The sequence below is a fragment of the Bufo bufo genome, chromosome 5, assembly GCF_905171765.1.
Source record: "Bufo bufo chromosome 5, aBufBuf1.1, whole genome shotgun sequence".
Taxonomy (NCBI): domain Eukaryota; kingdom Metazoa; phylum Chordata; class Amphibia; order Anura; family Bufonidae; genus Bufo; species Bufo bufo.
This window is the reverse complement of record NC_053393.1, coordinates 106135047-106279225: the sequence shown is the minus strand read 5'-3', so window position 1 is coordinate 106279225 and position 144179 is coordinate 106135047. Positions and strand designations below refer to the sequence as shown.

General features: G+C 45.6%; 1 protein-coding gene across 1 annotated transcript; it reads left to right on the top strand.

Annotated features, from left to right (window-relative positions):
* The first annotated feature begins 32967 nt into the window (after window positions 1-32967).
* Window positions 32968-98455, top strand: GDAP1 (ganglioside induced differentiation associated protein 1). Its single transcript, XM_040432292.1, has 6 exons — window positions 32968-33096; window positions 79776-79968; window positions 83318-83491; window positions 84126-84220; window positions 85836-85950; window positions 97624-98455. The coding sequence occupies exons 1-6, from the start codon at window positions 33010-33012 to the stop codon at window positions 98007-98009; spliced, it is 1050 nt and encodes a 349-aa protein (XP_040288226.1). The 5' UTR covers window positions 32968-33009; the 3' UTR covers window positions 98010-98455.
* Window positions 98456-144179: the final 45724 nt, after the last annotated feature.

Below are 144179 nucleotides of genomic sequence, written 5' to 3'. Positions count from 1 at the left end.
TCTGTGCTTGCAAACAAGGGTTTTTCCACCAAGTATTAAGTCTTTTTTTGTTAGAGGGTTCAAATACTTATTTCACTCAATGAAATGCAAATCAGTTGCTATCTTTTATTTAAAGTTATTTTTTCGATTTTCCTTTTGATGTGCTATCTGCCACTGTTACAATAAACCTACCATTGAAATGATACTGTTCTGAGACTTTTCATTTCTTTGTCATTGGACAAACTTACAAAATCAGTGAGGGGTCAAATAATTATTTCCCCCACTGTATATATATAATGTTGCATTGCCATAAAACTAAATTGTGGCATGAATGACGCTAGTATACCAGATGACTACTGTCACATATGATAGAATGACTTCATTGACTTCACATTGGCTGAGTGGTTAGTCTAGATGCCTTCAACATTGGCCTCTGAGTTTGAATCCAAAGTGGGCAGCATCTGTATGGAGCTTGAATGTTCTGCCTGTGCTGATAATGCTTTTCCTTGTTCTCCTGTTTCCTGACACAGATCCAAATCCTGAGACAGGGATAATAAAAGACGAGTACCAGGGACTGGGACTGATTCAGGACTGTAGAAACAATATGTTGCAATTTTATACATAATGGGAAAATAATGAATATCCAGTTTATAACATCACTACTGTCCAATCTAAGTTATGTCCTGGCTATGCTCTTCTTGTAAGGATATATATCCCAAGGGATTGTAATATAATAAAGTATAGGATTGATGGTGGAGTATTAAGCCAGCAGTAAAATGAGCATAATCCTCTCTAGAGCAGAGAGACAGTTAAGAAGTGAGGAATTTCAGGGAGAGGAGGGGGCAGCCTGTGATTGTGCTGAAGAGGGAATGCTCTGTGCTGGGCACATCCCAAGAATAGACACTAGTGAATATGGCCATGTTCCCCCAGCATATCACATTCACTCAGTGCTCTTCAAACACCAGCGCTCACCCGGAGACACCCAGAGCCTCCATTAAATATTTATACAATCAGTAATCCCATGTTATTCTGGAGAATATCTGGCTGCATGTATTACGTGTTTGTTACGCAGAGAGATGCCACACACAGAGACATACCATGTATGTGTATAGCTATAAATATGTGCTGAAAGGAGGACCCCTCTGCTATACCGGGCACCAGGAGGGTTATTTATAATCAGCGTACCTAGAGGCTCACTCCAAAATCCAGGAAACCTGGAGGCTCATTCTATTTTCCAAGGTACCAGCAGGCTCCTTCTAAAGTCCAGGGTGCTCATCTTCTGTCCAACATACCTGGAGGCTCATTCTACTAAGGGTACATTCACACGGCCGTATGTGTTTTGCGGTCCGCAAATTGCAGATCCGCAAAACACAGATACAGGCCATGAGTGTTCCGCATTTTGTGGAACGCACCTGGCCAGCCCTATGATAGAAATGCATATTCTGTCTACAATTGCGTCCAATACAACATGCTCTATCTTTTTTGCGGGGCCGCGGAATGGAAGTATGGATGTGGAAAGCACAAGGTGTCACACATCTTTTGCAGCCCCATTAAAATGAATGGGTCAGCGCCTGTTCCGAAAAATTGCAGAATGGATGCGGACCCATTCATATGGCCGTCTGAATGAGCCCTAACCATGGTATCTGCAGGCACTCTGTGGTACTTCCGTGGGGTTCCGTGCCTCCGTTCCGCACCAGACCTTCCGGATTCACTTGAATGGGTCCGCATCTGTGATGCGGGGTGCAGGCGGACGGTGCCCGTGTATTGCAGACCATCTGTTTGCGGGCCACAATATGGGCACGGCCGGGCAATGGCAACTGGGTAATCCATTTTATACTATCTTTGCTGTTGATCTGATAACTATGTATAATATATTCAGAAAATGGTCCAGCATTTTATTGGCCGCTATAAAACACATTTATAGCCATTCCTCGGAAATACAGAACCTTCTGGTGCATCTGTTGCCTCCACAGACTGGCAGTAACAGCTTAATGTGTCATGCCCCAGTTCTGACTCCTGTGCCTAGTCAGTGCATTAGCCGAATTCTCATGGATATCAGTTTGACCCATGAATTGCCCGTCTCCAATTTGGTAACAGGTGCACTGTAATACCAGCCATGAGCAAGACTGCAGAAAACAGCAAGGACCAGAAAACAAGTGCACATAAAACTGTAGAGATGTGGGCTTTTCAGTACTAGTCACACAATTTTATGGTGAGAAAAACCATCAAATTAAGACCATAAAGCAAGCAATTTATTGTGACGGTTAAAAGGGTTGTTTGGGTTAAACCTACTCTGCTAGGGTATGGTCAGCTAATAGAAGGGGTCCTGCGATCGGCCCACTGCTTTTTACTGAATTCCATAATAGTTCCCCAGTGGCTGATCACAAAGTCTCCCAAGCTCTCTTGGTGCCCAAGGCGGTGGTTTCAGAATATGCCCCGCCACCTTTAGCCTGCATGATGGCAGTCAAAAGAAAATTTCTTTATTTATCCTTAAAGGGCATCTGTATTTGTAGCCATGAACCTGGCTGACCTGTTACTTGTGCACTTGGCAGCTGAAGACATCTGTGTTGGTTCCATGTTCATATGTTGCCCGCATTGCTGACAAAAATGTCATTACTATATTCAAATGAGCCTCTAGGAGCAACGGGGGCGTTGCTGTTACTCCTAGAGGCTCAGCTCTCTTGCAACTTTCTTGCACTTTGATTGACTTTAGGAGAAGTCAAGGCCAAGCATTATGAGGTTTTCACCGCCTGGCCCTGTCAATCAAAGTGCCTTCTCAGGTGTCTTCACCAGAGTCCTCCAGAATGCTCCTCTTTGTTACTGATACCTAAAGTGTAGGTCCATCTTTGCTGAACTTGCAGGCAATGCGGTTCTCTAGTATAGTCTCGGTTTTACAGATCATTTTTCATCACTTTAAATGACAAGTTTCAGCATGATAGGGAATCCTTCAGCTTGTAGTAGATGTTGGGGTGTGTAGTTTCACATCTGGAAAGCCATAGGCTCAGAACCATTGGTTTAAAGGGTTTTTCCCATGAAAAATATTCTACATTTTTCCAACCAGCACCTGGATTTGAATACTTTTGCAATTGCATGTAATTAGCCATTTAGTATACTCAATACAATGTACATTATCTTTTCTTTATATTCTTTTCTGACCATCTAAGTAACATCACTGAGGTGGACGCACATGCTCAGTTTCATCCTTCAACTGCCGCCAGCTATGTCTACTGCTGGAAGCTACGACAGGAACAAGGAGAGAACTTCAGGAGAAAGGACACCATCCCTGAGCAGCCAGCCTGAAGGAAATCTAGCAGAGCCATTGAAGCAGTGAATGGGTTGATCTATGTGAGGTACAGGGCTGGTTCTAAAGATATTATAATGTACTATATAATGTCTGATTTTAATAATTTTACATTAATCATGGAGTAATCCCTTTAACTATTGGGGTGCACAGATTGTATATCAATATCTGTTCTTGTCATTTCTCATAGATTTCTTTTCTGTTTCTTCTTTATTGTTCTCTGGCTTTTCTACCTTATGCTGTTTAGTAGCTTAATCATTTACTAAAGGTAGATCTAGAGCTAGAATTGCTCATAGGCGTAAACCATATGCCCTGTGCTGCATGGTACCGGAACACTTCCCCTTTGGATTGACAGCACTAGACATATAGTTACTGTATATTCAGATAGAGTGTAGACCTTGCGGCAGGGTCTTCTGCTGTATAGGACGCAGTATAAAGAGGCATATAAAGATAGCGAGTGAGTCTGTCCCAGAATAGGGGTAAAGTCCAAAAGACTCTGAACAGCTGTTTCCCTTTGAAGCACAGCCATTGATGTGTATTTAAAGTCCTTCCTTTCCATAAAATCCTTCATTAGATCTCCTCTAAAACACGGCAGATGACGTAAAGTTCAATGTAATACATTGTAATGGCCAGAAAAGGGACAGTTCTGTAGAGTATTATTCTCTTTTTGTTATAGAGAGACAATCATGGCATACGGTAATCCACAGATACAATAAGTGGGAGTGGGATGGGGGATTTAGGTAATTAGAGGGATTCTGTGGGATTAATAGCGTTCATCTCGCTAAACATTCAACGCTCAACAAGCCATAAAAGTTCACTCCCTGAGCTCAGATCTTGTGGACTGGTACTTTACGGGAAGCTATGCACACAATGCCTGGCCTCATTTTGCTGGGTAATAATCTGATGTTTTATCATAATAATGCTGCAGATTACTATCTGGCACCCACTGCAGTCTCTCTTTAGTTCTTTTACTATCTAAACTTCCTAGTGATCATCCGACAAACACCAGCTTGTTGGCAGATCACACCTCTTATGTTACCATTACAATAATTGTTTGTGACCAGCATAGGCCTGCATATAAATGAGGTGTGCTGCCGACAATAGGCAACTTCTAAGAGGAGGGGGGGGAATGATCTTAACTAATGATCATAGTTTGCATAGGACCATGTACAAGGCCCTTGAAACGAGTACTTTTTGACTTGGCCCATGTAAAAGGAATTAGACCAGCAGATGAAGTTGACGATTGTCGGGAAGGAAGGGTTTCTTCCCGACAATTGCCTGCTCGTCATTGGTGGAGACCGCTGCTATTACATGCAGCAATCTCCTCCACAGTATGGGGAGAAGTGATCGCTAATGCCATTGCTTGTTCCCATAAGTAATTATTACGTCACGATCTGCTGGCAAACTGCGATTTTTCAGCCTTCTTTAAAAAATGCAATTGCCCGACGAATGTTCGTTTGCTCGTTCATCAGGTAATCGCTGCACTTTTACACAGGCACATCATCGCTAACGAGTGCTTGATGGTGATGATCCGCCCGACTATCTGTAGGTCTAAGTCTACTTTCACACTCGCGTTTTGGCTTTCCGTTTGTCAGATCCGTTCAGGGCTCTCACAAGCGGTCCAAAACGGATCAGTTTCCGTCTGATGACACTGAGCCAAACGGAATCCGTCCTGGCACACAATGTAAGTCAATGTTGACGGATCCGCACAAAACGCGAGTGTGAAAGTAGCCTAAGGCTAGGTCTACACGACGACATTTATCGCGCTACAGTATGTTGCACCAATGTCGCGCGTCAATTTTTATAATGGCAGTCTATGGTGTCGCACTGCAACATGCTGCGACTGCGCTGCAACAGTCGCAAAGAATCCAATTGAGATGGATTTTTCTGCGACTGTCGCGTCGCAGTCGCAGCGTGACGCATGTTGCAGTGTACTTGTGCCCTATCTGTCGCGTGACAAATGTCGTTGTGTAGACCTAGCCTAGTACAGGCCTTAGACTTGAAGCATACGTAGCAATCTGGCCAGTTTACAATGAAACTGTGTCTTTACATCAACAGCCACGCCTTTCAATCCAGTCTTTTGAGTTTCTGAAAGCCACTGTGACCACATGAAAAGGAACCTTCCTTCTATTCATTGTTAGTTAATCATTTACTGACAAGGTCGCTATTCTAATTTTACTGATACTTTATGGTTCTCATGCCTGTGGGAATGAAACAGTTTTATAAAAAAAATAATAGCGCCTCTACATGCCTCCCAAGTGTCCCTCTTTTGGAGGGACAGTCCCTCTTTTTGATCCAAGTCCATCTATCTCTCTTTGATCCTTAAATGTCCTTCTTTTTGACCTGGGGAATGAATCCATAAATGTGCATTAATACATTTACTAAACTATCTGTATGGTTTCTACCTGTATATTAGACCAGAACTTCATTATTTGGTGCAATTTGTCCCAAGGGCTCTGTATACTGTAAAAAACATAAAGAAACTTATACTCACCTAACCGATCCCCAGCAGTAATTATGCTTTGGGCAGAGTTAGAGACATGGACTAGTATGAAAAAAATTGCAGCACAAAAAGTTGGGAGGTCTGCCTCTATCATGCCCTGTCCTACTGCTGTCTATTCTCAGAACCTCTGACCAGCATTGTACCAGAGTCCAGAATTCACTCACACAGAGGATGTGCATGTCCGCTTTACATTCTTCTGTCACTCTATGCACAGGACATATGATCAATAAACTCTAATAGGATATTCATGAACCAGTCTATAAATAGCATCCCATAGTGGAGAATTATTGGCTCAAAAGTCGTCTTCATGTGAGATTGTATTCTGCTAGACCTCTGGGACCCTGTTATTGTGTGGGGACAAATTTTGTGTTTGACCCTGGGCTCACTAGAAATTCTTATGTAGAAATAGATATCTAATATGTGATCATTACTTATCAGGCTCATAGGTAAAATACTAATGTTCTTTATTTTCCCCTTTTTTCCTTGTAACTGATGGAAAAATAAAACTTTAGGAATGTGGAAACAAAAAAAATAGGGTTGTTCATCCTAGGAGCCAACCAACCCAATCTTCAGAACATGTACCCAATTAAGAAAAAAATACTCACCTCTCCACAGCAGCAGTTCCCATGCTGTGGCCTTGTTTCCGACCGCTTCAAGTCCCTACCTTGAAGTGACTTGGCTTTGTGACCACAGTGGTCTCAGCGGTCACATCTCGTAAAACATAGAAACATAGAATGTGTCGGCAGATAAGAACCATTTGGCCCATCAAGTCTGCCCAATATACTGAGTACTATGAATAGCCCCTGGCCCTATCTTATATAAAGGATGGCCTTATGCCTATCCCATGCATGCTTAAACTCCTCCACTGTATTTGCAGTTACCACTTCTGCAGGAAGGCTTTCCATGCATCCACTACTCTCTCAGTAAAGTAATACTTCCTGATATTACTTTTAAACTTTTGCCCCTCTAATTTAAAACTATGTCCTCTTGTAGCAGTTTTTCTTCTTTTAAATATTCTCTCCTCTTTTACCTTGTTGATTCCCTTTATGTATTTAAAAGTTTCTATCATATCCCCTCTGTCTCGTCTTTCTTCCAAGCTGAACATGTTAAGGTCCTTTAACCTTTCCTGGTAAGTTTTATCCAGCAATCCATGTACCAGTTTAGTAGCTCTTCTCTGAACTCTCTCCAAAGTATCAATATCCTTCTGGAGATATGGTCTCCAGTACTGCGCACAATACTCCAAATGAGGTCTCACTAGTGCTCTGTAGAGCGGCATGAGCACCTCCCTCTTTCTACTGGTAATGCCTCTCCCTATACACCCAAGCATTCTGCTAGCATTTCCTGCTGCTCTATGACATTGTCTGCCTACCTTTAAGTCTTCTGAAATAATGACCCCTAAATCCCTTTCCTCAGATACTGAGGTTAGGACTGTTTCACTGATTTTATATTCTGCTCTTGGGTTTTTACGCCCCAGGTGCATTATCTTGAACTTATCAACATTAAATTTTAGTTGCAAGATTTTTGACCATTCCGCTAGTTTTCCTAAATCCTTTTCCATTTGGTGTATCCCTCCAGGAACATCAACCCTGTTACAAATCGTTGTGTCATCAGCAAAAAGACACACCTTACCATCGAGGCCTTCTGCCATTTCGCTGATAAAGATATTAAACAATACTTGTCCCAGAGCAGATCCCTGAGGTACCCCACTGGTAACAAGACCATGGTCTGAATATACTCCATTGACTACAACCCTCTGTTGTCTGTCCCTCAGCCACTGCCTAATCCATTCAACAATATGGGAGTCCAAGGCCAAAGACTGCAATTTATTGATAAGCCTTCTATGTGGGACAGTAGCAAAAGCCTTACTAAAGTCTAGATAAGCGATGTCTACTGCACCTCCTCCATCTATTATTTTAGTCACCCAATCAAAAAAATCAATAAGATTAGTTTGACATGATCTCCCTGAAGTAAACCCATGCTGTTTTTCATCTTTCAATCCATGGGATTTTAGATGTTCCACAATCCTCTCCTTAAGTATGGTTTCCATTAATTTCCCCACTATTGATGTCAGGCTTACTGGCCTATAGTTGCCCGATTCCTCCCTACTACCTTTCTTGTGAATGGGCACAACATTTGCTAATTTCCAATCTTCTGGGACGACTCCTGTTGCCAGTGATTGGTTAAATAAATCTGTAAATGGTTTTGCTAGTTCACCGCTGAGCTCTTTTAATAGCTTTGGGTGTATCCCATCAGGCCCCTGTGATTTATTTGTATTAATTTTAGACAGCTGACTTAGAACCTCTTCCTCTGTAAAGACACATGCATCAAAAGATTCATTAGTCTTCTTTCCTAACTGAGGTCCTTTTCCTTCATTTTCCTTTGTAAAAACTGAACAGAAGTATTCATTGAGGCAGTCAGCTAGTTCTTTATCTTCTTCCATATACCTTCCTTCTTTTGTTTTTAATTTGGTAATTCCTTGTTTTAGTTTCCTTTTTTCATTTATGTATCTGAAGAATGCCTTATCGCCTTTTTTCCCTGACTGAGCTAATTTCTCTTCTGCCTGTGCTTTAGAAGCTCTTATAACTTGTTTGGCCTCTCTCTGCCTAATCTTATGAATTTGCCTGTCATCCTCGTTTGTTTTTGTTTTTTTATAATTCCTAAATGCAATCTTTTTGTTTTTAATGATCTTGGCCACTTCTGCTGAGTACCACAGTGGCCTCTTCCTTTTTTTTGCTTTTACTGACAAGCCTAATGCAATTTTCTGTTGCCTTCAATAGTGCCACTTTTAAGTAGTCCCATTTCTCCTGGACTCCAATGAAACTGTTCCAATCTGATAGGGACTCTTATACCACTAATCTAATTTTAGAAAAGTCCGTTTTTTTCTAAAATCTAAAACTTTTGTTTTTGTGTGGTGTGACTCAGTCACTGTACTTATAGTAAACCACACTGACTGGTGATCACTAGATCCCAAGCTTTCCCCTACAGTAATATCAGATACCAAATTCCAAGTTGCTAGTACATGTGACCGATGAGGCCAGTGACTGGCTGCAATGGTCATGGGATCAACCCACCTCCGATCTGGTGAGGACCTGAAGTGGCGGGAAGCAGGGCAGCAGGACTGTGTTCAGGTGAGTTTTTTTTTTTTTTTATGGGCACAGGATTGGGTTGGTCAGCTCCCCTTTAAAGGGGTTATCCCATGATAAATAAATAAAAAATATATAAAAAAGAAAGAAAAAAGAAAATCAGACATTATATAGTACATGACAATCTCTTTGTAACAAAACTAGAACCAATCCTGTACCACACATGGTTCCAGAAATGTCCCCATTTATTGCTCTACTAGATGTATTTTAAGCTGGCATCTTAGGAGTGTGTCATTTCTCAGGGAATGTGTCATTTCTGCTGTAGCTCTCTTCTTGTAACTATAACTACTGTAGGTAGAGACAGACAAGAACAGTGAGCCCGAAGGCTAAAACCCAGCCCACTTTCCTACCTACTTGCAGCACAAGCCCTAGATAGCTAGACCGCAACTGGTCGGTGGTCCCTATGCAGACATGTACAAACAACAAAGACAGACAAACACAATATCAGAGTCGTGTGTAAATGGATCAGAGCCAGGCAAGCTATGCAGTACAAAACGAGAGACAGAGAGTGGTAAGAAGACAAGCTGGGATCCGAACCAGATGGACAACGCAGTGCCAAACGAGAGACAGAGTGGTTAGAAGTCAAGCCGGGGTCGGAGGAACGAGCAGTCCAATAAGCACAAGATTAAGGAACCAGGAACACAGCTAGTGAGTCAGAGACTATCACTGGCACTGATGTATGGCCAGGAAAGGGTTTAAATAGAGCACTGAGTCCCAGGATCAGAACTTGATAGGTCATGGCTCGGCGCTCCATTAGTCAGAACACTAGCACATAGGAATAGAGCAGCTGAGCAATAACCTCACTGCTAATCTCCTCCAGTACACGCCCACTGTGGGGTGAAACAGAGCATTGCACCATGTTGTAAGGCTGCTGTTGCATCACTAGGGGGCATAGCTTAGCAGCGCGTCCATCCCTGTGCGGCTGTGCAGAGGCTGAGGATCACACTGCTGGACCCCGGACAGGTAAGTATATTACAGTAACTGTCACAGCTTACAGTAGATCCAGCTAGTGGCAGCTGTAGGATGAAACTGAGCATGTGTGACCATCTCAGCGAGGTGGACAGAGAAATAAGGAAAAGGACAAACAGCAGGTGGCACTATACAAATACATTTTATGGCTTATACTAAATTTTAAATTACATGCAATTAAAAAACGTATTCAGATTCTGATCTGAAAAATGTAGAATATTTTTTGTGGGACAGCCCTTTTAAGGCCCAAACTAGGCCATGTCCTTATGGTGTTAAAACGGTCTTGCTTACAGAATGTCATCTTTATGTTCTTTCCCCTGTTTATATCACATTGTACAGCACCACAGAAGATGTTCGTTCTGTATAAATACATTTATAGTCTTTATAGAGGTGAAAGTGTAATGTCTGCCAGACCCCTCTGAAGCCCAGCAACACGTTGTTCAATAAAATCAGACTTGCGCTACGATATATAGGAATCAAGTACAAGAACTCTAAAACCTGAAGTCATAATGGTGACAAGTAAATAGAAAGCTTATAATTTTCTATACTGTATGTTTGATGTTACCTGACATAGGCTGCCTAGTGTAAAGTGTAATACATGAAGCACAGGTTTAATAAAAGTAGTAAAAGTAGCCGGATACAAGAAAAAAATTATAAATGGAGGCTCAATGCTACAAAAATATAGTGCATGTGCTTGTGCCATTTTTAGGTCTTTAACAACATAAAAGTCACTATTGTCCTTGTCTTGAGGCCTCCTTGCCTGCTGTCCTGCTCCATCCTCTGCATCAGTGGCTCTATTCCCAGCACCCTACTCAACACTGGTCACTGGTGTCCTCCTCCCCACTATTGCTCTCCTAAGTGCCTCCCACATGCAAGTGCACTGACTTCAAGGGCCAGTGCACACCAATCCTTCTTTTCTCCAGTCAATTCCCAGTTGTCACAAGATTGGACGCTTCCTCCAATATTTCTGTGCCTGAGCAATAAGGTTCTTTAGATACCAGGTAGCTGTAGGTATTCACCTGTCCAGTTTGCCTGTCTTAGCACGCTTACTGCCTGCCGCTGTGACATCAGATAGTAACTTTTATCCTTGAAAGGTTATTCTGGTTAGTACAAGTGGGGGATAACTGTTCGATGGGGGTCCAACTGCTGTAACCCCCACGATCACAAAAACGTGGGTCCCATGTTCCAATCTAAATGGAGAGACGTTCAAGTATATTTACCACCACTCCATTAAAAGTCTATGGCAGTAGCATTGTTTGGTCGGCACTCAGTATCTCACAGTCGTGGTGTATGTGGAAGGGAAGTCCCACGTAAATAGCAATCAAGTAATCCTGGCACTCGCAAGAATGCTCTTTATAGTTCACACAGGACGTGTTTCGGCCCCTCCATTGCCTATGTCAACCACCACTCAAAGTCTATGAAACTGCCAGATATATTGGAGGGCTGTACTTGCCCATCTCCTTTAGTCTTTTAGAGATGGATGGAGTGACAGTGCACATGCGTCACTTGATGCTCCATTGGAATGGGGGCACCTGATGAGTGAGGGTCCTAGTGGTTCGTTCCCCACCAATCTAACAGTTATCTCTTATCCACTATATAACTTATTCTAACCAGGAAACCCCTTTAAGTCAGCTACTTCTAATGGAGACTTCTCCGGGGATACCTTCTCATGGGGTTCTAGGGTTGAAGAACTCACAATCCCTTAGACTCCACTCTTTAGCCCAAAGCCAAATCTGTAGCAACCCAGTGGATCCACATCCTCTTCAGTTAGTCTTGTGAGAACTGATGGCTCCACAGCTAGTAGTTACTGCTGATAATTATAATCTGTGCCAATGTGTTTAGGAGCGTTCAAACACGAGATACCAATTCCTTACATTTTCCACTGCCATCAAGACAGAGGTTATTTATTGGGGATGTGTGGAGGCCCACCAATTGCTAGAATGGTGCAACTGTGGCATCTGTTAGTAGGGATCTCGGCTGATAAGCTCCCATTCATAACACCTTCTAACAAACCTCATGCAAAACACATTAGTCAGCACCTCCTAACACAGCGAAAGAAACGGGCAGGTGCAAATCTGCTGTGACTGCATACACAGGGTACTGCAGTGTTCGCTTCTGTCACATCTCAGTGCTAAAGGTATAAATACCCTAAAGCTATGTGTTGATGCAGTCTTACTATATTAGAGGCTGTTTATATATTTTTTATTATCTTTTGAAAAGTTTATCAAGCACATTATCTATTTTTACCAGGGAACATAGGAAAGCTTCCTTGGCTTGGTACAGTATCTAAATGTACTGTGTGAACAGTGACATCTAGTGGTAGAAGATATATCACTGATCATTCAGTCATTTTTCTGCTGTAAATAATAAAATAAAATGCACACTGTGTACTTGGCCTAATATCTTGCTAGTGTAGTCTTTCTGCTGTGAAAAAATGAAGCACAAGGAACATTGTGTGAACTGGCCCTTAGCATATGTTTCTAGAACTGATTTTATAGATAACTGTTTCTTAACTATGTGTGGACCACTAAAAATGGAGATGAGTGAAGGTCTCAAAACTTCAATTCGGCTGCTTCGCCAAATTTCACAAAGAAATTTGCTTTGTGACAAATTACTTTGTCACGAAGCGCATTTCTTTGTGAGAAGTGGGCCCCCTATCATTCAACCCACCCCCCATCATTGAACCCCTCAGATGCTGCGTTCATCGTTGATTGCAGCATCTGAGATGACCATTGAGGGCTGTCAGGGGTTAATCTGTTAAAAAAAAAAGAAAAATACCTTATCCATTCGAGAACGAAGAGCCCGCTGCGGCCATTTTGCTTGAAGATCCAGTGCGAAATCGCATGAGATTTCACGCGGGATCTTCTATCAAGATGCCTCGTGTGGGCTCTTCATGATGAAATGGATATGGTATTTTTAATGGCCATGGGAAGCATCAGAGATAGTACCAACTACTGTACAACCACCATTCTTGCTACTATCACCCCTATCCTCTCCTGGGTTCACTGAAAACAGCCCGGTTTTGAACTGATTCAAATGAGAATACATGCAGCCGGATATTAGATTAGATTATTAGACCTCTATTTAGTCTATCTTTCAAGTTAATAGAGTGGTTGTATCTATCTATCTATCTATCTATCTATCTATCTATCTATCTATCTATCTATCTATCTATCCATCATCTATATCTATTCCATCTATGCTATCTATCTAATTATTATATCTATTTATCTCTATCTGATCGTGGTTAAGCACGTGATAGGTGGACTGAGTGATGGAGCAAGAGAATTGCGTTGCTGTCACAGTTGCTGTACGTACTCGCTTTATCTCTGGCATACTGGCTGCGGTGGATTCCGCGTGGGTTGGTTGCTATGACCTACGTGTAGTTGCGGCAGCCTGGGTGTGAACTGCTCCTTGTGTATGCATGCTCCCCTCCCTGTTGTCTTGGTTCTGGTGGGGTTAATGGTCTGGGTGTGTCTGCTAAGGTGAGAGGAACTCATTAGGCTGAATGCACACGGCTGTGGTATCGCGGCCTGGTATCCCGCTGACAGCGTCATTGGTTGCTATGACGCCGTGCGCTTCATGCAGACATCCCAACCTGCAAAAACGAATTTCAGGGAGGTTTTCTTTATTTTTCTTTCACAAACTTTTTATTACATTTTCCTAACATATGCAGTATCTGCACACTGTGCTCTATGGTGTGGAGGACGGGGCTCATTTCCCTGCCCCAAAATATCATATTTATGTATATGATTAAAGGGATTCTGTCACCACCTATAAGCCCTGTGAGCTAAACATATGCTCACGTCCAGGGTAGCATTCTGATTTCTAAGGTGGCCTTATAAAAGCTATTTGTGGCTTTATTCTGTGGAAAAACAGGTTTTACTAACCAGTCAATCATTGAATTAAGGTGCCCAAGCAGGGGAGGTCTGTGGATGCATGGTGCCTGGCCACACGCATCGCCGTTCGTGCCCAGCGCCGCCTTCTACTCAGTGCCGCCTCTCCCTCCCTCCCCCTCCTCCCGCTTTGAGATGCCGCGCGTGCGCACAGGCTCAGCCTGATGTGTCGTTGCGGACTGCTGGCATCGGCTTCTTCTTGCACTGTGCGCACGCGCCGAGAAGGGGACACTGCTACAGGTTGCCGGAAAGGTTTACTGCGAGTAAACTAGAGATGGGAAGTTCGGATCTTTCACATGAATCGGTTCATTCGCTGAGCTGACAAGAAGCAAGTGAACCGAATGCGCATGCGCGGATGCTTCCATTCACTTGCTGACTCGGCTCTTGGTCTGAGTCAGGAAGCTTATTCTTTAAAACCCTGTGTGTAATAATCTACCCCACTGTAGGGAAAAAACAAGCATCCAGGGGGGGTGAATTTAACACTGGGGTAAATAATATAATTAAAATGGAGGGTTAAATATGTAAATGTATTTAAAAAAAATACATCTCTCTCAATAGTTATATAGCTACTGAATGAGACAGAAGAAGGGATGCCTTTAACATATATATCTCCTTGAGAAGCCAATTTGACCCTAAAGGGTTAATTCAACCTGTAATCTAAACTCTGTCCTGTCACTTCTCTTATCTCTCTGCTCTGCTATCAGTGAACCTTTCCGGGATATATTGTCTCACATGCGGGTGTCAGGGAGCCGCTATCTAATAGCGGGAGACTCCCTGAACCTCCGGGAGACTTGAGATCCCTGTTCATGCCCCCGCTGTACTACAGTAATACACTGGTATAGATTATAGCAACCAATGACGCTGTCAGCAGGATGCCAGGCCGGGATACCACGGACCGCTCACGTCCGTGTTCCACAGCCGTGTGCATTCGGCCTTACCCTGCTATATCCTGTGAGCTGTGGGCCTGAGGTCAGTCTGTCTCCAGCTTTGCTGGGTGCAGGATCTATGCATCTGACCTGGGGATATTCCATCTGCCCGGTCTGTGTGGTCACCTAGTGAGACATCAAGGTCACCTTGCCTAGTTCCGTGTTTTGGGGTGCAGCTGTCTGTTCTCCCATGGACGAACTCCACATGGGGAACAGGCATCTGCTAGTCCGATTCTATGTCTTGTACAGCTCTGTCTGTTGGCCCATGGACTAACTCCACATAGGGGACAGGCATCTGTTAGGCCTCTTGCACACAACTGTATGGCTTTTTCTGTATTTTGCGGTCCGCAAAAAATACGGATGACGTCCGTGTGCATTCGTTTTTTTGCGGAACGGAACAGCTGGCCCCTAATAGAACAGTACTATCCTTGTCCGTTATGCGGACAGTAATAGGACATGTTCTATCTTTGAATGGAACGGAAGGCACACGGAGTACCTTCCATTTTTTTGCGGATTCATTGAAATGAATGGTTCCGTAAACGGTGCATACACAGAACACAAAAAACGGAACGGAAAAAAACATTCACGTGCAAGAGGCCTTAGGGCTCGTTCACACTAACTTTTTTGCGTTCCGTATATGGGCCGATTTTTGCTTTCTGTATACGGAACCATTCATTTCAATGGTTCCGGAATAAAAACTGAATGTACTTTCTAGTCTGTATGCAGCTCTGCCTGTGACCGCCATGTGTCAGTCTGTTTGGGGCCCAGGCATCTGAATGTCTGCCTGTTTGGGCAGCTCTGCCTGTGACCGCCATGCATCCGTTCCGCATGAGGTCCACGCCTCTGCTTGTGTTCGGGTTCCTGTTGTCTCATCTGAACTGTCCCCTGTGCGGTTGTTTGGGTTCCAGTCCTTGTTTATGTGGACCACTGGCCCTTGCACTCATCAGTCTCTGCAGGTAGCTGTTTACTGCCTAAATGAAGTACGTTAAAAACACTTTATTTCATTTTATTAAAAAGTAATCTCCACAAATATAGGCTGATAGGGTGAACGGGAACTGATTCAGACCAATAATATGCTGGTTCCTAAGTAGACCCTACCACAAGAGCTCCTTATTGTGTGTAGGAGTATGGAAAACAAAGGAACACTCCTGCTGCAGACCTAAGAGTGTATCTGCACGAGTCCCTATAGACAGTGCGTACCCTATATCTGTATAGGACCAATATGCAGGAGGAATGTTCCCTATTGGGGCTGAAGTAACGGGAAGAGAGTCAGCCTGCATGTATCACATATATCCTGCAGTGCTAATGCTCGACGCAGTGGGGAGTTAGTATTATGGTGACGAATGCTAGGGTTATAACTAAACGGGGACATGGGGCCCATGAAGTGTCTCCAGACTTGGATTAAAACTGATGTCTATAGATTGGAACAGGTCAAACCATACCTGCCATAGACAGTGACCCACATTAAGCAAAAATGTCAGTCACTACCTCTCCCCCTAGAAACGCAATGGAACCAATTAGCTCCTGTCTCTATGTCTGGCAGGTAGGGGGGACAACCAAGCAGGATAGACGGGAAGGCAGAGGATATGTGGTAGGCAATTAAGAGTGCCGTATTTGTGTGAGGGGAGGCGGGGCGTTCACTATTTAAACCTGGCCCTCCTCCCCCCACTTGTCGGTTCGAACGATTTCGAATCGGCTTGTGGGTTGGTGCCAGAGAAGGGCATGCGTCACTGGAGGATCGGGGGATCGGCTGCGTCGAGCTCGTCGCTACGGTGATTAGGTAGGCAGGGTGGCTTGCACACCCGTCTCGCTATGTATAACATGTGGGGCTGCCGAGCGTGCCGCCGGTCCCCAGCTGCGCTGGAGACTGCCCGCACTCCCGATCGCTTCCGGCACCCCGAGACAGGCACCCCGATCCGCTCCAGGCCCTGCGCTAAGCACCCCCGCTCCCACATGCAGCGTCCCCCAGGCAGGCACCCCTCACCTGTGGCTCAGCAGCGACGGGTCACAACGTCCGCTCGCATACCCTGAGCATCGGTCACGCCGGCCGTCGGCTCCACGACGCAGCGTTATATATCACTCACTCCCGTATCAGAACGTTCCGCCGTAGAGGAAAACGCCGTCCGCTCACACAGGGGTCTATTCATTAGCTGCAATCAGTAAGCGGAGGTCCAGCTGCAGGATCAGGGGACGGAAGCCGAAACCTATAGGCGATTAATACGCCGCGGCTTTCCCTGTACAAATAGTCGATAGCGGTGGGCACGGGATGCAATGTTCCACATGGCGGAGCGCAAATCCCTCGCAGCCGATCCTGATGCACGTTCTCCTGGTAATTACAATTAGCGAGGCTGTGAAGGTGGACATGCTTATTCATGTCTAGGAATCCGCTGCAGAATAAACTCGTCTTCTTTACTGCGCCAAACTCAGGCAAGACGAGATAAGCAGATACTCAGACATGTGCACTGTATAACAAGTTATGATTTCAATGGTTAATTCTAACCTAGAAGGGAATCACTGGCTTGCTGCGCTCCAGCAGGTCCTGGCTTGAGAGAGGGCGGGGGATGGTCGACACCTACAGGCCCATACTGGTACTGCAGTCTTGGTGCAGGGCTCCTCTGCTCAGGCACAGTGGCTAGGTACTAAGGCAGGAGTAAAAAAAAAATAAATATATATATATATATATTTAAAAAAATTTGGAATATGTTCAAGGATCAAATATAAAGAGGGCTTCAAGGAGGGGGGCTGGCCACGTCACTTTGCGCACGCAGCCGGGCCGCCCATAAGCCCATACGGTCAGTCAGGGGGTTGGTTCGGGCGCAGTCACAATAATCCGGTGGTTAGCTAGGGAGCGGTGGCATGAGTGAAGTGTCGCCCAGCTGGCGTGCGCTCACTCACACGTCTGTCCTTGGTTATTCAGGTTCACAGGTGGTGGGCTAACTTACGATACTGTGGGGTTCGTGGCTGTCATGGCCGCCAGGTGAGTCAGGGGTGGTGCATGCGGGGGCCAACCCCCTCTTTTCTCCTGCATAGGCTTGGGGGACAGGGGATGGTGGTCTATTATGTCCAGGCCTCTGGCGCATCTCTTACAGGGTGGCGCCTACAGTCGTGGCCTTTGGTGGGGGGGAAAAGAAAAAAAAAAAATTATAATAATGGTATAGATAGGAATGTTGCTTTGCCAAGTCTGTCACGACTACAGACTCCTTATAAAGCCCTGCCACGACTGCAGGCATCAGTCTGTCACGACTACAGACCCGTTCTAAAGCCCTGCCACGACTGCAGGCAACAGTCTGTCACGACTACAGACCCGTTATAAAGCCCTGCCACGACTGCAGGCATCAGTCTGTCACGACTACAGACTCGTTATAAAGTCCTGCCACGACTGCAGGCATCAGTCTGTCACGACTACAGACCCGTTATAAAGCCCTGCCACGACTGCAGGCATCAGTCTGTCACGACTACAGACTCGTTATAAAGTCCTGCCACGACTGCAGGCATCAGTCTGTCACGACTACAGACCCGCTCTAAAGCCCTGCCACGACTGCAGGCACAAATCCGTTACGACTGCAGACTCATTATTAAGACCGGCCACGACTGCAGGCATTAGTCTCATGTCAACAGACTCATGAGGTAATACTACCACGTCTACAGGCGATGGTCCGTTACCGCTACTCTCGATGTAGGGTCCCCTCACGACTATAGGGGCTAGTCGGTCACATCCACAGACTCGGTCGCACTCCCGTTAACTACAGGCACTGGGTGGGCATCTACGGGTAGTTGCGTCACGACTACGCACGTGGGTCAGCCACGGCCTGGGAGGTCAGCCTTCACGGTCACAGGTAGGTCCAGTTAGGCTTCAGTCTCCCAGCGGGTTCCAGTCACAATAACCAGCCCCTAGGTGAGGGGGGGCACTCCCGCACCGGCGCACAATGCCAGGGAGCTGTGCGGCTCCTCACGCGGCACACGGTTCAAACCAGCGGGGGCCGGGGCCCATGGTAAAGGAAGGGCTCCCTCTGATCCGGTGCACATTGCCAGGGAGTGGCGCTGCTCCCCACGCGGTACGAGTGTCCAGCCGGCGGTGGGTCGGCCCTCCCGCACTGGTGCATTCTGCCAGGGAGCAGCGTGAGCTCCCCACGCGGCTGGGGGGTAAGGCTCCTCATCTTCAATAAAGTCTGGCACGGGCCGCCGTGCCGTTAGGTAGGCAGGGATCAGGGGAAGGAGTACTAGGCTCGGTCAGGGGGAGCAGATCATAGGCGGTGGCTGGCTTCCTGCTGCCGGCCGTACATTAGGTTCCAAGGGGGTTATTTAGGCACAAGATGTTAGTTAGTCCGTGCAGGTGATCTGCGTTATACCATGCTCTTCATGCTCGTACTCAGAGCTGTGCCCATACGGGAGCTGCTTAAGTGGTTGATAGTGAAAAAAAAAAAAAAAAAAGTATGTGTATATATATATATATATATATATATATATAAAAAAAAAATATAATATATACATTTTTGAGTCTCTCACGCATGGCTTCTCCGTGTTAGTTTTACACATACAGATCTGCCATTAGAGTCTCTCACGCATGGCTTCTCCGTGTGAGTTTTACACATATGACTCCGCCATTAGTCTCTCACGCATGGCTTCTCCGTTTTAGGTTTACACATATGACTCCACCATTAGTCTCTCACGCATGGCTGCTCCGTTTTAGGTTTACACATATGACTCCGCCATTAGTCTCTCACGCATGGCTGCTCCGTTTTAGGTTTACACATATGACTCCGCCATTAGAGTCTCTCACGCATGGCTTCTCCGTTTTAGGTTACACATTTGACTCCGCCATCTGAGTCTCTCATGCATGACTTCTCTGTTTAGGTTCACACATATGTCTCCGCCATTAGAGTCTCACGCATGGCTGCTCCGTTTTAGGTTACACATATGACTCCGCCATTAGAGTCTCTCACGCATGGCTTCTCCGTTTTAGGTTTACACATAGGACTCCGCCATTAGAGTCTCTCACGCATGGCTGCTCCGTTTTAGGTTTACACATATGACTCCGCCATTAGAGTCTCTCACGCATGGCTTCTCCGTTTTAGGTTACACATTTGACTCCGCCATCTGAGTCTCTCATGCATGACTTCTCCGTTTAGGTTCACACATATGTCTCCGCCATTAGAGTCTCACGCATGGCTGCTCCGTTTTAGGTTACACATATGACTCCGCCATTAGAGTCTCTCACGCATGGCTTCTCCGTTTAGGTTCACACATATGTCTCCGCCATTAGAGTCTCTCACACATGGCTTCCCCGTTTTAGGTTACACATATGACTCCGCCATTAGAGTCTCTCACGCATGGCTTCTCCGTTTTAGGTTTACACATAGGACTCCGCCATTAGAGTCTCTCACGCATGGCTTCTCCGTTTTAGGTTACACATATGACTCCGCCATTAGAGTCTCTCACGCATGGTTTCTCCGTTTTAGGTTACACATATGACTCCGCCATCTGAGTCTCTCTCACGCATGGCTTCTCCGTTTTAGTTTTACACATATGACTCCGCCATTAGAGTCCCTCACGCAGAGCTTCTCCGTTTTAGTTTCACACATATGACTCCGCCATTAGAGTCTCTCACGCATGGCTTCTCCGTTTTAGGTTTACACATATGACTCCGCCATTAGAGTCTCTCACGCATGGCTTCTCCGTTTTAGGTTTACACATAGGACTCTGCCATTAGAGTCTCTCACGCATGGCTTCTCCGTTTTGGGTTACACATATGACTCCGCCATTAGAGTCTCTCACGCATGGTTTCTCCGTTTTAGATTACACATATGACTCCGCCATCTGAGTCTCTCACGCATGGCTTCTCCGTTTTAGGTTACACATATGACTCCGCCATCTGAGTCTCTAACGCATGGCTTCTCCGTTTTAGTTTTACACATATGACTCCGCCATTAGAGTCCCTCACGCAGAGCTTCTCCGTTTTAGTTTTACACATATGACTCCGCCATTAGAGTCTCTCACGCATGGAGATTAAAAAAAAATAAAAAAAATTTCCTCACCAGGCCCAGCTGCGCTGGGACTAGTCTCCCATCTCACCATAGCTAAGAGACTGATGGCCAATTCCTTGGCCAGTAATACTCTGAGGGCTTATAAGACAGCTTGGCACCTGTTTCAGAGATATGAGAACACCTACCCGGCCGCTGGCCGGGGACCTATCACTCACCTATTGGGCTTCGTCTGGGTTTTGCCACTCTCAATTAAACCTGTCCTATAGCATTGTTAACTATACATGGCAGGTATTCAGCACCATTGGTGCAGGCTACATCCGGACCTACCGTCACTCTTCTCCGCCCACCCGATCAAAGCGGCGTTGAAGGGTTTGCGCAAGATGTCTGTTGTGAAACGACATGGGCGTCAGCCATTTACCGGTAGCTTGTTCAGGCCGTGACAGGCAAACTGCAGGGGCAAACCGTTCGGGCCGCAGGTTAGCGCTCTGGTAGAAACAGCCTTGTACCTGGCTTTCCATGGATTCCTCAGGTCAGGCGAGCTCATGGGCACCAATACGCTGGCTGGGTGCCTGCGGAAAGGTCAGCTCATCCGGCGCGGGTCCATCTATGTCCTCACCTTGGCCTCGTCCAAGACGTCACGGCCGGGGCAACCAGTGGCGGTCAGATACTTTCCCACGGACAGCAGATGGTGTCCGGTGCAGGCCTTGGAGGCTTGGCTGCGTAGTATTTAGTCCAAGCGGCATGTTCTCCCGTACTCGAACTAGGCAATGCCCGGCTAACCACCGCGGCCTTTCTTACGTACTTTCAGGTTAGTTGACAGGTCCAGGGGTCGGTCCTCGCTGGATCACAGGACATTCCTTCCGCATGGGCGCGGCAGCGGCGGCGTCCATGCATAAGGTGCCAGTACATGTCATCAAACGGTTGGGTCGTCGCAGTTCCGTGTGTTCCATACGTAATATCCCGGATCCTTATACGAAATATCATTGGCTTTCGAGTTTTGGTCTGTAGTTTCTGTTATCAAGTTTTCTAACTCCTATGCATGGTTCTAATGGCCCCTTTAGGCTACCCTTCGATAAGCAGTTCCGGCATAACTCTGCTGCTTCTAGGTTGGGGGGGTGGAGTATAGGCGTAGGTAGGGGACCCTCTCAGCATGAGCCGATCCGAGCACAAGTGGTAGGCAATTAAGAGTGCCGTATTTGTGTGAGGGGAGGCGGGGCGTTCACTATTTAAACCTGGCCCTCCTCCCCCCACTTGTCGGTTCGAACGATTTCAACCCACCCAGGAGCCCTCCCTTCTTTCAGGTCTCATTATTGGGGTAGCCCCCTTTAGGCTACCCTTCGATAAGCAGTTCCGGCATAACTCTGCTGCTTCTAGGTTGGGGGGGTGGAGTATAGGCGTAGGTAGGGGACCCTCTCAGCATGAGCCGATCCGAGCACAAATAATATGAACTGAATAGTGAAGGGCAACGCTAGTCATTCAATAAAGCATGCGAATGAGATAGCATCATTAAGGCCCTTTGGTTTCACTGTATTCAGCGTGGAAATCCACTGCACTTCCTTTCTGAGGAGGAGTGTGTCCGCATCTCCCCCCCAGGTGGTGGTCGCACATGTTCTGGCTGTAAGTTCGTGCTGTAAGTGCCCAGGGGCGGCATTCGGGCTGTAAGTGCCCCGGCCGCTCTGCCTTCTTCTCACATAACCCCTCCCCAGCCTGTTGCTTGGCCCGCCCTGTAAGCCTCTTACATCATCCAGTGTACTGGCCGGTATCCCGCCCGCGCATGCGCACTGTGATGACCATTGTAGTCCATAGTGCATTCAATTCCCCTACCAATGAAACCTGGTTAGCGGCAAATATACCAAATGGCACATATAAATGTGGTAATTGCGTAGCCTGCAAAGTGATCTTGAAGGGTGCATATTTTACTAGCTCGACCACAGGACATAGATTTAACATCAAATCCTTTATTAATTGCAAGACAGTGGGGGTGGTGTACCTCGCGACCTGCATTTGTGGATCACAATATGTAGGGAAAACGAAGCGCGGATTTAGGAGACGCATAGGGGGGCATTTACTGAAGATCAGAAGTGATACCCCTATCGCGCAACATGTGGCAGCCAATCACCCCATGACAACAGACAACAGACTGTTTTAAATTTCAGGGGATAGAACATGTGCGACCACCACCTAGGGGGGGGAGATGCGGACACACTCCTCCTCAGAAAGGAAGCGCAGTGGATTTCCACGCTGAATACAGTGAAACCAAAGGGCCTTAATGATGCTATCTCATCCGCATGCTTTATTGAATGACTAGCGTTGCCCTTCACTATTCAGTTCATATTATATATCCTCTGCCTTCCCGTCTATCCTGCTTGGGTTGTCCCCCCTACCTGCCAGACATAGAGACAGGAGCTAATTGGTTCCATTACGTTTCTAGTGGGAGAGGTAGTGACTGACATTTTTGCTTAATGTGGGTCACTGTCTATGGCAGGTATGGTTTGACCTGTTCCAATCTATAGACATCAGTTTTAATCCAAATGTGACGGACCATGTGATGAGCGCAGTGACGTCATCAAAGGTCCTTTTCCTGTGCACAGCAAAGAAGACAGAAGAAAAGCCGCGATCAAGTGGATTAAGGTGAGTTATATATTTTTTTTAACCCCTCCAGCCCTATTGTACTATACATTCTGTATTAAGAATGCTATTATTTTCCCTTATAACCATGTTATAAGGGAAAATAATAATAATCGGGTCCCCATCCCGATCGTCTCCTAGCAACCGTGCGTGAAAATCGCACTGCATCCGCACTTGCTTGCGGATGCCTGCGATTTTCACGCAGCCCCATTCAATTCTATGGGGCCTGCGTTGCGTGAAAAACGCAGAATATAGAGCATGCTGCGATTTTCACGCAACGCACAAGTGATGCGTGAAAATCACCGCTCATGTGCACAGCCCCATAGATATGAATGGGTCCGGATTCAGTGCGGGTGCAATGCGTTCACGTCACGCATTGCACCCGCGCGGAAAACTCGCTCGTGTGAAAGGGGCCTAACTGTAAATAACTACCGTATTTTTTCACCATATAAGACTCTCCTCCCCATAAGACGCACCTAGGTTTTAGAGGAGGAAAATAAGACAAAAAATATTTTTCATCAGACCCCCAATGTTAATCAGACTTCAGAACAGACCCCCAAAGCTCAGATCAGACCTCTGAGTAAATGACCCCCATGCTCAGATCAGATAAAAAAAAAAATCAACTTATCTCACTGCTCTGGCTGCCGCTCCTCACATCCAATCGCTTTTTCCTGCGGCACGCTTTGCTGTGACCGCCAACGCCCTCACGCTGTGCACAGCGAGTGGCTGAGGACCAGAAAGCGGTGAGTACAGAGCCCGCATGGTTGGGGGTGCTGCATTCACCGCTCCCTGGTCCTCTTGTACTAATGAGCGCTTCCATAATGGAAGCCCTCATTTCTATTCGACCCATAAGACACTCTGACATTTCCCCTCCCACTTTGGGGGAAAAAGTGCGTCTTATAAAGCGAAAGGTACATTAATTAATTTCTGAGCCAATCTACACGTATTTGATATTATTTTTCACAGGACACCTTAGGGTACTTTCACACTTGCGGCAGAGGATTCCGGCAGGCCGTTCCGTCGCCGGAACTGCCTGCCGGATCTGGCAATCCAGACGCAAACGGATGCATTTATGAGACGGATCCGGATGCTGATCCGTCTCACAAATGCATTGCAATACCGGATCCGTCTTTCCAGTTCTCATCCATAAAAACGGATCCGGCATTTATTTTTTTCCCATCTTTAAAAACCAGATCCGTTTTGCCAGAACACTTGGGGCAGGATCCGGCATTAATGCATTTCAATAGATCCAGCATTCCGGCAAGTGTTCAGGGTTTTTGGCCGGAAAGAAAACTGCAGCATGCTGCGCATTTTTTTTTCCAGCCAAAAAACGTAAGAGGGACTGAACTGATGCATCCTGAACGGATTGCTCTCCATTCAGAATGCATTAGGATTAAAACTGATCAGTTTTTTTTCCGGTATTGAGCCCCTGTGATGGAACTCAATACCGGAAAACAAAAACGCTAATGTGAAAGTAGCCTTAGACTTTTCTTTTGTGCCATTAGATGGTAGATATAATGGGGGAGATTTATAAAACTGGTGTAAAGTAGAACTAGCTTAGTTGCCCATAGCAACCAATCAGATTCCTCCTTTCATTTTCCAAAAGAGCTGTGAAAAATGAAAGGTGAAATCTGATTGGTTGCTATGGGCAATTAAGCCAGTTCTACTTTACACCAATTTGATAAATATCCCTCAATGATTTTTAACTCCTTAAAGGGACACTGACAGGCCAAATCAGCATATATAGTTAGATATATGACATTACAGGTCTTATAGAGTCTTTTAAAAGCATATAAGTATCCCCCCTGTCCACCTTATAAAGAGCGAAATATAAAGTTTTATAACCTGCATCTGCGGTCAGCAATCTGCCCAAGGGGCGGCGTTTCATGTGAAAATGCGCCCAGCCAGCCTTCCCAACTGCCGTTCTTAAGCCCCGCCCAGCTCATCATTATTCACTTCGCTGGGCGGCGGCTAGAACTCTCCCCAGTCCCGATCCTGCGCAATTCAATCCTCCGGGCATCGTTCATGCCCAATCTTCTGCGCCTGCGCCCCGCCGTTAGATCGCGCCTGCGTACACACACCAGCCTGCGTCTTCGAGGCACCTGCAGCCTCAGCCATGCACTGTTCAGAGCAGCGCTTCAGAGCGCTGCTCACTCACATCATATAAGGGGTTAATTATAGTGCGTCCGACGGCACGGCGGGGCGCAGGCGCAGAAGATTGGGCATGAACGATGCCCGGAGGATTGAATTGCGCAGGCGCAGGATCGGGACTGGGGAGAGTTCTAGCCGCTGCCCAGCGAAGTGAATAATGATGAGCTGGGCGGGGCTTAAGAACGGCAGTTGGGAAGGCTGGCTGGGCGCATTTTCACATGAAACGCCGCCCCTTGGGCAGATTGCTGACTGGAGAAGCAGGTTATAAAACTTTATATTTCGCTCTTTATAAGGTGGACAGGGGGGATAGTTATATGCTTTTAAAAGACTCTATAAGACCTGTAATGTGATATATCTAACTATATATGCTGATTTGGCCTGTCAGTGTCCCTTTAAGGACACAGCCATATTTCACCTTAAGGACCAGGCCATTTTTTGAAAATCTGACCAGTGTCACTTTAAGTGGTGATAACTTTGTGGTGGTGATAATGTTATAAGGGAAAATAATTACATCTACACAACCTTGAACCCAAACCTGAACTTCAGTGAAGAAGTTCGGGTCTGGGTACCACAGTCAGTTTTTTATCACGGACGTGCAAAACTGAACAACGGAACGCAATCGCAGTCAAAATATGTTTATAGAGCCGGTCGATACGGACGCGGCGATACCTAATATGTATACATTTTTTTTTCCCTATTTCTTACCAATTTTTTTTTACTTTATTTGGGGAAAATGACTGTCACGGATGTAGTAGGGGAGAACACCAAAAGACAATCAAGAAGGAAGGGGAAAGACACTAGGCCTCACCGCTAGGGAAGGAAAAGGTTCACCACCTATAAAACCCTGCTCCTGGCCCTAACTCCTATCCGTATGGGCACCTCTCGATGGTAGAGATACCCATACACGGGAACCTAGAAAACCCTGGTGACCCTCAGATGCCCTAAAGATAATGACAGGGCAGAGACCACCTGTTCCTTCCCTGGTGAAGGAACTAGCGTCTCACTGAGGCCTAGTAAACAACCGGGGGGGGGGGGGGGATACAAAACACGACAAGCGGAACACTTAACTTCAGAGGATGAAGGATGAACAGGACTTCAACACGAACCACACTCCAGCTCTTCCAAAACCAAATGAAGCTATCCCAAGCAAGGAGTGATGGGAAAAGTCAGACTAAATAGGGCGAGGTAAAGGTCACATGATCCACACCTGAGCAGGAGGTGTGGACATAACAGCAACACACAGACAAAGTGAAACCAAAAGAGGCTGTCAGATCACTAATGGGTAGATAATCTTTCAGACCTTCTGGGACAATGACGTTTTTGTTTATTTTTACTTGAAATTTTTAATTTTTTTGGGGGGAAAACTTTATTTTTTCAACTTTTTTTTTTACTTTCTTTTTTGTCCCACTTTGGGACTTCAACTTTTGGGGGTCTAATCCCTTTTACAATGCATTCCAATACTTCTGTATTGGAATGCATTGGCTGTATGAGTAATACAGTGTGTATTACTCATACAGCTTCCGGCCTGTGAGATCCAGGGGGCTAAGTAAGGCATCGTGCTGCCTTCCATGCCATCGGGTCCCCCCTACAGCCGCATGGGAACCCGATGGCACCGCCGATCGCCGCATAAGGTAAAAGCCGCAAGCCGCAAACGATTTGAGCAGGCACCGGGTTCCGATCACCGCCCTCCGAGCGGCGGTGATCGGAAATACATAGGATGTACCGGTACGCCCTGTGTCCTTAAGTACCGGGACATCAGGGCGTACCGGTACGCCCTATGTCCGGAACAGGCTAAGAAAACTGAAAATTATGAAACAAATGTATATTTTACCTTTTCTTATAAAAAAAATTTCTAAGTGTTACAAAAGATTTCAAGACAAAACAATTCTAGAACCATTACCGTATTTTTGTACTGTGAAAATGGACGCTATTTGTGTAATTTACCTACTAGCTGGGCCCGCCACATAACTATAAATGGACTGGAGCACATTTTGGAGGCCTAGTTTTCTTTGTATAGTTTAGGCTACTTTCACACTAGCGTTCAGGTGTCCGCTCGTGCGCACCGTTTGAAGGGGCTCACGAGCGGCCCCGAACGCATCCGTCTGGCCCCAATGCATTCTCAGTGGAGGCGGATCCACTGAGAATGCATCCGCCTGCCAGCGTTCAGCCTCCGCTCCGCTCAGTGAGCGGACACCTGAACGCTGCTTGCAGCGTTCGGGTGTCCGCCTGGCCGTGCGGAGGCGAGCGGATCCGTCCAGACTTACAATGTAAGTCAATGGGGGCGGATCCGCTTGAAGATGACACCATATGGCTCAATCTTCAAGCGGATCCGTTCCCCATTGACTTACAATGTAAAGTCTGAACGGATCCGCTCAGACAACTTTTACACTTAGAAAATTTTCTAAGTTTTAATGCAGACGCATCCGTTCTGAACGGATGCGAACGTCTGCATTATTGGAGCGGATCCGTCTGATGAAACATCAGACGGATCCGCTCCGAACGCAAGTGTGAAAGTAGCCTTACACACAAAACCCCACTGCTATACAAAATACAGTTAAAAGCCTATATTTTCACATTTTTTATGAAAGCAAAAAGGAAAAGAAAAGAAAGGTACACACAAAGTCCACTCTTCTATTGCTAAAACTAATAAATATATATTTTCTATTTTAAGAACGAAAAATGGGGGAAAAAATGTACATAGTCTGCTATACTATAACTAGTAAGTTAGTAACTATAGCTATAATGTTTTCATTTTTTATTTTCTTTATTTAATTTTTTATTAAATTTTTATACATTTTTTTTAACTTTTAATTTTTTTTTTTTTTAATGAAAAAAGTGAATTAACCTTTTCCTGCCATACACAGGGCAGGAAGGGATTCATTCACAGACTGCAGTTTCATAATTAATTTTACAGCCAGCAGGGGGCGCTCTGACATCAAGAAGTGAGCACCACTGCGTTTTTTCTGTTTAAGGCCTCATGCACACGACCGTATTTTTTTGCGGTCCGCAAAACGGGGTTCCGTTTTCCCGTGATCCGTGACCGTTTTTTCGTCCGTGGGTCTTCCTTGATTTTTGGAGGATCCACGGACATGAAAAAAAAGTCGTTTGGGTGTCCGCCTGGCCGTGCGGAGCCAAACGGATCCGTCCTGAATTACAATGCAAGTCAATGGGGACGGATCCGTTTGACGTTGACACAATATGGTGCCATTTCAAACGGATCCGTCCCTATTGACTTTCAATGTAAAGTCTGGAGTCCCTTTTATACCATCAGATCGGAGTTTTCTCCAATCCGATGGTATATTTTAACTTGAAGCGTCCCCATCACCATGGGAACGCCTCTATGTTAGAATATACTGTCGGATATGAGTGAGATCGTGAAACCTCATTTCCGACAGTATATTCTAACACAGAGGCGTTCCCATGGTGATGGGGACGCTTCTAGTTAGAATATACTACAAACTGTGTACAAGACTGCCCCCTGCTGCCTAGCAGCATCCGATCTCTTACAGGGGGCCGTGATCAGCACAATTAACCCCTTAGGTGCCGCACCTGAAGGGGTTAATTGTACTATCATATCCCCCTGTAAGAGATCAGGGCTGCCAGGCAGCAGGGGGCAGACCCCCCCCTCCCCAGTTTGAATATCATTGGTGGCCAGTGCGGCCCCCCCCCCCCTCCTCCCTCTATTGTAATAATTCGTTGGTGGCACAGTGTGCGCCCCCCCTTCCTCCCTCTATTGTAATAATTCGTTGGTGGCACAGTGTGCGCCCCCCATTGGCCCCCCCTCCCTCTATAGCATTAACAACATTAATGTTGAGTTCCGGTTCCCCCCCCCCCCCCCCCCCCCCGATCATTGGTGGCAGCGGGTTACTAGCAATAGTACAATAGTAAAAGATTCATACTTTACCTGGGTGCTTGGGAGCTGCGAGGTTCGTGTCCGGCCGGGAGCTCCTCCTACTAGTAAGTGACAGTTCAATTAGCAATGCGCCGCACAGACCTGTCACTTACCAGTAGGTGGAGCTCCCGGCCGGACACGAACATCGCAGCAGCAGCCTGGAGCAGGTAAGTATGAATCTTCTACTATTGTACTATTGCTAAGTAACCATGGCAACCAGGACTGTAGTAGCGTCCCGGTTGCCATGGTTACCGATCGGAGCCCCAGCGATTAAACTGGGACTCCGATCGGAACTCCGCTGCCACCAATGATGGGGGGGGGGGGGGGGAGAGATGGGAGGCCGCACACTGGCCACCAATGTTGTTAATGCTATAGAGGGAGGGGGGGCCGATGGGGGGCGCACACTGTGCCACCAACGAATTATTACAATAGCGGGAGGGAGGGGGGGGGGCGCACACTGTGCCACCAACGAATTATTACAATAGAGGGAGGGGGGGGGGGGCCGCACTGGCCACCAATGATATTCAAACTGGGGAGGGGGGGGGAGGGTCTGCCCCCTGCTGCCTGGCAGCCCTGATCTCTTACAGGGGGCTGTGGTCAGCACAATTAACCCCTTCAGGTGCCGCACCTGAAGGGGTTAATTGTGCTGATCACGGCCCCCTGTAAGAGATCGGGTGCTGCCAGGCAGCAGGGGGCAGTCTTGTACACAGTTTGTAGTGTATTCTAACTAGAAGCGTCCCCATCACCATGGGAACGCTTCTGTGTTAGAATATACTGTCGGTTCTGAGTTTTCACGAAGTGAAAACTCAGCTTTGATCTTCGGATCTGTCTGTATAAAAACTAACCTACGGCCACGGATCACGGACACGGATGCCAATCTTGTGTGCATCCGTGTTCTTTCACGGACCCATTGACTTGAATGGGTCCGTGAACCGTTGGCCGTGAAAAAAATAGGACAGGTCATATTTTTTTCACGGCCAGGAAACACGGCTCACGGATGCGGCTGCCAAACGGTGCATTTTCCGTTTTTTCCACGGACCCATTGAAAGTCAATGGGTCCGCGAAAAAAAACGGAAAACGGCACAACGGCCACGGATGCACACAACGGTCGTGTGCATGAGGCCTAAATCACACTGTCATAGATCGATGTACACAGAGATGCCTCGCAGGGAGACCACTTTGCGTGGTCTCTGGGATACTTACTGTGACCACAGCTGTCTAATGACAGCGAGGTCAGAGACCGCATCTATCCTCTGTTTATCTATATCTATCCATCCATCTATGCTTCTCATATCTATCTGTGTCTCTCTAATCTATCTATCTATCTAATATCTATCTATCTTAGGGTACTTTCACACTTGCGGCAGAGTGATCCGGCAAGCAGTTCCGTCGCCGATACTGCCTGCTGGATCTGGCAATCTGCATGCAACCGGACAGCATTTGTAGACGGATCCGGATGCGGGTCCATCTCACAAATGCATTGGAAGAATAGATCCGTCTTTGTGTTTGTCATACGGACAAACGGATCAGTTTCTATTTTTTTCACATTTTTAAAGGTCTGCGCATGTGCAGACCGGAAGGACGGATCCGGCACTAATACATTCCTATGGAAAAAAAATGCATTCAGGCAAGTGTTCCGTTTTTTTAGGCTGGGGATAAAACCGTAGCATGCTGCGGTATTATCTCCGTCCTGATCAGTCAAAAAGACTGAACTGAAGACATCCTGATGCATCCTGAACGGATTTCTCTCCATTCAGAATGCATTAGGATAAAACTGATCAGTTCTTTTCCGGTATAGAGCCCCGAGGATGGAACTCAATGCCGGAAAAGAAAAATGCTAGTGGGAAAGTACCCTAACATCTATCTCATATATTATCTATCTATCCAAACAAATAATAAGCAGGGTGACAGCGATGAGATCTTGAATCCACAGCCCACGAATAGTCACAAATGAACTACGTCACAGCTCTCCAAAAAGATCTAATAAACAGGTCACTTCTCCTCTCAGATCACAGGACCTTTCCCAAGCAGAATGGATATGGACCAGAGGGACTCCTAATTAGTGTTTGTTAAGTATAAACAGATATTTAAAAATCATCACATATAAATTCAAGAAGAATACATCCGCATACATCTATGATTTAAGGGCTCTTTCACACTTGCGTTGTTCTTTTCTTCCGGCATAGAGTTCCGTCGTCGGGGCTCTATGCCGGAAGAATCCTGATCAGGATTATCCCCATGCATTCTGAATGGAGAGAAATCCGTTCAGGATGCATCAGGATGTCTTCAGTTCCGGACCGGAACGTTTTTTGGCCGTAGAAAATACCGCAGCATGCTGCGCTTTTGCTCCGGTCAAAAATCCTGAACACTTGCCACAAGGCCGGATCCGGAATTAATGCCCATTGAAAGGCATTAATCCGGATCCGGCCTTAAGCTAAACGTCGTTTCGGCGCATTACCGGATCCGACGTTTAGCTTTTTCTGAATGGTTACCATGGCTGCCAAGACGCTAAAGTCCTGTTTGCCATGGTAAAGTGTAGTGGGGAGCGGGGGAGCAGTATACTTACCGTCCGTGCGGCGCTCCAGAGTGACGTCAGGGCGCCCCACGCGCATGGATGACGTGTCGCATGGATCACGTCATCCATGCGCATGAGACTCTCTGACGTCACTCTGGAGCGCCCCGGGAGCCGCACGGACTGTAAGTATACTGCTCCCCCGCTCCCCACTACTACTACGGCAACCAGGACTTTAATAGCGTCCTGGCTGCCATAGTAACACTGAACGCATTTTGAAGACGGATCCGTCTTCAAATGCTTTCAGTTCACTTGCGGTGTTACGGATCCGGCGGGCACCTCTGGCAAATGGAGTACACGACGGATCCGGACAACACAAGTGTGAAAGAGCCCTAATATCCACAATATTGTGTAGGTGTTAAAGGGGTGGTCTCACCTCAAACCTCGCTAGGCTGTGCCACCAATGTCAGATAGGTGCGGGTCCCACCTCTAGAACGGAGTGCCCAAAGTGAACAATAGCGTACCACGCATGCACCGCCATCTATTTCTATGGGAAAACCGAAAATAGATGAGCGGCGCGATGGGCTGTTTTTGGAAGTCCCATAGAGATGAATGGAAAGCGCAGCTACCGCTCCACTCACGTCTATGGAACTGCTGGAAATAGCTGATCCCACAGAAGGGCGACCTCGTATGTGCGGGGCCGTTCTAGAGATCCTAGGCGGCGCCCCCACCCATCTGACATTAGCGGCTTATCCAAGTGATACGCCACCATTGTTTGAACCCCAATAACTAAAATCACAATGAAATTCACATAGATCTAAATCTATCTCATATCTACTGAATCTAATATCTATCTATTACACATCTCTCTATCCTGTATCTATCTACTATCTCTCTCTATCATCCCTCTATCCTGTATGACAGGGCACATGATGAGTGAGACAGCGGTGTACCCCCGGTCCTGTCACGTGACCAGTGAGACAGCGGTGTACCCCCGGTCCTGTCACGTGATGTACGGCCGGTGCCGCAGCCCGCGCTGGAGGTGACCGCTTCTCTCCCACAATGCTTTGCTGCCGCCGCCGCTGATACACACGGAGCGCAGACGCCCAGCATCTCCCGGCAGAGATGAGCGATCAGCCCGGGCACCTGCGGCCGGACACCGGGGAGAAGCTGATCCTCTACCACTGGACGCACTCGTTCACATCGCAGAAGGTGAGGGCGGCGGCCGGGATCAGGACTGGACAGCGCAGGGCGGGCGGGCGCTGACACTGGGGCCTGGTACCTGCTCTGAGCGGCTCTAGATACCGGCCCGTGTGTACAGGGCCTCATCACAGCGGTTCTCACTGCCGCTGCATACAGTCAGTGGGATCAGGAGCCAGTTATAGACCTGTGACTGTTGAATCTTACACATAGCTGGAGTGACAGAAAATATAGTCATGGAGAGATCTAGGAATCAGTGGCAGCGCTAGGAATGACTGGGCCCCACAGCCACAATTTTTTAATGGGGCCCATTCCCAGTGTCCCACAATAATTGTTTAGCGACCCCTTCCTTTCATGCCACCCCCATTCCTGTGTCTGGTAAAGATCGCTCTCTCAGACCAGGCCCGGCAGCTGTTCCATCCGTTTTATACACGGTCTATACTGTCACTGTATACAATTTCATTGTGTAATACTGTTGAGGGGGCCCTGACTAAATCCTTTAGTCCTCCTCCTCCTGGATGGGCCCCTTCTGGGTCAGGGCCCCAAAGCAGCCGTTTCCCCTGCTTCCCCTATAGCTACGCCCCTGCTAGGAATACAGAAATATGGTTCAGAGGAGTGAACGTGTTGCACCCGTACCGAATCCTGACCCATTCATTTCAATGGGGCTGTGCAGATGAGCGGTTCATTTTTCACACATCAGTTCTACGTTGCATGAAAAACGCAGCATGTTCTATATTCTGTGTTTTTCACGCAAAGCAGGCCCCATAGAAGTGAATGGGGCTGCGTGAAAATCGCACAGCATCCGCAAGCAAGTGCGGTGCGATTCTCACGCATGGTTGCTGGGAGATGATGTTAGTAAATTGATTAAAGTCAATTCACTGTATTATTTTCTCCTATAACATGGTTATAAAGGAAAATAATAGCATTCTTAATACAGAATGCTAAGTAAAATGTTGTTTGAGGGGTTAAAAAATAAAAACAATTAACTCACCTCATCCACTTGATCGCGCAGCCGGCATCGTCTTCTTCTTTCAGGACCTGCAAAAGGACCTTTGGTGACGTCAGCGCAGGTCCTGCTGGATGAAGATAGAACCCAAACCCGAACTTCAGTGAAGAATTTCGGGTCTGGGTACCACATTCTGTTTTTTATCACGCCCATGCAAAACGCATTGCACCCGTGCGATAAAAACTGACTGAAATTGTGTGCGCACTTGCACGGGTTTCCCTCAATGCACCCGGGACGCATCCGGAGCAAATCCAGGACGCCCGTCTGAAAGAGGCCTTAGTCAGGGCAGGCTACAGCAGAAGGGACAGATCGTGTAGGGACAGGAGTTATTATTTTTTTCAGGCAGGGTTTACTGTTGGAAGGTGTTAGAGACCCAAAAGTCCTTTGAAGGACTATTGTTTTATCTGAATGCAATATATATTATTAGCGCAACCTGCGCTAAATTGCGTGCAATTCTCTGGCCGCTGCTGACAGCGACACAACCTCTGCTACATCTGTTGTGTTACATTTGCGCATCCTAAATATCAGTGACATTTAGCGCAACATCTCCGGTATAACGTTTGTGCATCCTAGATATCTGTGACATTGAGTGTACTTTATTTGCGCATACACTTACAAAACCTGCGCTACTGTACGTGTGACATACTTGCAAGCATATATACCATTTAATATGCTCAATGCGAGCAGTAAGGGACGGGAAAAATGGCCGTGATGCTGATGGTTCACGCAGAGGCCATGGCCCTGGGCGCGGTGAAACTGTGCCTGCTGCCAGAGCACAAGAAACACACTCATCCACGATACCTAGCTTCATGTCCCAGTTTGCAGGGTGGCACAGGACACCACTGTCACGTCACACCAGTGCGACCAGGTGGTCGGTTAGATTGCAGCAGAAAATGCTTCCAGTCGGTTAAGCAGCACCCTGTCTTCCACCAAGTCCAGTCTCAGTAGCCAAGAGTCTGGTCAACAGAATCCTCACCCTGATCCTCCTTCCACCCACCATGGAGAGTCATGGCAAACAAGTGATCCCACACTCGGATATTCAGAGGAGCTCTTTTCAGCGCCATTCCTTGATTTGGGCCTCTCGTCAAGCCCGCTTGAAAAGGGACATGAGGAGATATTGTGCACTGATTACCAAACTCTTAAGCATCCACAGTCAGAAGATGACGGTGGGGAAGGGCAATTAGTGTTTCACAAGGTGGATGATGATAATGAGACACAGTTGCCAATAAGTCAACGGCAATTAGTGTCTCAAGAGGTTGATGATGAGGATGAGACACAGTTGTCAATAAGTGAGGTTCTTGTTAGGTCAACAAGTCAGGAGGATGACCAGAGTGAGGAAGTGGAAGAGGATGTGGTGGACGATGAACTCACTGACCCAACCTGGGAAGGTGGCAAGTCGAGCGAGGACAGTAGTACAGAGGGGGAGGGATCAGCAGCACCGCAACAGGGTGCAAAAGGGAGAAGGCGGGCCACACCAAACAGGCCCGCAACTGTTCCCCGGAGCACCCCCTTATGGCAATCTCCCTTGCCAAGGGGTAGGTGTTCCACAGTCTGGCGCTTTTTTGAGGAAAGTGCAGACGACAAAAGAATTGTCATTTGCAACCTGTGCCGTACCAAAATGAGCAGGGGCGTGAACACTAGCAACCTCACCACCACCAGCATGATCCGCCACATGGCATCAAAGCACCCTAATAGGTGGGCCGAATGCCTGGGTCCACAATCAGTGTCTGCGGGTCACACCACTGCCTCCTCTTCCCCTGTGTTACGTTCTGGCCAATCCCCTGTCTAAGACGCAGGCTCTGATGCCTCCCGCCCTGCACCTGGACCTTCGCAAGCACCATCAGCTAGCACATCCACTTCTGTGCCCCAGCGCAGCGTGCAGATGTCCATACCCCAGGCCTTTGAACGAAAGCGCAAATACCCAGCCACCCACCCACAGGCCATAGAACTAAATGCGCAACTTTCCAAATTGCTGGCCCTGGAAATGTTGCCATTTAGGCTTGTAGACACTGAGGCTTTCCGCAGCCTGATGGTGGCGGCTGTCCCTCGTTACTCAGTCCCCAGCCACCACTACTTTTCCTGGTGTGCCGTCCCTGCCTTACATCAGCATGTGTCCCGTAACCCGTGCCCTGACCAACGCAGTTATTAGGAAGGTCCACTTAACGACTGACACATGGAAAAGTGCTTTCGGCCAGGGACGCTACATTTCCCTGATGGCACACTAGGTGAATGTTGTGGAGGCCGGGAGCGAGTCGTACCCTGGGATGGCACAGGTGCTACCGACGCCAAGGATTGCTGGCCCTACTTCCATCAGGATTTCCGCCACCACCTACATTAGTGGCTGCAACCCCCCCCCCCCCCTTCTCCTCCTTCACTTTCACCTCTGAATTCTTATCTTGCAGCACCAGTCAGCCATCACTCAGTAGCTGGAAGCAGTGTAGCACTGCAGTGGGGAAGTGGCAACAGGCCGTGCTGAAACTAATTTGCTTAGGTGACAAACAGCACACCGCCGCAGAGCTGTAGCAGGGGATAAGGGACCAGACTGAGCTGTGGGTCTCGCCACTCAAACTAGAACCAGGCATGGTTGTGTCCGATAATGGCCGTAACTTGGTGGCGGCTTTGGAGCTCGGCAAGCTCACACACATACCATGCCTAGCCCACGTGTTCAACTTAGTGGTTCAGCGGTTTCTCAAAACTACAGTCGTGGCCAAAAGTTTTGAGAATGACACAAATATTAGTTTTCACAAAGTTTGCTGCTAAACTGCTTTTAGATCTTTGTTTCAGTTGTTTCTGTGATGTAGTAAAATATAATTACACGCACTTCATACGTTTCAAAGGCTTTTCTCGACAATTACATGACATTTATGCAAAGAGTCAGTATTTGCAGTGTTGGCCCTTCTTTTTCAGGACCTCTGCAATTCGACTGGGCATGCTCTCAATCATCTTCTGGGCCAATTCCTGACTGATAGCAACCCATTCTTTCATAATCACTTCTTGGAGTTTTAGTGGGTTTTTGTTTGTCCACCCGCCTCTTGAGGATTGACCACAAGTTCTCAATGGAATTAAGATCTGGGGAGTTTCCAGGCCATGGACCCAAAATGTCAACGTTTTGGTCCCCGAGCCACTTAGTTATCACTTTTGCCTTATGGCACGGTGCTCCATCGTGCTGGAAAATGCATTGTTCTTCACCAAACTGTTGTTGGATTGTTGGAAAAAGTTGCTGTTGGAGGGTGTTTTGGTACCATTCTTTATTCATGGCTGTGTTTTTGGGCAAAATTGTGAGTGAGCCCACTCCCTTGGATGAGAAGCAACCCCACACATGAATGGTCTCAGGATGCTTTACTGTTGGCATGACACAGGACTGATGGTAGCGCTCACCTTTTCTTCTCCGGACAAGCCTTTTTCCAGATGCCCCAAACAATCCGAAAGAGGCTTTATCGGAGAATATGACTTTGCCCCAGTCCTCAGCAGTCCATTCACCATACTTTCTGCAGAAGATCAATCTGTCCCTGATGTTTTTTTTGGAGAGAAGTGGCTTCTCTGCTGCCCTTCTTGACACCAGGCCATCTTCCAAAAGTCTTTGCCTCACTGTGCGTGCAGATGTGCTCACACCTGCCTGCTGCCATTCCTGAGCAAGCTCTGCACTGGTGGCACTCCGATCCCGCAGCTGAATCCTCTTTAGGAGACGATCCTGGCGCTTGCTGGACTTTCTTGGACGCCCTAAAGCCTTCTTAACAAGAATTGAACCTCTTTCCTTGAAGTTCTTGATGATCCTATAAATTGTTGATTGAGGTGCAATCTTAGTAGCCACAATATCCTTGCCTGTGAAGCCATTTTTATGCAACGCAATGATGGCTGCACGTGTTTCTTTGCAGGTCACCATGGTTAATAATGGAAGAACAATGATTTCAAGCATCACCCTCCTTTTTAACATGTCAAGTCTGCTATTTTAACCCAATCAGCCTGACATAATGATCTGCAGCCTTGTGCTCGTCAACATTCTCACCTGAGTTAACAAGACGATTACTGAAATGATCTCAGCAGGTCCTTTAATGACAGCAAAGAAATGCAGTGGAAAGTTTTTTTTGGGATTAAGTTAATTTTCATGGCAAAGAAGTACTATGCAATTCATCTGATCACTCTTCATAACATTCTGGAGTATATGAAAATTGCTATTATAAAAACTTAAGCAGCAACTTTTCCAATTTCCAATATTTATGTAATTCTCAAAACTTTTGGCCACGACTGTAGAGCTACTGGTGAAGGTGCTGGCGTGTGTGCCCATTTCCGAAAGTCATCTACAGCTGCCGGTCTGGCAACGCTGCAGCAGCGCTTGAAATTGCCAGCTCACCGACTGTGCAACGTGAGCACGCGCTGGAATTCCACATGTTGGCCAGGCTTTGTGAGCAGTAGAGGGCAGTAGTGGAATACCAGCTGAAACATGGTTGTCGCCTTTCCAGTCAGCTTCCGCTATTCACAAGCGACGAGTGGGCATGGATGTCTGACCTCTGTGAGGTTTTAAGCAACTTTGAGGAATCAGCACAGATGGTGAGCAGTGATGCCGCTATTATAAGCGTAATCATCCCACTTCTGTGTCTACTGAAAAGCTCGCTGCTCACAATGAAGGTGGAAAGAGGTGGAAATGGGGGAAGACAGTACACAGGGTGATAGCCAGACCACCCTCAGTTCGTCTTCTCAGCGCGAATTGGATGATGATGATGAGGAGGAGTAGGAGACGGTTTCCTCCGCTACAGAGGGTAGTACCCATAGCAGGTTTATTCCATCTGTTCAGCATTGATAGGCCGAAGAGGAGGAAGAGGATGAGGAGATTGAGAGTCATCCTCCTGATGAGGACAGCGAAGTCTTGTATGTTGGGACTCGGGCACACATGGCTGACTTTATGTTATGCTGCCTTTTCCGTGACCCTTGCGTTATACGCATTTTAGACAACACGGATTACTGGTTGTTCCCCCCTTCTCGACCCCCGCTACAAAGAGAACTTCTCATCTCTCATTCCTCTGGTGGAGAGGACAAGCAAAATGGTGCAATACCAGAAGGTCCTTGGTATTGCTCCAAAATTTCCAGCTGACAATGCTGGCTGCAGAGTACGTAGTTCCTTGGCCAACCGAGGAGGGGAGACGAGGGGAACACACAGCAGTTCCAACACAGGCAGGGCAACACTCTCCAAGGCCTAGGACAGTTTCATGACACCCCACCAGCACCCTCACCCTGATGTGCGGCCTAGTGTCACAAGGAGGGAAAAGTTTTGGAAGATGGTGAAGGAGTGCGTAGCAGACTGTTTCATTCCTCAATGATCCCTCTGTGCCTTACAACTACTGGGTATCCAAGCTGGACACGTGGCACGAACTTGCGCTCTACGCCTTGGAGGTGCTGGCCTGCCCTGCCACCAGCGTTTTGTCAGAGCGGGTATTTATTGCTGCTGGGGGCATAATAACTGATAAGTGTGTCCGCCTGTCAACTGAAAATGCTGACAGGTTGACTGTTATAAGAATGAACAAGGCCTGGATTGCTGCTGATTTCTCTACTCCACCAGAGGAAAGCGGCTGAACATAAAGGCACTTTAAATGTGGCTTTTAGGGTGTATTGAATACACTGTATTCCCATGCACCCCTTCCACCACAAAAAAGGGTATATGGTTCAATCTCCCTTTTCTTGTCCTCCTCCTCCATCATATCAACATGCTTATTAGGCTGCCCTTGCTCCTAATGTTTTTGAGGGTCACCAGCAGGCCATCAATCATGATTTTTCAGGGCTGTGTATGATGCCCTCCTTTATGTGTAATAAAGGGTGTATTGGAGTGCCGGTTCCTTGTAATTTTTGGCAGCCCCTTCACTTAGTGCAAAGGTTTTATGAGTGTAGGAGTCCCACAATTGTACCACAATGTGAATGAGGCCCTCCTTTATGTGATATACAGGTTGTATCGGAGTGCCTCTTCCTTGTAATTTTTGGCAGCACTTGCACTTTATAGACAAGTAAATATACGGGAAAGAATGTTTCCTAACAATTTTTCCTTTAAAATCTATTTTATCTTCGGTTCTGTGCGTATTATTGTCAGTCTGTAAAAGTGGTGTACTACTCGGACAACATCGTTGCCAGCAGCGACCTGGGAGTCCAAGATGCATCCAGACATCCTCCCCATGCTGTTCCTGAACTATTTCAGTGGTGTTTCCATCATTTTCTGACCTTTTCCTGTGAACCAGACACCCTCCCCTCTTCAGAGCAGGGGGTGCCTAGTTTAATGCTCGGGTTCTCCCATTGATTTCCCTTGTGCTCGGGTGCTCTGTAGCGCACCCGAGCATCCAGTTCTACTCGAGCACCCGAGCACTTTGGTGCTCAATCAACACTAATCGCCATACCTCCCAATTTTGTAAATGAACAAAGAGGCACGCTTCTAACTCCGCCTAAAACAGAACTATACATCTAATCCTACCCAGTCCCCTTAATGCCCCACATAGTAATTATTCCCCTTTCATGCCACCGCACAGTATTTATGCTCACATTGTGCCTCCTTCACAGAATTATGCCCTCATTGTGCCCCCAGTAATATGCCCTCATTGTGCCCCCAGTAATATGCCCACATTGTGCCCCCAGTAATATGCCCAGCTGTGCCCCCCAGTAAAATGCCCAGCTGTGCCCCTAGTAATATGCCCAGCTATGTGCCCCTAGTAATATGCCCAGCTATGTGCCCCCAGTAATATGCCCAGCTATGTGCTCACAGTAATATGCCCACATTGTGCCCACAGTAATATCCCCAGCTGTGCCCCCAGTAATATGCCCACATTGTACCTCCCAGTAATATGCCCACATTGTGCCCACCAGTAATATGCCCACATTGTGCCCCCAGTAATATGTCCACATTGTGCCCCCAGTAATATGCCCAGCTGTGCCCCCCAGTAAAATGCCAACATTGTGCCCCTAGTAATATGCCCAGCTATGTGCCCCTAGTAATATGCCCAGCTATGTGCCCCCAGTAATATGCCCACAGTAATATGCCCACATTGTGCCCACAGTAATATGCCCACATTGTGCCCACAGTAATATGCCCACATTGTACCTGCCAGTAATATGCCCACATTGTGCCCCCAGTAATATGTCCACATTGTGCCCCCTGTAATATGTCCACATTGTGCCCCCTGTAATATGTCCACATTTTGCCCGGTAATATGCCCACATTGTGCCCCCCCAGTAATACGCCCACATTGTGCCCCTCACAGAAAGTAAAAAAATAAACACCACATACTTAGGGTCCATTCACATGTCCGCAATTTCGTTCTGCATTTTGCGGAACGGAATTGCGGACCCACTCATTTCTATGGGGCCGCACAATGTGCGGCCCGGATCCGGGATTGCGGACCCGCACTTCTGGGTCCGCAATTCCGATCCCGAAAAAAATAGAACATGTCCTATTCTTGTTCGCAATAGCGGACAAGAATAGGCATATTCTATTAGTGACGGCAATGTGCGGTCCGCAAAATGTGGAACGCACATTGCCGCTGTCCGTGTTTTGCGGATCCGTAGATCCGCAAAACACACACGGATGTGTGAATGGACCCCTACCTTGTTCCTAGCAGCAGCAGGACATCGGCTGCTCTAGTCTGTGGAGGTGGCGGAGCCAAGGCTGACTGCCGCCCAGCCCCGCCCCCCGCACAGACCAGAGGTGTGGAGAGACGGCAGGGGGAGGACTGATGAAGCAGGGAGACGATGTCGGCTCTCTGCTTCATCATTACAGGCAGCTGTCTATGCTTCCTATGGGCGCAGGGACAGCTGCCAGAAAGCGGGACATACCTCCCCGTAGCGGGACAGCAGGACAGCCACTCAGAGGCGGCTCTAGACTTTGTGAGGCCTTAGGCGAAACTCGAACATGAGGCCCCCACAAAGATCGTTGGGATGTTCGTGATCTCCTGTACGGCGCCCCGGCTCAGTCCTCAATAAATAAGATGTGTCAACCACCGCACGGAGCGGTGGTGTGGTCAACACTCCCCCTCCATGTATCTCTATGGAAGATTTTGAGATACACAAGTGCTGTATCTGCGGCTCTCCCATAGATACATGGAGGGGGAGTGTTGACCACCGCTCCGGGCACAAGGAGATCCAGAGTACCATACAGGAGATCGTGGGGGATCCCATCGAGCGGACCCCCCTTGCCCCCCCGATCACACACTTATCTCCTATCCTTTGGATAGGGGATTTATTTTCCTATACCAGAGTACCCCTTTAATATGCAGTGACATCACAGTAAAGGGTTAATATGCACAGTCACAACACAGTACAGGGCTTATATTTGCAGTGCATATTAAGGCTACTTTCACACTAGCGTTCGGGGCTCCGCTTGTGAGTTCCGTTTAAAGGCTCACACAAGCGGCCCCGAACGGATCCGTCCAGCCCTAATGCATTCTGAATGGATGCGGATCCGCTCAGAATGCATCATGGTGGCTCCGTTCAGCCTCCGCTCCGCTCAGCAGGCGGACACCTGAACGCAGCTTGCAGCGTTCGGGTGTCCGCCTGGCCGTGCGGAGGCAAACGGATCCGTCCAGACTTACAATGTAAGTCAATGGGGACGGATCCGCTTGAAGATGACACAGTATGGCTCAATTTTCAAACGGATCCGTCCCCCATTGACTTTCAATGTAAAGTCAAAACGGATCCGTTTGCATTATCATGTTTATGCAAACGGATCCGTTCTGAACGGACACAAGCGTTTGCATTATAGGAGCGGATCTGTCTGTGCAGACATCAGACGGATCCGCTCCTAACGCAAGTGTGAAAGTAGCCTGACACTTAGCATTAGCCCTGGCTATACTGAGATGTCACAGTGCATATTAACCCTGGCTGTACTGTATGTGACATCACTGTGCATATTAACCCTATACTGTGACTAACAGTACAGGGTTAACATGCACAGTGGGTGACATCACAGTACAGGGTATGCACAAAGTACAGGGCAGGGGCTTAAGCAAAAAAAAAAAAAAAAGCACATCTTACCCCCCCCCCCCCCCCCCTCCAATGGCATATTTCTCCCCCTCCATGGGCCTGGCAGTGCAGCAGCACATCTTACCCCCCCCCCCCCCCTGGCACATTACTGGCACCAGTAAGTTATTATCATCAGGCCCTAAGGTAAGAGGTTCCCAGTATAGCTAGCCAGGGGGGGGGACACACACACCTGACCTTGGCCTTCTTCGGGCACCACGCACTGTCTGTCTTCGGGCGCCGGTACAGGGACACTGAGGTGAGGCAGGGCCCTGGCTCCTTCTCCCCTGTGGCTGCGCAGCGCTCTGAGGGCGGGGCTGGCGTTGCATTCAGTCAGAAGACGGGCCTGTGCGGCGGCACGCTCCGAGCCCTCATCCCCAGCAGCCACTGCTCTCTTAAAGTGGCAGAGTGCAGAGGGGTTCAGAGCGGCTGGGCCGCGGCGGCTCAGTCTTATTTAGTCCGCTTAGCACTGCGCAGGGCCCAGGCCACCCGGAAGCCAATAAAATTGTGGTTGCAGTGTTGTCTGGTGCTGGTGGGAGCCAGAGTGAGGCCCCTACCAGCGCGAGGCCTTAGGCGGCGGCCTAAGTGGCCTAATGGAAGAGCCGCCTCTGCAGCCACTGTAATCCGGGACTATCCCGTCGGATCCAGGACGGTTGGGAGGTATGCATTGCATTCGGATGCAGTCCAGGTGCAATGCGTTTTTCACTTTCTAGGAGATGTTGTTTGTAAACCTATAGTTTTTTTTCATGCGCATGAAAAACGCATCAAAACCCATTGCACCCACGCGGAAAAAACTGAACGCAGTTGCAGACAAAATTTTGTTGCAAAATGGTGTGAGTTTCACTGAACGCACCCTGAGCCAATCCGTCACGCTCGTGTGTAAGATGCCAGAAGAAGGATACCTGGGGGTCAGTGGTACCCCTCAACCCCTCTCGCAGAGATTGCTGTAATTAGTACTGGATGGAATTAATTACAGTAATCACTCATAGCGTTCATGCACATACATACCTTTTTTCACATCTGATCCGCAATTTTGCGGGTCGGATGTGGATCCATTCACTTTAATAGGGCCGCAGAAGATGTGGAAAGAACTCCGTTCCGGTCCCCGGCCCCCATCAAAATTTGAACATGTTCTATTCTTGTCCATACTACAGTCAGGGATAGGACTGTTAGATTATGGGCTGGACGTTCCACTCAGTGAAATGCGGAACACACACAGCTCCACATGAGCTCTTACATATGGTGCCCAATGGTTGGTTGCCCCTTACTGCAGTACAGACCTTAGAGTTGAAAAGTTGTCAAGCATTAGAAAAAAACATGGCTTCACTCGTCCAAAAACAGCGCCCAACCCATCCACAGGTTGTTTGTGGTATTGCAGGTCTGTTCATTCTCCTCACTGAAGCGGATCTGTAGTACCAGACACAAACCATGGACAGGTGTGGAGCTGTTTTTTGGAAACAAGCAGCCATGTTTTTCTAATTCTCTACAACCCCCTTTAAAATAATTATGTAAGAAGTGGGTCTGAGAACTTTTTATGGACTCATATTAGCCTTGGTAAAGAACCATCAGCCCAAGACTGGTGGCTGCAGCGCTGGGGTCCTGGTTTGCGCCCACCATGGGCAATATCTGCATGGAGGTTGTATGTTCTCCCCCTGTCTGCGGAGGTTTCTTTCGGGTACTCTGGGGGACATTTATCAAAACTGATGGCAAAAAAAACAGGCTTAGTTGCCCATAGCAACCAATCAGATTCCACCCTTTATTTTTTAGCGTTCCTTTAGAAAATGAAAGATGGAATCTGATTGGTTGCGATGGACAACTAAGCCAGCTTTCCTTTACATCAGTTTGATTAATCTTCCCCGCTGTGTTCCTCCCACACTCCAAAAACATGCTGGTTGGTTAGTTTGAATTTCGTCTGTGGTCCTAATTAGGGACAGGTCTAATCTTTGTACTGCACTGTGGAATATACTTGTGCTATATAAGCAAGTACCGTATTTTTCGCTTTATAAGACTCACCTAATGATAAGATGCACCTAGGTTTTTGAGGAGGAAAATAAGAAAAAAAATATTTTGAACCAAAAGGTGTGCTTTTGGTGGGTTTTGAACTAATGGTGGTCTGTGGATAACACTGTTATGGGAGGATCTGTGGATAACACTGTTATGGGAGGATCTGTGGATAACACTGTTATGGGGGGATCTGTGGATAACACTGTTATGGGAGGATCTGTGGATAACACTGTTATGGGGGGATCTGTGGATAACACTGTTATGGGGGGATCTGTGGATAACACTGTTATGGGGGGATCTGTGGATAACACTGTTATGGGGGGATCTGTGGATAACACTGTTATGGGGGGATCTGTGGCTGATGCATTGTTATGGGGGATCTGTGGATGACACACTGTTATGCAGGATCTGTGGATGACACTGTTGTGGGGGATCTGTGGATGACACACTGTTATGGGGGATCTGTGGATGACACACTGTTATGGAGGATCTGTGGATGACACACTGTTATGGGGATCTGTGGATGACACACTGTTATGGGGATCTGTGGATGACACACTGTTATGGGGGATCTGTGGATGACACACTGCTAAGGGGGATCTGTGGATGACACACTGTTATGGGGTATCTGTGGATGACACTGTTATGGGGGATGTGTGGATGACACACATATAGCATCTTATGCTAGTCCCCTCATGGCCCTATGTGTTAGGCCTCCTGCACACGACCGTTGTGTGCACCCGTGGCCGTTGTGCCGTTTTCCGTTTTTTTTCGCGGACCCATTGACTTTCAATGGGTCCGTGGAAAAAACGGAAAATGCACCGTTTTGCAGCCTCCGTGTTTCATGGCCGTGAAAAAAATATGACCTGTCCTATTTTTTTCACGGCCAACGGTTCACGGACCTATTCAAGTCAATGGGTCCGTGAAAGAACACGGATGCACACAAGATTGGCATCCGTGTCCGTGATCCGTGGCCGTAGGTTAGTTTTTATACAGACGGATCCGAAGATCCGTCTGCATAAAGCTTTTTCAAAGCTGAGTTTTCACTTCGTGAAAACTCAGAACCGACAGTATATTCTAACACAGAAGCGTTCCCATGGTGATGGGGACGCTTCTAGTTAGAATACACTACAAACTGTGTACAAGACTGCCCCCTGCTGCCTGGCAGCACCCGATCTCTTACAGGGGGCCGTGATCAGCACAATTAACCCCTTCAGGTGCGGCACCTGAAAGGGTTAATTGTACTATCATATCCCCCTGTAAGAGATCAGGGCTGCCAGGCAGCAGGGGGCAGACCCCCCCCCCCCCCCCCCCCAGTTTGAATATCATTGATGGCCAGTGCGGCCCCCCCCCCCCCTCTATTGTAATTATTCGTTGGTGGCACAGTGTGCGCCCCCCCCCTCCCTCCCTCTATTGTAATAATTTGTTGGTGGCACAGTGTGCGCCCCCCATCGGCCCCCCCTCCCTCTATAGCATTAACAACATTGGTGGCCAGTGTGCGGCCTCCCATCTCCCCCCCCCCTCTATAGCATTAACAACATTGGTGGCCAGTGTGCGGCCTCCCATCTCCCCCCCCCCATCATCATTGGTGGCAGCGGAGTTCCGATCGGAGTCCCAGTTTAATCGCTGGGGCTCCGATCGGTAACCATGGCAACCAGGACGCTACTACAGTCCTGGTTGCCATGGTTACATAGCAATAGTACAATAGTAGAAGATTCATACTTACCGGCTGCTGCGATGTTCGTGTCCGGCCGGGAGCTCCACCTACTGGTAAGTGACAGCCTCAGGTCTGTGCGGCGCATTGCTAAATGAACTGTCACTTACCAGTAGGAGGAGCTCCCGGCCGGACACGAACATCGCAGATCCCAGGTAAGTATGAATCTTTTACTATTGTACTATTGCTAGTAACCCGCTGCCACCAATGATCGGGGGGGGGAGATGGGAGGCCGCACACTGGCCACCAATGTTGTTAATGCTATAGAGGGAGGGGGGGGCCGATGGGGGGTGCACACTGTGCCACCAACGATTTATTACAATAGAGGGGGGCGGGGGGGCGCACACTGTGCCACCAACGATTTATTACAATAGAGGGAGGAAGGGGGGGGGGCGGGGGGGGGGCGCACACTGTGCCACCAACGATTTATTACAATAGAGGGAGGAAGGGGGGGGGGGCGCACACTGTGCCACCAACGATTTATTACAATAGAGGGAGGAGGGGGGGGGGGGGGGGCCGCACAGGCCACCAATGATATTCAAACTGGGGAGGGGGGGGTCTGCCCCCTGCTGCCTGGCAGCCCTGATCTCTTACAGGGGGATATGATAGCACAATTAACCCCTTCAGGTGCGGCACCTGAAGGGTTAATTGTGCTGATCACAGCCCCCTGTAAGAGATCGGATGCTGCTAGGCAGCAGGGGGCAGTCATGTACACAGTTTGTAGTATATTCTAACTAGAAGCGTCCCCATCACCATGGGAACGCCTCTGTGTTAGAATATACTGTCGGAAATGAGGTTTCACGATCTAACTCATATCCGACAGTATATTCTAACATAGAGGCGTTCCCATAGTGATGGGGACGCTTCAAGTTAAAATATACCATCGGATTGGAGAAAACTCCGATCCGATGGTATGGGACTCCAGACTTTACATTGAAAGTCAATGGGGACGGATCCGTTTGAAATGGCACCATATTGTGTCAACGTCAAACGGATCCGTCCCCATTGACTTGCATTGTAATTCAGGACGGATCCGTTTGGCTCCGCACGGCCAGGCGGACACCCAAACGACTTTTTTTTCCATGTCCGTGGATCCTCCAAAAATCAAGGATGACCCACGGACGAAAAAACGGTCACGGATCACGGAAAAACGGGACCCGTTTTTGCGGACCGCAAAAAAATACGTTCGTGTGCAGGAGGCCTAACAGTATTACATTATTAATGTGTCCCCACATGTCCCTGTGTGAATAGTGACCCCATTACACCGGGCCCCGCTCACAGCAGTCTATATACCGTATGTAAAGTTTATTTAATTAATGCTCAAGCAGTGGCTCCCTCTTTGTTAAACTAGCGTAATCGTCTGTAGTAGTACTCGCTAGCTCACTCAAAGAAGCCGCCATGTAAAAATTGCACCATTCGTTTTATAAGACGCCCTGCAATTTTCGCCCCTGGGGGGGAGTGGGGGGGGGGGAGTGCGTCTTATAAATCGAAAAATACAGTAAATGAATACAATTTGGTGTTGTTCTCCCTTTGAGTGCTTCCCAGTAGATCAGTAAATTACTTATTTTATTACTAAACATCTAGGGAGGAGATTTATCAAACTGGTGTAAAGTAGAACTGGCTAACCAATCAGATTCCTCCTTTCATTTTGCACAGCTCCCTTGGAAAATGAAAAGGTGGAATCTGATTGGTTGCTATAGGCAATTAAGACAGTTCTACTTTACACCAGTTTGTTAAATCTGCCCCACAGTATCCACCTTGGTATATATTATGGATTTTCTTTTTTTTTCTAAATCTGTTTATTGTTTTCAAAGTAAGGTAGAATAAACAGCGCAACAGAGGAAATTAACTCATGGTGTCATCACGGCAGAATAAAGCCGAAAATAGTGCCAATTGGTACTTGAATTAATTGTTACAATGCTCAATTAAAGTAACCGGAGTTACGGAAATTTTGTCGTAACAGGTCTGGACACTCTAGAACTAGTAGAACACTAGAAACACGTAACTAGAGAGAGTAGGGAAGGAAGGCATAAGAGAATTGGGGTGAGGGTGATGGGGGGAGGAGAGGGGGGAGCCGCCGTCTCCTGGATGAGCCCTAGGAAACTGGTTTATTGGAATATCTGAGAAGGGACAACAAGGATGGTTGTGTGTGGAGCTCAATATCTATTTAAAAAAGGGGTACAGGTGTGAACCAATGAAGATTAGAGGGGAGCGAGCGAGGGGCAGGAGTCATAGAGAAGTCCCCTGTGGCGGGACCAAGGTGCCCTTCAGAAAGTAAACATTCTCCTCACCGAGCTCCTTGGCCTTTCTCCCCGCCACTAAAATGGCAGACTTATTAAACATTCTTCAAATAGAGGAGAAACAACTCAAGTATTTATGCAAACATATTCGCCCTTATTTAATTTCAAACGGGGAGCAACGGCCCTATTTCTGGTTTGAGCGACTCTGCACACAAACGAAAACACCATCTAAAATAATTTCCACCATAAACAACCCCTGGAAAACCCACCAATCCCTTACTTCATCAGAGAATGGGAAAGAGAGTTACAAACCAAATTTTCACCCCCCCCCCCCCCAAATTGCATCACTTTTACACAACCACAAACATATTTCCAGGTGCGTAAAGATACAAGAACACTCCTATTTAGCACCACTCAGGTTGAGTCAGATGTAACTGCTGGAGATGCGAGCGAGCGGCTCCTTTTTACATATCTGGTGGGACTGTGAGGTCATCAAACCTTTCTGGCATCAGATCCTCAGGATTATTGATAAGGTATGTAATACCTCCCTCTCGCTCATACCAGATATAGCTTTGCTCTCGCTCTTCCCCTCAGACATAGCTGAGAACACCAGGCTCTTGATCCCACTTCACTGGAGGTCTAGAGAGGTTCCCTCAACCTTACACTGGTTAAACAAGATAGACCAGATTGCCAGGTTTGAATACATTTCTCACTGGGAATCAAGGTCTTATCAAGCTTTCTCCCGTATATTATGGATTTTCTTAGTCCTGTTTGTACGTCTTTGCTGAATACTGTTAGGGCTCATTCACACGAGTGTGTGTATCCTGTGCCCGTGCCGCGGGCCGCAGATAGCAATCTGCAATGCACGGGTACTGGCCGAGAGCGCGCCGTTTGCAGATGTGGACCCATTCACTTGAATAGTTCCATGATCTGCAAGATACGTTCCGCATGTTCTATTTTTTTGCGGTGCAGAGGCATGGACCGAAATCCAATGGGAGCGCTCTGTAGTGCTTCTGTGGGCTTCCAATCCATGCCTCCACTCCATATCTTGTGGATTGCGGACCCATTCAAGTCAATGTATTAAAGTCAGTATATTGCGGAGCATGGGGCACACACGCTCATGTGCATGAGCCCTTATAGGAAATCCTAATATTGGAATATGTGGCGTAACCCATCATTCCCCCTGTATTGTAGGAAGTGGCACCTTGTAAGGTACAGGGGCTTACTCCGATATCATAGGGGCCCAGAGCAAAACTTAGTAAGGGCCCTTCAGTGACATTTCTTTACAACTTTTTTGTTTATGGAGGAATTTTTTTTAATATATGTGGTCTATTCTCTGGATAGGTGATCAATTTCTGATTGGTGGGGGTCTGAGTCCTGACACTCCCCCCGCAATTACTTGTTTGACGAGGCTGCAGCACTCTGGTGAGCTCTGCGGTCTGTTCCTAGACCCGTGATGTCATGTTCATTGGTCACAGCTCAGTCCCATGGCAGCACAACTCCCATTACTTAACAAGAATACTATAAAAGAGAACAACACCCACAAGCCATGACTTAACGAGTCATGCCCCCCTCAAAACATCGCAACCAATACTCTGTCATGTTCTGCAAACCCAAGTAAAAAATATCTAGACCCACATTAGAGAGGTGCACAGAATCCCTTCTATAAAGACCTACTACCGCACCCTGCAGGTCAACATGTCTAACTGAACCCTCCCAAAGAAGGTAAGGATTTCTGAATGGACCGATTAATCCGCCTTCTTATCTTATCCATAAAAAATAAGTCTCTCTGATACCAGATAAGGCTACTTTCACACTGGCATTTTGGTTTCCGTTTGTGAGATCCGTTCAGGGCTCTCACAAACGGTCCAAAACGGATCAGTTCAGCCCCAATGCATTCTGAATGGATAAGGATCCGATCAGAATGCATCAGTTTGGCTCCGTTCCGTCTCCATTCCGCTTTGCTGTCCGTCTGACGATGCCGAGTCAAACGGATCTGTCCTGGCACACAATGTAAGTCAATGGGGACGGATCCGTTTTCTATGACACAATCTGGCACAATAGAACACGGATCCGTCCCACATTGACTTTCATTGGTGTTCAAGACGGATCCGTCTTGGCTATGTTAAAGACAATACAAACGGATCCGTTCTGAACGGATGCAGACGGTTGTATTATCTGAACGGATCCATCCATGACGGATCCGCACCAAACGCGAGTGTGAAAGTAGGAACCATTTCTGAAAACCTGATTACCGTGGTAGGAAACAAAGATTTGAGAGAAGCTAGATCGCGCTTCATTTCCCAAACCAAATCCAACGTTCTGATTTTACGCACATCATTACCTGCCACATGCAAAATTATTAACTGAGGAACAGGCCACAAAACAGATAATCTTTGAACTTCAGAAACTACATTACGCCACTTCATACCTCTTGCTCCCCACCATAGAACTAGAAAGTCATTGTGATTAAAATAAATTTTTCAGAGTAAGGCTACATGCACACGAACGTTGTTTGTTTCCGTGTCCGTTCCGTTTTTTTTGCGGATAGGATGCGGACCCATTCATTTCAATGGGTCCGCAAAAAATGCGGACAGCACACCATGTGCATCAGTATGTCCGTTTCGTAGCGGATGTCATCCGTTCCGTATGTCATCCGCTTTTTTTCGCGGATCCGCAATTTGCGGTCCGCAAAACACATACGGTCGTGTGCATGTAGCCTAAGTGCGGAGAGCAGCCCTCTTCTGAGCCCAGTGGATGAAAGAATGGCCCATAATCCACACGGCTAAGGCTACTTTCACACTCACGTTTTGTGCGGATCCGTCATGGACGGATCCGTTCAGATAATACAACCGTCTGCATCCGTTCAGAACGGATCCAATTGTATTATCTCCAACATAGCCAAGACAGATCCGTCTTGAACACCATTGAAAGTCAATGGAGGACGGATCCGTTTTCTATTGTGCCAGATTGTGTCAGTGAAAACAGATCCGTCCCCTTTGACCTACATTGTGTGCCAGGACGGATCCGTTTGGCTCAGCTTTATCAGACGGACACCAAAATCCTGCAAGCAGCCTTTTGGTGTCCGCCTCCAGACCGGAATGGAGACTGATCGGAGGCAAACTGATGCATTCTGAGCGGATCCTTTTCCATTCAGAATGTATTAGGCTGGGTTCACACGGGCGTTGCGGGAAAAATCGAGATTTTTCCCCGCGAGTGCAAAGCGGTTTAATGCATTTTGCACGCGCGTAAGAAAAATCTGCATGTTTGGTACCCAGACCCGAACTTCTTCGCATAAGTTCTAGTTTGGGTTAGGTGTAGTGTAAATTTTATTATTTTCCCTTAACACATGGTTAATATGGGAAAATAATAGCATTCTTAATACAGAATGCTTAGTAAAATTGGGATGGAGGGGTTAAAAACTAAGATTAAGGCTGGGTTCAGACCTGAGCGTATTCGATATGCGCTTTTTACAGGCGTTTTTATCGGGGCGTTTTTAATGGGCGGAAACAAGCAAACGCCCATTTAGGCGCGTTCCCGCTGAAGTCTATGGGCGGGAACGCGCGACAATACGCCCCAAAGAAGCTCCTGTACTTCTTGAGGCGTAGGGTGTTTTACAGCGCGTTCGTACGCGCTGTAAAACGCTCAGATGAGAACCATGCCCATAGGGAAACATTGGTTTTTGCATGTTGAGCGTTTTACAGCGTGTAGGAACGCGCTGTAAAACGCTCAGGTCTGAACCCAGCCTTAGTCTTACCGGTAAATGGTTTTCCAGGAGTCCAACATGACAGCACCCACTGGAGGATGTCCTATTGGGTCTCTGCAGGGACAGGAAGCGTGAGAGGTTAAAAGGCCCCTCCCCACCCCTCATACCAGTGTTTTTCCAAATTACTACACCAGGTAGGATCCAAGACATTTATTTGAACTTCAATGTTATCATCACATTGGAAATTAGATACGGATCCAAATTTTAAAGAAAAAAGGGGGGGGGGGGTATTAACGGGTGCTGTCATGTCGGACTCCTGGAAAACCATTTACCGGTAAGACTAAATCTTAGTTTCCAGGACGTCCCTCCATGACAGCACCCACTGTAGAACTACCAGCTTAAACTACTTAGGGGGGGACCACTGCCTGGAGGACCCTACAACCAAACCCTAGGTCCTGGTTGGCAAGAGAATCTAGTCTGTAATGTCTAACAAATGTAGAAAAACTGGACCATGTTGCGGCCCTGCATATTTGTTCAATCGAGGCCTCCGCTTTTTCTGCCCATGAAGACGCCATGGCCCTGGTGGAATGGGCTTTTATGGACAATGGGCAAGTTAGTTCTTTCAGCCCATAAGACTGCCTAACAGTGTCCTTGATCCATCAGGCTAAAGTCTGCTTTGAGGCCTTGTTGCCTCTGTTCTTTCCTCCAAACAAAATAAAGAGGTTAGATGATCTTCTCCAAGAAGCTGTTCTTTTTAAGTAGGCTAAAACCGATCTTCTTAGGCTACTTTCACACTAGCGTTCGGGGCTCCGCTTGTGAGCGCCGTTTGAAGGCTCTCACAAGCGGCCCCGAACGCATCCGTACTGCCCCAATGCATTCTGAGTGGACGCGGATCCGCTCAGAATGCATCAGTCTGGCAGCGTTCAGCCTCCGCTCCGCTCAGCAAGCGGACATCCGAATGCAGCTTGCAGCGTTCGGGTGTCCGCCTGGCCGTGCGGAGGCAAACGGATCCGTCCAGACTTACAATGTAAGTCAATGGGGACGGATCCATTTGAAGTTGACACAATATGGCTCAATCTTCAAACGGATCCGTCCCCCATTGACTTTCAATGTAAAGTCTGGACGGATCCGTCTGAACTACTTTCACACTTAGAATTTTTTTTAAACTATAATGCAGACGGATCTATTCTGAACGGATCCAAACGTCTGCATTATAGGAGCGGATCCGTCTGTGCAGACATCAGACGGACCCGCTCTGAACGCAAGTGTGAAAGTAGCCTTACATCCAACAGTGAAATTTTTCTTCCTGTACATTTTTGGGGAGGCACAAAATGAAGGAAGAATTATTTCTTGATTTTTATGAAATGGGGAGACTACTTTAGGTAAAAAAGATGGATCCAACTTCATTACAACATGATCGTCCAAAATTTTCAGATATTGTTCCCTGATGGATGGAAAGGGCCTGAATTTCTCCTATTCTGCATGCTGTGGTTATCGCTAAAAGAAAAACTGTTTCAAGAGAAAGCATCTTATCCGATATCTGCTCAATCGATTCAAACGGGGAATTACATAGACCATCTAGAACTATATTTAGGTCCCATGGTGGTACTGTTTGCCTGATAGTGGGTCTCATTCTGGCTACTGATTTTATAAATCTCTTAACCCATCTGTGGTCTGCTAAGGGAGTGTCCAAAAAGCAACTCAAGGCTGAAATTTGGACTTTAAGGGTACTGGGTTTTAGACCCAAATCGAACCCCATCTGTAAAAAATCCAGAATTCAGCCTATAGACGGGTATGAGACCCCTGGACGCGAGTGTGACAGCCATGAAGTAAACCTTTTCCATATTTTCATGTATATGGCCGAGGTTATAGGCTTGCGGCTTTGTTGTAAGGTTGATATTACCTTGTCTGACAGACCCTTTCTCCTTAGGGTCTGCCTTTCGGGATCCAAGCTGTTAACTTCAACTTCCCGAGGTTCGGATGTTCTAGGGGTCCCTGCAGGAGAAGGTCCTTCCTTTCCGGAAGGGTTATTGGATCCCTTATAGCCATTTCCTTCAGCAGAGGAAACCAGGCTCTCTTCGGCCAGGCTGGAGCTATGAGAATTAGGGTCATTGTGCTCGTTCTCAGCTTCTTTAATACTGATGGGATATGGGGTAATGGAGGGAATGCGTACCCTAGTTTCATGTCCCAATCCTGGGCCAAGGCGTCCACTCTTAACGGGTTGTCTCTCGGATTCAGAGAGTAGAAACTGTCCAATTGGGTGTTTTCTCTTGACGCAAATAGGTCTATTTGTGGGCACCCCCATTGGCGGCAGATCCGCAAAAAACTTCTTTGTTTAGAGTCCATTCGCCCCAAGTTGAGACTGTGTATGCTCAGGAAGTCTGCAGTGCAGTTGTCTACTCCTTTTAGCTGGACCGCTGATATTGAGAGAACTCTTCCCTCTGCCCAACAAAATATTTGGTCTGTCAACCTTTGTAGATGAGGGTTTCTGGTTCCCCCTTGACGTTTTAGGTAACAGACCGTCGTCACGTTGTCTGATAGAACCCTGATATGGTGGTTGAGGAGTATATGCTCTGCCTTTCTCAGTGTCTCCCATACTGCCTTCAGTTCCCTGAAGTTGGAGGACCTGCGACTATCCAAACTGGACCATCTCCCCTGAAAGTAGTGATCTTTAAGATGGGCTCCCCAACCACTCTGGCTTGCGTCCGTGGTGATCACTATGGACGGTAACAAATTCCAGACGACTCCTTTCCTCAGGTTCTCTGGGTTGGTCCACCAGGATAGAGAATTTAAAACTTGTTTTGATAGAATTATCTTTGAGTTCAGGGATCGATGGTCTCTGTCCCATGCTGACAGGACTGAGCTCTGCAGGACCCTGGAGTGGTACTGTGCCCAAGGTATGACTGAGATACAATACGTCATTAGGCCTAGAATCTGCATAGCTTCTCTTATTGTATGTTTCCTTTTCTTTTGAAAGTTTTTTATCCTATATCTTATCCTTTCCTGTTTCGTCTCTGGAAGAAAAGAATGTTGTTTTTCTTAATCTACAGTTGTTTTCAAAATTATTCAACCCCCACTGAAATTGAGTGTTTTGGCAAGTTTGACATTGATTTTGATCATTTCAGTCATCTTGTTTACAATTAAATCAAAGAGGCACTTGTAAGGCTACTTTCACACTAGCGTTCGGGGCTCCGCTTGTGAGTTCCGTTTGAAGGCTCTCACAAGCGGCCCCGAACGGATCCGTACTGCCCCAATGCATTCTGAGTGGATGCGGATCCGTTCAGAATGCATCAGTTTGGCACCGTTTGGCCTCCGCTCCGCTCAGCAGGCGGACACCCGAACGCAGCTTGCAGCGTTTTGGTGTCCGCCTGGCCGTGCGGAGCCAAACGGATCCGTCCAGACTTACAATGCAAGTCAATGGGGACGGATCCGTTTGACATTGACACAATATGGTAACGTTTTCAAACGGATCCGTCCCCCATTGACTTTCACTGTAAAGTCAGGATTATACCATCAGATCGGAGTTTTCTCCAATCTGATGGTATATTTTAACTTGAAGCGTCCCCATCACCATGGGAACGCCTCTATGTTAGAATATACCATCGGATTTGAGTTACATCGTAACACTCAAATCCGACAGTATAATCTAACACAGAGGCGTTCCCATGGTGATGGGGACGCTTCAAGTTAGAATATACTGAGAACTGTGTACATGACTGCCCCCTCCTGTATTTAACTTATTGGTGGCCAGTGCGGGCCCCCCCTCCCTCCCCAGTATTAATTGTAACCAGTGCGGCCCCCCTCCCTCTATATTCATCGGTGGCCAGTGCGGATATTAAATATGACCAGTGCGGTCTCCCCCTCCCTCCCTCCCTCCCCAGTATTAAATATGAGCAGTGCGGTCTCCCCCTCCCTCCCCAGTATTAAATATGAGCAGTGCGGTCTCCCCCTCCCTCCCCAGTATTAAATATGAGCAGTGCGATCTCCGCCTCCCTCCCTCCCCAGTATTAAATATGAGCAGTGCGGCCTTCCCCTCCCTCTATTCATTGGTGGCCAGTGCGGATTCAAAGTATTGTGATCAGTGCGGCCTCCTCCCCCCCCCCCCATCATTGGTGGCAGCGGAGAGTACCGATCGGAGTCCCAGTTTAAATCGCTGGGGCTCCGATCGGTTACCATGGCAGCCAAGACGCTATTGCAGTCTTGGCTGCCATGGTTACTTAGCAACAAATAGCAGCATTATACTTACCTGAAGAGCTGCGATGTCTGTGACCGGCCGGGAGCTCCTCCTACTGGTAAGTGACAGGTCTATAGGCAATGCGCCGCACAGACCTTTCACTTACCAGTAGGAGGAGCTCCCGGCCAGTCACATAGATCGCAGCTCTTCAGGTAAGTATAATGATTCTATTTGTTGCTAAGTAACCATGGCAGCCAAGACTGCAATAGCGTCTTGGCTGCCATGGTAACCGATCGGAGCCCCAGCGATTTAAACTGGGACTCCGATCGGTACTCTCCGCTGCCACCAATGATGGGGAAGGGGGGGGGGAGAGGCCGCACTGATCACAATACTTTGAATCCGCACTGGCCACCAATGAATAGAGGGAGGGGGAGGCCGCACTGCTCATATTTAATACTGGGGAGGGAGGGAGGGGGAGACCGCACTGCTCATATTTAATACTGGGGAGGGAGGGAGGGAGGGAGGGGGAGACCGCACTGGTCATATTTAATACTGGGGAGGGAGGGGGAGACCGCACTGGTTATATTTAATACTGGGGAGGGAGGGAGGGAGGGAGGGGGAGACCGCACTGGTCATATTTAATACTGAGGAGGGAGGGAGGGAGGGGGAGACCGCACTGGTCATATTTAATACTGGGGAGGGAGGGAGGGGGAGACCGCACTGGTCATATTTAATACTGGGGAGGGAGGGAGGGGGAGACCGCACTGGTCATATTTAATACTGGGGAGGGAGGGAGGGGGAGACCGCACTGGTCATATTTAATACTGGGGAGGGAGGGAGGGGGAGACCGCACTGGTCATATTTAATACTGGGGAGGGAGGGAGGGGGAGACCGCACTGCTCATATTTAATATCCGCACTGGCCACCGATGAATATAGACGGAGGGGGGCCGCACTGGTTACAATTAATACTGGGGAGGGAGGGGGGGCCGCACTGGCCACCAATAAGTTAAATACAGGAGGGGGGGTCTGCCCCCTGCTGCCTGGCAGCATCTGCCAGACAGCAGGGGGCAGTCATGTACACAGTTCTCAGTATATTCTAACTTGAAGCGTCCCCATCACCATGGGAACGCTTCTGTGTTTAGAATATACTGTCGGATCTGAGTTTTCCGAAGTGAAAAATCAGATCTGAAATAAACTGTTATGCAAACGGATCCGTTCTGAACGGATGCAAGCGTTTGCATTATAGGAGCGGATCCGTCTGATGAAACATCAGACGGACCCGCTCCGAGCGCTAGTGTGAAAGTAGCCTAAGTCAGACAAATATAACATAACATTTATAATGAAATAACCACAAATGTCTTTTCTGTGCTCACATCATTATCAGTTTTATTCAACCCCCAAGTGACATTCAATCTTAGTACTTAGTACAACATCCTTTTCCAGTTATAACAGCTTTTAAACGTGAAGCATAGCTTGACACAAGTGTCTTGCAGCGATCTACGGGTATCTTCGCCCATTCTTCATGGACAAAAGCCTCCAGTTCAGTCACATTCTTAGGCTTGCGCGCTGCAACTGCTTTCTTTAAGTCCCACCAGAGGTTCTCAATCGGATTTAAGTCTGGTGACTGCGATGGCCACTTCAAAATGTTCCAGCCTTTAATCTGCAACCATGCTCTAGTGGACTTGGAGGTATGCTTGGGATCATTGTCCTGTTGAAAGGTCCAACGTCTCCCAAGCCTCATGTTTGTTACGGACTGCATCACATTTTCATCCAATATCTCCTGGTACTGAAGAGAATTCATGGTACCTTGCACACGCTGAAGCTTCCCTGTACCTGTAGAAGCAAAACAGCCCCAAAGCATGATTGACCCCCCACCATGCTTCGCAGTAGGCAAGGTGTTCTTTTCTTCATAGGCCTTGTTCTTCCTCCTCCAAACATAGCGTTGATCCATGGGCCCAAACAGTTCTAATTTTGTTTCATCAGTCCACAGAATACTATCCCAAAACTTTTGTGGTTTGTCCACATGACTTTTGGCATACTGCAGTCGACTCTTCTTATTCTTTGGAGACAGCAAGGGGCTGCGCCTGGGAGTTCTGGCATGGAGGCCTTCATTACGCAGTGTGCACCCTATTGTCTGAGCTGAAACTTCAGTACCCACATCTGACAAATCTTTTTTTAGTTCCTCAGCAGTCACACGGGGACTTTTCTACACTTTGCGCTTCAGGTAGCGCACAGCAGTCGAAGTCAGCATCTTCTTTCTGCCACGACCAGATAGCGTTTCAACAGTGCCCTTTGCCTTGAATTTGCGAATGATGCTTCCTATGGTGTCTCTTGGTATGTTTAACATCTTTGCAATCTTCTTATAGCCATTGCCCTTCCTGTGAAGAGAAATCACCTCTTCTCTTGTCTTCCTGGACCATTCTCTTGACTTCACCATGTTTGTAAACACACCAGTAAATGTCAAGAAGGAGCTGAGTATCACAGTCCTTTTAAATCTGCCTAATTGGTGCTTATTATGCTTGATTGCTGCTCCTTGACATCCACAGGTGTTTTCAATACCTGATCGAAAACACTTGAATGAACCTCTGTTCTTAAGAGTGGTAGTCTTTAAGGGGTTGAATAATTGTGTCAATAAAGAAATCACAAAAAAAAACATTTAATACTGTATTACAAAAACAATTGATGTCATTTTAGTTGCATTTGGTTCTTTAAAAAGTCCTTGTAAGATTTCATTCTGAACACAATTACAAATGTACACTAAATTCCCTAAAACCCTTTACAGCATTGGGGGTTGAATAATTTGGAACACAACTGTAAGAGGACTGCCAGGAATTGTTTTCTGGTACTTGGTTTTAGGTCTGATTTTGCGTAGTTTATGATCCAGCCCAAATTCTTGAAAAGGGCGAGGGTTTGTTGGATATGATCCTCTAGACTCTGTTTTGTCTCCGCAATAAGAAGGAAATCGTCCAAGTATGGTATAATTTTTATCTGTTGTTGTCTCAGATGTGCCACCACTTCCGTGATTATCTTCGTGAAAATGCGAGGTGCCGAGGATATTCCATAGGGCAGACACTGGAATTGGTAGTGAAGAATCGTCCCGCTTTGGTTGATCGCAAACCTGAGATACTGTTGGTATTGTGGATGTATTGGGATGTTATAATAGGCATCTCTTAAGTCCATGGTACATAAGAGATCCCCCACTGATATTAGTGGAACTAATGATTTTATGGATTCCATCTTGAATTTGTGGTATACTATTGATCTGATTAGGGATCACAAGTTGATAATTGTCCTGAAGGTTCCTTCCGTTTTTTTATCAGGAACAACCTTGAGTAGTGGCCCAAGCATTTCTGATCGTGCGGGACCTCTACTATTGCGCCTAGCTTTATTATCTGTAAATCCAAACACAGTTGATTCTGTTGACCTGTTGATTGAACCTCTGTAATCTGGAATCTCTGCGGGGGGGGGGGGGACTGCGAAATTCTATTTTTACTCCTTCCCGGATGGTATTGAGGATCCACTGATTCTGAGTGACCCGAGTCCAGGTTTCCCAGAATAATTGGAGTCTGCCCCTGACCGGCCTGATGTCATTGTTTGTTTGTGTTGGTGTTTGGGTTGAAGAGGAAGCCTTACCCCTCTGCATTGAGCCTGAGAACTGTTTTGAGGGTTTACGAAAGGGCTGTGTCTTTTTTACTTTTTCCTCTGGGAATCCTTTTTTCTTGTCTGCTGCACTCTCTAGAATAGAGTCCAGGACCTGTCCAAAAAGATAAGCACCAGTAAAGGGAATTGCACACAGTTTGTTCTTGGAAGCAATGTCCCCCGTCCATGATTTGAGCCAGAGGCCTCGTCTTGCCGTGTTCATCAGAGAATCATTTCTTGCTGCAAACCGTATGGACTCTGCAGAGGCATCTTCCATTAAGGAAGCTGCCATCTTCAATAAAGGCAAAGATTCTAAAATTTCTTTCCTGGACGTCTTCATCTTAAGATGATTCTCTAATTGATCCAGCCATAAAGACATGGCTCTGGATACAGATGTAGCTGCAATATTCGTATTTATGGTAACCGCCGATGATTCCCAGGCCTTTTTTAGTAGCCCATCAATTTTTCGATCCATCAGATCTTTTAATTGTGAGGAATCCTCAAATGGTATGGAAGTTTTCTTCACCACTTTAGCCACCTGAATATCTAACTTTGGTATCTCCTCCCAAAGCTTTGTTTCTTCTGGGTTAAAGAGTAGCCTGCTCTTAAATTCCCGCGGCACATAAAGCTTCTTTTCCGCCTATTCACATTCATCTTTAATTAGGTCTCTCAGATTAGAATTGACGGGAAAGAGTCTCTTCTTTCTAGCTCTTAGACCGCCAAACATCTCGTCTTGTATGGTGCGGGTCTGTTCTTCTTCTTCCACCGCCATTGTTTGCCTAACCGCTGTCAGAAGCGGATCCAGATTTTCCGCCGAGAACAAATATCTTCTTGGTTCCTCAGCTGAAGATGGGGGACGGTCTTCATCCAGCTCGTCTGAACAGTACAACGGCTCCTCCTCAGAATCCGAGTCAATCTGTACTCTGGGCCGTTTGGAAGGAGGGGAAGAGGGGACCGGGAGGGGGGGGGGCCTGACTCATTCCCGCCGCCTGTACTTCTTCTCTCACTATGGCTCTGAGATCCGCCAGAAAGGAAGGTTGTTCCTCTTTTAGGATTTTTGCTAGACAATCCGTGCATAGAGGTTTTTTGTATGACTCCATAAGTTTTTTAGTGCAGGGTGCGCACTTTTTTGTTTTCTTCTTGAAGTCCCCATGTGGCTTGTGTCCAGTCTCCTTCTCCATCTTAAAAAAAGAGAAGGGGAAGAGGGAGATATAGAGACAGGACACGCAGGCATACTAAGCCTAAGTGTATTGGGGCATTTACTTACATTACCCTGAACGGGGGAGTCTGTACTAGAGTCCTGCTTCACAGACATCCGCCTCCTCTATTCCGGGGGACTCATTCAAAGAAGAGTCGACCCCTCATGCGAGGCCTCAGAATCCCAATTTGGCACAATAGAAACTGATCTGTCCCCCATTGACTTTCAGTGGAGTTCATGATGGGTCCGTATTGACTATGTTACAGATAACACAAACAGATCCGTCCATGACTGAGGCATGCGGTTGTATTATTGTAACGGATCCGTTTTTGCAGATCCATGACGGATCTGCCCAAAACGAGAGTGTGAAAGTAGCCTAAGGGCTCTTTCACACTTGCGTTGTCCGGATCCGTCGTGCACTCCATTTGCCGGAGGTGCCCGCCGGATCCGGAAAAAAACGCAAGTGAACTGAAAGCATTTGAAGACGGATCCGTCTTCAAAATGCGTTCAGTGTTACTATGGCACCCAGGTTGCTATTAAAGTCCTGGCTGCCATAGTAGTAGTGGGGAGCGGGGGAGCAGTATACTTACAGTCCGTGCGGCTCCCAGGGCGCTCCAGAATGATGTCAGAGCGCCCCATGCGCATGGATGACGTGATCCATGCGACACGTCATCCATGAGCGTGGGGCGCCCTGACGTCACTCTGGAGCGCCCGGGGAGCCGCACGGACGGTAAGTATACTGCTCCCCCGCTCCCCACTACACTTTACCATGGCTGCCAGGACTTTAGCGTCCTGGCAGCCATGGTAACCATTCAGAAAAAGCTAAATGTTGGATCCGGCAATGCGCCGAAACGACGTTTAGCTTAAGGCAGGATCCGGATTAATGCCTTTCAATGGGCATTAATTCCGGATCCGGCCTTGCGGCAAGTGTTCAGGATTTTTGGCCGGAGCAAAAAGCGCAGCATGCTGCAGTATTTTCTCCGGCCAAAAAACGTTCCGGTCCGGAACTGAAGACATCCTGATGCATCCTGAACGGATTTCTCTCCATTTAGAATGCATTAGGATAAAACTGATCAGGATTCTTCCGGCATAGAGCCCCGACGACGGAACTCTATGCAGGAAGAAAAGAACGCAAGTGTGAAAGAGCCCTAACACATTCTTTGAACCTTCAAGATATCTAGCGTTTAACCAAATAAGACATATTCCCATTTTTGGTGTGAGGTACACCTGCACTGCATACGTGAGAGGGAAATTAATCTAGTTGCACATGCTAGAGAGACTGTGCGAGCAGCAGAAGGATATAGTGAAGTTTCAGCTGCAGCACGCACGGGTGAACAGCACCACTTCACCACCAACAAGTGGACCTCCTTGCGGGACGTGTGTGCCGTGTTTCGCTGTCTCGAGTACTCCACCAACACGGCCAGTGCGGATGAAGACGTCCTCAGCGTTACTATCCCACTTCTATGTCTCCTTGAAAAAACACTTTGGGCGATGATGGAAAAGGATGTGGCACAGGAGGAAGAGGGATCATTTCCACGGTTATTAGGCAAGTCATTCACAAGTGGCTTGGAGGGTGGGTTCCTGTGCCAACAGAGGCCAGGTACACAACTGTCCAGCCAGGGCACAGTTCTGCAGAATGAGGAGGATGATGATGAGGAGGAGGAACCATGTTCACAGCAGGGTGGCACCCAAAGCAGCTTATGGGCATCAATGGAGCATGGCTGGGGGGATACAGAGGACACAGACGATACACCTCCCACAGAGGACAGCTTGCCTCTGGGCAGCTTGGGGCAAATGAGCGATTACATGCTGCAGTGCCTGCGCAACGACTGCCGAGTTGCCCACATTCTAACCAGTACTGATTGCTGGATCCCCGCTACAAGGACAACGTACCGTCCTTAGTTCCGTCAGTGGAGCGTGATCGTAAGATGCGAGAGTACAAGCGAACACTGGTAGACGCGCTGCTGATGGCATTTCCATCTGACAGCGGGGGCTCACTGGAAGCACAAGGTGAAGGAAGAGGAAGAGAAAGAAGTCGCTAATGAAGCTGGGGCACCCCCAGTACCTCGGAAGGAAGGGTTAGCATGGCCGACATGTGGAAAAGCTTTGTCAGCACGCCACAACAACCAGCACCACCAGCTGATATGGAACGTCTTTTGGTGCAACAGTATATGTGTACACGCTTACACGCACTGACTGATGGGTCGGCCCCATTCAACTTCTGGGTCTCCAAATTGGGCACATGGCCTGAGCTTGCCCTTTAAGCCTTGGAGGTGTTGGTCTGCCCTGCAGCAAGTGTATTGTCCGAACGTGTGTTTAGCACGGCAGGGGGGGAATCACAGCCAAAACGTAGACAAGCTCACGTTCATTAAAATGAACCAGGCATGGATCCCACAGGACGTGTCCTCACCTTGTGCTGAGTAGACAAGTATACCATCCGCACCCAGCCATTGTTATACTCCAGCGCACTTTCTCTTTACATTCTCTTTTCTATTTTCCAATGTTTTGGGGTTTTCCCATATTTATAAAAATAAAAAATAAAAAAATAAAGGGGGAAAAAAACAAAACAAAAACAGTGTTGGCCACCTCCTCCTCTTCCTCCTCCTCCTCCACCGCCTCTTCCACCTCCCACTCCACTTTGACCTCTGCCTCCTAGTTCAAGAATATTTTTTTTAATTTTTTTATATTCTATGTTATTTTAAGTAATTTCCCTATCCACATTTATTGGGCAACTGTCCTGCTCTTACCCCCATTTTGCTTCCTTTTGCAGCCCTCTGGCCCTTACTACGACTATTTTACAGCCATTTTAGTGCACCAAAGTTCACGTCCCCATTGACTTCAGTAGGGTTTGGCTGAACCCTAACATCCACAGGTCCGCTCATCCCTATTCAAGTTCCCAACAACCTCACAGCCCATCCCTTCGAATTGCGGAACCGTAAAACCAGATTAAAAACCATTATACAGCAGATGAGCCTTCATTCTGTCTGGATAAAGAGAGCGCCAGGGGAGCATTCTTTGCCGCCTCACTGGAGTCCATACTTTTGGACAACAGGTCCTTTGAACCAAGCCGCTCCAAACTGATTCGCTCTTTTGAAACATTTACAGATGGGATGGGTGCCCCCACAAAAGGAACCCTCATGCCTGTAGCGACAGTTATTTAACCATTTACATGAACCTTCATTAAAAGCAAACCACTGCCCTTTACCAACAATATTTTGTCTGCTGAATGAAGAGCACTGTGGCAACATGAGGTTAAGCCACAAGCCTACATCCTTAACACCCCATTTAAGCGATGGGTGAACTGCCAATTGTTGACAGAAAGATTCTTCATACGCAAACCAAGCCATACCGCCAAAATGACGGTAGGTTTCCAAAACAACGTCAACATGCTGGAATAACCCCCTGAAACTGCTGCGTAAATACAAAAGGCCTGAAGCCAATTATTGGAGGACCTCTTTTCCTATCATCCTCAACCTTGTCATCTTTTTTTTCTTTTAATAAATGTTCCTTAACTGACGGCAACAATGACATCAAGTCCACAAACTCAAAACGCCAAATGCGCTCTTTAGTCTGTGCACTTAGATGAAAACCTAAAGGGGTTAACTCACAAGGGATAGCTTCTTTAACACACGTCTGAGAAACGCCAAGACCCTTATCCAATAAAGGTACCTCCGACCCTTGCAACTTAACCCCTTCAGGCATAAACACTGAATAAATAACAGAATTAAGTACAGGCTGCACATTGGCAGGATCACCACTAGGTGGCACCCACACATTAGCAATAGAATTAGACACAGGATGAGGACGAAACTTAGACAGCAGAGAGAAAAGCTCATCAAAGAAATTAGAGGGACAAGAAAGGTTAGGGACAGATGGAGGCACATGGATGGTCTCAACACTGGGCCCTCCATCCTGAAGAGTGGCTGCAGGTGTAGAACCTTGCTCGTCCATCAGTCCAGGCACAGAAGATCATTGCAGCTGCTCAGAACCATGAGCCAGCTGATGGGCACTGCAATCTTCACCTGTGACCACTAGGGGGCTCCGGATTCCTTCAGAAGCGACCCATGGCTGCCGGTCTTCATCCCTTCTTCTAGCCGGCTGATCTACATCCCGGACGGCTGACCGCCGGCGCTCCGCTCCCGTACTTGATGAAGAGCGCACATAGCCTCTGCTACTGTGCTGCTTGCTGGTATGAGGAGGAGGAGGAGTATAAGCGCGCAGGCTTCTCCTCACGCGCTTGGCGGGGACTTCAGGCAGGGCCGCTTCTCCAGTCTCCAATGCCGCTGCATCTTCAATCCTGGCCACTTCAGCTGACACCGCCGCTGTAGAATAAGCCGAGGATCCCAGTACAGATGCTGATGATTCCAACGCAACCTCATCCAGAAGACAGCGCTGAGGCCACTCTACGCCGCCAGCCGACTCCGTTCTTCTTATCAGCTGATGTAGTATGTCTTCCATGTTCGGGTAAGCGTTATTAAAGGCACGGTATTATAATTCTTCTGCGCCCCAACTGACACGAAACACCAGATAACCGGGTTTAAATAGAGGAATCCTCCCCGCCATTGGAGATGACAACAAATCACAGCTGTCAGATTTTCCTGCCCTGGTTCAAACATCCAATAAAAACCCCTAACAGCCAGGGCAGATTAGGACAACAGGCTGTCACGAGGGTATCAAGAGCCACGTCTGACTCCGTTATACCCGGGGTCAGGAGGTTGCAGCGGGTGGCTGCGCGCTCTATATCTAAAGATCACGTTGTTTCTTAGTGATTGTTTTCTGTGTTTGCCTTGCTATCCTTTTTGTCTCAATCAGGGATCCGTAGCTTCTCCTCCTCAGCTGTTTCTTGTCTGCCACTCCCAACCTCCTTATATTCTCCCCTCACACTTCTCTAGTTGCCAGTTATAGAGCTTCCTGCCTGGACATCTATACTGACCCACTGGAGTTGTGAATCCTGGTTGTCGTTCCAGAGTGCTACCCTCCGGATCCCTGTTGGGCTTCTTGTTGTCTCCTGTTGTCGCCCACCTGGGATTATATGTTGAGTTTGTATTGTCTGTCCTTCCCTTGGTGTTTTCCTTTAGAGCTAGTGGTGCGGACTAGTGTTCCCACCGCCCTGTTCACTATCTAGGGCTCAGCTTAGGGAAAGCCAGGGCTTTAGGCACGTGATCGGCGTACGGGTGAGGAACCCGTCTAGGGACGTCAGGGCAGCCAGGTGCCAGCCGCTAGGTGAGTCAGGGGTCACCACCTTCCCTCTCACTTGGGCAGGGCCTTCCTTGTTCCCTCCCTCTGCGTCACGTATGTGATAGTCACGCCGACCGTGATATTATAACTGGCCTTTACTTTTTGAGAAAAAAAAATAATAATTTTTTGTTGTTTTTTTTTTTTCTCTACTTAGAATCCAATATGGATCCTATTGCTGCCTTGGCAAAACAGCTTCAAGGCCTGTCTTTGGAGGTGGCAGGATTGAAGTCGTCTGTCCTCCAACAACAGCAGCAAATGCAGCTGACCGCACCTCCAGCGGTTGCTATGGGTAACCAGGTAGTTACAGAACCCAAGGTTGTTCTTCCTGACAGATTTTCTGGGGGAAGGGACAAATTTGCGACGTTCCGTGAGGCCTGCAAATAATACTTTAAGTTGCGCCCTTACTCCTCAGGTAATGAAGAACAGCGGGTAGGGATTGTCATTTCCCTGCTTCAGGGGGACCCACAATCCTGGGCGTTCTCGTTACCCCCTGGTTCCCAGGCTCTCCTGTCAGTGGAGGGATTTTTTGGGGCTTTGGGTCTCATATATGATGACCCTGACCGAGTCGCCCTGGCTGAGTCGAAGTTACGGAGACTCCTACAGGGAGATCGGTCAGCAGAGGAATATTGCTCAGAGTTCCGTAGGTGGGCTACGGATACTCAGTGGAACGACCCGGCTCTCAGGAGTCAGTTCTGCTCTGGGTTATCAGAAAGGGTTAAGGATGCACTGGCGCTGTATGAGACCCCCCTTTCCCTTGATGCTGTTATGTCCCTCTCTATCAGAACAGATAGGCGTCTTAGGGAGAGATCGAAAATTCCTGAGCAATTGGTTACCTCTCCCAAACAACAATTAGTCTGTACTGAATTAGATGAGCCTATGCAGCTAGGCGGAACTTCTCGTCAGGTCCGTCCTCCTGAGGTTCGCCGCAGGGGGGGGGGCTTGTTTTTTCTGTGGGGGGAAGGGTCATTTCATTAATGTCTGTTCCTCTTTTCTCAAAAACAAAAGACCGTCGGAAAACTACTAACCCCAGGCTGTGCGGAGGATGTCAGCCGGGGGGTATACGTTTCCTCCATACGAACATCTCAATTTGTGTTACCAGCGGTTATTGTTTTTGGTGTTAAGACGGAGTCTATTTCTTTTTTTCTAGACAGTGGAGCAGGGGTAAATTTGATAAATGCCCATTTTGCCCGCACTATGAGTTTGTCTCTCTGCACGCTGCAGAGACCTATTCCCGTATTCGCTATAGATTCGGCTCCTCTGTCTCAGAGAAACCTCACCCACATTGTTCATAATTTACACCTTCGGGTAGGGGACCACCATAATGAGTGTCTTTCATGTTACGTTCTGGAGGGCCTTCCCTCTCCTGTGGTATTGGGTCTCCCCTGGTTGGTAGCGCACAATCCAGTGGTGGATTGGCAGGCCAGGGAGATATTGGAGTGGAGTGAGCATTGCAGAGAGAATTGCTTAAATAACAATTGCTTAATCGCCTCCATAACTTCCCTACCTACATTTATTTCGGACTTTGAGGACGTTTTTTCTGAAAAGGGTTGTCAGAAGCTACCACCTCATCGTCCTTATGATTGCCCGGTTAACCTGATTCCCGGTGCAAAATTACCCAAGTCCAGGTTGTATAATCTTTCGGGTCCCGAGAGACAAGCCATGAAAGATTATATCTCCGAGAGTCTGGCTAAGGGACACATCAGACCCTCTTCTTCACCCGTGGCTGCAGGGTTTTTCTTTGTTAAAAAGAAAGATGGGGGCCTGCGTCCTTGCCTAGATTTCCGTGAGCTAAACCAGATAACCATCCGAGACCCATACCCTCTTCCTCTCATTCCTGACCTTTTTAATTAGATTGCGGGTGCTAGGTGGTTCTCCAAACTTGATCTTAGGGGGGCCTACAATCTGATTCGTATCAGGGAAGGGGATGAGTGGAAGACAGCTTTTAACACCCCTGAGGGGCATTATGAAAATCTAGTTATGCCTTTCGGTCTGACCAATGCCCCCGCTGTCTTCCAACATTTCGTTAATGATATTTTTAGTCATCTCATCGGCAGGTTTGTAGTCATATACCTAGATGATATCTTAATTTATTCGGCTGATCTGAAAACACATGAGGTGCATGTCAGGCAAGTACTGCAGGTCCTACGGACGAATAAATTATATGCGAAAATTGAAAAATGTGTCTTCGCCGTTCAGGAAATACAGTTCCTGGGATATCTATTATCTGCTTCAGGTTTCCGTATGGATCCTGGGAAGGTCCAGGCAATTTTAGATTGGGATCTTCCTGAGAACCTTAAAGCCCTACAACGGTTTTTGGGTTTCGCAAATTTCTATAGAAAGTTCATTAAAAATTATTCAGTGATCGTTAAACCCCTTACCGACATAACTAGGAAGGGGACTGATTTTTCCAAATGGTCTGACGCCGCTAAAAATGCATTTTCCTCTCTAAAAGAGAGGTTTACCTCGGCACCTGTTCTAATTCAACCTGATGTCTCCCAGCCTTTTATTGTTGAGGTAGATGCGTCAGAGGTGGGAGTGGGGGCTGTATTGTCTCAGGGTCCGTCTCCTGGCAAATGGCGCCCTTGCGCTTTCTTTTCCAAAAAATTATCTTCTGCAGAGAAGAACTATGATGTTGGAAATAGGGAACTGTTGGCGATTAAACTGGCGCTTGAAGAGTGGCGTCACTTCTTAGAGGGAGCAATCCACCCCGTCACGGTGATTACGGATCACAAAAACTTTCTGTACCTAGAATCGGCTAAGCGTCTCACCCCTAGACAAGCTAGGTGGTCGCTATTCTTTACCAGATTTAACTTTGTAATCACCTATCGTCCTGGGGCAAAAAATACCAAGGCAGACGCGTTATCTCGTAGTTTCCCTGGAGGGGGTAATGTTAGTGATCCGGTACCTATTTTACAAAGAGGAGTGGTTGTCTCTGCTGTACACTCTGTTCTAGAGGGAAAGGTGTTAGAGGCCCAGGGGGACGCCCCGGCCTCTTGCCCCTCAGAGAAATTGTTTGTACCGTTAAACCTGCGTCTTGAATTATTAAAAGAACATCATAATTCGGCACTTGCTGGGCACCCGGGTAGTAAAGCAACCTTGGAGCTATTATCTCGTCGTTTTTGGTGGCCAAGGTTGCGTCAGGATGTAACGGATTTCGTGCCTACTTGCTCTACTTGTGCACGCGCGAAAGTCTCTCATACACGTCCAGCAGGGTCTTTATTGCCACTTTTTATCCCCAATAGGCCATGGACACATCTGTCAATGGATTTCATCACTGACTTACCGTTGTCTGCGGGTAAAACAGTTATTTTGGTAGTAGTAGACAGGTTTAGCAAAATGGTACACTTTATTGCGCTACCCGCACTTCCTAATGCTAAAACTCTTGCTCAGGTGTTTATCAGTGAAATCGTGAAGCTTCACGGGGTCCCTTCCGATGTGGTTTCGGATCGGGGAACCCAGTTTATTTCTAAGTTTTGGAAAGCTTTTTGTTCCCGTTTGGGGGTACACTTGTCCTTTTCCTCAGTTTTCCATCCTAAGTCGAATGGACAGACTGAGCGTACCAACCAAAACCTAGAAACATATTTAAGGTGTTTTGTGTCTGAAAACCAAGAGTTGTGGTCATCATATTTACCGTTAGCTGAGTTTGCCATAAATAATCATTATCAGGAGTCCACTGGCAAGTCACCATTCCTTGGTGCATACGGTTTTCATCCCCAATTTTGTACTTTCAAAGAGGGGGGGTCTTCTGGGGTTCCCGAAGAGGAAAGGTTTTCATTATCTCTTTCATCGGTATGGCAGAAGGTGCAAGTTAACTTGAAAAAGATGAGTGGTAAATATAAATGCATGGCCGATAAGAAACGGTCGCCAGGTCCGGACCTAGGAGTGAATGACTATGTGTGGTTGTCTACTAGGAATATTAAGTTGAAGGTTCCCTCTTGGAAACTGGGCCCTAGGTTCATTGGTCCTTATAAAATCGTAGCCGTTATTAACCCTGTGGCTTTTCGCCTGGAGCTACCTCAGACTTTTAAGATCCATAACGTCTTCCATAAATCGTTACTCAAGAAGTATGTTCCACCTCTAGAACCATCACCACTGCCACCTCCTCCTGTTATTGTGGATGGTAATCTGGAGTTTCAAATAGCCAGAATTGTTGATTCTCGTCGGGTCCGCCGCTCTCTTCAGTATCTGGTGCATTGGAGGAGTTACGGTCCCGAGGAAAGAATGTGGGTTCCAGCGTCAGAGGTAAACGCCAACAGGTTAATTCAGGCTTTCCATACCTCTCATCCGGAGAGACCTGGTCCTGAGTGTACGGAGGCCCCTCGTGAAAGGGGGGGTACTGTCACGAGGGTATCAAGAGCCACGTCTGACTCCGTTATACCCGGGGTCAGGAGGTCGCAGCGGGTGGCTGCGCACTCTATATCTAAAGATCACGTTGTTTCTTAGTGATTGTTTTCTGTGTTTGCCTTGCTATCCTTTTTGTCTCAATCAGGGATCCGTAGCTTCTCCTCCTCAGCTGTTTCTTGTCTGCCACTCCCAACCTCCTTATATTCTCCCCTCACACTTCTCTAGTTGCCAGTTATAGAGCTTCCTGCCTGGACATCTATACTGACCCACTGGAGTTGTGAATCCTGGTTGTCGTTCCAGAGTGCTACCCTCCGGATCCCTGTTGGGCTTCTTGTTGTCTCCTGTTGTCGCCCACCTGGGATTATATGTTGAGTTTGTATTGTCTGTCCTTCCCTTGGTGTTTTCCTTTAGAGCTAGTGGTGCGGACTAGTGTTCCCACCGCCCTGTTCACTATCTAGGGCTCAGCTTAGGGAAAGCCAGGGCTTTAGGCACGTGATCGGCGTACGGGTGAGGAACCCGTCTAGGGACGTCAGGGCAGCCAGGTGCCAGCCGCTAGGTGAGTCAGGGGTCACCACCTTCCCTCTCACTTGGGCAGGGCCTTCCTTGTTCCCTCCCTCTGCGTCACGTATGTGATAGTCACGCCGACCGTGATACAGGCTCGTACTTCAGTACAGCTGACCTCAAGTTGACCCCATCTCAGGTTCAATTACCTGCAATAAATGACTCCACATACATATATGAGAATGGGGATGGGGGGGGGGAGAAATAGCGAGAAACCCCGAAAATTTTACAACCATATACATATAATTTCGAAAACCACAAAAAATAGCTTATAGGGAGTGTAAAAGCTCTGAGGGGGCCCTGACATTCAAGTGAATGAGCCCAAGCTGCAATACCAAGCACAGCCACTATACAGTCTATGGCGCTGTGGTTGGTAAGCTGTGACGAGGCTTCAGAGCTCACCGGAGTGCCATGGCCTCTTTATCCCCTTCGAGACCAAGCCAGTTTTCACCATAAGGACCTAGCCACATTTTGCAATTTTTTTAAAAATGTTTCACTTTATGTGGTAATAACTCTGGAACGCTTTTACTTACACAAGCGATTCTGAGATTTTTTTCTTGTGACATATTGTACTTCATGTTGGTGGTAAGTTTAAGGCAATATGTTTCACCTTTATTTATAAAAAAAATCCAAAATTTACAATTCTTGAAATTTGAATGTCTCTGCTTTTAAAGCAGATTGTGATACCTCATAAAATAGTTGTTACTTTACATTTCCCAGATGTCTACTTCATGTTGGCATCATTTTGTAAATGCGTCCGTAGCAGGTTGTTACGGACGCAGCGATACCTAAATAGTTATATCCTCCTCACCCTATATAGTATATGTAGTGTGTAGCTAGGTTGCCACCTATAACTGCTTGAGGTGTGTCTTGGTTCAGTTAGATCAATGTCACCTCAATCAGTCCAGACAGAGCCACAGTATTTTGGCAACACATTCAACTATCACACACTACATTAAAAGGGTGAAGGGTGAAGCTGACAAACATATGCAGGGTCATGCACAGAGCTCCGCACCTATCTACGACCTCTTTGTAATGTTATCACTGGGTACGCTGCTATATGGCGCAGTCCTGCTTTCCCTGCCTGTCACGTTCGATTCAACCTCCTAAGGCCTCATGCACACGACAGTATTTTTTTGCGGTCCGCAAAAAGCTGTTCCGTGATCCGTTTCCGTTTTTGTTTCCGTGTGTCTTCCTTGATTTTTGGAGGATCACCAGACATGAAAAGTGAAAAAAAAATCTGTCAAGTTTGCCTTGCAAATGATAGGAAAAAAACTGACGCGGATGACAATCTTGTGTGCCTCCGTGTTTTTTCACGGACCCATTGACTTGAATGGGTCCGCGAACCGTTGTCTGTGAAAAAAATAGGACAGGTCTTATTTTTTTTACGGACTGGAAACACGGATCACGGACGCGGATGACAAACAGTGCATTATCCGAGATTTCAACGGACCCATTGAAAGTCAATGGGTCTGCAGAAAATCACGTAAAACGGAACAACGGACACGGAACACAACAACGGTCGTGTGCATGAGGCCTAATTCTGAGGCTACATTTGAAGTCTCTCCTTAATGCTCTACGCGTTTCATTGCTGTTACAAGAACCGACAACTCATCAGGAGCGGCATGGAGAAGTAAATCAGGATAGATTGTATCACTACAAAATAACATCGCTGTGTGAAGTTATCGGCTTGATCCCGGGTGAGGATAATGTGTATTTTTTTTCCAAGGTAAATCACTGGCGGTTTCATAATCTGTCTCCTGTATGGGACAAAGCGTTATATATTGCTTGGGCATATACAGGGAGGTCATCATAATAAAAACCTGAGACCTTCCTCCAGTGAACAGTACTGGATACGCTTATACTGGAATGCCATAACTGTATGATATCGGACAATGAGAAATGCAGTACAGTGTGGCACCTACTACTGTTTCTTTTTGCGTGCATCTTAGATTTCCAGGCGCATAACACCTAAGTGTAGCCTTGACCATCATGCCCGCAACCCGTTTAGACTTATGGTGGGAGAATATCCACTAATCACATACAGAAGAGGGGGAAATTTGAGAGACAGGTTGGTGCACAGTACGTTTAACACTCCGATCAGTGGTACGTGGCTGTTCACGGGAGAGAAGGTGTCAGGTTTTTATTATGAGGACCTCCCTATATATGCCCAATAAAAATAAAAACAGCCAATTCGCCATTTTTTGTCACTTCAACTACCCAATAATTTTTTTAATAAAAAAGTGATCAAAAAGTCGCACACACTTCAAATTGGTATCACTGCCAAGTACAGATCGTCCAGCAAAAAATAAGCCCTCACACAGCCCCGTACACATAACAACAAAAATATTATGTTTTTTTTTCCTCAAAGGTTTTATATTTTTTTTCTGTATTAAAACTTTATACAACTGTGGTATCGTTGTAACCATACTGATCTGGTCAATGTAAAAAATAAAAATAAAAAATCTTTATCAGAATTGCGTTTTTTCCGCAATTCTACCCCATTTGGAATTTTTTTTCCCGCTTCCTACTACATAGTATGCAACCGTAAATGGTGCCATTAGAAAGTGCAACTGTAAACTGTTGATGTAAACTACCGCTATCTCTTATTGGCAGAGCCAATTTAGTTAAAATGGTACTCATGCCCCAATTTCTGTATATACTACACAATAGCCCGATCTGGATCCCCATGAAATACTTTTATAAAATTCAAGGTCTATTTCGGTCGTTAATCTGGAACAAAAAATCCCCTAGAATTAGACTGGGAACCTTGCAGAGAAATAAGGATAATGGAGGATTAGCTGTACCCAATCCCTGGCTCGATTTTTTAGCTTCGCAAGCCCAGCAGTTTCAATCCTGGGAAGTCCATGGTGGTATGAGACCTGTTGGGACCCTGATATCTTTTCTCTTGGGGGGCCAAACCACCATCATATATCTCGGAACTCAGCTCGGACACGCGTCCGCCAGATACTATCCCTAGCATTAGACTATTTCATAAAGTGTGGCAGAAAGTGAAAGACATAACTGGAGCATTAGGGTGTACCACGATTACCCCTCTGTGGGACCATGGTGACCTACCGGAGGTGCAGAAGTTAACAGGATTTGGGATTTGGAAGTGCAGGGGGATATTTTGGTTGTCCCAACTGTACACCAATTTTTAAGAGCTGTGATCAACTGAAAGCAGAATTCAGCCTAGCTAACTCTAACTTCTATCAAAATTTACAACTGCGCCACGCCTTAGTGACGCAAGGAAAAGTGAAAGATCTTGCTATAAAGGTATCATTGATAGCTGATCAGCTTCGAAAAGGCGGAGATACTAGAGGAACGATATCAGTATTTTATAAGATCCTGCTTTCATTTTATCAAGACTTTTTCCCATTGAAGGTACGAGATCAGTGGAGCGCGGATCTGGGACCTTTGTCTGACTCCCAATGGTCAGAGATGTTGGAGAGAGGCCCATCTTTATCTCTATGTGAACCGCAGAGATTGTCACAATTGTATTTAGTGCATAGGGTATATCGCACGCCCATGTTCCTTCACATCTCAGTGCCCGAAATGTGCTGTTCCAGATGCTGACATTTTACACATGTTTCTGGAATGCACGGCGCTGGGGCCTTTCTGGAAGGATGTTCTAGATGTTATTCATGCAATATACAAGATTAGGCTTCTAGCTGACCCCATCGTCTGTGTACTGGGTCTCTTGCAGGATGACTATGAGGAGGTTACTGTATAATGCCAGAAAACGAATAGCCAAGTACTGGATGAGCACTGACGTGCCTTCTAAACCAGAATTTAAAGCTTGCATGAATGCAATGATTGAATTAGAAAGAGGGGTATATACCCAAAGGGGTACTGCAAAGAAATTTGCTTCTATATGGGGACCATGGATGAAAACGCCGGGTATACCATCTGGTCGCCTTTTATTGGCCGATATGGCTAAGACACACAAGATGTATAATATTCGCTGCTTTGGGCATTCTATCTTGGGTTTAAGTACTGGCTGATGGAGCGGAATGGAAGGGGTGGATCGTAAATGGTCTGGTGTGGTTCGGGTGGGGGGAGGGGAGGGGTATTGTGGTATGTTATATTGACTGTATTTGTGTTCATGTCTTATTATATGCCTACATTATACTGCACTGGATTACTTTTGACATTCTTGGATGGCTATGTCAATACTGCTGTACTTGCGTTGTACTTAAAGGGCTTCTGTCACCCCCAAAACAATTTTTTTTTTTTTTTTGGGCTTGTTAAAATCTCTTTCGGTGACGTCATCGGCGCAGGCGCACTGAGGGAGTGCTGAGGAGGCGAGCCTCCTTATCTCAGAGCGCCTGCGCCGAATGCAGACAGGCGCGGGATTTGAAATGATGACAGGGCCAGCCGGAGGAGGAGAGCGCTCGCTGGCCCTGTCAATCAACAGGGGGAGGGGGCGGTTTCTTGCGGCGGCTACCAGCAAGTAGACGCCCTACTTGCTGGTAGTGAAGTGATTTGCATATTTTAAAAGATCGTTTTTTAAGGAAAAGAAGCCACAGACAAAGGTAAGATCCCTATATAGGGAATAGTAGTTAAATAAGGATTTTAACAAGCCCAAAAAAAAATAAAGTGTTTTGGGGGTGACAGAAGCCCTTTAAGTATTATATGCAAAATTTGAATAAAAACGACTTGATGAAAAAGAAAGAAAGTACAACTTGTCCCGCAAAAAATGAGCCCTCATAAGGCTATGATAATGGAAAAATAAAAAAGTTAGGACTATGGGAAGGCGGGGAGTGAAAAACGAAAATGCAAAAAAAGAAAATCTCCGACCTCTTTAACACGAGCGTGACGGATTAGGTCCGGATGGATTCAGTTAAAAATGTGCGATTTTACAAGCAAGTTCATTAAGTTTTCTCTGCGATTGCATTCAGTTTTTTTTTCGAGCGGGTGCAATGTGCATTGATGTGTTTTTCACGCGCGTGATAAAAAACTGAAGGTTTACAAACAACATCTCTTAGCAACCATCAGTGAAAAACACATCGCACCCGCACTTGCTTGCGGATGCAATGCGATTTTCACGCAGCCCCATTCACTTCTATGGGGCCAGGGCTGCGTGAAAAATGCAGAATATAGAACATGCAGAAGTGATGCGTGAAAACCAACGCTCATGTACACAGACTAATTGAAATGAATGGGTCTATATTCAGTGCGGGCGCAATGCCCTGAGGGGCTTCAGGGTCCTGAAGGGGTTAAAATCCTGGAGAAGCCCTTTAGTTAAAGAAGTCACTTATTCACCCATTTTAACCAACTTCTATGTCGGAGAAAGTGGAACAGGCGCTTTAAAAATATGTAGCACAGTTGATACTGGCGTTTAGGCACCTAGCATAAATCTATTGATAAATCTCCCCCATGCAGCCCTAAACCCTCTGCTTCCCTCACTCAATAATTATATAACTGTCTGTCTGTGATGGATTTCAGGACATAGAAACTTAGAGTTACCATTGAACTGAATGGAAGCTGTAAAAATCCCTGTGCACTGAGCTCCCCCTAGTGGCGGCTGCAGGAAAATGCCATTTTATGGTGGCAAGCAGAAAGTTTAGAACAGTAATGTGATCTGCCTCCATGGTAAGGGCTCATTCACACAGCTGTTGCCCGGCCGTGCCCGTATTGTGGCTCGCAAACAGCGGGTCCGCAATATGTGGGCACCGGCCATGTGTACCCAGATCCAGAAGCTACGGTGTGGAACGAAGGCATGGAACCCCACAGAGGCACTACGGAGTGCTTTCGTGGGGTTTCTTTCCGTGCCTCCACCCCACAAGTTGAATGGGTCTGGATCCATCTGCAGAATCCGCAACGGATAGTGCCCGTGCATTTGCCGTCCCCAATGCCGGTCAATGTCTGTGTGCATGAGCCCTTAGTATGGGGATGTCCCAGCATATGTCTGGATACCTTACCATATAAAATGATCAATATGATGTTAATGGAGCCGTAGTAAAAAATACACTGCTCAAAAAAATAAAGGGAACACTTAAACAACACAATGTAACTCCAAGTCAATCACACTTCTGTGAAATCAAACTGTCCACTTAGGAAGCAACACTGAGTGACAATCAATTTCACATGCTGTTGTGCAAATGGGATAGACAACAGGTGGAAATTATAGGCAATTAGCAAGACACCCCCAATAAAGGAGTGGTTCTGCAGGTGGTGACCACAGACCACTTCTCAGTTCCTATGCTTCTTGGCTGATGTTTTGGTCACTTTTGAATGCTGGCGGTGCTTTCACTCTAGTGGTAGCATGAGACGGAGTCTACAACCCACACAAGGGGCTCAGGTAGTGCAGCTTATCCAGGATGGCACATCAATGCGAGCTGTGGCAAGAAGGTTTGCTGTGTCTGTCAGCGTAGTGTCCAGAGCATGGAGGCGCTACTAGGAATAGGCCAGTACATCAGGAGACGTGAAGGAGGCCATAGGAGGGCAACAACCCAGCAGCAGGACTGCTACCTCCGCCTTTGTGCAAGGAGAACAGGAGGAGCACTGCCAGAGCCCTGCAAAATGACCTCCAGCAGGCCACAAATGTGCATGTGTCTGCTCAAACGGTCAGAAACAGACTCCATGAGGGTGATATGAGGGCCCGACGTCCACAGGTGGGGGTTGTGCTTACAGCCCATCACCGTGCAGGACGTTTGGCATTTGCCAGAGAACACCAAGATTTGCAAATTCGCCACTGGCGCCCTGTGCTCTTCACAGATGAAAGCAGGTTCACACTGAGCACATGTGACAGACGTGACAGAGTCTGGAGACGCCGTGGAGAACGTTCTGCTGCCTGCAACATCCTCCAGCATGACCGGTTTGGCATTGGGTCAGTAATGGTGTGGGGTGGCATTTCTTTGGAGGGCCGCACAGCCCTCCATGTGCTCGCCAGAGGTAGCCTGACTGCCATTAGGTACCGAGATGAGATCCTCAGACCCCTTGTGAGACCATATGCTGGTGCGGTTGGCCCTGGGTTCCTCCTAATGCAAGACAATGCTAGACCTCATGTGGCTGGAGTGTGTCAGCAGTTCCTGCAAGACGAAGGCATTGATGCTATGGACTGGCCCGCCCGTTCCCCAGACCTGAATCCAATTGAGCACATCTGGGACATCATGTCCCGCTCTATCCACCAACGTCACGTTGCACCACAGACTGTCCAGGAGTTGGCAGATGCTTTAGTCCAGGTCTGGGAGGAGATCCCTCAGGAGACCGTCCGCCACCTCATCAGGAGCATGCACAGGCGTTGTAGGGAGGTCATACAGGCACGTGGAGGCCACACACTACTGAGCCTCATTTTGACTTGTTTTAAGGACATTACATCAAAGTTGGATCAGCCTGTAGTGTGTTTTTCCACTTTGATTTTGAGTGTGACTCCAAATCCAGACCTCTATGGGTTAAAAAATTTGATTTCCATTTTTTTATTTTTGTGTGATTTTGTTGTCAGCACATTCAACTATGTAAAGAACAAAGTAATTCAGAAGAATATTTAATTAATTCAGATCTAGGATGTGTTATTTTTGTGTTCCCTTTATTTTTTTGAGCAGTGTATTTTCCCCAAAATTCCCCTTATAAACACAGTTTGGCTTGGTAGATATTTTGGACTACTGGGAAGAAGTTGGTGCTGATTTTCAAAGCAGGTAGCTATACGGTAAGTACCGCACCTATATGAAAAAAGAGGGTATGTTTATTTAGTTTTTTCGCATGTTGATTTTTAGTTCTTGGAGGCGCCTGACATTTTCTATCCATTCTGCGTTGCCTGGTAATGCAGTAATAAGACACTTGGGGCTCATTCACACACACAGCTTGGGGCAGGATCCATAGACCTGTGCGCTGCTGTAGCTCAATGTCCTCTACCTGTCTGTTCACATTATCAGGTGAGGCTCGTCATAGCAGAAAAGTCTTTGAAGTGTGAAGAGCACGATGTCAGCCTTCCACTCAGCGAGCACAACGAGCCCTGGTTTATGCGGCTCAATCCCTCCGGAGAAGTTCCAGTTCTGGTTCATGGAGAAAATATCATCTGTGAAGCTACACAGATTATCGATTATCTGGAACAGACATTTACTGACGGTAAGTATGGTCATGCGGACTGTATACAGACCTTCTTAGAGGAACGAGTAGATGGCCTTCTGAACTGATTCATTAAAGGGGTTCTCCCACGATTCATGGAAAAGTGAAAATCAGACATCATATAATTACGGATGAGCGAACTTCTGTTTTCAAGTTCGGCATACAAGGTTCGAGTTATCTAAGAACTCCGTTATGAATTGCGCTCCCACGGACCATACCTTATGGTCCGTGGTAGCTGAATCCATAACAGAATTCTTAGATAACTCGAACCTTGTACGCCGAACTTGAAAACAGAAGTTCGCTCATTCCTACATATAATACATCATGACAATCCCTAGACCCAACCCTGCACCTCACATGGATTCAGCGACCTCCTCATTCATTGCTCTGCTAGATTCTCTTCAGACTGGCAGCTCAGGGGGTGTGTCCCTTCTGCGGAAGATCAGGGGGCATACCCTTTTGCCTTAGGCTACACGCACACGACCGTTGTGTGTTTTGCGGTCCGCCAATTGCGGATCCGCAAAACACGGATGGCGTCCTTGTGCGTTCCGCAATTTGCAGAACGGAACGGACAGCCATTAATATAACTGCCTATTCTTGTCCGCAAAACGGACAAGAATTGGACAGGTTATAATTTTTTTGCAGACCACAGAACGGAGCAACGGATGCGGACAGCACACGGAGTGCTGTTCACATCTTTTGCGGCCCCATTGAAGTGAATGGGTCTGCATCCGAGCCACCAAAACTGCAGCTCGGATGTGGACCAAAACAACGGCCGTGTGCATGTAGCCTTAGGCCTCATGCACACGAGCGTTGTTTTATTCCGTGTCCGTTCCGTTTTTCGTGATTTGCTGCGGACCCATTGACTTTCAATGGGTCAGTTGAAAACTCGGCTAATGCACCGTTTGTCATCCGCGTCCGTGATCCGTGGTTCCAGTCCGTCAAAAAAATATAACCTGTCCTATTTTTTTCACGGAAAACGGTTTGCGGACCCATTCAAGTCAATGGGGCCGTGAAAAAACGTGGAGGCACACACGATTGTCGTCCGCGTCCGTTTTTTTTCCTATCATTTGCATGGCAAACTTGACTTAGACTTTTTTTTACTTTCCTTCATGTCTGGTGATCCTCCAAAAATAAGGGAAGACACACGGAAACATAAACGGAAACGGAACAACGGAACCCCATTTTGCGGAACGGAACACAACAACGGTCGTGTGCATGAGGCCTTATTCACACATCAGTGTTTGGTCAGTGATTTATTTTTCATCAGTGATTTCGAGCCAAAACCAGGTGCGGCTCTACACACAGAACAGGTGCAGATCTTTCCCTTACACCTTATGGCCTATTTCACATGACCGTTTTTTTTTTTGCCGTTTACAGGCCGCTTTTTGCGTTCCGTATATAGAACCATTCATTTCAATGGTTCCGCAAAAAAAAAAACGGAATGTACTCGATATGCTTTCCGTATTTACGTTTTTCTGTTCCGTTGAAAGATAGAACATGCCCTATTATTGCCCGCAAATCACGTTCCGTGGCTCCATTCAAGTCAATGGGTCGGCAAAAAAAAACGGAACACCTCCGAAAATGCATCCGTATGTCTTCCGTATCCGTTCCATTTTTGCAGAACCATCTATTGCAAATTTTATGCCCAGCCCAATTTTTTTATGTAATTACTGTATATGTCATACGGAAAAACGGAACAGAAGTAGAAACACAACGGAAGCAAAAACGGAACAATGGATCCATGAAAAACGGACCGCAAAACACTGAAAAAGCCATACGGTCGTGTGAACGAGGCCTATCTCTGTGAAGGCTCCAATCCTGGTTTTGGCTCACAATGACTGATGGAAATCACTGACCAAACACTGATGTGTCAATGAGGCTTTTGTGGACCCATCAAAGAAAATGAAAAATCCTGACTTTAGTGGGATTTTTTTTTATGATGAAACTTGAAGGGGTTGTGTGGTCTGTCATGGAGAGCAGCTACGTAGAATAACGGAAGAAAGCCTATACCAGAAACCGGCTCATTCACATGAATGGAACTCATTTTTAGAAATTTCTGCAACAAATCTGCCCAATGTGAATGTAATACAACAACAATGGAGGAGTGTGCCCTTATTTTACCATGTTTGTTTTCTTCTTGAAGGTTCACTACTAGTGTTGAGCGAACTTCTGTTTTTAAGTTCGCCGTACAAGGTTCGGGTTATCCAAGAATTCCATTATGGATTTCGCTACCACGGACCATAACTTTGATAACTCCAACCTTGTACGCCAAACTTGAAAACACACGTTCGCTCATCCCTATTCACTACCTTTTGAAGTAAAGTTACTTTTCTATGTTCTGGGGTCTGATAATCTACCTGGCACCTAGAGGCGGGTTTAGATGCTCCGATGGACAGCTGATTGTCGGAAACATAGCGTTCCTTCCCGACAGCTGGCTGCTTGTTCAGTTAGGCTCAGTTCAGACCTGAGCGTTCTGAAAGGAGCGCTCTGTATGCGCGATTGTACGGGCGTTTACAATCGCGCATACAGAGACAAGTGTACACACAGTGTCGCGCGTTCCCGAAAGTCTATGTACGGGAACGTGCGACAAGCGCCCAAAAAAACGCTCCTGTACTTGTTTGAGCGTCGGGCGTTTTACAGCGCGATCGTACGCGCTGTAAAACGCCCAGGTGAGAACCATTCCCATAGGGAAGCATTGGTTTCTCCTTGTTGAGCGTTTTACAGCGCGTAGGAACGCGCTGTAAAACGCTCAGGTCTGAACTGAGCCTAAAGGAGACCCTTCACAGTATGAGGATCGCTATTGCGATTGCTCACCCCCATACAGCAGGTCGTGCTATCTAAACAGACAATAATTTAGGTGCCTGCACGAACGCCAGGATCACCCAGTAAGCGAGCGTTTCGCTCATTCATCAGGTGATCTGCAGCACATTGTCGGGAACGCAGTTCATTCCTAATAATCTGCCCAATTATCGGGCAGTGTAAATCCACCTTAAGGCTACATTCACATCTCCGGTGAACGTTTCCGGCAGAGGACAGCCTGCCGGCGTTCAACAGACCCGGCATTGCGGATTCAGCCGCTCACCGCCGGATCTTTATTGACTATAATGGGATCTGGGTTTTGGCCGGACAAATACCTCTGCATGCAGCGTTTTTTCTCGGTCAACAGCCGACATTTATACCGGATCAGGCGGCCGGATCATCTCTAACCGAGATGTGAACGCAGCCTTATGGATCTGTCTTGCTAAAATGGTTCCTTTTACTTGTGTTTTTTTTTTTTTTTTGGTCACTTGGATGTAATTACAGATTTTATATATAATCCTGGTCCTTTTTGTGAATACATTCGCAGAGAAAACACCAAGACTGGTACCAAGTGAAGGAAGCGTCTACTACATCAGAGTACAGCACTACCGGGAGCTGCTGGACTCCCTGCCGATGGATGCCTATACTCATGGCTGTATCCTGCACCCAGAGCTGACAGTGGATTCCATGATACCGGCATATGCAACGTCTAGAATTCGCAGTATGTGCAGTATATACAGTGCCAGAAGGTCACTACCACCCCCACAGTTTTATAAAGTGATGGTATAGCGCTAGGATCACGTTACGGTCGCTGGGGGGCTGAACTCTGGGACTTTTTCCATAGCGTTGCCTGGTCTGAGACATAAGTACACGACGATAGACCTTATGCACACGACTGTATGGATTTTGTGGTCCACAAAACGTGGATCTGCAAAATACAGGTGATGTCCATGTTGCAGCTGTTTTTACTCCAACCGGTCCATGTTCTGCATTTTGCAGCCAAAAATAGGACATGTTCTATCTTTTGCGAACTGGACATACGGACAGGAAACGGATGATCTGTGTCCGTTCCGCACAATATAGAACTCGTCTATTTCTAGGCCACAAAATGCGGACCATGGGCCCAGTGACGTAAAAAAAAAGAACAGATGCAACACACGGACATGATCCGTATATTGTAGAGCCGCATTTTGAGGGCCGCAAAATACTGTACATACGGTCATGTGCATGAGGCCTAAGTCAAGAAGATTGGGACAGACCAAAATATAGCTTCTCAGAGACAAAGCTGAAGTATCTTTCTTTAATCACAACCAGATCCTATGAATGATAACTTCACTTTGACGTTAACCCTTTAGGTCAGATTGGCAGTACTGAATCTGAACTCAAGAAGCTTGCTCAAGAAAACCCTGACCTTGAAGATGCCTACATTGCAAAACAAAAACGCCTGAAAGTAAGTGTCCATAATGCTGACGAATATATATCTACTGTATTTTTCTTCCTATAAAATGCGCCTAGGTTTTAGAGGAGGAAAATAAGAAAAAAAATATATATTTTTTTTCATCAGACCTCAGCTCAGAGCCCCAATGTGAAAAAGACCCCCAATCAGACCTCAGCTCAGAGCCCCAATGTGAATAAGACCCCCATTCAGACCGCCAATGTGAATGACACCCAAGCAGACCACAGATAAGACCCCCAGTAACTGCTCATCTGCCTATAGATTAAAAGTACTTTTTCCCCAGAATGAACCAATAAGTCCCTTATTGAAAGCTAGCCCTACAAGGTGTGCCTGGTTTAAAGTTGACCTGTCCCCTCTCCTGACATGTCTGTTGTAGTAACTACTTACATTCCCCGTGTAATAACAATTCTGGAGCGTCTTTTCTTATGACTTTTTTGTTGTGCCATTCCTTTATTATTCCTACTAGAGGTTTATGAACAAATTGCCAGCAGTCTGTAATGAGGGTTCAACTGAGTGTTACCAATCAATGCTGCCGGAGTCAGACTGTGCAGGGACACCCCCAACTGGTAACAATCAGACGGACCTTTATAGTAGACCTCTGCACTTCATTCATAAACATCAGGGTACCATCAGGCAAAACCTCTTCTAAATCCTCTTCCAAATGCTCTTCTAAAATGTTTGGAACACACCTCTAAATCCGCCATCAAATTAGAACTCCACCGCCACCAAAAACTACCTGTTTTTAGCTAGTAATCTGCTAGTCAGTTGCCATATGAACTTAGTCTCAAGTAGGAATAATAGAGGAATTGCACAACATAGAGCTATATATTTTTTCTTTTACAAAGTGCACGGGCAGTTTTACAATAATAATAATAAGTAGATGATGCTTACTGTCCTGAACGCTCTCTGTTCCTGTGATGCTGCTCTGGGTGTTCTTGTTCTGACTGCAGCAGTGATGTGCCTGTGTACCTCACAGGACCGCTGACTAGCTGTCTCCTGCTGTAAGCCGCTGAGGCCGGTGATTGGCTGCAGTGGTCTTTTATGGTATGTGATCGCTGCAGCCAAAATATTACATCATGGCTGTAGCAGCATTGAGGAGAGAGGTGGTATCACAGGAATGGAGGGAGTTTGGGCTGGTAAGTAATATTAAGAGTGTTTAAAGATTAAAGGGGCTGTCCCATCTCACTATTTCCATGGCGGGATGGGACTAATCACCGACTCTAGTGGGCCGGCGCGCCACTGTCTGCGTAACTCTCCCTTTGCAGAGAATACAATACGTTTCTTCTGTAACTCCAGCGAGATGGAACCACCCCTTTAAGATTTATGACATGTCCTAGTTTTATTCCGGCCGCCTCTCGGCATGTTTGCCGTGCTGCGGCTGGACCTTCGGCCCGCCCCCATTATAGTCAATGGGGCTGGAGAGGACTTCCGGCGGCACGGTGCACTAGCGGCATCACAGATCCGGCAGGCTGTTCACCCACCGGAACAACCTGCCGGAGAAGGCTGCCGCTAATGTGAAAGTAACCTAAATATCTACAGTATTGCTGTAATATAGTAGCCTGGGCGTTTATTGGACTCGTGGATTTCCAGTATGTCTCTGTATCTACAGACGAAACTGATGGAGCATGACAACATAAAGTACTTGAAGAAAATACTGGATGAGCTAGAAAAAGTTCTGGACCAGGTCGAAACTGAATTGCAAAGACGAAGTGAAGAAACGCCAGGTAACAATACGCACTAAAAATTAGATTTATTAAGGCTTCATGCACACGACTGCGACGTGTTTTGTGGACCACAAAACGCACATGCCGCCCGTGTGCGTTCCACATTTTTGCGGAATGGAACGGGCTGCCCATAATAGAAATGCCTATTCTTGTCCGCAAAACGGACAAAAAAAGGACATGTTCTATTTTTTTTTGTTGGGCCACGGAACGGAGCAACACAGTGTGCTGCTCGGATACGGACCCAAACAATGTTCTTGTGCATGAGGCCTAACACTGACATTTTGCTGTTAAAATGGGTAGTCCAGGCAAAGGTATTATTAAGGAGAGCATGAAATCTGTCCCTCAATGGTTGAGGCTGCTAAAGAGGTGGGAAGTCAGGAATAGCTTTCTCTTTTATACTCCATGGAATGCAAAGGAGGAAAGAGAACCATCTCACTATCGCCACCTTGTGGAATTTTCGCCCTAAGAGTCAAGATACAACTTTTTAACAAGCCTTGGGACATCACAAAGGAAAATAGCCAAGCCAAATATCCATAGACAGCTGTTTTTGTAGTGCTTGCCCCTCGTCAGTACAGAGCAGGATTCTGGCTGGCTGAGTGTGATGCCTTGGATGCAGCTTAGGCAGGGTACTGAATCTTCTTAAATTGAATGTGTCACCAAAACTTTTATACATTTTATCTGCCAGTTAAAACCATATAGTGAACATTTGGAGATTCCCTAATTTTCTAGTAAAGGATGAGAATTTTCTGGCCTTATTACGGGGATGGTGGATAGAGTATAGCACTGATAACCAGGCTCATGTTCACTCCCCATTACTGTTTTGGGAAACCGGGAAAACTGTGTTGAGAGGCAGACTAATATCTCATGTTTCCTCATTGAAAAAAATGGCCAAACAACGATATCAGGCAGCGAGTGAAGTGGTGCGCAGGGCGTATGGTGATTTCCTTCGGGCTCAGACTCCGTCAAACAGAGAAAAATGGGTCTTGGCCCGAAGGGACTTCGACATATGGGCAGATAAATTGGAAAGCATTAGAAGAACAAAATTAGAGTCTGAACTGCACAAGTTTGGGCACAAATCAGGGAGACTGTTGGCCTCTCTGGCCAAGGGCAGGCAGCCTAGGACCCACATACATTGTTTACGGAAGGGTGACGGGACCAGGGAGCACAGACCAAAGCAAATAACAGATCTTCTAGGAACTTATTTTGCACAGTTTTATCAGGACAGCAAAAATGTTGAGGGAGAGAATAGCCTCTTTTTAAGTAGCCGGTCTCTTCCAGCCCTCACAGAGGATCAGCTCTCGATTCTTAACGCCCCTATAACTGCTGTAGAAATACAAGCCACCATCAAAACTTTTCCTTCTGGGAAAGCCCCGGGTCCAGACGGGTACACGGCGGACTTTTATAAAGCTCTGAACGAACAACTTTCTCCTATATTGACTACGGCCTTCCTAGACATAGTTAATGGTCATGTTATTCCAGAGCACATGAATACTGCGTTAATCACGCTCATACACAAAAAAGGAAAGGACCCGGAAGACCCCTCCTCTTATAGGCCTATTTCCTTGATTAACCAGGACTTGAAAATTCTGTCAAAGCTCCTTGCTAATAGGTTGGCGGACATACTTCCTTCCTTGATATCACCGAGACAAACGGGTTTCGTCAAAGGAAGGTCGGCTGTAACCAACATAAGGAAGGCGTTCTTGGCACTGTCGGTGGCTAACTCCGTGAAGTATAGAGGAAAGAATCCAGCTATGGTTACCCTAGATACGGAGAAAGCCTTTGACAGCATTAGCTGGGACTGGCTTAATCGTGTATTGGATAAAATGGGCTTTTCGGGTCTTTTCCGCTCGGTCCTTACTAGGATATACTCGAATCCCCATGCACGGGTAAGCACACCGGGCTTTTTATCACCACGTTTCTCTCTGCAAAGGGGAACGAGGCAGGGATGTCCCTTGTCCCCCCTCTTATTCGACTTGGCTATAGAACCGCTTGCACAATATCTAGACTCATCTGATGTATTTGAGGGCCTGGAGGTGGGTTCCCGTCAGCTCCGACTAGCATTGTTTGCGGATGATGTAGTTTTATTTATGGCGAACCCTGTTTCAGATTTGGCCAGGGTTACTCAAGTTCTGCAAACTTTTGGAGAGTGTTCGGTACTTAGGGTTAATTACTCCAAAAGTGAGATTCTATTTTTACGCGCCCCAGCTATTAGAAGTTCACTAAGGACTGTGGAAAACATACCTATTGCTAGCTCTTACATCACGTATCTGGGCATTAAAATAGGAAGAACAATGGAGTCGGTGTATAGACTTAACTATGGACCCTTGATCTCTAAAATTATAGCTGAATTACAAAGTTGGCGTACTCTCCCGCTTTCACTGATGGGGCGCAATCATATACTTAAAATGATGTCGATGTCCAAATTATTGTACCCAATGCAAACAATACCCTTGCTTTTAAAGCACGCCGACGTGAATAGGCTGAGGAGTGCTTTTACTGATTTTTTATGGAAGGGTAAACCACCAAGGATTGGCTACCACAAACTAACAGTTATGCGGCATAGCCTCTCCTGATGTCAGACGTTATAATCTTGCATGCATGGCTAGACACATAGCGGATTGGGTGAACAAAACCAACTATTACTCCGATTTCCTATTGGAAAGCGAATTCTGTGCTCCTTGGTCCCTTGCAGCATTATTACATGCAAGATTGACATGTATTCCAACAGTAATTAAAAGCTCTATTCTTATAAAGGACACCATAGCGTCTTGGAGAATATTAAGACGGAAGTATTGGCTGTCTTACCGCATATCCAAACACCTTCCCTTGTGGGGAAACCCTGAATTTAAGCAGGGCCAGACTAATAGGCTGTTTGCTGAGTGGAGGTCCAAAGATATCACACACGTTAAGCATCTCCTGCACGACACTGAGCCAAGATGGTTGTCTGTCCACGAGATTGTTAATAAGTTCTCACTGCGCCCTTTTCAGATAATAAAATTTACTCAAATAAAAGATGCTTTCCATTCTAATCTGCTGCTTGTACACAAGGAGATCAAAAGGAACGTCTTAGACAAACTCCTTGATTTGGGAGGGGGAGGGGGTAGAAGTTCAGTATCATCTATATACTATGGATTCCGTAAGGAAGATGCACAAACTTATAATGTTAACAGCTTTGATAAATGGGAAGAGCAGTTGGGGGTAGATAATATTGCCCCAAAAATACAGAAAGGGTGGCTGAGGATCAGAAAGCATATAGTGAATGAAGTGTGGAGGGACACGCAGTTGAGGATCATACATAGGGCAATCTACGGATTTAATATCCCCCCTCATCCGCTTAAGCCAGACCGCTTAGTTAACTGTCCTAAATGTAACCTGGGGTTTACAGATTTGTTACATGGCCTGTGGACTTGCCCTCAAAGTGCGCAATTGTGGACCTTGGTTGGAGAAATGATTCACAAAATCTGGGGGATGAGAGTTCGTATGACTCCCTTGCTCTGTATCTTTCACTGTGAGGAGGAGGAGGCTGGGGAGAGATGTCTTCCACATCTTTTTCATTCCATATGTATGGTAGTGAAGCGCACCATTCTACAACACTGGTTGGAACCAGCGCCTCCTACCATGACCATGATAGAGTCCCAATTGAAAAAGGTATTCCACTTAGAAAGAATTTTCATAATGAATGAAAAAGACAAGCACGCACAAAACCTTTTTAAGAAATGGAAATCTTTTATTGTTTGTTACATGTCGGACACGGAAATAAGGAGTATAATGCAACCGTTCACTTTAACGGGTTGGTACCTGTTGGAGCAATTGAAGGGCAGGTTGGGTAGGTTGGAAATGCAAGACACAACTAATAGTTAATTATTATCGGTGCATTATCTACTGATTACCAGGTAGCGAGCCACAACAAAAGGAAGTCTTTTTCATGTACTGCACACTGAGAATGAGGCCTCCGCTTGTGAGGTGGGTTCGGCAACTATTAATGTCTCATAGAGTTAGACCTGAGACCTATGACGTGAGTTCCCGAGTTTGACTGTTTGTTTACTTAATGATACACTTACTGAGAAGTGGGTCTGCGCACCCTCTATACTCTGCACATACATTGTATTGCTTGTCGGGGTATCCACCCGAATGTTGTGTTTGTGATAATTAATAATCAATAAAAATTGTAAAAAAAAAATAAAAAAAAAACATATAGTGACACATATCCTATTATCTTATCTGTTTTTATATTCTGATTGCAGATTTTTTAATTCTATTTGCTGAGAAGGATTATGGGGGCGGCCATCTTGCTTGAGCTGTTCCTAACAGCATTGACACAGCATTAAGGGCCACAGACACAATGGTCAGGAGGGGACCTCATTGAGTTTTCTAGGCATGTTCTGTGACCTGTGCAAAGGTCATTGTACAAGGAGAGAAGAGATAAGATGTGACAATCACCTATTGAGAATGGTGGATCCTGTCTTATCTGTACACAGAGGTGATACCATTACAGGCAGGTTTAGAATAATATATAACTGCAGTAAAGTGATCTGTACAGACCAAGAAGTGGCGCCAATTATTAGGCTTTGTGGCCAGTACGAAAAGTGCAGGATTTTACAGTTTTTGTTTAAATATAGATAATAACATAGGAAATAAAAAAATAACATCATCAACCAATTCTTTAAAAATATGTTAAACATGGAGGCGTGGTCTGCCAGGCATGTGAGCGGACGTGATCTCCGGAGCTCCTGCACTACCCCGAACTTTTATCCGCCTAACATACCTGTGTATCGATATTATATCGGGATCTCAGCGCTCACAGCATAGGCAACACTGCCGGAACAGAATCCGACCCTTTCAGCGACTTTTCAGCGGCCACCATGTCCAGACGGGGGACCGGGAAAGGAAACAGCAAGGCCTCACAAGATGGCGCCGGGAGCGCAACACCGCGACGCAAAGACAGAGTGACGGATATGCAGCAAGAGGTGGCAGAGAGGCTGAGCCAGTTTGCACACACACCGGAGCTTCTCAGGGAGAGTTGCACCTCTGGCGCTGGTCACAGTGAGTCCTCCTTGACTGGAGCGGGACGGGAGTCTGAAGGGGAAGGGCCTGAAGAAGTGATGGGCCTGAAACAGCACCCTAACAGATTCGCTGCCATTCAAGACCCAGATGGCGCTGGGGACTCTGATGCAATGTACTCAGATGTAGAGGAGCCCACTATAAAAGACGTCCTCCAGGCCATTTCTAAGTGGGGCAAGGCACTTACTACCCTGACCATGCAGGTGGGGGCTATTAAAGAGGACATCTCTATTGTCAGGCATGATATTAGAAAGCTGGCGGACCGCACTACATCCCTGGAGGATCGCATGGGAGACATGGAGTATGAGGTGCAGCCGCTAAAAAGAGCAACAGCGGAACATTCTCGCCGGCTTGACATTATTTCTGCCAAACTAGATGACATGGAAAATCGCCTGAGGCGTAATAATGTGCGGTTAGTGGGTGTGCCTGAAAAAGTGGAAGGCCCAAATCCCACCGAGTATTTTGAGAAATGGCTCAAAGATCAGTTTGGAGAGGGCGTATTGTCTCCCTTATTCGCTATTGAAAGGGCGCACAGAGTTCCGTCGAGGCCATTGCCACCAGGAGCGCCACCAAGACCTGTCCTGATGAAAGTACTGCACTATAGGGATAGAGTCTCCATTCTACGCAAGGCCAGAGATATGCCTGATCTATCCATAGATGGTCGCAGAGTCTCGTTCTTTCCTGATTTTTCTATGGAGGTCCAGAAAAGGCTCGCCCGTTTCCTGGATGTAAAGCGATGTCTGCGGGTACTTGGAACATCGTACTCAATGCTATATCCGGCGAAGCTCAGAATAGTGGCTCTTGGAACCACAAGCTTCTTTGAAGACCCGAAAGAGGCATCCAGATGGTTAGATCGACATGAGCGGCAGCTCCGGGCGGAAGGGAATCAAGGCGACTGAGAGGCCCATTTGGAAGAAGGGACAATGCACCCACTGTAGGGTGAATATGTTCTGTGTAACAGCGAAGTTTTGAATCTTGCTAAATTTTCATATTTGTTTTACATGTTTTTATATGATTTAGTAAGAGGTCCAGCTGCATATATACGTGATACTAGGATGGTGAGCAATGCTAACATAGTCTATTATGTTCAACTATACTTGAGGTTAGTGCAGGAAGGTACACAGTTTTATACGTTCCAGTTACTTGATAGGGTGTGAGTGTACCTGGCGTGATACAACAGTTTGAGATTACGCCAGACGTTACGGGTTTGGGAGGCCAGCTTTGCTGACAGATTTTAGGAATACCCACGGGCCTTAATATTAAGGTATTTTAGTGGGGTCTGTTAGAAGGTGAGACTTCCAGGGTTAGGTAATGAGGGAGGGAATGTTTGGGGATGGGGGGGGAAGGGGGGAGTTAGGGAAAGGGGATCTTAGGTCCATGATGATGATCCAGGGAAGACCGACACTGAAGAAGTATGTTTTACAGCATCCGGTACATATATGGGTTTGCATGTTTGAATATGGCTAGTCCAGTGAATTTCCTGAGCTGGAATATTAGAGGGGTTAAAGACGCTATCAAAAGAAAGGCAGTAATGGAAACGATAAAGTCATATTATCCTGTAATTTGTTGTCTACAGGAGACACATCTCCTCCCGGAGCAATCCCACTTATTGTCCCCTAGTTGGACATCTCAATGTTATCATTCTACTTACTCCTCATATGCAAGGGGGGTAAGTATTTTGATTCATAGACAGCTAAGTTTTAACTGTATAGATAAGAGGATTGATCCGAATGGGGGCTATGTCTTCCTATATGGAACACTTTTTAATGTTCAATGTATTATTTGTGGGATTTATATACCGCCACCATATTCCCCGACTGCCCTTAAAAAGCTGATAGCCTTTATGTCAGACTATCCGGATGTACCTGCATTGATCTTGGGGGACTTTAATAATGTGATCTGTACGGAATGGGACAGGTTGCAGACCTCTGATGTTCATTCAGGGGGGCAAATTACGCCATTTGGGAGACTTCTGGAGGAGGCATCACTATTGGATTTCTGGAGGCTGCGTAATCCCTCTGTACGGCAGTATTCTTGCTGTTCTAGTACCTATCAGACACTGTCGAGAATAGATCTAGCGCTGGGGAATGAGGCGATGGGGTGTCGTATCTGCAACATTGAATATTTACCTAGGAAAATTTCTGACCACTCCCCCATTTTGGTGTCAGCTAACTTCCGTACCCCCTTGAACAGTGGGAGACCACTGTGGAAATTCAACCCATTCTGGTTGTCAGTGATACCTACAGTATCAAATATTGGGACAGTGCTGACAGAATTTTTTACCATTAATCTTGTGGGATCTTCTCCATTGATAGTATGGGATGCCATGAAGGCATTTCTGCGGGGAATACTAATTGCGGAGGTCAATAAAAAACTGAATGAGCCTCGAATAACAATTAGGAATTTGGAGCGCCTGTTGGTGGATGCGGAGACCCAATACGTTCGACAGCCCACGGAATTGCTCAGGGAGCAGTGGCAAGAAACACAGCGTAAACTAAATGATAAGATTCTCCTCAGGGCAAAGAATAAACGTTTCTTTCAGAGACAATCATTTTATGAAGAAGGGGAAAGAGCAGGTAGATTGCTATCACTGCTCTCTAAAGCACAGCAGCCTTCTGCATATGTCGCTGCTCTTTGCGATAATGAGGGGACTGTCTGTACTGCTTAGGATAGGGTAGTGGAAATTATGCATACGTTTTATTCATCCCTATATGAGTCCAAGACCAGTGCAGGAGTGCCAAAAATTGTAGGATTCCTGGATGGGATACAACTCCCCACGTTAGGGGCAGATCAGGTATCAGCCTTGGACGGACCCATTACAATTACAGAGCTGGAAAGGGCCCTGAGTGAAATGTCAAATACCAAGGCCCCAGGGAGTGATGGATTACCTGCCGAAATATTTAAAACATTTGCCCCTATTCTGCTCCTCCAGTTGTTGGAAGTGTTCAAGGAGGCACAGCGTCAGGATGGGTTGCCTCTTAGCATGAATGAGGCAATCATAGTCGTTATCCCTAAGCAGGGTAAAGATCCTCTGTTAGCTGAATCATATCGGCCTATTTCATTATTGCAGGTCGATGTGAAGATATTGGCTAAAGTATTAGCGAATAGGCTCAATACTGTGATCACGTCACTAATACATACGGATCAGGCCGGATTCATGCCCAACATGTCAACGGCTGTTAATATTAGACGCCTCTTCCTGAATATACAGGCGGGCCGGTTCCACGGGTTGAATGCGGCGGTCGCGTCTCTGGACGCGGCCAAAGCATTTGATAGTGTGGAATGGGATTACCTGTGGGCTGTACTTGGGAGGATGGGCTTTGGATCTGTCTTTATGCAATGGATCAAGCTTTTATATAAAATCCCCACTGCTAGGATTAGGGTTAATGGAGCTCTTTCTCACTCCTTTTCGTTACACAGAGGGACAAGGCAGGGGTGTCCATTATCGCCCTTGCTTTTTGCAATAGCTATTGAGCCGTTGGCAGCGGCATTGAGGGAGGCGCGGGAGGTTCAAGGTTTTAAATATGGGGGGATAACTGAAAAGGTGGCCCTCTACGCTGATGATATGCTTCTATTCCTTGATGATTGGAACTCCTCCCTTCCGGCAGCTATGAGCATCATAAATGGGTTCAGTAGGTTATCGGGACTGTGCATTAACTGGTCCAAGTCTGCACTTATGACGCTTTCGACTGAGGAGGGGCGAGGTGGAGGCTCTACGGAGGGCTTGCAACTAGTCAAATCCTTTAAATACCTGGGTGTTCAGGTCACCATTGATGTAGCGGACTATGAAAAATTAAACCTGACTCCGTTAATACAGCGATTTCGACAGAAGGTGCAGACGTGGACTAAGTTGCCACTCTCAGTAATAGGAAGAGTTAATCTTATAAAAATGATTTTAATGCCACAGCTCCTATATTTGCTACATAATGCACCTGTATGGGTGCCTGCCAGATTTTTTGTCACAGTTAATGCTATATTCAGGGACCTGATTTGGAAGAGAGGAGTTCCACGTATTAAACTAGCAACGCTGTGCAGATCAAAAACGGATGGGGGACTCGGGGCTCCGGATCCGTGGATTTACTATTTAGCTGCCCAACTTCAACAATTGCGGGGATGGGGAGTGGAGGAAGGAATTGATAAAGCAGGAAGAATAGTGGGTCACTATCTTAAAGGCAAGAATCTGATGACGGCACTGGAAGATGGATCATTGGATAAAATGGGAAGCGACATCCCGCTACTACGGGTGATTCATAAAGTATGGTGGAAAGGCAGGTCAATAGCTGGGGTACAGGGTTATACTAGGTTCACCGCAATTTGGCCTAACCTTCTGTATGCAGAATTACATAAAGTGCCTGGTGTCCAGGTTTGGGGTAGGTATGGACTCACTTACATGCACCAGCTATATGAGGGGAATACTCTGAAAGAATATGCCCAACTTCAAAAGGAATTTATGCTCCCACACTCCCAATTCTATTTATACTTGCAGATGCGACACGCTATACGTGCTCAGGATGCAGCAGGGGGAGTTGCGCCGGCCTCCAGAAATCCGATGATTGATTTAGCTAGTTCCGGGGGTTCCACCAGAGGGGTCATATCATTGCACTATAGTAGCCTTATGGAAATGAAGTTTAAAAAGCAACCTCTTCGGTTGTATGATAAGTGGCGGGAGGATATTGACGACCTGACAGAAGAGCAATGGCGTGCAGTATTGGATGGGTTCACAGATGTTGCGGTTAGTGAAACGCATAGAATGTCACAATTGCTGTTGCTGCATAGAGTTTATCGAACACCTGTCCTTTTGAGGAGAATGGGGTACAGGTCGGATGACATGTGTCCTAGATGCGATGCACCCAATGCCACGTTGATGCACCTTATGTGGAACTGCCCTAGGTTGAGGAGATATTGGGAAGGCATAATAGATCTAATACGGAAAGTGTTTGAGATAAGAGTGGAGGCAGATGCCAGATTATGTGTATTAGGTTGCACTGAGTCAGTACAACTAGCTGCGGAGCAGAAATTAGCGGTAACCCGCATATTGTATCAAGCAAGAAAGGTGATTGCGTTCCATTGGATAGATCATGATCCTCCGGAGGTGGGGGAGCTTGTTCGTAAGGTCCACACACTGTTACAAATGGAAAACTTCGTATACCAGAAGAGAAACAACAGTAAGAAGTATGAGAGGATTTGGGGAAGGTGGAGGCAATACTACAATATTGTAGACTAATGTTGCTTAAAATAAATACTGAAATCCACATTGTCCCGGATCCACTCATATTTTTAGAGGTCACACATAGGAGACAGCGGTGTCATAGATTACTGGGAGGAGGTACGGGAGGTGTGCTGCCAAAGGGTATGGGGTATAGTCTACTGGAATGAGGAAATGGTATATACGTTCTATTATGCTGTAATGTAATGTACTGATATATTTGAAGTAAGGACATACAATATGTGTCTGAGGTGTATGTGCCGGATGTCCAGCTAAACTGTATAACTGATGCATTTCTATATTGAATGCTCTCTGGAAAAGACTTTTGGAGGGTATCTGCCTGGATCCAGGATGTTGGGGTATGGGGGGGGGACTGTTTCGTTTGTCTTATAAAATGTTTTGAAAATCTCAATAAAAACAATCTGATTTAAAAAAAAATATGTTAAACATAAAAACATGATTTAAACAATAGGTCATTTTCTGATGACACGTTCCCTTTAACCACCTAACTGTCCTTCCCGACAATCTGCTTGTACATCGTCCCATGTAAAGGGACCTTAAAGGGAACCTGTCACCTGGATTTTGTGTATAGAGCTGAGGACATGGGCTGCTAGATGGCCACTAGCACATCCGCAATACCCAGTCCCCATAGCTCTGTGTGCTTTTATTGTGTAAAAAAACCCGATTTGATACATATGCAAATTAACCTGAGATGTGTCAGAGCTTGAAAATATAACTCTTTCTCTGGTCACACAAGTAAGATATGACTCTTTTATGTTAATTTGCATATGTATCAAATCTGTTTTTTTCACACAATAAAAGCACACAGAGCTATGGGGACTGGGTACTGTGGATGTGCTAGCGGCCATCTAGTAACCCATGTCCTCAGCTCTATACACAAAATCCAGGTGACAGGTTCCCTTTAAGGTTCCCATGGTAAGTACGTGGTATGTGATAAAGTCACAGAGTTGCAAATTATCCTATTTGTGTGATTGTCAATGTGGTTGTTGGGCTGCAGTGACTTCAAAGTAATTTTCTGAGACCCCTGAAAACTGAGGTACATACTGTGTCAGAAAACATCTAAATAAGGCTTACTCGCCATCCGATCCTCTGTGTTCCAGCGCCACCGCTCCGGTTCTCCTTGCTCTGCAGTGATGATGTCCCTGACTACCCCTTGTGATTGCTGCAGCCAATTATTTGCCTCGCTGATCACACGGGTAGTCAGGAATGCCATCCTACAGCACCAGAAATGAAGACCAGCGGAGAAGGAGACAGGTCAGTAAGACATATTTGATTATTTTATAACATTCCTGGCCTTTTTGGGGGTCTCAGAACACCCCTTTAAGTGCAATAAAACAGTATGTGTTGTAAGACCAGATTTCTTTCCTTTCCTCTCTTGTACACAGAAGAAGGGTCGGGCAGTCAGTCCTGGCTGTGTGGACAGTTCTTCAGCCTGGCAGACGTATCGTTAGCTGTCACTCTGCACCGATTGAAGTTCCTTGGATTTGCTAGAAGAAACTGGGGGAATGGAAAACGTCCTAATTTGGAGGCATATTATGAAAGAATCTTGCAAAGGAAGACTTTCAGTCAAGTTCTCGGAAATGTTAATAACATTTTAATCTCTGCTGTATTGCCGACTGCATTCCGCGTGGCCAAAAAACGAGCCCCTTCTATTCTCGGCGCTACCGTCATGATGGGATTGCTGGCGGGTGCAGGCTACATTTGTTTCCTCTGCGTTAGAAAAAGACTTTTTAATGCATTCTCATCTATTAGGTCAAAACACTTTTTTTAGTTGACCTTAAAGAGGATGTCTCACTTCAGCAAATGGCATTTATTATGTAGAGAAAGTTAATACAAGGCACTTACTAATGTATTGTTATTATCCATATTGCCTCCTTTGCTGGCTGGATTCATTTTTCCATCACGTTATCCACTGCTCATCTCCATGTTACGACCACCCTGTAATCCAGCATCGGTGACCGCGCTTGCACACTATGGGAAAAAGCTCAGGCCATACTGATAGCCAGGACCCTGGGCGTAGGCTGGCACTTTTTCCTATAGTGGGCAAGCACGACCTTCACAGATGGATTGCAGGGTGGTCGTAACCATGGATACGAGCAGTGCATAATGTAATGAAAAAATGAATGAGACCAGCAGGAGGAGGAAATATGGATAATCCCAATACATTAGTAAGTGTCTTGTATTAACTTTCTCTACATGATAAATGCCATTTGGAGTGAGACAACCACTTTAAGCTGAAGTAGCTTAAATGTAATACTAAAAGGTGAAACACTTCTTAATTATCCTACACAGGCGCTTACACTTGTTTTACCTAACGCTGCGGTACCGCCACCGCTGCTAATCAAAGGAATGATGTGTGTAATATGTCTATTAGGTACTGCACAATATACTTCCTGTATGGCTCCCCTACCCGTCAGTACTCACGAGCCCGCAGTGTACAGTGACTCAGATACTCACAAATTGGTAAATACCTGCTTTCTGGGTGTTCATCTGTTTGGCGGTCTGTCCGGCGTCTTTCTTGATTTTCTTTTTCTTTTGTCACGTCCAGGATAAAGGGAGGTACAGGAGGCTGGACCCTATTGGTTTAGGTTTAGTATTGAGCTTGCCCCGGCCGGTGGCACAGCTCAATTTTTTGAAAAAGCCACTGCGTGACGTCACGGCAAGAGCTACGGTAGGCTAGGAGGACCAAAATTACTCAAACGCGTTTCGAATAGTACGCTATTCTTCCTCTTGCCGTGACGTCACGCAGCGGCTTTTTCAAAAAATTGAGCTGTGCCACCGGCCGGGGCAAGCTCAATACTAAACCTAAACCAATAGGGTCCAGCCTCCTGTACCTCCCTTTATCCTGGACGTGACAAAAGAAAAAGAAAATCAAGAAAGACGCCGGACAGACCGCCAAACAGATGAACACCCAGAAAGCAGGTATTTACCAATTTGTGAGTATCTGAGTCACTGTACACGGGTAGGGGAGCTATACAGGAAGTATAGTACTGACGGGTAGGGGAGCTATACAGGAAGTATAGTACTGACGGGTAGGGGAGCTATACAGGAAGTATAGTACTGACGGGTAGGGGAGCTATACAGGAAGTATAGTACTGACGGGTAGGGGAGCTAAACAGGAAGTATATCGCGCAGTACCTAATAGACATAATACTAAAAGGTACTTCTGAAGACATGAGAACATATGAGCATTGTGACAAAGTATGACACCTGATTCGGGGTGGTGAAAATAAAGCCATTCTCATTATATACATGTCCCAACCGCATGTGATGTCACCACAATAAACTATATGTGGCATTTACGTAGATTGTTATCTGTATTTATCCCCTTGTGCGCTCCATTGAACTGGTCCTTATAATAATATTAAGGCTATATTACACTGACCGATATTTCGGCCAGTAATCGCCAACGAGCGTTCGCATGATCATCATTCGTCTTGCAGTGTATTGCCCAATGAACAAGCAAAGGCTCGTTCATCTGAAAATTCAGATTTTTAAGCATCATGATCGTGGCGGCAGATGGCGCTGCCTAATAGTGACCCGCTGCTGGCAAACCACTAGACAGTATGGGGACGAGCGATGGCATAGAGATTGCTCCTCCCCATGCTGCGGAGGAAATGGCTGCATGTAACAGCAGCGGTCTTCTCCGGCAGCTAGCAAGCGTTTGGTGGGAGAGAACCCTTCCTTCCCGCCAATCGCTTGCCGATCTGCCTGTCTAATACAGGCTTTACAGTTTCAGCAAATAAAGGTTAATAAATATATAGTGCAAATGTATATAGATTTTTCTACATTTGTGTATCAATTCATTAACGTTTTCACGGTAGCAGTCATTGAGTAGTTGGCGTGAATAGAAATGTGTCTCACGATGGATACAGGGCTTTTTTCTGTTAGGGTAATGCTACGCAAGGAAGACAGCGCAGTATAGGTTCCCTAATAAATGACAGCAAGCAGAGATCTTGAAAACCATGAGGAATTGCTACACAAAGTATATTGGAAAAATGTTATAACTTTTAAAGGATTGTTTCTGGGAGAATATTGATGACATATCCTTAGGATAGGTCATCAATATATGACGGCTGGGGGTCTGACTCCCGCCACCCCCCACCGATAAGCTGTTTGAAGAGGCTATGTGCTCCTCCTCACAGCGGCAGTGCTTGTTATTGCAGCCCAGGTCTATCCTCACTTGAATGAGACAGAGCTGCGCCTAAGCCATGTGAATGATGCATGTGATGTCACCGGTCTAGGGTGAGGCCTAGTCGCTGCAGCCTTTTCCAACCGCTCATTTCCGAGGTGCTTGGAGTCTGAACCTTTTCTTAGGCTACATGCACACAACAGTGAAAAAAAATGTCAGTTAAGAACAGACATTTTTAACTGATATTTTTTTAACTGATGCCTTTCTGAGAAAAGGACGTTAAAAATGGACCCATTCAATTGTATGGGGGCAGTCTGTCAGTGAAAAACGGACAAGATAGAGCATGTTCTATTTTTTTACGTCCGTTTTTCAAAAAAACTGCCGTGTGAATAACCCCATAGACTACCATCGGTCTGAAAACGGACATGCGATGGCCGTTAAAAAAATGTGTGCGTGTAGCCTTATAGAACTATATATCAATCTGCTCAGCTCCTCCTGCTCTGTAAAATGCTGCCTGCGGATTATTTAGGTTCCATTTAAGTATACAAAAATAGCCTTCATTTGCTGATTTTTCTTTGCCGATAACTGTTTCGAAAAGTTAAAGGCACAAATGGGGCATGTTTCCTGTGGCACTGTTCATTTCTCCCTAGATGTACAGCCCTGCCATTATATATCCTATAGGACAGGGGTAGTGGCATTTTTAAACACACTGCCAAAAATGTTAAAAACTGTTTAGGCTATAGATTTGGCCTCTATGACCCCACTCATGTTTCCTGTCAAGGGGCCCTATTTCTAAGGTTGGGCAAAGAGGCTTAATCCAGTGGTCCTTACAGGATAGCGCTGTCTGCATCGCTGCTTACCTAACAAAATGCTCCTGTGTAAAGTAGACAATTGTGAGGTTGAAAATCGAGCCAAAAGCAAAAGGAAAGTTTTTGTCTTCTGAACTGAAAAAAATGTTGTTGTTTTTTTAACCCCTTCAACCCAGGGCCTGTTTTCACCTTCCTGCCCAGGCCATTTTTTGCAAATCTGACCAGTGTCACTTTATGTGGTGATAACTTTAAAACTCTTTTACTTATACAGGCCATTCTGAGATTGTTTTCTCGTCACATATTGTACTTCATGACAGTGGTAAAAATAAGTAAAAAAAATAAAACATTTTTATTCATAAAAAAATACCAAATTTACCAAAAATTTTGAAAAATTTGCAAATTTCAATTTCTCTACCTTTATAATAGATAGTAATACCTTCAAAAATAGTAATTACTTTACATTCCCCATATGTCTACTTCATGTTTGGATCATTTTGAAAATGACATTTTATTTTTTGGGGACGTTAGAAGGCTGAGAAGTTTGGAAGCAAATCTTGAAATTGTTTGGAAAATTTCCAAAACCCACTTTTTAAGGACCAGTTCAGGTCTGAAGTCACTTTGTGAGGCTTACATAATAGAAACCACCCAAAAATGACCCCATTTTAGAAACTACACCCCTCAAGGTATACAAAACTGATTTTACAAACTTTCTTAACCCTTCAGGTGTTCCACAAGAATTTCAGAATTTCACTTTTTTGGCAGATTTTACATTTTAATCCATTTTTTCCAGTAGCAAAGCAAGGGTTAACAGCCAAATAAAACAATATTTATTACCCTGATTCTGCGGTTTACAGAAACACCCCACATGTGATCGTAAACTGCTGTACGGGCACACGGCAGGGCGCAGAAAGAAAGGAATGACATATGGTTTTTGGAAGGCAAATTTAGCTGAACTGGTTTTTAGATGCATGTCCCATTTGAAGCCCCCGTGATGCACCCCTACAGCAGAAACTCAAAAAAGTTACCACATTTTGGAAACTACGGGATAAGGTGCCAGTTTTACTGGTACTATTTTGGGGTACATATGATTTTTTATTGCTCTATATTACGTTTTTTGTGAGGCAAGGTAACAAAAAATGGATGTTTTGGCACCGTTTTTATTTTATTTTTACAGCGTTTAACCGAGGGATTAGGTCATGTGACTTTTTATAGAGCAGATTGTTACGCACGTGGCAATACCTAATATGTATACTTTTTTTTATTTTTTTCACATCTTTTTCAGGTAGGGTCTCATTTTTTGCGGCATGAGGTGACGGTCTGATTTGTACTATTTTGGGGGGCATAAGCCTTTTTGATCACTTGCTGTTGCAATTTTTGTGATGTAATGTGACAAAAATTGCTTTTTTTTTTTACAGTGATCACCTGAGTGGTTAGGTCATGTGATATTTTTATAGAGCTGTTTGTTACGGACGTGGCGATACCTAATATGTATACTTTTTTTTTTTTTTTTTCACTTTAGCACAATAATAGCAGTTTTGACACAAAAAAAATTATGCTTTAGTGTCTCCATGTTCTGAGAGCTATAGTTTTTTTTTTTTGGGCAATTGTCTTAGGTAGGGGCTCATTTTTTGCGGGATGAGGTGACAGTTTTATTGATACCATTTTGGGGGGCATGTGCCTTTTTGATCGCTTGGTGTTGCACTTTTTGTGATCTAAGGTGACAAAAATGTTTTTTTTTTACACAGTTTTTATTTTTATTTTTTTATGGTGTTTATCGGACAGGGTGGATCATGTCATATATTTATAGAGCCGGTTATTACGGACGCGGCGATACCTAATATGTGTTTTCTTTCTGTTTTTTTATTATAAAATAAGGGGAAAGGGGCGTTTTTTTTCTTTTTTACTTTATTAATTTTCTTACTTTATTAATTTTATTAAAAACAATTTTTTTTAAACTTTTTTTTACTTTACTTTATGACATTCACTTTTGGGGGTCTGATCCCCTCTGCAATGCATTATAATACATCTGTATTGTAATGCATTACCTGTAAGTGTATGACACTGAGTCATACACTAACAGGTTGCCTAGGAGACGGGCCTGAGGCTGGATCTCCTCGGCTCCCGTAGAAGGCAGTTCCCGATGCCGTGCAAGGCATTGGGCAGCCTCTGCACGGCATCGGGCTGCCTTGTGTCGCATCGGGTCCCCGCCACAGCAGCGCGGGGACTCGATGCTCTCCCTCACCCGACACAAACCTCTTCTATGTCGCGGTCAGCGCGGACCGCGGCATAGAAGGGGTTAATCCGCCGGCATCGGCTTTTACATCGATGCCGCCGGATACAGCAGGGGCCCGGCTACCGCGGACTGCCGGGCCCCTGCAGTGATCGCTCGCGCACCACTCTGGTGCCCGCGCGATCACTATGACGTACTATTACGACAAATTGCGGGAACTCAGTGGTTCCCATGACGTAACAGTACGTCAAAGGTCGGGAAGGGGTTAAATAAAGTTTTCAATAATAGAAAGTAGAGCACTACAGCGTCATATACAGCAAGCAGTGCCATAAACACATAAATATATGCAAGAACAAAATACATCCATAACCACATGTGAACAGTATTCCTGCTCCGTGTAAATGATGATCATCCATGTGCCTGCCCTGTCAGCTCTCATGACATGTCTGTTTTATTCATATAACAGTTCTGGAGAGTCTTTTCTCCGAACTCTAAAATGGACCCATTCAGTCATTGAGTAGTAGTTCTTGCCCCACTTGAGAGAGTAGGTTAAACATTTTGTATGTAAATTCCACCAGACGTAAATCCCCGTTAATGTATAGTAAAAAGTTATAGAAGTCGTCATTCATGAAGTGTTCTTCAGGTCTGACAACCAGCTCAAAATCCACACTGCGGGTGAAAAGACAGGAGGTTAAAATCGGGACATCCATTGATTTTGGTTTTAGGTTTGTTCTCTTTGGCAGCTGTACTTAAAAAATAGAATTTATTTAATGAATGAAAACTAAACTCAGTGTCAGTAGTAAGGAGGACGCAATCAGAGTATTTAGTCATTAAAGGTTTAATGACAGAAAAGAAGAAAACCCTATAGAGTTGTGTGCTAGTAGATAGTCATACTGCCATTTACCACCAGGTGTCAGCAGTGTACCACAGCTCTCGTTCTGGCTGCATTCCTAATGCTCTTCCACATTACTGATGGGGAGTTTAGATTTTGTTAGCAAAATATATTCTAGTAAAGTACATTATATCTAGTAAAATACAACGTCCTGATTTTAACACTCTGCCCCTTCACCTGCAGGGGTGACATTAAGCTGTCTGTTAGACCTCATCAACATTTCGTAGCTGAAAAAAGAGCAAAAGGTTATATTTGAGTATTAGGCCTCTTTCACATGACCGTATGGCTTTTTCAGTGTTTTGCGGTCCATTTTTTGCGGATCCGTTCCGTTTTGTGTTTCCATTTTTGTTCTGTTTTTCCGTATGGCATATACAGTATACAGTAATTACATAGAAAAAATTGAGCTGGGCATAACATTTTCAATAGATGGTTCCGCAAAAAACGGAACGGATATGGAAGACATACGGATGCATTTCTGTATGTGTTCAGTTTTTTTTGCGGACCCATTGACTTGAATAAAGCCACGGAACGTGATTTGCGGGCAATAATAGGACACGTTCTATCTTTCAACGGAACGGAAATATGGAAACGGAATGCATACGGAGTACATTCCGTTTTTTTTTGCGGAACCATTCAGCCACCCTGAGTCAATACTTTGTAGGACCACCTTTCACTGCAATTATAGCTGTAAGTCATTTGGGGTATGTCTCTACCTGCTTTGTACATCTAGAGGCTGACATTTTTGCCTATTCTTCTTTGCAAAATAGCTCACGCTCAGTCAGATTGGATGGAGAGCGTCTGTGAACAGGAATTTTCAAGTCTTGCAACAGATTCTCAATGGGATTTAGGTCTGGACTTTGACTGGGCCATTCTAACACATGAATATGTTTTGATCTGAACCATTCCATTGTAGCTCTGGCTGTATGTGTAAGCCGTGTACCGGGGTGGGCTCCCCAGGATACAGCGAAGTCACGAACAAGGAAAACGACTCTTGACTCCAGCTCTTGTAGGACAGACTTTGTTTTACTGTTGTGGTCCATTCACACGTCCGCAATTTTTTTCCGGATTTTGCAGACCCATTCATTTTCAATGGGGCCAGAACGGATGCTATGTGCTGTTCCCATTTCCGGATCCGCAATTCCGTTCCCCCCAAAAAAATAGAACATGTCCTATTCTTGGCCGCAACTGCAGACAAGAAAAGGCATTTTCTGTTATAGTGCCGGCGATGTGCAGTCTGCGAAATGCGGAACGCACATTGCCAGTGTCCATGTTTTGCGGATCCGCAAACACCTACGGACGTGTGAATGGACCCTTACGGGATATCAAACACACTCCCAATTGCAGTGAACATAAAATCAGATTACATACACTCAGCCCGGAGGCTGAGACCCCTGTGTCGCACATGGCGCCCTACAATGGTAGCCAGAAAACACTTGCGCAATTTACCTACTGCGAGCAGAGCTAACTCTGCTTTGCCATACCTGTTATTACCCTGAAGAACAGGAACAATCGTGTGTGTGTGTGAGATACAGGCTAGCCCGCGGTGCAACACAGTAGCTTACAATCTTACCAGACTATACAGTACTATCTATACATATAACCAAAGAAAAGAACAGCACCTCCAGACAGAATCGCAGGTGCAAGCTACCAAGGCAACAATGTACAAAAACACAAAAAAGTAGCAGCACACTACTAAATGCACTAAGACTGGGTGAACAGGTGAATGTGTGAAAAGGGTCAAAGACATGACGCCCATACTTACTATTAAGCGGGGTAGAAGCTCTTAGCGGATATAATTGATCAAAAATATGTCGGGCCCATCTACCAGACGTCAAGGTGTCTTCTAATCAGATGGGATCTACTCTAACACGGAGTGTCCAGCTCCATTGTTACTCTGACTAAAAGCACCAGGGGTGGGATTTTGTCTGGAGGTGCTGTTCTTTTCTTTGGTTATATGTATATATAAATAAATAGTAGCAGGCAACACTTACAAGTGGAGTACGTATTTATTTACTAAAATCAGGACAATGCCTAAAATAATCACCAGCAATAATAAAAATAGCAATGAATAAAATAGTGATGGATCCAGAAGCATACACAAACAAATAAAATAGATACATAAATCAGTATCCCATAATCAGCGCAGTTTATATAACAGCAACTGAGTTGATGAGTGTTGCAATTCACAGAGGGGGATAGGACAAGTTCAGTTCACTTCCATTTTCTGATATAATTGTAGCAGCATAGAATAGGAAATAGAAAGTATATATATCGCCAAATTCACCGCAATTTGTTGCAATATAGGCAGGGTGACAGTGGTTGGTAGAAAACTATCAATGTCAGCGCTTTGATTTTTAAATAAAATTTGTCATATGGCAGAGACGAAGGCAGTTCGTGAAGGACCTGCAATGAGGGCAAGAGGATCATAAGCCGGTATACCTTAGTGCGGCGTCCCGCATGTTCTTTGGTATTTAAACCGGCGCTTACCTCTCCAGAAGTTTTCCCTCTGCAGTCCCGTTAATCCTGTGTGTTGTCCGTATCTGCGTGCAGGCTTTCTCAGCGTCCCACGTGGAATAGTGCTTGTGTTTGCGATGTTTCAACGTGGTCCTGACGTCAGCGATAACACAGAGATTACCACCTATACGTAGTTTCAATGTCAGGAGGCGGTGCGTTAACTTCAATGGAATACCTGTATAGGGATATTCACATTGCTCTGTCCATGCGCTTTAAGCCTCATGCACACAACAGTGTTTTTTCACTGTCAGTGATTTGGCTTCAGTGGTCCGTGTCCGATTTTGCTTCAGTTGTGTTTCCTTGTGTCTTCCTTTTTTTTTGTCTGACAGGGGAAAAAAAGGAAGGTTAATGAAAAGTGTAATTTGATTGCACCAAGGTCTTGTAGAAAAAAACGGACGTGGACACGGATGACATACCAGTTGTGCATCCGTTTTTTTTGACGGACCGATTGACTTGAATGGGTCCGTCCTCCGTTTTCCACTGACAAGAATAGGACAGGTTATATATTTTTTTTGACGGACTGGAATCACAGACGCGGAGAAAAAACGGAGGACTATCAGTTTTTTTTCACAGCTCCATAGAAATGAATGGGAACTCCGCTAAACTGTGAAAAATGACACGGATGCACACAACGGTCGTGTGCATGAGGCCTTATAGTTATAAGATAATCCTATAATTCTTTGTCTTTGGCTTGCAAGCAAAGTTCACCCCCAACATCCCCATAAGCGTTTCGGGACCTCTAGTCCCTTCATCAGTGGGTGGGGGTAACATATTCTGTGCTGATTTTATAGGGTGCGAGTATCCACTTTAAATGTCTAGATAAATTTCACCTGATGTTTAATTGATCTGTGGGTGTTATTTCCAAGACTGTGGATTTAGATTCATTTAAACTATGCAATATGCAAAAAATGTATGGCAATTAGTCAAAGATTTGGCAATACATTATATGTAAAACATTGCAATATTATCACTATCGACAACCAACAAGCAAACCAACATTTAATTCATCAATATTCATATGCAGCAATCTTTTTTTTTAGCTTTCTGTGATTTTTCAGTGCGTGATTAAAAGTTCACAACATTGTATATTTATAGAGATATATAACAATAAAGATATATAGAGATTTATATCTATAAAAATATTTTAATAGAATTTTTTTTAATAAAAAATCCTTAATAGAAAATCTTTAATAAAAAATCTTTAATGAAAAATCCTTAATAAAAAAATCCCTTGATAAAAAAGTTTGCTATAATTCCTTTAAAAACATATAAATCTTTCCTTTTATTTTATTTTTTTTATAAAATATTCTTCCACATGCAGAAAATTCTAAATATTTATGGCATATACACTCACCTAAAGAATTATTAGGAACACCTGTTCTATTTCTCATTAATGCAATTATCTAGTCAACCAATCACATGGCAGTTGCTTCAATGCATTTAGGGTGTGGTCCTGGTCAAGACAATCTCCTGAACTCCAAACTGAATGTCGGAATGGGAAAGAAAGGTGATTTAAGCAATTTTGAGCGTGGCATGGTTGTTGGTGCCAGACGGGCCGGTCTGAGTATTTCACAATCTGCTCAGTTACTGGGATTTTCACTCACAACCATTTCTAGGGTTTACAAAGAATGGTGTGAAAAGGGAAAAACATCCAGTATGCGGCAGTCCTGTGGGCAAAAATGCCTTGTGGATGCTAGAGGTCAGAGGAGAATGGGCCGACTGATTCAAGCTGATAGAAGAGCAACGTTGACTGAAATAACCACTCGTTACAACCGAGGTATGCAGCAAAGCATTTGTGAAGCCACAACACGCACAACCTTGAGGCGGATGGGCTACAACAGCAGAAGACCCCACCGGGTACCACTCATCTCCACTACAAATAGGAAAAAGAGGCTACAATTTGCACGAGCTGACCAAAATTGGACTGTTGAAGACTGGGAAAATGTTGCCTGGTCTGATGAGTCTCGATTTCTGTTGAGACATTCAAATGGTAGAGTCCGAATTTGGCGTAAACAGAATGAGAACATGTATCCATCCTCTGATGGCTACTTCCACTAAGGTATACCGGCTTATGATCCTCTTGCCCTCATTGCAGGTCCTTCACGAACTGCCTTCGTCTCTGCCATATGACAAATTTCATTTAAAAATCAAAGCGCTGACATTGATAGTTTTCTACCAACCACTGTCACCCTGCCTATATTGCAACAAATTGCGGTGAATTTGGCGATATATATACTTTCTATTTCCTATTCTATGCTGCTACAATTATATCAGAAAATGGAAGTGAACTGAACTTGTCCTATCCCCCTCTGTAAATTGCAACACTCATCAACTCAGTTGCTGTTATATAAACTACACTGCTTATGGGATACTGATTTATTTATCTATTTTCTTTGTTTGTGTATGCTTCTGGATCCATCACTATTTTATTCATTGCTATTTTTATTATTGCTGGTGATTATTTTAGGCATTGTCCTGATTTTAGTAAATAAATACGTACTACACTTGTAAGTGTTGCCTGCTACTATTTATTTAGCTATTTATTACTAGATTGGGCGAGTCTTTTAGCAGTGCACCTATCCATCATTACTCCTGGTTGAGCAACCCAATATTCCTTTGTTTCCATTATATGTATATATAGTAGAGAAATAAGGCGTCCTCTGTGGAACTTAGCACTCCCCACCCACCCCCTGGTGCTTTTAGTCAGAGTTAGGCCTCATGCACGCGACAGTTGTTTTTCTTGGCCTCCGTTCCGCTTTTTTTGCGGATAGGATGGGGACCCATTAATTTCAATGGGTCAGCAAAAAAATGCTGATAGTTCATCCGTTTGTGTTCCGCGTCCGTTGTCCGTGTTTCCCTTCAGTAAAAAAAATAGTGCATGTCCTACTTTTTTCACATTTGCGAACAAGGATAGGCATTTATTACAAGGGATCTGTGGAAAAAAATGGATCCTCCAAAAAAGTGCTCTACTTGCCTGGGCTGTCAGTTTAGGTGGACGGCCATGTCTTGGTAGGTTTGCAGTTGTGCCATACTCCTTCCATTTTTGGAAGATGGATTGAAAGTGCTTTGTGATATGTTCAAAACTTGAGATATTTTTGTATAACCTAACCCTGCTTTACACTTCTCCACAACTTTTTCCCTGACCTGTCTGGTGTGTTCTATGGTTTTCCTGATGCTGTTTGATCTCTAATGTTCTCTAACAAACCTCTGAGGCCTTCCCAGAACAGCTGTAGTTATACTGAGAATAAATTACCCACACGAGGACTCTATTTACTTCTGAAGGCAATTGCTCGCACTGGATTTTATTTAGGGGTATCAGAGTACAGGGGGCTAAATACAAATGAACACCAAACTTTCAAGATTCTTATTTATTAAAAATGTTGAAAACCATGTGTCATTTTCTTTTCACTTTACCCATACTAGCTAGTTTGTGTTGGTCAATCACATAGAATCCCAATAAAATGCATTTAAGTTTGTGAGTGTAACGTGAAAAAATGTGAAAAAGTTCCAGTGGTATGAATGCTTTTTTAAGGCACTGTATATATTGTTTTATTGTTATCTGGCTGTTTGTTCCAGCAGGATATGGATACTGTCACAAAGAAGGGGAGGGGATGGTGCACCACTGACTCCACCCACACCTCTGTCCCTGCCTACTTGCACTATCCGTCCTAGGTAACGGAGTACAACTTGGTGGCGTTTCCTAGCCTTGGTAAGTGCGGAGGGACAAACAAAACAGACAAACATAGAATAGTCAACAAGCCAAGTCAGAACCAGGAGATAACTACAGTACCAGAGGATAAGCAAAGACGGGTCAAAAACAAGCCAAAGTCAAATACCAGGAGAAGTGAAGCAGACACAAGGAGCAAGCAAGGACGGAGATGATAAACCAATCAGGAGTCAAAAGACACTGGATAGGACCTTATTCACAGGCAACCTGTGGCCAGCAGGTTGCCTGTATATATAGTGGGGAAGAGGAGTCATGTGACGTGGCCAGCACCACATGACTCATTCCCCTGCAACCAGCCGGGCGCCGAGTGGTCAGCTCGGCGCTCAGACTCCATATAGTTGCCATGGGAGTGGAGGACGCCGACCACGCTAAGGAGGTGAGTGCGACTCGGTCCTCTTCGCCCCCCGTTGCTGTGGAGATGAGGACGCAGTGCACGTCCTCGCTCCGTACTAGCCGCAGGGTGCCGGCGGCACTGAGGGAGAATGTGAAGCCGGCGCCTTGTGACAGATACCCACCTTCTACCCCCTTCTCTCCCTTGGTAGGAGTGGGCTAGTCCTGCTTCCTGCCAGGGACATAATAGAGAGGAAGCACATTGCAGAGTTACATAGTTAGTTACATAGTTAATATGGTTGAAAAAAGACAAACGTCCATCAACTTCAACCAAGGGATAAGTGGGGACGCGAATCCCAGAAGGAAGTGAGTTCCTGCTCCTGTTACAGATTCTCCAGAGAGAACTGCTCAAACCTTTCTCAAGTAAAGTCTTGAGACGCTAGACAGCAGAGTGAACTGCTACAATCAGCATTAAAGACACTGCTGGAATGTGAGGGATTGCGACTAAGACCCATCACCAGATTACTTCTAAGCCAGTATAGCCTAAGTGCTACACTGCAGCCATCCAAGTTGCCTTCAAATTCCTTACTGACGCTAGAGGAGATTGCACTTAAAAATCTGCTGCTCCTGAATGTATTTGAAGTTCTGTTCTACATTGCACTTAGTAAAGAAGACTTAAAGACATTTAATTCTGGCCTCATTCTTCACCACTACATTTCCACTTCACTGATACCCAGGGAGCAATGGCCTGAGGAAGTACACCGTAATACAACACTTCATAAGGGCCACTACCACTCCCATCCTGTGCCAGCTCCTCCGAGGCTCGCGCACAAAGTACCTTGTTAATGCTTCCTGGTGCTCAGCCCCTTGGGCCCATGCCCAGGTTACCCTCCTTCCCCTCCAGCTATACAACCAAATGACATAATCAGTAAATGGACATATACCTGTTCTGTATGGACAATCAGAATAATTTTCTCTGGTAAGCCCAAGGTACCTTAGTCCAACCATATGTGCTTGCTACTTTGGAAGAGAGAACTTTGGTAACATACAGTAGGAAAAATCCCATCAGATCAAGGCCTGGATAGTGGTGTCAGATATCATATTTTCTAAACAAAGCTACACAACTGAACTACACCATTAAGTTTTTTTTTTCCCATAGAATCGAAAAATATTCTAGCATCTATCTTCTTCTAAACCCTTCAGCAGCTACTCTAACTCCTATGGTTGTAGATAGTAATTTAAATTTTGACAACTTTGAAATTGGTTCCTTATTTGTTCACCATTAAAGAGGACCTTTCATTGGTCCAAACATTGTAAGATAACTATCAGGCTGTGTAGAGCGGCGCCCCGGGATCTCACTGCACTTACTATATTATTCCGGAGCTCCGCTCCGTTCTCCCGCTATGCCCCCCCAGATTTTTTCTGATTTGGTTATACTGGGAGGAGACTGAAAAAAACCTCAGAGGCTGTGAGCTCTGCGCTGCGATTGGACAGCGCTATAGCCTGGGAGAAGGAACACCCAGGGAGAAACAGGGCAGTCTCCTCCCAGTATAACCAAATCAGCGAAAATACCGGGGGACATAATGGGAGAACGGAGCGATGCCCCAGAATAATAGTCACTGCAGTGAGATCCCGGGGCGCCGCTCTACACAGCCTGATAGTTATCTTACAATGTTTGGACCGATGAAAGGTCCTCTTTAAGATAAATTAGGCAAAATGATTTTCTGGTTCAAAACTCACTTTTTGGTTGATATACCAGGGCAATAGGCACATTGTTTCTTCCATTGTATTAAATGGACTGGCAAATGGACAAATCATACTGAAAAATTCCCTCATCTCTAGTTACATTCATGGTCCTTCATTACAGTTATGATAGTTATAATACAGATGTCTCAGCACAACTCTTGAACAAGTTAAGTAATTTACCTTGGGCTAACAGGTTGTCCTCCTGGGTAATGTATGGAATTATCTGCTATCTATGGATTCTTTCTTTATCCAGGCAGCATAGTTCCTGATGTCTAAGGATAGACTAGAGATGAGCAAATCGATTATAAGAAATTATTTGTCTCATCAGCAAAAGTTCTTCACCTGTCAAGGGCTGTCCCCACAGATGAAGAAGGTCCCACTTGCCTCTTGATTTACAGGGCCAGGCATCTCACACTGCCCTGACCATCTCGCACCTGTGGCACTTCTCTGAGTAGCATCGCAAGCGCAGACAATCTGCTTGAGCTTCTAGAGCTGTGACCTGAAAGTGTAGCAGTACATATGCAGTCACTGCTACAGCAGCGGATGTAGAGCCTCTGCTCTTTCGCATGCGCAATATTGTCAGGGCGCATCCGTGAGATTGTCAGGGCCGGGTAGGATGTCTGGATTTGGCAATCAAGAAATAGAAAAGAAGAGGAAAGAGATCATAGGTAGGACCGCAATGACCATTGGTGCGTACACGCGATATAGGCAGCTCAGTTTTAATTATTGCGGTGAGGGCACAACAACCTATAGTGCAAAACAAGAGAATGATCTGCTGCTGCACACTTCCCTATTGTGACAGGTAAGTCCAGAATAGTCAGTAGATGACTGATGTACAGGAAGAACGCTTTTATTTGGTGAATGGACAACGCGTTTTGGGATTGGACTGATCCCTTTGTCAGATCAGACACACCACCTCCGCCCATCCCGTTTTCTCCTTCCTCTTTATAATTGTCAATCAAGAGGCAGGTGGGCACTTCTTCACCTGCAGGGACAGTCCCTCACAGGTGAAGAACATTTGCTGATGAGACAAACTGAATTACAGACCAAAAGTTTCACACTGCTGGATCTGAATTTCCTTACACATGACGTAAACTCAAAGATTAAAACTATTAATATTTTCAGTCTGTAGTAAGTATGAATTCTATCATGAGCCAACAATGCTGGTCTTGTCTGTAGGGTCAGATTGGCCCATCAGGTCAGGATCCTTCAGTGGGCCCAAGTTCAGATACAATAATGTGCCCTTTACTAAACCAGGGCCCGAAAGGACAACTTGAGCTGACTGCATATATCAGAATTGGCAGCAAGTTGGTTGCAGAAGAAGTCACTTTCCATTGCACTGTGTGGGTCTAGTTTGTATCTCTTCTCTGTCTGTGTCTGTATGGAGGAGTACTGTTACAATGACAGTTCACTGTGCCCCATTGTATTTTGTGTGGGGTACGGTATCTGCCATGTGGATTTGTATGTAGGGCCATAAGTCAGTTGGCAGTGCACATTCGCCTCTGTTTGCGTACTGGTCGCGGATTAGTTGTGGGGGTAAATTGCTCTATTGTGATGTATGTCTCTCCACTCTGATGCTGTAGGGGTTAAATCCCCAGTCTGTGTCTGAATCTGCACCTTTTGTCGATGTGCTTGTTAGTCCTGCTGTTTAGTTCCTGAATTCTGTCTCTTTGGGTAGAAGTTTTGTCTAAAGTTTCTGGCCAGACCCTGTCTGTGCAACAGTGTTTGCTTCTGAAATCTCAAGCCTGCTCCTGAAGGCTTGTCTTATATCTGCCTGTTCCTGCTTGTTGTGTCTGAGTTCCAGAAGTCATGCCCTGATGTCTGCTTGCTATTTCTGCTATGTTCAGGTTCTAGAAGTTACTGCCATGTGTGCACTGGTACTTGCAGTTGTTACTGTTACTAAACTGCTGTATGTCTGGGTTCCTGAAGTCTTGATCCAATTCTGAACAAGTTCCAAGTCTACATCTCTGTATATCTGGATTCCACCCTTGCAGCCTTTTGCAGTTTTAGGCACAGTAGTTCCACACAATCTGCAACAGTGTATGTCCCTGCACCTGATTTATCACCCAGGCTGAGCCACTCTGATAAATCTGGTACAGGTCTAGACCACCTGTCTAAATTTACACCATTTATAGGATTAGTAAATCTGGGTTTTAATCTTTTTCCCCTGAGTCATTCAGATGTAGACTTGTGTATCTGTTTTCGATTATTGTTTTTATGTAGAACCTAATTAACATAGATTGTAAGGCTGAAAAATGACATGAGTCTGTATGTTGGTTATGAATGCTATTCATGACAGCACAATGGTTGATAATTCAACATGAGACAATTTCTAAGGATATGACCACACAACATAATTGTGGTCCAGTAGGATTGTGGCCTTGCTGCTGTCAAGTACCGTGCGGCTAATTAGCCCACAGCTGCCTTTCATTTAACTAATGAAGATCTCACTATACAGGGAGTGCAGAATTATTAGGCAAGTTGTATTTTTGAGGATTAATTTTATTATTGAACAACAACCATGTTCTCAATGAACCCAAAAAACTCATTAATATCAAAGCTGAATATTTTTGGAAGTAGTTTTTAGTTTGTTTTTAGTTTTAGCTATTTTAGGGGGATATCTGTGTGTGCAGGTGACTATTACTGTGCATAATTATTAGGCAACTTTACAAATAACAAATATATACCCATTTCAATTATTTATGTTTACCAGTGAAACCAATATAACATCTCAACATTCACAAATATACATTTCTGACATTTAAAAACAAAACAAAAACAAATCAGTGACCAATATAGCCACCTTTCTTTGCAAGGACACTCAAAAGCCTGCCATCCATGGATTCTGTCAGTGTTTTGATCTGTTCACCATCAACATTGCGTGCAGCAGCAACCACAGCCTCCCAGACACTGTTCAGAGAGGTGTACTGTTTTCCCTCCTTGTAAATCTCACATTTGATGATGGACCACAGGTTCTCAATGGGGTTCAGATCAGGTGAACAAGGAGCCCATGTCATTAGATTTTCTTCTTTTATACCCTTTCTTGCCAGCCACGCTGTGGAGTACTTGGACGCGTGTGATGGAGCATTGTCCTGCATGAAAATCATGTTTTTCTTGAAGGATGCAGACTTCTTCCTGTACCACTGCTTGAAGAAGGTGTCTTCCAGAAACTGGCAGTAGGACTGGGAGTTGAGCTTGACTCCATCCTCAACCCGAAAAGGCCCCACAAGCTCATCTTTGATGATACCAGCCCAAACCAGTACTCCACCTCCACCTTGCTGGCGTCTGAGTCGGACTGGAGCTCTCTGCCCTTTACCAATCCAGCCACGGGCCCATCCATCTGGCCCATCAAGACTCACTCTCATTTCATCAGTCCATAAAACCTTAGAAAAATCAGTCTTGAGATATTTCTTGGCCCAGTCTTGACGTTTCAGCTTGTGTGTCTTGTTCAGTGGTGGTCGTCTTTCAGCCTTTCTTACCGTGGCCATGTCTCTGAGTATTGCACACCTTGTGCTTTTGGGCACTCCAGTGATGTTGCAGCTCTGAAATATGGCCAAACTGGTGGCAAGTGGCATCTTGGCAGCTGCACGCTTGACTTTTCTCAGTTCATGGGCAGTTATTTTGCGCCTTGGTTTTTCCACACGCTTCTTGCGACCCTGTTGACTATTTTGAATGAAACGCTTGATTGTTCGATGATCACGCTTCAGAAGCTTTGCAATTTTAAGAGTGCTGCATCCCTCTGCAAGATATCTCACTATTTTTGACTTTTCTGAGCCTGTCAAGTCCTTCTTTTGACCCATTTTGCCAAAGGAAAGGAAGTTGCCTAATAATTATGCACACCTGATATAGGGTGTTGATGTCATTAGACCACACCCCTTCTCATTACAGAGATGCACATCACCTAATATGCTTAATTGGTAGTAGGCTTTCGAGCCTATACAGCTTGGAGTAAGACAACATGCATAAAGAGGATGATGTGGTCAAAATACTCATTTGCCTAATAATTCTGCACTCCCTGTATAGTCGGTCTTCATTGGTAATGGATGTGCAGCAATTTCAATACTGCATGGCCATTAACAATGAAGACCGACTAAATAGTGCGGTCTTCATTAGTTAAATGAAAGGCAGCTGTGGGCTGATTGGCAGCGCGGTTCTTGACCCCAGCAAGGCCGCAACCCGACTGGATCACAACCGTAACGGGCGGTTGTAACCTAACAGACATTTTCCGTTAAAGTACATAGCATAGCTCCTACTTAAAGAAGAGTAGGGCTGACGCTCAGAAAAGTGGTGCAGCCTCTTTATAGAATACCTGACACAGTACTGTACATTGTATAGAAGCTGTGCTTGGTATTGCAGCTCAATCCCATCTGCTTGAATGAAACTAAGCTGCAGAAAGGCCATGTGACTGATGGACATGACATCAGCAGAGGAAAAGGCCACAGCCCTGATCCGAGCACCACAGCCCCTTCAAACAGCTGACCTTCGGGGATACTGGGTGTCAGACTCCCACTGTTTTGATAATAATGATCAATCGTAATTTTTCACCTTAAGGACCAAGACATTTTTTGCAAATCTGACTTGTGTCACTTTATGCAGTGATAACTTTAAAACGCTTTTACTTATCCAAGCTATTCTGAGATTGTTTTCCCGTCACATATTCAAAAAATTTGGAAAAATTCACCATTTTCAAAATGTCAATTTCTCTGCTTTTAAAACAGATAGCGATACGTACCTCCTAAAATAGTTATTACTTTACATTTCCCATATGTCTACTTCATGTTTGGATCATTTTGTAAATTACATTTTCTTTTTTTGGGATGTTAGAAGGCTTAGGCCTCTTTCACACTTGCGTTGTCCGGATCCGGCGTGTACTCCACTTGCCGGAATTAAACGCCGGATCCGGAAAAACGCAAGTGTACTGAAAGCATTTGAAGACGGAACCGTTTTCCAAATGCTTTCAGTGTTACTATGACACCCAGGACGCTATTAAAGTCCTGGTTGCCATAGTAGGAGCGGGGAGCGGGGGAGCGGTATACTTACAGTCCGTGCGGCTCCCCGGGCGCTCCAGAATGACGTCAGAGCGTCCCATGCGCATGGATGATGTGATCCATGCAATCACGTGATCCATGCGCTTGGGGCGCCCTGACGTCACTCTGGAGCGCCCCGAGCCGCACGGACGGTAAGTATGCTGCTCCCCCGCTCCCCACTACACTTTACCATGGCTGCCAGGACTTTAGCGTCCCGGCAGCCATGGTAACCATTCAGAAAACGCTAAATGTCGGCTCCGGCAATGCGCCGAAACAACGTTTAGCTTAAGGCCGGATCCGGATCAATGCCTTTCAATGGGCATTAATTCCGGATCCGGCCTTGCGGCAAGTGTTCCGGATTTTTGGCCGGAGCAAAAAGCGCAGCATGCTGCGGTATTTTCTCCGGCCAAAAAACGTTCCGTTACGGAACTGAAGACATCCTGATGCATCCTGAACGGATTTCTCTCCATTCAGAATGCATTAGGATAATCCTGATCAGGATTCTTCCGGCATAGAGCCCCGACGACGGAACTCTATGCCGGAAGACAAGAACGCAAGTGTGAAAGAGCCCTTAGAAGTTTAAAAGAAAATCAATATTGTTTTAGAAAATTTCCAAAACCCACTTTTTAAGGACCTGTTCAGGTCTGAAGTCACTTTGTGAGGCTTAAAATAGAAACCACCCATAAATGGCCCCATTTTATAAACTACACCCCTCAAGGTATTCAAAACTGATTTTACAAACTTTCTTAACCCTTTAGGTGTTCCACAAGAATTAAAGGAAAATGTAGATGACATTTCAAAATTTCACTTTTTTGGCAGATTTTCCATTTTAATCCATTTATTCCAGTAACAAAGCAAGGGTTAACAGCCAAACTAAATTCAATATTTATTGCTCTGATTCTGTAGTTTACAGAAACACCCCATATGTGGTCAAAAAATACTGTACGGGCACACAGCAGGGCGCAGAAGGAAAAGAACGCCATATGGTTTTTGGAGGGCAGATTTAATTGGGATAATTTAAAGTTGCCATGTCACATTTGAAGATGCACCCCTAGAGTAGAAACTCCAAAAAAATTACCCCATTTTGGAAACTACGGGATAAGGGGGTAGTTTTGTTGGTACTATTTTAGGGTACATATGATTTTTGGTTGCTCTATATTACACTTTTTGTGAAGCAAGGCACCGTTTTTATTTTTTGATATTTACAATGTTCATCTGACAGGTTAGATCATGTGGTATTTTTACAGAGCAGGTTGTTACAGACGCGACAATACCAAATATGATTAGTTTTACACAATAAAGTATTTTTGAAAATATATATTTTTTTGTGTCTCTGTATTCTAAAAAGCCATAGTTTTTTTTTGACTACTGTATTATGTCGAGTCTCATTTTTTTGGGTATGAGATGACGGTTTGAATGGTACTATTTTAGGGTGCATATGAATCGCTTGGTATTACACTTTTTGTGATGTAAGGTGACAAAAAAATGGCTTTTTTGACACTTTTAAAAAATTTTTTTTTTACGGTGTTCACCTGAGGGTTTAGATCATGTGATATTTTTATACAGCAGGTTCTTACAGACAGGGCAATACCTAATATGTATACTTTTTTTAATTTATTTACCGGTACGTTTTACACAATAACAGCATTTTTGAAACAAAAAAAAAAATCATGTTTTAGTGTCTCCATATTATGAGAGCCATAGTATACTTTTTTTTATTTTTTTGGGCGATTGTCCTAGGTAGGGTCTAATTTTTTGCGGGATGAGATGACGGTTTGATTGGTGCAATTTTGGGGTGCATATGACTTTTTGATTGCTTGGTATTACACTTTTTGTAATGTAAGGTGAGAAAAAATGCCTTTTTTTTTGTTAGTTTTTTCGGTGTTCATCTGAGGGGTTAGTTCTTGTGATATTTTTATGCAGCAGGTTCTTACAGATGCGGAGATACGTAATATGTATACTTTTTTTATTTATTTAAGTTTTACACAATAACAACATTTTCTAAACAAAAAAATTATGTTTTAGTGTCGCCATATTCTGAGAGCCATAGTTTATTTTTCTTTTTGGGCGATTGTCTTAGGTAGGGCCTAATTTTTTGCTGGATGAGTTGATGGTTTGATTGGTATGATTTTGGGGTACATATGAATTTTTGATCGCTTGCTATTACACTTTTTGTGATGTAAATGGACAAAAATTGCTTTTTTGACACCGTTTTTTTTGTTTTTTTACGGTGCTCTTTTGAGGGGTTAGGTCATGTGATATTTTTATAGAGCAGGTCGTTCTGGACATGGCAATACCTAATATGTATGCTTTGTTTATTTATTTAAGTTTTACACAATAATATAATTTTTTAAACAAAAAAATAATATCATCTTTTAGTGTCTCCATAGAGATAAATTTTTAATTTTTTTGGGCGATTGTCTTAGGTAGGGTATCATTTTTGCGGGATGAGATGACGGTTTGATTGGCACTATTTTGGGGTGCACTTTTTGATCGCTTGCTATTACACTTTTTCTGATGTAAGGTGACAAAAAATAGCTTTTTTGACACTGTTTTTATTTTATCTTTTTTTACAGTGTTCACCTGAGGCGTCTTGTGGTATTTTTATAGAGCAGGTTGTTAGGGACGCGGTGATACTTAATATGTATACTTTTTAATTTTTTTTACATTTAAGACAATAAAAGCATTTTGAAAAAAAAAAAAACATGATTTAGTGTCTCTATAGTCTGAGAGCCATATTGTTTATATTTTTTGGGAGATTGTCTTAGGTAGGGTAGCATTTTTTGCGGTATGAGGTGACGGTTAGATTGGTACTATTTTGGGGGGCATAAACCTTTTTGATTGCTTGGTGTTGCACTTTTAGTGATGTAAGGTGACAAAAAATGTTTTGACGGTGTTCACCTGAGGGGTTAGGTCATGTGATATTTTTATAGAGCCGGTCGATAAGGAACGCGGCAATACCTAATATGTCTTTTTTTCCCTATTTTGTACCCTTATTTTTTTACTTTATTTTGGGAAAAGACGCTTTTTTTTTGCTTGAAACTTTTTTTTCACTTTCTTTTTCGTCCCAGTCTGGGACTTCAACTTTTGGGGGTCTGATCCCCTTTACAATGCATCACAATACTTCTGTATTGTGATCCATTGGCTGTAAGTGTATTACACACTGTAATACACTTCAGTCTGCTTGCCTGTGAGATCCAGGGGGCTGGATCTCACAGGCTCTCCCGGAAGGCAGCCATGATGCCTAAGGGCTGTCTTCCCTGCCATCAGGTCCCTGTCACAGCAGCGCGGGGACCAGATGGTCACCCCGCACCCGGAAGGATCCTGCACGTGCCGCGGTCAGTGCAAGGGTTAATGCGCCGGCATCTGTGTTTTCACCGATGCCATTGCATACAGCAGGGGTCCGGCTATCAGTGACTACCAGACCCCTGCTGCTGATATTTAAGTCATGGATACCAGTGCCGTACATGTAAGGGGTTAAGGGCCGGAAAACCTTTAAGACTAGATAAACAGTTCTATAGATTTAGATTTTCACTTCAGTAACATAGTAACATAGTTTGTAAGACTGAAAAAAGACGTACATCTATCTAGTTCAAATTGAACTAAAGGAAGAAGTAAAACTTCTTTTTTCTCATCTTAAGGAAAAAATTATTTCATGACTCCAGTCAGGCAATCAGAATAACACCTGGATCCACAACCCTTCTCCAGAAGTCTAGTAACTATACAGATATAGTAGAGTTAACACACATGCTTTATGTCATGGTGGGGAGTGGGGGAAAACTCCCCACCGTATAGCGTAGGAAAATGGGGAAGCAGCTAAGTCTGGAAACCAGGAATGGGGAGCAGGTCACCTCCTAAAGCATGTAACGATAACTGTACATGTAACGACATGTAATGACAGCTAGATATACACAGGGGCGTAGCTAAAGACTCACGGGCCCTGGTGCAAGAGTTCAGCTTGGACCCCCATTCCTTTAGTGCTTGTTGGCAAGTGGCAGGTGAGCACATAGCCTTCCTGCTGCCAGAGGCAAACATTGAAAGGGCACCCCCTCATGCCAAATTCTTGACCTAACCCTTTCCCTCCAGCCAGAGGTGTAAATTGACCAGCATGCACTTTCTATAATGTCAGTGTCTTATGTGGCACAAGGGTTTTTGGGCCCCCTCAGGCTCCGGGGCCCGGTAGCGACTGCTACCTCTGCACCCCCTATAGCTACGCCCCTGGATATACAACAGACCCCGCACATAACTCACACCAAACATAGATACAAGGGAAGTTAAAGACATAGGAAACATAGGGGAGACCTCAAGGTGACATTAATGTCTAGCTAGGAGGACCTCCCACTGGACAGATGGTATATCCAGGAAAGGAGCAACACTCCAGCTAACACAAAGGCTGGAAGGCAACTGACCTCAGACTCACAAGACAACATATAAAGAGGCCACACCCAAGACACATCTAAATTCTCACCATCCAGATAATTAACCCCTCCGCCACCAGACAGGGAAGGACTCAGGAGAAAGGAGGAGCCACCTACATGCTGCAGCAACATGCACGGCAACCGTGTCACGGCGCACGCAACAGAGGCCGTGACACTTTATGAGACGTGTTATCTAAACTAAATGCATTAAGCAAACACCTTCAAGATAACGTGATGAGTTAAGTAATTTGAGTTAAGAGTTTGTGTGTTAACCCTGCTACATCTGTAACATGTAATATTATTACACTTCATAAATACATCCAGGCCCCTCTTGAAATGTTTTAGGGTGTTTGCCATTACCACCTCCTCTGGCAGAGAGTCTCCCTGCTCTTACAGTAAGGAAACCTTCCTTTCCTTTAGAAGTAGAGGATGCTCCCTTGTTAGGCTTATTGCACACGAACGTGCGTGTTCCGTGGCTGTATTGTGGACCGCATTTGCAGATCCGCAATACACGGGCACCGTTCCGTGTGCATTCTGCATCACGGATGCGGACCCATTCACTTCAATGGGTCCGCAAATCCGGAGATGCGAAATGGAAGCACGAAACGGAACCCTACGGAAGCACTATGGAGTGCTTCTGTGGGGTTTCGTCCCGTACTTCCGTTCCGCAAAAAAGATAGAACATGTCCTATCTTTTTGTGGAACGGCCCGATTGCGGACCGATTAAAGTGAATGGGTCCGCAATCCGCTGAGCCTGCCCCACGGTGGGTGTTCGTGCATTGCGGCCCGCAATTTGCGGGCCGCAGCAGGGCCACGGAGCGCACACATTCGTGTGCAAGAGGCCTTACCATTACAGTTCTGGGTATAAATAGTTCATTGGTAAAATCTATGTATGTTTATTACTGTTTACTGAACCCTTAAAGCCCAATTTATTTAGCATATAAAAACACATTATCTTCAGATAATATTGCTCCCTTTCAATTTCAAGGGGTCATCCAGGCTTTTAGCATTGATGGCCTACTTAGCATTCTGCACTGTGAACCAATGTCTGAACCAATTTAACCTTGACAATTGCTTGTCTGAGTACTGCAGCACCTTCAAATACTGATCGGCGTGGGTGCCGAGAGTCAGACCCCACAAAATCTAATACTGCTGGCCTATCTTAACGATAGGCATTCAATTTCAAAAGCCTGAATCACCTGTTTAAATGGAAAAAAGCCATGTGACTGAAATCTCCCAATATAGTCCACCATTTGACTTTTAAAAAAAATGCGTCTATTGTAGACACTGATTCATTGCTCTAATGATTAATAATCTCATGGCTTATATTGTATATAAACAATAAATTCGGTATAGAATATGGAAAAGTTTTAACCATTTTAGATCATGTACAGTAATTCACTTTTGGACTCTCTTGTTACACTAATAACTTGGGCCCAAGTAGAGATATTTATGGGCTCTAAAACAAAGAATTCTGCAGAAGATGAAGACAGATTTTGTGTTATTATCCATCTGCTCTTGTTAAGCAGCATGGCGCTCATCAATTCATAGGAAGATCGTAGGAAAATTATTTTCCAGATCAAAATGTTAAAGTCTGAGTTTCATAAAACAGATGAAATACAGGGTGTCCAGAAAAAATTGGAAATTTGTTATAGAGTTGCTTTTGTATGGAAACATGATAAATGGGTTGCACAGTGGAGGGACAAACACTTCCAGAGTAATTTATCTCTATCTCCTACATTGTTTGGAAAAAAGAGATCTAGTCAGCATTATTATATGCAACTGCAATATTTGAGCCAGATACCATCTAAGACAGTAATTAGAAGGACAAATTCTAGAATTGTTTAAAATAAACATAATTTTTCACTAAGTAGAATTAAGAAGGGAAATAAAAGCTTGGTTTAAAGTCTAGAAACTGGTTTACAAATGACAAGTAGAAAAGATGTGGTTGCACGATGATGTGTAGTGCCCATATGCTCAATTAGCCCCCTTTCGGCATGTGAAGTCTGTGCACTTTACTCGTTTGAGAACTTTTTGTAACCAGTAAAAGAAAAACTTCTTCCAATAGGAAGTTCAGCATCACACTTATCAGTCACAGGGGTGATGATCCTGTGACCACTAACCATCTCAGTATCTACAGGAGTACAGGTGGGAGAACACAGTGGGTCCAAAGCTTATATAACACAGGAAATTAATTTCAACTGTCAACATCCAGAGGATCATGACCCATAGCTTATTTTGATCATTGAAATTGTAAGGAAGTACTATAGTCACCATCCGGAACCACATCCAAGAAACTCTAAAACTGCTACCAGTCTACCTTAGCAACTCCAGTTGGTAGGAAGCTAAGTCTACCCCTAAACATCCTTAGGTTTTATATCAGAGCCCTCTGCAAGACAGGATGGACTTAGCTACTAGGGACCCAGGTTATGACTGCGGTGTAAGGTGGCAGTAAACTGGTGTAAGCTCACTAGAAATACCAGAATGAACAGGGTAAAAAGAGCAATAGACAAACAGTGTCAGAACCAGGAGAGATAGATAGGCCCCAACAGCAGACGAGGTGTTAATCCAGAAACTATGTCAGAACACCAGGAGAATCAGAAGAAGCCAATTCAGTAGATGTGAGGTTAATTAAGTAAACAAGCAATCGTCAGTACATAGGGAGTTAATGAGCAGGTCTAGAACTCAGGTACAAAACACAGAGGAGCAAACTGAGCTAGAATACATACGCAATCACCAGCAGCTGCCATGACTAGTACAGTCGTGGCCAAAAGTTTTGAGAATTACATAAATATTGGAAATTGGAAAAGTTGCTGCTTAAGTTTTTATAATAGCAATTTGCATATACTCCAGAATGTTATGAACAGTGTTCAGATGAATTGCATAGTCCTTCTTTGCCATGAAAATTAACTTAATCCCAAAAAAACCTTTCCACTGCATTTCATTGCTGTCATTAACCACCTCAGCCCCCAGTGCTTAAACACCCTGAAAGACCAGGCCACTTTTTACACTTCTGACCTACACTACTTTCACCGTTTATTGCTCGGTCATGCAACTTACCACCCAAATGAATTTTACCTCCTTTTCTTCTCACTAATAGAGCTTTCATTTGGTGGTATTTCATTGCTGCTGACATTTTTACTTTTTTTGTTATTAATCGAAATTTAACGATTTTTTTGCAAAAAAATGACATTTTTCACTTTCAGTTGTAAAATTTTGCAAAAAAAACGACATCCATATAGAAATTTTGCTCTAAATTTATAGTTCTACATGTCTTTGATAAAAAAAAAATGGTTTGGGTAAAAGTTATAGCGTTTACAAACTATGGTACAAAAATGTGAATTTCCGCTTTTTGAAGCAGCTCTGACTTTCTGAGCACCTGTCATGTTTCCTGAGGTTCTACAATGCCCAGACAGTACAAACACCCCACAAATGACCCCATTTCTGAAAGTACACACCCTAAGGTATTCGCTGATGGGCATAGTGAGTTCATAGAACTTTTTATTTTTTGTCACAAGTTAGCGGAAAATGATGATTTTTTTTTTTTTTTTTTTTTTTCTTACAAAGTCTCATATTCCACTAACTTGTGACAAAAAATAAAAAGTTCTATGAACTCACTATGCCCATAAGCGAATACCTTGGGGTCTCTTCTTTCCAAAATGGGGTCACTTGTGGGGTAGTTATACTGCCCTGGCATTCTAGGGGCCCAAATGTGTGGTAAAGAGTTTGAAATCAAATTCAGTAAAAAATGACCTGTGAAATCCGAAAGGTGCTCTTTGGAATATGGGCCCCTTTGCCCACCTAGGCTGCAAAAAAGTGTCACACATCTGGTATCCCCGTACTCAGGAGAAGTTGAGGAATGTGTTTTGGGGTGTCTTTTTACATATACCCATGCTGGGTGAGATAAATATCTTGGTCAAATGACAACTTTGTATAAAAAAATGGGAAAAGTTGTCTTTTGCCAAGATATTTCTCTCACCCAGCATGGGTATATATAAAATGACACCCCAAAACACATTCCCCACCTTCTCCTGAGTACGGAGATACCAGATGTGTGACACTTTTTTGCAGCCTAGGTGGGCAAAGGGGCCCATATTCCAAAGAGCACCTTTCGGATTTCACTCATCATTTTTTACAGAATTTGATTTCTAACTCCTTACCACACATTTGGGCCCCTAGAATGCCAGGGCAGTATAACTACCCCACAAGTGACCCCATTTTGGAAAGAAGACACCCCAAGCTATTCCGTGAGGGGCATGGCGAGTTCCTAGAATTTTTTATTTTTTGTCACAAGTTAGTGGAAAATGATGATTTTTTTTTTTTTTTTCATACAAAGTCTCATATTCCACTAACTTGTGACAAAAAATAAAAACTTCCATGAACTCACTATGCCCATCAGCGAATACCTTGGGGTCTCTTCTTTCCAAAATGGGGTCACTTGTGGGGTAGTTATACTGCCCTGGCATTCTAGGGGCCCAAATGTGTGGTAAGGAGTTTGAAATCAAATTCTGTAAAAAATGACGAGTGAAATCCGAAAGGTGCTCTTTGGAATATGGGCCCCTTTGCCCACCTAGGCTGCAAAAAAGTGTCACACATGTGGTATTGCCGTACTCAGGAGAAGTTGAGGAATGTGTTTTGGGGTGTCTTTTTACATATACCCATGCTGGGTGAGATAAATATCTTGGTCAAATGACAACTTTGTATAAAAAAATGGGAAAAGTTGTCTTTTGCCAAGATATTTCTCTCACCCAGCATGGGTATATGTAAAATGACACCCCAAAACACATTCCCCACCTTCTCCTGAGTACGGAGATACCAGATGTGTGACACTTTTTTGCAGCCTAGGTGGGCAAAGGGGCCCATATTCCAAAGAGCACCTTTCGGATTTCACTCGTCATTTTTTACAGAATTTGATTTCAAACTCCTTACCACACATTTGGGCCCCTAGAATGCCAGGGCAGTATAACTACCCCACAAGTGACCCCATTTTGGAAAGAAGACACCCCAAGCTATTCCGTGAGGGGCATGGCGAGTTCCTAGAATTTTTTATTTTTTGTCACAAGTTAGTGGAAAATGATGATTTTTTTTTTTTTTTTTTTTCATACAAAGTCTCATATTCCACTAACTTGTGACAAAAAATAAAAACTTCCATGAACTCACTATGCCCATCAGCGAATACCTTGGGGTCTCTTCTTTCCAAAATGGGGTCACTTGTGGGGTAGTTATACTGCCCTGGCATTCTAGGGGCCCAAATGTGTGGTAAGGAGTTTGAAATCAAATTCTGTAAAAAATGACGAGTGAAATCTGAAAGGTGCTCTTTGGAATATGGGCCCCTTTGCCCACCTAGGCTGCAAAAAAGTGTCACACATGTGGTATTGCCGTACTCAGGAGAAGTTGAGGAATGTGTTTTGGGGTGTCTTCTTACATATACCCATGCTGGGTGAGATAAATATCTTGGTCAAATGACAACTTTGTATAAAAAAATGGGAAAAGTTGTCTTTTGCCAAGATATTTCTCTCACCCAGCATGGGTATATATAAAATGACACCCCAAAACACATTCCCCACCTTCTCCTGAGTACGGAGATACCAGATGTGTGACACTTTTTTGCAGCCTAGGTGGGCAAAGGGGCCCATATTCCAAAGAGCACCTTTCGGATTTCACAGGTCATTTTTTACTGAATTTGATTTCAAACTCCTTACCACACATTTGGGCCCCTAGAATGCCAGGGCAGTATAACTACCCCACAAGTGACCCCATTTTGGAAAGAAGAGACCCCAAGGTATTCGCTGATGGGCATAGTGAGTTCATGGAAAAAAAAATTTTTTGTCACAAGTTAGTGGAATAGGAGACTTTGTATGAAAAAAAAAAAAAAAAAAAAAAAAATCATCATTTTCCACTAACTTGTGACAAAAAATAAAAAATTCTAGGAACTTGCCATGCCCCTCACGGAATACCTTGGGGTGTCTTCTTTCCAAAATGGGGTCACTTGTGGGGCAGTTATACTGCCCTGGCATTTTCCAGGGGCCCTAATGTCTGGTAAGTAGGTAAATGACCTGTGAAATCTGAAAGGTGCTCTTTGGAATGTGGGCCCCTTTGCCCAGCTAGGCTGCAAAAAAGTGTCACACATCTGGTATCTCCGTACTCAGGAGAAGGTAAGGAATGTGTTTTGGGGTGTCATTTTACATATACCCATGCTGGGTGAGAGAAATATCTTGGCAAAAGACAACTTTTCCCATTTTTTTTATACAAAGTTGGCATTTGACCAAGATATTTATCTCACCCAGCATGGGTATATGTAAAATGACACCCCAAAACATATTCCCCAACTTCTGCTGAATACGGAGATACCACATGTGTGACACTTTTTTGCAGCCTAGGTGGGCAAAGGGGCCCAAATTCCTTTTAGGAGGGCATTTTTAGACATTTGGATACCAGACTTCTTCTCACGCTTTGGGGCCCCTAAAATGCCAGGGCAGTATAAATACCCCACATGTGACCCCATTTTGGAAAGAAGACACCCCAAGGTATTCAATGAGGGGCATGGCGAGTTCATTGAAAAAAAAAAATTTTGGCACAAGTTAGCGGAAATTGATTTTTTGGATTTTGTTCTCACAAAGTCTCCCTTTCCGCTAACTTGGGACAAAAATTTCAATCATTCATGGACTCAATATGCCCCTCAGCGAATACCTTGGGGTGTCTTCTTTCCAAAATGGTGTTATTTGTGGGGTGTTTGTACTGCCCTGGCATTTGAGGGTCTCCGCAATCATTACATGTATGCCTAGCATTAGGAGTTTCTGCTATTCTCCTTATATTGAGCATACGGGTAATGAGATTTTTTTTTTCCGTTCAGCCTCTGGGCTGAAAGAAAAAAATGAACGGCACAGATTTCTTCATTCGCATCGATCAATGTGGATGAAAAAATCTCTGTCAAAAAAAGAAAAAGGAGGGGAAAGGCGTCTGCCAGGACATAGGAGCTCCGCCCAACATCCATACCCACTTCAGCTCGTATGCCCTGGCAAACCAGATTTCTCCATTCACATCAATCGATGTGGATGAATAAATCATTGCCGGGATTTTTTTTTTTATATATACAAAGTGTTTGCCAAAGTATATGAACACCGCCACCTCCTCAGCTCATATGCCTCGGCAAACATATCTTTTACTGCAGAGGAGAAATCTCGTCTTGCAGCGCCGCATACACCGACTTGCGTGTAATCTGACAGCAGCACAATGCTTCTGTCCGAATGCACATCAGTGCTGCAGCTGGTCGATCGGTTGGTCCACCTGGAAGGTAAAAAAAACAAAACAAAAAAGAAAAAACCAGGCCGCAAAGCAATAACTTTATTAACTTTAGAACAGAACATATTAACTTTTTTAAACTTTTTTAACTTTTTTACTTACCGGTAATTTTTTTTTTGTTTAGTTTTTTTTACCTTTATAGAACAAACCTCTCCTTCCCCATGGGACAATGTGCAAAGCGCAAATCGCCCAAAGATGTGGCGAAGTACGTTATGCACTTTATCCCAGGTGAAAGGAGAGGTTTGCAGCAGCTGAGAGTAAAAGGGCCCTAATAGCCCTGTGTGCCTGTCCTGTGAGATGCAATCCCTATGCTAGGTGTACCTGTGTGTGGTACTTCCGAAAACACTCTCCATAGCATAGGGCAGGGTGGTCAGCACAGTCAGGACAGAAATAGCGGGTGTCACGCCTTATTCCACTCCTGCTACAGACACGACATCTTTTTCGGGGTGACGGTTGGGTTGAGGTACCAGGAACGACACTGGGGAAATGTCGCTCGTGTAGACGGCTAACTACACTGGGGGATGGGGCCACGGAACCTCCTGGGTAAAGGAGGTTCTCGATGATCTCTTCCTGGAATTTGAGGAAAGATCGTGTTCTCCCAGCCTTACTGTAGAGAACAAAACTATTGTACAGCGCCAATTGAATTAAATATACAGACACCTTCTTATACCAGCGTCTGGTTCTGCGGGAAACTAAATACGGAGACAACATCTGGTCATTGAAGTCCACCCCTCCCATGAGCGCATTATAGTCGTGGACACAGAGGGGCTTTTCAATGACACGGGTTGCTCGCTCAATTTGGATTGTCGTGTCTGCGTGAATGGAGGAGAGCATGTAAACGTCACGCTTGTCTCTCCATTTCACCGCGAGCAGTTCTTCGTTACACAAGGCAGCCCTCTCCCCCCTTGCAAGACGGGTGGTTACAAGCCGTTGGGGGAAGCCCACGCGACTAGTTCGCGCGGTGCCACAGGCGCAAATCCGTTCTAGAAACAAATGCCTAAAGAGGGCCACACTTGTGTAAAAATTGTCCACATAAAGATGGTACCCCTTGCCGAATAAGGGTGACACCAAGTCCCAGACTGTCTTCCCACTGCTCCCCAGGTAGTCAGGGCAACCGACCGGCTCCAGGGTCTGATCTTTTCCCTCATAGACACGAAATTTGTGGGTATAGCCTGTGGCCCTTTCACAGAGCTTATACAATTTGACCCCATACCGGGCACGCTTGCTTGGGATGTACTGTTTGAAGCCAAGGCGCCCGGTAAAATGTATTAGGGACTCGTCTACGCAGATGTTTTGCTCGGGGGTATACAAATCTGCAAATTTCTGGTTGAAATGGTCTATGAGGGGCCGAATTTTGTGGAGCCGGTCAAAAGCTGGGTGGCCTCTGGGACGGGAGGTGGTGTTGTCGCTAAAATGCAGGAAACGGAGGATGGCCTCAAATCGTGCCCTGGACATAGCAGCAGAGAACATGGGCATGTGATGAATCGGGTGCGTTGACCAATATGACCGCAATTCATGCTTTTTTGTCAGGCCCATGTTGAGGAGAAGGCCCAAAAAAAAATTAATTTCGGAAACTTGGACTGGTTTCCACCGGAAAGGCTGGGCATAAAAGCTTCCCGGGTTGGCGGATATAAATTGTGTGGCATACTGGTTGGTCTCTGCCACGACTAAGTCCAAGAGCTCCGCAGTCAAGAACAGCTCAAAAAATCCCAGGGCCGAACCGATTTGAGCCGTCTCAACCCGAACTCCAGACTGGGCGGTGAAAGGGGGAACTACAGGTGCGGCTGAAGTTGGTGACTGCCAATCAGGGTTTGCCAGCACCTCAGGGATTCTAGGGGCTCTACGGGCCTGTCTTTGCGGTGGCTGCGACGGGGTAACTAGTGCACGTGCCACCGTACCAGCTTCAACTGCCCTTCTGGTGCTCGCCACGTCACCATGTTGTACGGCAGTGCTGGTACTAGGTCCAGGGAGGGCTGCGCTGCTGGTGTATGCCTCACCACGTGATCCGGCAGCGACAGCCCCACTCTGCTGCTCTTGAAGCGGATCCTGCATAACCTGTGGTCTAGCGACATGGGGCCGGGTACGCCTGGTGCTGCCAGGGACCTCCACCTCCTCGTCCGAACTTTGGGTCAGAGAGCCACTGCTTTCCACAGGTTCATATTCTGACCCGCTAGATTCATCAGATGAGGGTTCCCACTCCTCATCCGACTGGGTCAGAATCCTGTAGGCCTCTTCAGAAGAATACCCCCTGTTTGACATTTTGGACTACTAAATTTAGGGGTATTCCCTGAGACTACCCAAGAAAAAAAGCAAGCCTGTCTTACAAAGGGGAGGCTAGCGAAGTACCGGAGGCCGCTGCGGTTGATAAAAAATATCAAAACAGATTTTTTTATCGCCGCAGTGCGTGTAAAATGAATGTGCAGTGATCAAAAAATATATATTTTTTGTCACTGCGGTGGGGCGGGCGTGGGTGAACGCACGTGTGGGCGACCGATCAGGCCTGATCGGGCAAACACTGCGTTTTGGGTGGAGGGCGAACTAAAGTGACACTAATACTATTATAGATCTGACCGTGATCAGTTTTGATCACTTACAGATACTATAAAAGTACAAATGCTGATACGATAGCGATACGATACGCTATTGCTGATACGATACGCTATTCAGCGAATAAAAGTGACTGCGGTGCGGTGGGGTGGGCGCTAACTGACGCTAACTACCTAACCAAGGGGCCTAAACTATCCCTAAAACCTAACAGCCAATACTAGTGAAAAAAAAAAAAGTGACAGTTTACACTGATCACTTTTTTTCCTTTCACTGGTGATTGACAGGGGCGATCAAAGGGGTGATCAAAGGGTTAATTGGGGTGCAGGGGGGTGATCTGGGGCTAAGGTGTAGTGTTGGTGCTACTCACAGTTCAGTCTGCTCCTGTGCTGGATCCAACCGACGAAAAGGACCAGCACAGGAGCAGAGAAGCCATATAACAGATCATATTTACTAATATGATCTGTTATATGGCTTGTGATTGGATTTTTTAAAAATCGCCAGCCTGCCAGCCAATGATCGTTGCTGGCAGGCTGGTGACGAACTTGTTCTTTAACTTTTGCCGGCCCGCGATGCGCATGCGCGGGCCGGCTTGGAGCGAAATCTCGCGTCTCGCGAGATGACGCGTATATGCGTGACTGTGCGCAGCGCTGCCACCTCCGGAACGCGAATCTGCGTTAGGCGGTCCGGAGGTGGTTAAAGGACCTGCTGAGATCATTTCAGTAATCGTCTTGTTAACTCAGGTGAGAATGTTGACGAGCACAAGGCTGGAGATCATTATGTCAGGCTGATTGGGTTAAAATGGCAGACTTGACATGTTAAAAGGAGGGTGATGCTTGAAATCATTGTTCTTCCATTGTTAACCATGGTGATCTGCAAAGAAACGCGTGCAGCCATCATTGCGTTGTATAAAAATAGCTTCACAGGCAAGGATATTGTGGCTACTAAGATTGCACCTCAATCAACAATTTATAGGATCATCAAGAACTTCAAGGAAAGAGGTTGAATTCTTGTTAAGAAGGTTTCAGGGCGTCCAAGAAAGTCCAGCAAGCGCCAGGATCGTCTCCTAAAGAGGATTCAGCTGCGGGATCGGAGTGCCACCAGTGCAGAGCTAGCTCAGGAATGGCAGCAGGCAGGTGTGAGCGCATCTGCACGCACAGTAAGGCGAAGACTTTTGGAAGATGGCCTGGTGTCAAGAAGGCCAGCAAAGAAGCGACTTCTCTCCAAAAAAAACATCAGGGACAGATTGATCTTCTGCAGAAAGTTTGGTGAATGGACTGCTGAGGACTGGCGCAAAGTCATATTCTCCGATGAAGCCTCTTTCCAATTGTTTGGGGCATCTGGAAAAAGGCTTGTCCGGAGAAGAAAAGGTGAGCGCTACCATCAGTCCTGTGTCATGCCAACAGTAAAGCATCCTGACACCATTCATGTGTGGGGTTGCTTCTCATCCAAGAGAGTGGGCTCACTCACAATTTTGCCCAAAAACACAGCCATGTATAAAGAATAGTACCAAAACACCCTCCAACAGCAACTTCTTCCAACAATCCAACAACAGTTTGGTGAAGAACAATGCATTTTCCAGCACGATGGAGCACCGTGCCATAAGGCAAAAGTGATAACTAAGTGGCTCGGGGATCAAAACGTTGACATTTTGGGTCCATGGCCTGGAAACTCCCCAGATCTTAATCCCATTGAGAACTTGTGGTCAATCCTCAAGAGGCGGGTGGACAAACAAAAACCCACAAATTCTGACAAACTCCAAGAGGTGATTATGAAAGAATGGGTTGCTATCAGTCAGGAATTGGCCCACAAGTTGATTGAGAGCATGCCCAGTCGAATTGCAGAGGTCCTGAAAAAGAAGGGCCAACACTGCAAATACTGACTCTTTGCATAAATGTCATGTAATTGTCGATAAAAGCCTTTGAAACGTATGAAGTGCGTGTAATTATATTTCACTACATCACAGAAACAACTGAAACAAAGATCTAAAAGCAGTTTAGCAGCAAACTTTGTGAAAATTAATATTTGTGTAATTGTCAAAACTTTTGGCCACAACTGTATATTGAACCTCAATGTATGGTATTTCCTATTTTCTGTCTGGCAATGTCATTAAATCCATTCGCCTCTAGGTGGTGCTGGCACCACATTATATATATATATATATATATATATTGGGGTGTGTCTAGTAGAGAGTGAGAGTAGAGAATGTAGTTGGTGAGAGGAGGAAGAAGCAAGGCCATGGAAGAGAGACACAGGCTAAAGTCACCATGTAACTGCTGTACTTTCCTCTGGGCCCTGATTATGCCTAGACTTGACATCTTTAGAAGACCAGCTCCAGACAGTGAGTCTATACACCAAGATGCAAGGAGACTAGTGAGGTAAGCAGCTAACTAAGGCTTATGGACATCATTAGCACAAGTTATCAGGAGTAGCTTTCAGAGTGCCTGAACACAACCAGACAATTTAGGCCAAACTATCATTATCACTAACCTAACCTTCTGGGTGGTAGTGAGAAAACATAAAATCCTTTCTAGATGAGTTTCCTGCCAAATGACAAATCCTTGCCTGCCAGGAATATATTCCTAAAAGGACAACTCCTCGAAAACATTTGCCACTACCAGATAATAGGATTACCAGTGAACTTATTACTTATGCCATATAAAACGCTTCTTACTGATGAACTGTATCAACTGTCCAGAGACTAATGATCTTCAGTAAATGTTCAACTGGTTTACAATTACTGAGTCCTCATTCTTACAACTACTACTCTCAACATTTGCACCTAACGGTGCTGGCGTCACAAACCAGGGGCCTAGCCACAGGCACCCTAAACATCACCACCATCAAGGGCACCTCAATCAACATCTGGCTGGTGTTCCCTGCAACAGAGAGTGCTTCGGAAGATTTCGTGCTGTCTTCCCATCCACGGCACTGCTGACCCAGGGAGGCATCTGCTAACCGTGAGTACAAACCCCTGCTACCCCCTTCTGCCCACCGTGAGCCTCACGTGTTTTCCCCTGCGGTCCGGCACGCTGCATAAGGCCTCATGCACACGACCGTTTTTTTTTACAGTCCGCAAAAACGGGGTCCGTAGGTCCGTGATCCGTGACCGTTTTTTCGTCCGTGGGTCTTCCTTGATTTTTGGAGGATCCACGGACATGAAAAAAAAGTCGTTTTGGTGTCCGCCTGGCCGTGCGGAGCCAAACGGATCCGTCCTGAATTACAATGCAAGTCAATGGGGACGGATCCGTTTGACGTTGACACAATATGGTGCAATTTTAAACGGATCCGTCCCCCATTGACTTTCAATGTAAAGTCAGGAGTCCCTTTTATACCATCGGATCAGAGTTTTCTCCAATCCGATGGTATATTTTAACTTGAAGCGTCCCCATCACCATGGGAACACCTCTATGTTAGAATATACTGTCGGATATGAGTTAGATCGTGAAACTCAAATCCGACAGTATATTCTAACACAGAGGCGCTCCCATGGTGATGGGGACGCTTCAGGTTAGAATATACTAAAAGAACTGTGCACATGACTGCCCCCTGCTGCCTGGCAGGTGCTGCCAGGCAGCAGGGGGCAGACCCCCCCCTGTTTTTAACTATTTGTTGTCCAGTGCGGCCGCCCCCCCCCCTCCCCTGTAGTTAACTCATTGGTGGCCAGTGGGCCCCCCTCCCTCCCCTGTAGTTAACTCTTTGTTGTCCAGTGCGGCCAGCCCCCCCTCCCCTGTAGTTAACTCGTTGGTGGCCAGTGGGCCCCCCTCCCTCCCCTGTAGTTAACTCTTTGCTGTCCAGTGTGGCCGGCCCCCCCTCCCTCACCTGTAGTTAACTCATTGGTGGCCAGTGGGCCCTCCCCCCTCCCTCCCCCTCCTAATTAAAATCTCCATCCCTATCATTGGTGGCAGCGGAGAGTACCAATCGGAGTCCCAGTTTAATCGCTGGGGCTCCGATCGGTAACCATGGAAACCAGGACGCTACTGCAGTCCCGATTGCCATGGTTACTTAGCAATTTGTAGAAGCATTATACTTACCTGTGAGCTGCGATGTCTGTGTCCGGCCGGGAGCTCCTCCTACTGGTAAGTGACAGGTCTGTGCGGCGCATTGCTTAATGATCTGTCACTTACCAGTAGGAGGAGCTCCCGGCCGGACACAGACATCGCAGCTCACAGGTAAGTATAATGCTTCTACAAATTGCTAAGTAACCATGACAACCGGGACTGCAGTAGCGTTCTGGTTGCCATGGTTACCGATCGGAGCCCCAGCGATTAAACTGGGACTCCGATCGGTACTCTCCGCTGCCACCAATGATAGGGGGGGAGATTTTTATTAGGAGGGAGAGGGAGGGCCCACTGGCCACCCACGAGTTAACTACAGGGGAGGGAGGGGGGGCCGGCCGCACTGGACAACAAAGAGTTAACTACAGGGGAGGGAGCCCCCCTCCCTCCCCTGTAGTTAACTCTTTGTTGTCCAGTGCGGCCGGCCCACTGGCCACCAACGAGTTAACTACAAGGGAGGGAGGGGGGGCCGGCCGCACTGGACAAAAAATAGTTAACTACAGGGGAGGGAGGGGGGCCCACTGGCCACCAACGAGTTAACTACAGGGGAGGGAGGGGGGGGCCGGCCGCACTGGCCACCAATGTGTTAACTACAGGGGGGGGGCCTGCCCCCTGCTGCCTGGCAGCACCTGCCTGGCAGCAGGGGACAGTCATGTACACAGTTCTTTTAGTATATTCTAACCTGAAGCGTCCCCATCACCATGGGAACGCCTCTGTGTTAGAATATACTGTCGGATCTGAGTTTTCACGAAGTGAAAACTCAGCTCTGAAAAAGCTTTTATGCAGACGGATCTTCGGATCCGTCTGTATAAAAAGTAACCTACGGCCACGGATCACGGACACGGATGCCAATCTTGTGTGCATCTGTGTTCTTTCACGGACCCATTGACTTGAATGGGTCCGTGAACCGTTGTCCGTCAAAAAAATAGGACAGGTCATATTTTTTTGACGGACAGGATACACGGATCACGGTCTCGGCTGCAAAACGGTGCATTTTCCGATTTTTTCTACGGACCCATTGAAAGTCAATGGGTCCGCGAAAAAAAACGGAAAACGGCACAACGGCCACGGATGCACACAACGGTCGTGTGCATGAGGCCTAACTATGACACAAGATCTCCTGATATTGGTGTTTCAGGCAATCTGAATGGAAGATTTAGGTTTGAAGTGTTGAAGAGTGAAGAGTTCTCCCTTTGGTCTAGATTGATTGGATATGGTAATCAGAGGTGTCATCATTATCGGTCTGCCTGGGCCGTTTCAGTTTTCGCCTCAGGTAGCAGAAAGGCTAGCTGCACCCCTGATGGTAAGGCACAAAGAGTCTCACGCCTGTAAGACTTTCCTCTAGACGTAGTGGATGTCTCCTAGTCACAGTGACAGTCCTGATATAGATGATGGCAGAGATCTCTGTATTTGATATATTTATACATATTTATTAGATCTCCCATCTCCCCTTTTTTTTTCTAAATTGACACTAAATTTGATAATCTTTCTGGATGCTAAAAGTCCACCCATTTCATATATTACTTTGAACCCGCTCAAGCTCTGTTATGTCTTTCTTGTGCAATGTGCCTAAAATTGTATGCAATACTCAATGTGTGGCCTGACTAATGATTTGGAAAGTGCAAAATGATGTTTTCATCACAGGCATCTATGGCCCTGATGCAACCCATAATCTTATTACCCTTGGCAGCAGCTGCCTGACGCTGGTTGCTACAGTTAAGTTTACTGTCAATTAAAATTTCTAAGTCCTTTTCCGTGTCAATGATACCCAGTGATTTTCCATTTAGTATGTTTGGGTAAAGCCTCTTGCACACGACCGTATGCTGAAAACCACCTGAGGTTTGTCTTGCTGTTCTTTATGGTGTATTCTTTTGTAGACCATATTTGGCACTTAATATATCCCTATACTTAATGTGTGGCATGCTATTCTCACTTATGGTCCGTGCCAGCCTCCCTCTCTGTGTGTATTGAGACTAGTGCTCAGTAAACTTCCTTTCAGCGCTGTGAGAGTTAATGCTTTCCTTTTGCTCCCTGCCCAGCTGCTGACTCCCTGCTTAGCTGGTCTGTGGTTCCCCCTCCTCGCCTTACCTTTTATGTTTCACCAGCGAAGGTTGTGATCTCTTGTCTGACTACCAATTCTGCTCCATGCGGCCCACCCCGCCCTTGGAACTGCTACCCAGACTGCGCCCATACTCACCCTACCTGGGCTTGGAATTATCATCTGGAATACGCATGTACTTAGCCTGCCCTGACCTTGGACCTTGTTCAGGCTACACATTTTGCTGGATTCCTTGGTGCTTTCACACTAGTGTCTCTGATCCCCGTGGGTCGGCTGTTAACTAAACCAGGACTATTCCAGGAGGTAGCAGCCTGGTTGGTTCCCTGCAGTAATGACCAGGGGAGCGCCAGGACAATGCCCTTAGGATTAGCCAAAGTCAAACTGGTTAGTTGGGTCAACTCCCACTATCTGTTACAGCTATCTTGTGGCACCTAAAACCACCCAGGAAATCCAAGGCATTGGCAAATAAAGGCAGATTTTTTTGGAGCCCATTAGCTAAAACTGCAATGTATTGGTATAAAGTCTGTTCATGTAGTTTTTTGAAATAATTAAAATATTAATTTGTGTTCAGTCCAAGTCCATTAAGAAAGTTGGAATATTAAGGAGGGATCTGCACAGCTTCCTGTGTTATTAGCTGAATAATAATAGTAAGGCCTCATGCACACGACCGTTGTTTTGGTCCGCATCCGAGCCGCAGTTTATGCGGCTTGGATGCGGACCTATTCACTTAAATGGGGCCGCAAAAGATGCGGACACCACTTCGTGCGCTGTCCGCATCTGTTGCTCCATTCCGTGGTTAGCAAAAAAATATATAACCGATCCTATTCTTGTCCGTTTTGTGGACAAGAATAGGCAGTTATATCAATGGCTGTCCGTGCCGTTCCGCAAATTGCGGAACGCACACGGATGCCATCCGTGTTTTGCGAATCTGCAATTTGCGGACCGAAAAACACACAACGGTCGTGTGCATGAGGCCTAAAGGTAATAGATCACAGAAAGTACTTACAGTGTGGAACCACGATGTGCAGAAGGCCTGGAGAGCAGCATTCATTAATCCAGCTGGGAGTTGGAGGCATGTACACACCGATATCAGCGTAGTGTCCCTGGAATCTCTAAAATAAAAACAGGCACACAACCTCAAATAGTAGAGGAGGACTCCAAGTATCCTTGCCCAGATTTATTTCCACTCACAAGATGCTGGTGTAAAAACAATAGGTAGCAAAGGTTAAAAACACATCTAATAAAGCGCTTACTTCGTGGTTACTGGTCACCAGACTTAAAGGGGTAATTTGTTTATAATATTAGGGGATAACTATTAGATAGGTGGGGGTCCTACCGCTAGGACCCCCACCGATCACGAGAATGGGGGCCCCATGCTGGGCTGTCTCCCGAGCACTCATAGAAATGAATGGAGAGGCTGTGCGCATGCCCATCTGACAGGTCTGTTAATTTTGAGGTGCTCCACAGGATACAGGGACCCGTTCTTATGATCTGTGGTGGTCCTAGTTGTAGGACTGCCACCTATCTAATATTTATCTCCTATCCTGTGGATAAGGGAAGACTTAATATAACCAGAATACCCCTTTAAGCTTTGCCTCCTAGGCTTCATCTGGGGCTTGACTATTGAGACTAGGTTCCACCCATTTATTCACTTACATTAGCATATGCAATGATTAAGACAAATTATTTTAAAATAAAAATCATACACAATCCATAAGAAAAGCATACAGCTCCTAGTGTTCCATCATTATTTTAAACCAAGCCTAGTCTTGCTTTGCTTCTAAGGTCGGGCAATATGAGGCTGGTGAGCATAGAAGTATACAAACAGCTTCTGCTGCGTTTTTCATAATTAAAAATATATAGATAAATTGGAGAACATTCACCTTATATAAAAACAATGTAAAATTGATACAAAACGACCACCACCTTTTTGTATGTTTGTATATAAATACTGTTGCACTGTTTTTTAGGCCGAAAGTTGGCATTTATGCTGGGAAGCATTCAGATGAGGGGTGCACCACCAATGATGCCAGGTGAATCGATGGCCTCAGGCAGCACCAGGTAGGGGCAAGAGGGGGCAGCAAAAGGGCCATGGGCAATGAGTGCTTTCATTGTGGCAAAGGGGACATTGGGGGGTGGGGGCGCCGTTTTAGTTTTCGCCTCAGGCAGCAGAAAGGCTAGATGCACCCCTGATTCAGATTCAGATCACCATCGGATCCCCATAGTCAACGTAGATCCGGCAGTGTGAAGCAGTATCCAGTAAACTCCAGTGATCTACTCCTCTGCTGGAACAGACTACCGTAGTTTGTAGACACTAGATTGGGAACCTACCCGAAGCAAGAATGGACTTAGTTCAAAACGTGATGGAAAACTTGCTAAGAACAAGGTGCTGCATGTCATTTTTATGGATTGCGAATGATGTTTATTTTAGAATAATTTATCTTAATTGCTGAGTATGCTAATGTCATAGAATAAATGGGTAGAAAAAGCCCTAGATGAATCCCAGGAGGCAAAACTTAAAGGGGATGTCCCACAAATTATATTCTAAATTTTTCAAACCAGCACCTGGATATGAATACTTTTGTAATTGCATGTAATTAAAAATGTATTATAGCTACCGAGTTATTCACTGAAATCTACCTGTACAACGCCACCTGCTGTTTGCTCTTTTTCTAATTTCTCTGCCCTGTTCACTAAGATGGAAGCACATGCTCAGTTTCATCCCTCAACTGCCACTGTTCACTGAGATGGAAGCACATGCTCAGTTCTATCCCTCAACTGCCACTAGCAGACTATGAAACCAATAGATGGCGCTATTCATCTTGTTGGGGCGCTAGTAAGTGGGGCCCCCTGCTCAACATAGGTCACACACCGTGTAACGCTCAGCCTTTTGCATGGAAAATTAGTGATAAAAATTTGAGATTAGAATATTCGCGATCTACACTACTCATGAACAGCGCCATCTATTGGATTCATAGTCTTATGACAAGACTATGAATCCAATAGATGGTGCTGTTCATTAGTAGTGTAGATCGCGAATATTGTAATCGCAAATTTTTATCGCAAATTTTCCGTGCAAATGGTTTTTTAGCTGAAAAACAAGGCAGATTCTGCTCATTTGCATGTTTTTCCCATATGCCCATGTTTATGCAAATGAGTTTACATGACAAAACTGCATAGAAAGGTTATTGAATATTATGTTAGGACAATCAGAAAACTTTTTGTCACCCTTATGATATTGATCTAGGTGCGCAGGTCCACCCAAGCCATCCAACAGATATGAAGCAACTTTGAGGCTTACTGGCTCTCAGTCAGATGAGAGCTGGTTTGGAATGTCTCATAGTGCACTAGGCTGCTATTGTAAGGTATGCTGACTGTTATCTGTCTCATGGATAGATTGTTGGCTTGCACATACCTGGCTTTTGGCATATAGCTTTTGTGTGGTTGTCTATTGTATGTCATAGATAATGGGAGTCCAAGATGGGTCCATCCATCCTCCTAATGTTGTTTCCAAAACACATTTTGATGAGGTTTCCATCAATTTTTTACCTTTTTTTGTGAACCAGACACTCTCTCTTCCTCAGAGCAGGGGGTGCCTGGTTTGATGCTCGGGTCTCCCATTGACTTTCATTGTATTAAATTGTATTCGAGCATACGCAGTATTCGGCCGAAGACTGCGATGTGACGAGCATAGCGATGCTCAAGCCGAACAGCAGTTCGACCAAGCATACTCGCTCAACACTATTAATTTAATATAAATATATTCAGAAATACCTTTCACCAGTTATAATGGCTCGTTTTGGCTAGGGAGCAAGCACCAAGGAAAATAGAATGGCCGCTCTCCTATTAGTACATACAAAACATGTCCTAAATACACAGCAGGACAAGTTACTTCACAACAATGAGGTAAAGAGCTGCCTCATCCTCCTCTCTGCTCTGCTTGTCAGGGATTATGATCCTGAATACAGCTGATAAGATCTTCAGCTGAATCTCTATAGGAATGGAGTTCATTAGGAGACATAAAGTACAGAGAGGACTGATCGGACAGACTGTGGTAATGGAGACTGCATACAAGAGGTGCTGCTCATTTCCCCCTCCCTCCTCTCTGTACTTCATGTCAACTCATGAACTCCATTCCTACATAGATTCAGCTGAAGATCATATTCAATTGTATTCAGCATCATAATACCTGACAAGCAGAGCAGAGAGGAGGATAAGGCAGCTCTTTATCTCTGAAGTAACTTGTCCTGCTGTGTGATTAGGACAGGTTTTGTGTGTACTAATAGGATGGCGGCCAGACAAAACGAGCCATTGTAACTAGTTAAAGGTATTTGGAAATATATTTATAAAAAAGTAATATTTAACTATTTTCAGTAATTTTATTTTATGAATTCACAGAGAACCCCTTTAATACAGGGGGCTCCTCTGTTCAGGATCATTATCTTTTGGCCAGAATGTAGAGTGACTACAAAGAGCATCTCTTGCTGCTCTGGGGGACCTGCCCTGCTCCTGAGTTAGACAGATAACCCATTGATGTGAATGGGCACCATGTAATGCTTCATGTGTGTGTGTGTGTGTGTGTGTGTGTGTGTGTGTGGGGGGGGGGGGGGTGCAGGGAAATAGATCACTTAACTGCCACATTTCCCCTCAGATTACACCTGATCCCTGGGGTTCACAGCCGGAGGACACTTTGCGATCAGTTTATTGTCAAGGAACCCTTCTAAAGGCCTTATTCACACAGTCAGTGGGGGAGATTTATCAAAAACTGGTTTAAAGAAAAACAGGCTTAGCTGCTTATAGCAACCATTAAGATTCCAACTTTTATTTTTTCAAGGCTCCTTTGAAATATGAAAGATGGAATCTGATTGGTTGTTATAGGCAACTAAGCCAGATTTTCTTTAAACCAGTTTTTGATAAATCTCCCCCAGTGTCTGGTCCTTGATTATGAGCCAAAATCAGGTACAGGTCTAAACAGGTACAGATTTTTCCATTATATATTTTCTCTGTGTAGCTTCTACTCTTGGTTTTGGCTCACAATCACTGATTACTGTATAATCACTGACCAAAACACTGATGTGTAAATAAGGCCATGCAAGTACTGTAGGTATAGTCCAAAGGAGGGAACCACCTTAAGCTGCATATATACAATTTAAGAAAGGCCAGCATGCTGAAAAATTGCCATTTTTAAGGCCTCATGCACACGACCGTTGTGTGCATCTGTGGCCGTTGTGCCGTTTTCCGTTTTTTTTTTCGCGGACCCATTGACTTTCAATGGGTCCGTGGAAAAATCGGAAAATGCACCGTTTAGCAGCCGAGACCGTGATCCGTGTTTCCTGTCCGTCAAAAAAATATGACCTGTCCTATTTTTTTGACGGACAACGGTTCACAGACCCATTCAAGTCAATGGGTCCGTGAAAGAACACGGATGCACACAAGATTGGCATCCGTGTCCGTGATCCGTTGCCGTAGGTTACTTTCATACAGACGGATCCGTCTGCATAAAAGACTCAGATCCGACAGTATATTCTAACACAGAGGCGTTCCCATGGTGATGGGGACGCTTCAGGTTAGAATATACTAAAAGAACTGTGTACATGACTGCCCCCCCCCTGTAGTTAACACATTGGTGGCCAGTGCGGCCGCCCCCCCTCCCTCCCCTGTAGTTAACTCTTTGTTGTCCAGTGCGGCCGGCCCCCCTCCCTCCCCTGTAGTTAACTCGTTGGTGGCCAGTGGGCCCCCCCTCCCTCTCCTGTAGTTAACTCTTTGTTGTCCAGTGCGGCCGGCCCCCCCTCCCTCCCCTGTAGTTAACTCGTTGGTGGCCAGTGGGTCCCCCCTCCCTCCCCTGTAGTTAACTCTTTGTTGTCCAGTGCGGCCGGCCCCCCCTCCCTCCCCTGTAGTTAACTCGTTGGTGGCCAGTGGGCCCTCCCCCCTCCCTCCCCCTCCTAATTAAAATCTCCCCCCCTAGCATTGGTGGCAGCGGAGAGTACCGATCGGAGTCCCAGTTTAATCGCTGGGGCTCCGATCGGTAACCATGGCAACCAGGACGCTACTGCAGTCCCGGTTGCCATGGTTACTTAGCAATTTGTAGAGGCATTATACTTACTTGCGAGCTGCGATGTTTGTGTCCGGCCGGGAGCTCCTCCTACTGGTAAG

What these genes read in the sequence shown, in the direction of transcription:
- GDAP1 (XM_040432292.1), top strand. Translation starts at nt 33,010, where the DNA reads ATGAGCGATCAGCCCGGGCACCTGCGGCCGGACACCGGGGAGAAGCTG. An exon ending in TGCAACGTCTAGAATTCGCA is followed by an intron (nt 83,492 to 84,125) that starts GTATGTGCAGTA and finishes TTAACCCTTTAG; the next exon opens with GTCAGATTGGCAGTACTGAA. An exon ending in ACGAAGTGAAGAAACGCCAG is followed by an intron (nt 85,951 to 97,623) that starts GTAACAATACGC and finishes TCTTGTACACAG; the next exon opens with AAGAAGGGTCGGGCAGTCAG.